At 38.3% G+C, this 144179-nt stretch overlaps 2 protein-coding genes across 7 annotated transcripts; one reads left to right on the top strand and one right to left on the bottom strand.

Moving 5' to 3' along the window:
- Positions 1-69536: 69536 nt before the first annotated feature.
- Positions 69537-113616, bottom strand: PTTG1 (PTTG1 regulator of sister chromatid separation, securin). Of its 5 annotated transcripts, none has more exons than XM_072630889.1 (6): positions 113180-113616; positions 76489-76573; positions 75000-75193; positions 71929-72022; positions 70960-71115; positions 69537-69686 (listed from the first exon to the last, which is right to left on the bottom strand). In XM_072630889.1, the coding sequence occupies exons 2-6, from the start codon at positions 76562-76564 to the stop codon at positions 69604-69606; spliced, it is 603 nt and encodes a 200-aa protein (XP_072486990.1). In that variant the 5' UTR covers positions 76565-76573; positions 113180-113616; the 3' UTR covers positions 69537-69603. The 5 variants fall into 5 exon arrangements, with proteins under 5 accessions (XP_072486990.1, XP_072486991.1, XP_072486994.1 ...); XM_072630890.1 differs by lacking the exon at positions 113180-113616 and adding an exon at positions 80018-80146; XM_072630893.1 differs by lacking the exon at positions 113180-113616 and adding an exon at positions 79969-80064.
- On the top strand, positions 113519-136707 carry SLU7 (SLU7 homolog, splicing factor). Of its 2 annotated transcripts, none has more exons than XM_072630887.1 (16): positions 113519-113763; positions 120687-120868; positions 120963-121116; positions 121542-121622; positions 121930-122094; positions 122572-122640; positions 124849-124896; positions 128598-128729; positions 129022-129119; positions 129262-129329; positions 129701-129840; positions 130196-130357; positions 134266-134370; positions 135293-135364; positions 135765-135878; positions 136392-136707. In XM_072630887.1, exons 2-16 carry the CDS (start codon positions 120699-120701, stop codon positions 136572-136574), a joined length of 1761 nt encoding a protein of 586 aa, XP_072486988.1. In that variant the 5' UTR covers positions 113519-113763; positions 120687-120698; the 3' UTR covers positions 136575-136707. The 2 variants fall into 2 exon arrangements, with proteins under 2 accessions (XP_072486988.1, XP_072486989.1); XM_072630888.1 differs by having other exon boundaries at positions 113620-113763; positions 120234-120868.
- The last annotated feature ends 7472 nt before the right edge of the window (positions 136708-144179 follow it).

Genomic DNA, 144179 nt, shown 5'->3' with positions numbered 1-144179 from the left:
CGTGGGCCTTGGGATATGGAGAGACAGAAGGTAGCACACTGAGTTGAGAGAAAAGCTAGAAGAGCAATTTGTCCACCATCCTGTCAACCATTTTTAAAACAGGAAGGGCAAATCTTAACTCTAGTTGATGGGCAAAGCCAGGCAAACAGAAAAGTTGAATGATTTCACCCAGAGAGTGCAACATTGGTCTTGGAACCACAGGACCTGATTTCTAACCCCAGCTCAGGCTCTTGCTATAAAAGACCTTTGGGTAGCTCATTTCTTCTCTCTGGATCTGTTTCATTATCTGAAAAATGAGGGAGCTGAACTATATCAGTGGTGTCCAACTCAAATAGAAATGGATCCCTGTGAGCCAGTCATTGACTTAGAAACCCACAAATGAGCATTATCTGTGGTGTATTGTTTTTATTTGTTTCGTTAAACAATTCCCAGTTACATTTTAATCTGGTTCTAGATCCAGCACTAAAGAGTTCAGGAGGCTTTGGACTAGAGGATTTCTATGATTCCTTCCATTTCCAGCTCTATAAGTAGATCCAAGTCATTTAACTTGCCACGAAGCAGAACACACCATAAACATTTGTTGTTGTTATTGCTAAGTTAATCAGTGAACCTCAGGTAGAGCTGGGACTGGAACCCACCTGGTCTGATCCCTGCCTTTTTTTTATGCTAGCCTGGTCACATATTTGTGAAAGGGAAAATACCTGCATAAAATGTTTGGTTCACTTAAACTGCATCCAGCACTCCTCCAGAGGTACGTATCAGCTTTATTTTCATAGTTTCAGAGGATTTGTGAGAGGTCAGGGAATCTTGGGAAAGAGCCATGCTCCTTGGTGCCTGGGCCAGACTTCACAAAAACCAAGAGTTCTGAGCCAGGATACCTTCAGTGGGATTTTCAAGCCCATCTACATCCCATTCAGTGCCTTGAGTCTGAGGGACCATAGGAGACTAATGCAGTGATTTCATAGATGAAAAATCAGAGACCAGGGCAAGCACTGAAAATCATGTCAGGGCAAGGGGCCTAACATGGACCCTCAGGTGGAGTGTGTATGGTAAGAGACATAGGTCTGTGCTGAGGCAAGGAGAGAAAGGGGAGATCGCAGAGTAGAACAGTGGAAGTCACCCTATCCCACCATAGACAGCTTCCTATTTTTTACAAACTCTTATTGCTTACTAGGTCTTAAGTGCTGCCATCACTACCTGCTAAAGGACTCTCAGTGCCCTCTTAAGTCCTATAAAGTCCTGAGAGTAATCCTAAGTACTCTGCCAAAAAGACTTTGCTGATTACTACCAAGTGTTGTCTTGGGCAAGTAATTTCCCTTCTCTGGGCCTTTGTTTCCTCATCTGTAAAATAAGATTGAACTAGATCAGAGTTTGTTAACCTTTTTGTGTCATGAACCCATCCGGCAATCTGGCAAAATTTGTGGATCTCCTTCTCAGAAGAATATTTCAAAGTAATTGAAGGAAGTATTAAATTTTAGTTGAAGGTTAGTGAAAATGAAGATGTATTTTTTTTCTTTCCAAGTTCACATAGTCTCTTTAATCTATCTGCAGAATCCAGGTTAATAACTGTCATACAAGATGACGGATAAAATTATTTTTCCATTCTAGGTCCTATTTGCCTGTGAGCAAGGAGAAAAATAAAGGAAGAGAGGAGAAAGAAGATAAGATATTTCCTTTGTCCCTTCTAGGTTGGACATGGAACATGGAAACATTGTGTCTGACATCCCTACTGTCCACTCCCAATACAGCCTACCCTGACCTCTCAGATCTCCCCCAACCCACCTCCCTAAAATGTACTTACCTTCAATTTGCTATTTGTTCTTGGTTTCAATGCTTCCGTTCTTCTGTTTTGTATATGGGTTATTCCGATTCACTTTAAGTCAACATGTGCTTTAGAAAACAAATCCTGAGACAGAGGGATGGAGTCTTTCTTTATGGCGTTGCCATGTATTTCTAAAAGGTTGTATTATAAAATGAAAATTCTGGAAACTAAATCTTATTTTTCGACTTATGTATGTTCATTCATCTCAGAGATGCTTTATCCTCATTTCTGGTTACTCCCCAATGGGCAATGTCTGCTAACACTTTTGTTTAAAATTTTTCTGTTCCTACACCTCCCTTGACCTCTTTGTCAAGTAGTAAATGATCTGCAAACAAATATTTAAATGCACTAGAAAAGTCCACTATGTAAAAGCAGCCCTCTGAATCCCTTTGTAAATGAAATGATTCTTTTGGTAGTGTAATAAACCCCCTCTTAATTTATGTTTTCTAAGTCTCAGTTTTCATTGATGGACTTTCTTAAAACGAATTCCCTTAAATTTTTTAGATTTTCTATTTCTCAACAAGCAGCTCAATATAACATGCAATTAGGCCCTTAATAAATATTTTCTGAGGAGGAAAAGACAAGAATCTCAGTTCAGTCCAATAAGGACACATGTCCTTTCTCCCCTCCTGTCAGAGCCGCAGGATACAAACCCGCAGCGCTGCAGATTTGTCATTGAGTTTATAAATGCCAAGACGACAGCTCTCCTGCAAGAGAATTGACTTGGTGGACACATTGAAGACAAATAATGTATGAAACCACTTCTATTTTAACTGCACTTTGCAGTGACACTAATATTGATGAAGAATGTTAGCATATGTTAGATGGCATTATATATTCAGCTAGAGATGGGGCCTGACAGGCTCCAGGGTTTGGTAAAGGAAAAGAAAGCCATTTGCTTCTAGGTCAGTGATTTGAATCCAGGCCAAGGTTTGTAAGAAATAGCTGCTCTAGTTGATAGCTGTTCAGTGCCCTCCGTGAAATGGGCTGGTAGTTTCACATCATGTTCCAGTGAAAGAACCACCAAGTATCTTCCCAGTCAGTCATAGGCTAGAATGTAAGGGCAGGGGCAGGGTTGGTTTTTTAATGTTGGCACTCCCTAGTACCTATCATAGTGCCTTGCACATACTAGGCATAACAAATGTTTGCTTGTTAAATGAACAGAGAGGAGGTAGGTAGTTAAAAAGGAAATAATGCAGCAATTTGGTTTCATCTTACTACATTAGTGGACTGAGTACTGATAATGGCCCTTGGCAGGGGAAGGGAGGAGGAAGTAAAGGGACTGGGGAGAGAATGATTTTAATGGCTTTAGAGAACTTCCAGCCAGCAAACTCCCCCTACAAATGCAGATCAAGTTGCCTAGGAGAGAGGTATCAAACATGCTGCCCAAACTGTGTGATGTAATACTCCACAGGGATTTTTATGTATGGTCTAGTGGCCTCCATTTCTATTTGAGTTTGAGAATAGGACACTGAAATGTTATATGATCAACCCAAGGTCACATAGCCAATATGGTTTCAGAGGTAACATTAGAACCCAGGTCTTCTTGACTCAAAGGCAGTTTGTCTATTCACTATACCATCCCACCTCTCAAAATCGGCCATGTCAGCTAAAAAAGGTCCCAGGGCATTTGTAGGTTTGTGACTATCAAAGAAATCATCAGTAGGAAAACTTTATAATTTTCCTCATAGTCCTTGAGTTATCATAACACCTAATCTAGGTCTGACACAGAGAAGACTATAAATTATCTATTATGGAGTTTGATGAAACTTTCATCAAGGCAATGAGGACTCACAAATCCAAAAGACTGATAATGAAGCATGTTCCCAACCTCTTGGTAAGGAAGTCATCCGCTTAGAGGTAGAGAATGACACATACCTTTTTAGACATAGCCAAAATATAAACTAGTTTGACTTGATTCTACTTATTGTTACAAGAAAAGGATTTTATTGGGAGAAAGGAAAAAGTCTGGAAAGGAGTTGAGGATAATAGTAGTGATATTAAAAAAAAGGAAAGACTATCGATGAAACACACTAAAACTGCAGAAGGAAGTTTACAAGAGGACATTGACAAGCAGGGCAGTGTTAGGACTATATTATATTTTTAATATAATACATTAAAATATCTATATAATTTTTAAAGTTGTATGTAATAGAGATTCATTATGCCATATAGAATCCTCTTTTCTGTTCTGATAAGGAAATGTTCATGTTTATTTCTGTTTTTCAAGTTCATACTAACAAAAAAGAAAAAAAATCAATAGCCTGGCCAACATCTTACTTTGTGCCATCAGAATGTTAGCTGATAAATCATGACCTTTTCCATCTGATAGGGATTAGGAGTGGACTTCTGATTCTGCTGCAGGGAACTTGCAGGTAAAGAAATGGCCTTCACCAAAGAATGCTGACACCCAACTTCTAGTGTTAGAGAGTTGTGCAGCTGAAAGCTTCAATGACCCAGGATCACACAGCCCTTATGAAACAGAGGCAATGTTGGATCCTAAGTTCATCCTGGCTCTGAAGCCTGCTTCCTATCCACTACACTATACTGATTCTCAGAATATCTCCTCTTTCAAATGGATGATAAATAAATATTTTTTTATTCTTCTACAAATGATCTAAAGTACCTTATGATGTCAAAGTCATAAAATCTGAGTTAGAAAGAATTTCTGAGAACATCCAGTCCAATCCTTATACACAGAACATGTATTCCTCATCTACAGACAAATGGTCATCCATAGAACATCCATAGAACAATGCTCCAAGGGAGTAAATAATTCATTTCTGGGGCATTACCATCTATGGCACTTATATCCATGCACTGGAAATGGAATAGATGGGGCAGAAAGGACAAAGTGAGAGAAAAAGAAGATCTAGAGAAGTTTAAAAGATGTATAAAGTTAAAAACTTAGGAAAATATTACTAGCTGATGATAAATTATTTAAATAACTTGAAAGTTTGGAGACTTAATAATTCTCTTTCAGGGCCAATTTTTGTAAAGATGACATGCCAACTACAGTAAAAATAGGTCAGTACCTTCCTTATCAAAGGCTTAAAATTAATTGTGCTGGTCATGTTTGTATTCAGCATATTTGCTGATTTCCCTAGTTGTGAGCCACAGAGTAGGTAGGTATACTTTTGATAAAACAAATTCTCCATTAAACATGAGTGGGAAGCTTACTGTTTAAAGGAATCCCTTTGTAAATTCTCTTGTAAAGTGAATAATCACCCACTCTTCCTCACCCATACTCCAATTTATTTTTTTGGAAATCCAGATTTTAGCTATTAGGCTAGCTTTAAGAAACTATTCAGAATAAACCTGGGTCTAAGTCTATCTATACATAAGTTGGTAAAGAAAGAGTTGAGAAAATGTGCCTTCTTCCCCTCTTTACAGAGTGGGGGACGATGGGCAAGGAAGATTGTGTAAACTGTCAGTCAAGATAAATGTGTTGATCAGTTCTGCTAAACCACTCTCTTTCTTGTAAAATTTGTAGGTCTTGGTCAGAATCCACAGTTCATCTCCCTGGCCCCACATGAAAGTATTTCATACCTTGGAGTCTCTATTCATCTCACCACTGCATAGGCAGAGCACAACTGACTGCTTCAATTCAAAGCTAAGGTTCTAGAATGACTCATGGGGTGAACATGTAGACACACCTTCAGTGAGTGAAAGGAGGAAGTGGGGAAGGTCTAAGAGTGCCTAGAGGAGATCTTATTCCAAGCACCTTAATGTAGATCAGAATAACAACAAAGCCATAGACCTCTTCTCCCTGCCATCATCACTTAATTGCCATTAACTCAAACCCACATTGCTCAATAACATTGGAGGCAGTATGATAAATGTATAGAGGAATGGACTAAAAGTCAAGAAAACCTGACTTCAAATACTCTGGTATTGACTAATACTCAGGAAAACCTGATTTCAAATTCAGCCTTAGATAGTTAGTAGCTGTGTGACCCTGAGAAAGTCACTTAACCTCTATTTGCCTTGGTCTTCTCATCTACAAAATGAGGATAATAATAACACCTCCCTCCCAGGGTTGTTGCAAGGACCAAATGAGATAATAATTGCAAAGCCCCTAGCACAGTGCCTGGCACATTGTGAACACTCTGTAAATGTTAGCTGCTATTAATTCTGTGACTCTGGTCAAGCTTAACCTGTCTCTGAGTCTCAGATTCCTTATGTGCAAAATGAAGGGTTAGACTCTCTGATCTTGTCAGCTCTTAATCTATAATCTTATGATTTAAAATAAAACATTACATTGCATTTGTATAATACTTTATTCATTTCACACTGCTTTCACATGCATTATCTTATTTGTTTTTCATAATACTCTGATGTAACATTTCTATATTTCAGAAGATCTGTGATTTCATCATTAAGGGCACTCCCTTCACCAATACAGATTGTTGTCTCTCCAGCACTCCCCTATACGTTAGTAGATAGAATAAGTTGTCCTGGGCAAAAAAAAAAAGTCATTACTTGGTTGTCAACATCCTGGTGAGAAAATTACACACTTAGCAAGCCTGGCCCTCAGTGAACCCATAGAGTTTGTCATTGGGGTCAAACTCAAGTCTTTCCAAGTCATAGAATTTTCCCAAACTTTTCCTACACTGGTATTGCTTTTGAGAACCTAGAGTTACCTCCACACTCCAATAAGGCTTTAGAGTAACACTTAAGTGGAGGCCTGGTTTCATTTCACAGATGAGTAATTCAAATACAAAAAATTTAAATAACATGCCTAAGATCATACTACCAGTTCATGATGTAGCCAAGTACAGGACAAGGACTCTTAAATCCTAGTTCTTTGCTCTCTCCGTTAGAAAATGTCCTCCGTTGCTTGTTCCTGTAGAGTCTGTCTCCTTGTTTCTGATCTGCCAAGATCCCCACAGAACCACATTCCAGGCTTCACATTTCACCCTTCATCTATGACGGCAGAGATATCCCAGCTGAAGAACTGAGTTTCATAGGTCTGATACAAAGACAACCCATGGAATTCAGTTCTCAAAGCTGAAGATACAGGTTCTCTAGAATCTGCCTCCCATCTTCTCCCCTCGAAGTCTGTGCTTTTCCCATGTGCTTGCTGTAAGATACAATAAGGAAATTTCAGGTGAACCCAAGAACAGTTACCTCCAGATGCTGAGCTTCTCAGCACTCTGGTTCTTCCATGAAAGCCCAGGAGCCAGAAGTATTCATGGGGGCTCAAGGGATTTGGAGGTCACTTTAGGAGGAAGAGATTAGAATTATGGCATTTTCAGTCATTTTGCTGATTAAGAATCTGGCTCCCTACCACTCCTATACAAGATTTATTTCATATCATGTACTCTCCCCCAGATTCTGTGTTGCAGCCAAACTGGCCTATTTGTTCTATCTCATCCATAACAATTCATCCCCCATATCTGTGCTTTTGCACAGTGACCTCCACGCCTAGAATGCCCTCCCTCCCCCACCTCCCATCCAGAGACTCCTTGACTCTTTCAAAGTTCAGCTCACATACAGCCTCCTATAGGTAACCTATCATGATTCCTCCTATTTGCTCGTGCCCTCCCCTTATTACCTGGTATGCATTGTGCATATATTTTGTATTTCACTTTGTGTACATATTGTTTCCTCACAACAGAAGGAAGCTTCTTGAGGACAGGGTCCACCATTCTTTTCACTGTATCACATTGTTTTAATTCTTTGGTCCTTCTAGAACTCTTCAAAAACAAGACAACACTAAGGGACAGAGCCTTTAAACCACATCTCTTAAACCAACATCTCCCCCTATTATTACACCAGTGCCTACTTACCATTCAATTCTAGATGTGGATCATGTGCTCGAGATTTTATTTTATGTCTTAATAAATTCTTATTGACTGATTTTTAGCACAATCTCTTCCAAAGATCTTAGAAGTATGTTGTAAGCATCTTGATGCTCACCACTTCCTCATGCCACAAGGAAGTCCATTGCAGGGGAAAAAAGCAAGTCATTTTCAAAAAAAAAAACCCTCTCCTTTCCTCATACTTCTTCCCCTCCATCCATTCCACCCATCCTTAGGAATAGTCAACAGATAGTGGAGGAAGAGTGAATCTGGAATGCCTGGCATCCAGTCAGGGCTGTGTCCAATCGTTTTTTAAGTCAGTATTAATTAAGGATCCATTTGCCCCTTCCCACAATTAAAGCCAATACTGAACCAGTAACTTTCAATTTACCATATTATTCTCATGGCTAGCTTAAACACATACCAGAGACACTGAAAGAAGTATCTATGCTTAGGTGTGGTTAGTCTCCATTGATGTGATGGTCGATAGAATAGAAATCCAAAAGTAGAAGAGCTGAGGTCAAGAATGAAGTCAGTTGAGAAATATCAACTTGAGAGTCATCTGTGTAGGAGTGATAAAGGTTCAGTGGTGGGCGGAGGACAGAATCTTAAGTGTTGGGACCATTTAATAACTATTTTTACAGGGAGAAGATCAAGGAGTGGGCCAAGAAAACAAAGGAATGGTGAGTGAAGCAGAGAAGTAGATGAGTGTGATATCTCACAATCCACGGGTCAAATAAGTATCCAGAAGAAAGGGATGATCAGTAATTATAAAATCTAATATTTATATGGTGACTTAAGGTTTACAAAGATTATGCATGTATTATTATCTCATCTGATTCTCACAACAACCCTGTAAAAAAGTAAGAGGTAGATAAGAAAACAGGATCAAAATGGCTAAAGACCACATGCCTAGAAATACATGAGGAAGGATTCAAACCTAGATTTATCCTAACTCCATATCCAGCTTACTCTCCACTATGCCACACTGCCTCTGTGGATGACTCTGGTCAGCAGTCTCAAGTACTTGTCAAGAAATGCAAAAGGATGAAGCCTGGGGGTGGAGGGAGGGGTTGAAAGGGTGGAAAACAATTGGATTTGGCAATTAAACCATTAGTAACCTGGGAGAATAGTTTTACTAGAGTGGTAATGATGGAGAAAAAAATAGCAAACTACTCCAGTATCTTTGCCAAGAAAGCCCCATAGATACTGTGATCCATGGGGGTCATGAAGAGTCAGACATGGCTGAACAACTGAATGACTGAACAATGAGAAGGATGGAAACCAATTGTAAGGGATTAAAGAGAAAATGGATGATGGGAAAGTTGAGCCAATGTGTATGGACTATTTTTTCAGGAAATCTAGGCAGTATGATATAGTAGATAGAACTGGTCTTGGAATCAAGAAGACCTGGGTTCAAGTCCTACCTCTTACATGTGCTGCTAAGCAAGTTACTTAGCCCTTTCAGTGCCCTAGGCAACTCTCTAACAATACCATAAATTGCAGAGTAGTTGCAATCTGCATTGGAAGAAGGAGTTTTCTCGCTGGAGTTCCAATAGAATCACAGGTCTGGTTTTTAAATATAGAGGTAAGGAAGAAAGATGAGACAGTAGATAATAGGGTTGTTGTTCAGTTGTCATTCTTCATGACCCCATTTGGAGTTTTCTTGACAAAAATCCTGGAGTAGTTTGCCATTTTCTTCTCCAGCTTATTTTACAGATAAGAAAACTGAGGCAAACAGGATTAAGTGACTTGTCCAGGTTCACACAGCTAGTATGTGTCTGAGGATGGATTTGAACTTAGACCTTCCTAACTCTAGGCCCAGCACTCTATCCACTGGTGTCATCTAGTTGCCCCATAGAAGGGTTAAGGGTTTGGTTTTTTTTTAGGACAGAAGTTGTATAAGCATGTTTGTAGGCAGATGATAAAGCACTCAATGAAGAGGGAGAAAGCATGAGAGAAAATGAATTATTGCTGTAACAGGGACAATCTGAGAGAGGACTCCTCAGATTTCTTCCTCCCTTATTCCTTATACCCTTCTTTTCCTAAGCCATCTCTCTACTTTTGGATCTCTGACTAGAATATTCCGGATCAGAAGATCATTCAATGATAACTAGATATAGACCTTCAAAGTTTACAAAGTGATATAATATACATGTCATTTTGATCATTACAACGCTATGAAGTTGTTACTCTTACCACTTTCATCTTAAAGATGAGAAAACTGAGGCTGAAGGAGGTTGAGTGACTTGCCCAAAGTCACACAGCTAGTAGATAAGCTTATTTCTCAAGTCTTCCTGACTCCAGGTTCAGCAATCTATGCACTACACCACCTAGCTGCCCTGATCTCCCATAACTTCCAGTAGGATACTTTCTTCAAACCCCTTCAGCAGAGCCTGGCTTCCATGAATATGGAAACTTCACTCATCAAACAAGGTAATATTTCAAAGCAGAGGCCATGGACACACAGTCAATATTGCCTTTCCCACTGAGTGTTTGGTGAGTAGAGTTTCCATATTCATAAAAGCCAATGGCCTGTTGGGGAGATTTCAAGGAGATGGTCCTCTGAAGCTATGAATGATGTTCAGATCCAGAAGGTTCTGTCAGAGAATCAAAAAGTAGAAAGATGGTTTGAAAACATAAATGATAAGTTTTTAGATGGCCAATCATTTCAGATGTCAATTTGTCATCTGTAAAATGGTGATAATAAAAATCCCTATCTCCCAGGATTGTTGTGAGGATCAAATGAGATCCTCATTTGTAAAGCACTTAGCACAGTGTTGGCACATAGTAAGTGCTATGTAAACATTAGCTATTAATACTATTATTACTATTATCTCTTCGAGGTCTACAAAAATTAGGAAGCCCTACATGTTATCGATGACAATGATGGTGGTGGTGGTGATGAGGATGATGATGACAATGTCAGAGCTCACACCTTGATTAAGTAAAATGTGCAGTGACCACCTTCATCTTCTGCTTGCCTCTACAATGGTGTCCTAACTCAGGTCATGGTTTTCTTGGGTTATTGAACCAGCTGAGCAAAACTGAAGTTAAACTACAGGGCTAGAACAATTTCCCTGCCTCAGAAAGGAAGCTGAAATGTCGATTCCCAGAAAGTAATAACCTTGTATAACCAATAATAACTATATGTTATGAATCCTTTCCCTGGCACCAGGAGATTTGTGGTCAGGAAAAGCAGGAACAAGTGGACAAAATGAAAGGTCTTAATTTCTTTTTAAGCACCAAACATTTACATTTGTCACCTTTACAGTTACATCCATTACTGAAGTTTCCCCAGTGCATAGTCCAAGAAAATTGTAGTTTTACTAAATCAATAAAAAGCTAATTTGCCGACACAAATCCTGACTATGGTTTTCTATTGTGCAAATGTATGATTTATCCTTTGAGAAACGAATTTCCCAAGCTATTCCCTAATGGCATAAGTGAAATTTCTTGATTTGGCCACTAGTATGTTGTAATAAAAGCCTGGAACAAAGACAATTCACTCTTGTTTTCAGAAAACCTTCCTTTTCTGTTGATGTATTTGGGCCAAAGTGTAAGGAAACATAAAAAGTGTTATTACCACAGACTTCATCTGGCAAGAGAGACATGGACTTTGCTACTGGGTGAGTAAATAGGCTTCTAATGAAGATAAACTGGCCTTTAATGGCGTAAAACTTTTAAGGACAAGTTCTTGATGTGGTACATCTTTAAAAATCAAAAATTCTTTTAAAGTCAAGTGAATTTCCAAGTTGTAATGTTCTATCCAAACCCCAGACTATATAATGTAAGCAAACCTTAATCATTCTTCATATCCCATTCCACCCTCCTCCCCCCAAAAAAGCCAAATTATTTGTATAAATTTAGGATATTTCTCTTTGCACACTTTATCTTCACTCTTCTGCCTAGTTGAGAGAATAGATTTTTATTTTTGTCTTTATGGGCCCAGCTCCTAGCACAGTGACTGCATAGTAGGTGCCTAGTCATTGCTTGTGGAACTGAATTTTTAATCACATTTTATACTTATTTAAAATGTTTCCACATGTGAGGGGGAGTCAACAACTAAGGGGAATTCTAACTTTTTATAAACATTAATTACCTGCAGCATAAACATTACCATATATCCTCATTACAATATCTGGATATGCAGTACCCATTGTTTCTTAAATGTAAAATTGATGCTCTTGTATATCACATTTCTGAAATCATATATTTTGAAGATAACCTTAAATTTGTCCTGGAATTGACTGACCCTCATGTATTACATGCATGACCTCTTGTTTATCTCCAGGCTACACTGTTGACCCCCATGGTCGAGCTATTCATCCTGAATCCTCACTCCAGTTTTGGAATCCATACGTTGACCCTGAGACCTCTTGGATCGAATGAGGGAGACTAGGCCAGCCATAGCTCATTCCTGTCCAGGCTACAGTCATGTACCATGCCCAAAAACAAGTATCTTTGTTATACATCACACATTCACACACACACACACACACACACACACACACACACACACACAGCTTTGTTTTATATGTTGTCTGACCCCATAAGAATGTAAACTCCCTGTGTATAGGGACTATCTTTTTTTCTACTTGTATCTGTAGGCCCAGTGATCAACATCATAAGTGATTTATTAACTGATTATTTCTTCAGTACTTCAAGAATCTATCATTTCATCAAGTCAGTATAACCTTCCCTGTCAGAGATCACAGCCCCTCCTAAACCCAGTAGTAGATCATCATCAAAAACTGCTGTGACCAAATGACTATCAACCTGCATCTAAAATGGTTATGAAACTGAGGCAAATAGAAATTAAGTGACTTGCTCAAGGTCATTCAACTAGTCACTGGTGGAGCCAAAAGTAGAATCTAGGACTACTGTCTCTAATTTGATTTCCATCCCACCTCAGTGCCAATCCCTGGATCTTAAAAAACTGAATTGGCATCTTCTATGAAGCAGCCTAGTCTATCAGACTGCTTAGTCTTCAGTCACTGATATATTTACTTGCTCTTTATTGGAATTAAAGGCTTATCTACCCATCATCTCACCTGGTACTCTTACTAGAATGATTGGTTAGATGTGCTATCAAATCTTTGCCAAAACCAGATGTAAGGACGGGTTTAATCTTCAGTTAGGAAAAGATTTTCATTAATTTCTTGGGGCTTATTTTCCCAAAAAGTTCCTCCCCTATATATAAATATGCAAAAGATCATTTCTCTCTCCTCACTTCCATCTCATCCTGCCTACGCCCATTCACTGAAAGCCAAAAATAGAGAAAAATGTGCACATGAACTAGGATCCACATCTCAGGAGTTAGGGGCACAGTGCCTCTGTGATCTGGAATATCCATATAAAATTTTTTGACCCTCCCTTCACACCAGAGAATAAGTCTGAATTTTTTCCTTTTCTCTTATGGGTTGTTTACATTACTTTATAATGAAATTTGAATTAGAAGTATTTGCTCATAGGCATATTTATGCATGTCTGAGTTTCTAAATTTTTCTGTGGCATCTGCTGGACTTTGTGTGTCACCTGCAATTTCTGAAAAACTCCCCCAAAATTCCCATTTACAGTAACTTCTTACACTGACCCAAGATATGTCAAAACCTCAATGGGGAAAGTCAATATGTGGAAAGGATACTAGTAGTAAGAAAGAAAGGGCAAGGATCGTGAGACCCTCAAAAGCCTAATGTTTCATTAGACTGATTAACTGATTAAGCAGGAATGGGTCATCTTGTATCCCCTAGTTTCCTATGCTTCCTCTGGTACAAAGTTAATGGCCAGAGAACCTATAGGTAAAAAAAATCTATGTGCACCATTTCCCCCTCCCACCCAAAAAAAGATATCTGGACATGATTAGCCTAACCAAAAGGTAGGACAAGTCCTCTGCAACAATTTACATTACCTGGACAGGCATGATATAATCAGGCATGATGCAGACAAGTCAGACCAAAAGAATTAGTTAAACAGCCTCCCACAGCTATCCAACTGTGCCCATTTCAACAGTAGTAGATGATATGTTCTTGTCTCTCTGTCAACTGGGATAAATGAGTCATAGATTTAAAATTAGAAGAAACTTTACAGATCACCCTATCCTACCACCTTATCTTACAGTTAGGGTAGTCCTAAGAAGTTAAGTGACTTTGCCCAAGTTCACATAAATAGTATCAGAAATGGAATTTGACTTGATTCCAAAGTCAGGGTGCTTTACACCATACCTTGCTTATCCCTGGTGCTACCCCTTAGTAGTACCCCAAACTCAGCAGTACATATAATTGCCATCACCAAAAATAAATATGATGCATTCATCATGCTAATATCTCTCCACCCTTAAATGCAGGACTCTAACTTCTGCCCTTTGATTTGCCCCAGCAGAAGTAGGGTCCTTCCCAAAGGGCTGAGAGGGTCCCCATCTCCATTTTAATTGATTCTTTGTCTTCCATTAGAGGTCATTTAGTGACTTACATTGTACATCTTCCTACACACTAGAAATAACTATTCCTATAGGAACAGGCACTCAATAGCCAGTCCTGGTATCAGGCATAAAGATTGGAATAAGTTGCTATCACAAAAGGAATATCTTTTTATACAGCAACTAAGCAACATTAAATACCAGGAGGCAATGCTTCCATCCATCTCCCTCTGAATTGCAAGATGATGGTGTGTTTTAATGGTAAATGAACCCAGCATTCCCGGAGCCAACGAGTTAATGAGTCATGTAAATTCTCGGCTTTCTCCCAGTCATCCCAGATTTCTATCTGCTTGGTTTCTTTGTGTTACTGTCATTACTGCCTTCCTTAGGAAATCATTTCTGAGTCTTTCTATGGCGCCACAGAGCTAGATTGTCATTTAAGTGCCTGTTAACTAACTGGAATTGCTCTTCTGTAACTGCAAATAAAATCCACAAGCCACCCAAATGAGTTTATCATGGGAGCTGATTAATTAGTAGCAATGGGGCCCTGGAAATAAAATATGGGTTCATCCCACTAGCAATGAGATATAACTTGTGCGTGTGTGAGTTGTTATGATTTAAATACACTTTCCCCCACAGTGAGGAGAATAGATAGTGGGAAGGAAGGAGACTGGGATAGATTCCCAGTCTGTGGTAGATGGGCAAAAGTAGAATCAAACATGGAAAACAAAAATAATTCATGTATTACATGTAGCCTGAAAAAATGAGCTCAAGAAAGAATGCACATGGCCCTAGGAGACATGACGCTATCACTAGGGTTTAGAATGCTGGGTCCATCACTTGACATCTCTTGATCTGAGTTGTCTCATTTGAAATGTGAGGATAATCATGCTATAATTAGTAGATAGCATATGCAATGCTGTGTAGCAGAGTAAATAGAGGGCTGGTCATGGAATCAGGAAGACATGGGTTCAAAGCCTTTCTCTAACACATACTAGCTAAGTGATTGTGGCCAAGTCACTTAATCAATCAGTGTCCCCACACAACTCTTTAAGACTACAGATTATGTGATCCAACCATGCAGGAGAGCAATTTGGAACCGTGCCCAAAGGACTATAAAATTGTGCATACTCTTTGATCCAACAATACCACTACTAGGTCTGTATCCCTAAAAAGATCATAAAAAAGGAACCACATGTACAAAAATATTTATAGCAGCTCTTTTTGTGGTGGCCAAGAATTGGAAACTGAGGGGGATGTCCATCAATTGGGGAATGGCTGAACAAGTTGTGGTATGTGAATGAAATGGAATACTATTGTTCCATGATGACCAGGCAGATTTCAGGAAAACTCAGAAAGACTTACACAGACTGATGCTGAGTGAAGTGAACAAAATCAGAAAAACATTGTACACCATCAGCAACATTATACAATGACCAGCTTTGATAGACTTAGCACTTCTCAGCAATTCAATGATCTAAAACAATTCCAAAAGACCCATGATTGAAAATGCTATCCACATCCAAAGAAAGTATGATGGAGCCTGAATGCAGATGGAAGCAGACTATTTTCTTTTTTCGTTTGCTTTTTCTTTCTCGTGATTTTTTTCTTTTGTTCTGATTCTTCTTTTATAACATGACTAATGTAGAAATACGTTTACTCTGATTGTACATGTGTAGCCTATATCAGATTGCTTGCCATCTTAGGGAGGGGTAGGAAAAGAAGGGGGGAAATCTTAGAACTCAAAATCTTATAAAAGTGAGTATTGAAAACTAAAAATAAATTAATTATTTTTTTAAAAAAAGACTTTAGATTATGAAAGAGCTGCTGATCTACATTGATGGAAGAATTTTCCTAAACACAGGTGAAATCATAGGTGAGAACTTTTTTTTAAATATTATACATTGGTAAAGTTGGAAATCTAGAGATGATATCTTGAGATTCCTTCCAGAACTAAGAGCAATGAATCTATGCATAACTCTTGCATAGAGTTTTTTTGTTTATTTATTTATGAAGCTGAATTTCCCGATCTCCCAAGACTGAACCAGACTGAAAGTGCAGCAGCCACTCAACAGCCTGATATCCTGGTTGCTCAGCTGATCAGAACAGAAACTTTGACCAGCTCTGTTTCCAATGTAGACCAGTACACTGGCTGAACTGGTGCTCCCTTAGAATAGACACCTGATGATTTAGCCCTTCTACAAACCAGAACTCCCCAGCAGATTGGTGGAAGAAGCTTCCCAAACATAGATGAAACCCAGTAGCAGGGATTACAGATGTGTGCCACTACCTCAGGGTTTCACAAAGTTGATTAGAGAGAACCTCAGAGCATGGCTAAAATTAAAAATTTAAGTGAAGTTGTCAGATTTGGGGGTTTGAGTGTAGAGGAGAACCTAGGTGGTGCAGAGGATAGAGTGCCAGACCTGGCGTCAGGATTACCTAAATTCAGATCTAGCCTCAGACACTTAATAGGTCTGTAACCGTAGCAAGTTACTTAACCAACCCTGTTTGCCTCAGTCTCTTCATCTGTAAAATAAGCTGGAGAAGGAAACGGCAAACCACTCCAGTATCTTTGCCAAGAAAACCCCAAATGAGGCCATAGAGTCAGACACAACTGAACAATAACAACAGTGGAAAAGAGGTCATGGATTCATACTGTGAGGAAATAGAAAAGGTTTTACCCCTTTCCTTCCAAAGAAAATTCAAGGGATGGTGAGATTGAAGGAAAGGCTGCTGACACCCATCAGGACAGCTTACTAGGTAGCTTAGATTTCTTTTTCTTATTGCTGATAAAGGATTAAACAAGTATGTTACAAATGAAAGGCATTTCATTCACACACATTTGAGTTTTTAAATGGCATTGAGACTTGGGGATATTTTTAAGTCATAGCCTCCCCATGCTTAACTACAAAGTATGTGCACACACGGAAACACACACACACACATACACACTACACAAAATGTCTCTGACAACATCTAGGTGATATTTACTTGGGGAAAAAAAGTGTTTGCCAAGTTGAATAGTTCTTTGTAGTTGAAAGGGCTAGAATGTCAAGCAACTGCTATTTCCTCTATGCCAGGAATAAAGTCAAAATAACAGAGACCTAGGAAAAGTTAGCATTTTCCTATTGCCTAGGAACATTTTAAAAGTGGTTTATGTTTCCATCTTAACTCCACCACTCAAATTCAGGAATTTAACTCTTTTATAATCCACTGCTCTTGAACATAGACAGATTTCAAGAGACAGTGAAGGATAGAAGGGCCTGACACGCTATGGTCTATGGGCATCGCAAAGAGTTGAGCATGACTGAACAACAAAATAAAACCTCTTTGTTGGCTGAATCTCCAACCCAAGAAAGAGAATTTCTGAGAAAGACCTCAAAATTTCCTTTACAATGAGGCGTGTCCCTAAATATCCTGAATAAACAAAGTTCATGGACCAGAAAGGCAAGTACCTTAAAGTAAGAAAAAAAGAGGAAGGAGAGCAAGTAAAGAGTGGTGGAGCAGAATCAGGCTCACATCCTGGCTGCAGTAATTACTAGCTATTTGATAACGAACAAGTCATGTATCCTATGACACCCAGTTTCCTCATCTGTAGAAGTGGGATATTTTTTTAACGTGACTTCAAATGTTTGCGGTGAAGATCAAAAGGATCATGTAAATTAAATTGTTTTAATTAAGGTGATAGTGCAAAGAGTCCTGGATTTGGAGGCAAGAGAGCTGAGTTCAAATTCTATGTCTGTCTTTTACTACTAGTGTGAACCTGAGCAGACGACTTAATCTCTCTATCCTTCAGTGTCCTGATCTAGAAAAAGAGGGTGATGAATTCATTAGCTGAGCTCTCCAGTCTTTTCCCTTTCTAAATGACGCTATAACCTAAAATAATACTATATAAATGCCATTATTATTGTTGTTATTACTCAAATACAATCTCTTTGAAGGTAAAAACTATTTCAGTTTTGTTTGTGTCCTTAGCATCTATCACAGTACCTGACACATGGTAGACAGTTAATAACAGTTTAGGGTTTTAAGATTTGCAAAGCCCTGTTAAAATATTATCTCATTTTATCTTCATAACAACCCTTGGAGGCAGGGGATATAATTATTCCCATTTTGCAGTTGGAGAAACTAAGATAGAGATTAAGTGATATGCCCAGGATCACACAGCTAATAAAGTCTGAGGTTACATTTGAACTCAAGACTTTCAGACTCTAGATTCAGAACTTGCTGAATTAAATTGAAATATTATCTCAACATCTCTGCTAAAACCATCACCTTTTGTCACTTTCCTAGTCTCTTTTCCCAGGACATCTTAAAGGTGGTAGACAGAGAGGAAGGTAGGGACATATCTTGCATCAGAGAACCAAAGGCAAGGACCAAAATTAGGAACATTGGCCAAGGCACACAGAATAAACTTAGAAAGGGACTCCATTTCCTAAGTTCAAACCACTCCAAAGCAAACTTATAGGAATTTCATTCCAAGAGGATCTTTCTAGACCCCAGCTAGTCCGGGGGACAGAATAATGACAGGGACTTTGTCTCAAAGTCTCCATTAGGCATCTGGAATAAGAGAGTGATGCAAAAAATGTGTACTAGAACACTGAGTCCCAGAGAAAGGAGGAATATTTTTTCAAGATTAAAAAAAAAAAAGAAAGGACCTGGCCAAGCAAATTATGACCCTCTAAACATTACATTCCCAACTGCGTGCTAGACTCTCTATCATGTTCCTTTTTTTAATGTTATTATTTATGCATTTTAAATTTCAGCCCTTTGCCAGGCTATCCTATTGAAACAAAAAGTAATATTTGAGAAAATGAGCATTCTACTCCAAGTAGTTAAATGATGAAAAGTAGATTTTATCACTAACTTCATGCTTTTCCATTTTCACATGGCCTCAGCACAGTACTACAGTCAGAAATGACAACCAGAAGTACCCCAAAACAAAAAAGGACTTCTTATTAAATCAGAATCACCCTGAGATGATAAGAGTCTTCCGACTCAGAGACCCCTGCAACACGCAGAGGAATTAAATGACCATCAGGTCAGCAAGCAAAAAATATCCTTAGGAGTGAGAAAATTAGGTAAGCCCACTCAACAGCTGTAGGAGAAAGGCTCTGATGATTACCAGGTTGACACACAAAAAATGATTCAGAATAGAAGCAGAATTCTTCTTTGTGAAAAAATCAAATACAGTAAATATGCCCTCCATATCAAAAAAACATAAGCTCAAACACAAGAACAAGAAAAAAGGAGCAGTGAGCCAAAAATCAGACTTTTTCCATAACTGAATCACCACCTGAAAGACCAATATAACAATATTTTGATTGTCCAACATGTACACATATGCTTTTAGCCCAGTTCTCCTGGAGATGTCTATAACTGACTAAATGAACAGACTATAACTCTAAAGTCCAAAGTAAATTACTTTATCACCATATCTATTTCTCAAGATGCATTTTCCCCAACAGAAATAAAAGGTTAAAAACATTTTCATTACAGATAAGAAGCCATATCTTAACTAAAGCACTGAAAATATTTCCAACCCACTGACATTTTTATATAGATCATGACAAAAGTCTCACCTGCTTTAACTATAATGTCATTCAATAACTTAAACATCTTGAATGTATCTTTAATGTGCCATCTTCTCTACAAAACCCCACTACATAAAAGCATACAGCCTTTCAGACAGAAGATAAATACATAATAAATCAGTTTGGAATCATTTTTTTCCCCAGCTCTTACTCACGGAGGCATCCTAAAAATTCATTTTACTTTATCTTTTCCAATTCCATGCATTTTTTTCCTTCCTCCTCCTGTTTCCTTCCTCCTCTTCAGACAACCTCTTTGCATGGTTTTATTTTCCATATGTCACTCCTTCACTTTAGGCCCTGCTGTCAGAGACAAGAGAGATGACATGCAGTGTCAGGGGGAGCATTCACCGCCTGCCTTCAGGAGGAACACTCATGCTCTCCAGCACTGTCTATGATTAGAAAGGAAGAGACTAAAAACCCTATTTGCATATGCTTTTATTCCCTTTCCACACCCTGCACGCTAATGTTCTCTGGAAAGTCCCTTCTCAATTCCCTACTCAGGTCAGAGCTGGGGAAGAGGTTGAACCTGAATGAGAGATTATGTTTCAATGTGATCCCTTTCATATGAAACCAAATTTAGTCACTTGAGTTTCACAAAGGAAACGGAGGTCCGGACAGGCCCTCTTCTTTTGCCAACTATAGGGTGCATGCCACTCTTTGGGCCTGTATACTCTGAAGAGTTCTTATGGTCTTATTCTATTTTTTTTTCCGACAGGAGGAAGCTCTGGTCAGGCGCTCGATACTCTGGCTTCCTGTCTGTACTCTCCGTGGTCTAATCTGGGGAAATCCTGAGAGCACTATCATCTGCCCGATAAGCCTCTTAGCTTTTCAAGTACACCCAGTGTAGTTTCGGTAAAAACCTCAATTTAACGTTACCCAAAAATTACGTGTGTAGGCACATTTTTTTTTTTTAAGTTAGACTTTTTGATGGGGGAGAGGGAAGAAAAGGAATCATATAAGAAGTCCTTGTCCATTACTAATAGTATATGAAGTTTGAACCTACTTGAATGAACCTGTGTTCTAAAATGCAGGATTGTGGATCTAGAAAATGACTTTAGAAGTCATCTAGTCCAACCCCCCCCCCCCCATTATATTGATGAGGAAGCCAAGACCCAGAGAAGTTAAATGACTTGCAAGATCACACAGATAGCCAATGACAAAGTCTAAATTGGAACTCAAGACTTCTGACTTCAAATGCCTTGCTCTTTTTACTGTACCCTGGTTAGCCTCTTGGAATCAAAAATAGCCTGAAACAGGCAGAACTCCCAGGAAATCTCTTATCATTTATCATTGTCATTCTTATATCCCTGTAGATGTTGACCTCAATTTTGTGTCCCTTTTTCCCAGATTAGAAAATTCCCAGATGCTTACTTTCTGGTAGGCTCTTTGATATTATTTCAGCTTCACAGTAAAACCAAATCTAACTGAAATGCTTTCCGTTAATAGTATGCATATTATGCCTAGTATCTCAAAATCTATCATTCATAGATATCCGTACCTATGGTTCAGTCACTCCAGTCGTTTCTGACTCTTCATGATCAAATTTGAGATTTTCTTGGCAAAAACACTGGAGTCATTTACCATTTCCTTCTCCAGCTCTTTTTACAGATGAGGAAACTGAGGCAAATAGGGATTAAGTGACTTGCCCTGGGACAAGATTGAACTCACAAAAATGAGTCTTCCTGACTCCAAGCCTGGCACTCTATCCATTGCATCACATGGCTGCCCCTTGCACCTACTGAGGAATGGCCAAATGGGTCTTATCTACTCACAAAATTGGAACTATTAATAGTCACAGCCAATGTATTGATTTATTGTACTTGAGTACACTTGCTTCTTACAAGGCAATACTTGGAAAAGGAAGATTTAGCTAATTGATAGTGATAGAGATGCAGAAAAGAAAAAAATTAAAAAACCATCAATAAAACACTTTAAAATATACAAATGAAAATGAAAATGTTTAGAAGGAACACCATTGCAATTTTGTTAGTCTTGCAAAATTGTGTGCATACTTTTAAATATATATAGCAGAAGTTCACAATTTCATTAATAATCCCGCCTTTTTTTGTTCCTTGTATGTTGAAACACTTGTGTTTGTTGATGATTGTTAACCTCATAACCTTTTTTAAAAAGGAAAAAAAAGAAAAAACTCATTAGAGTAAGAAAGGATTCAAATTCTAGCTTCTGCTACTTACTACCTTTGTGACCCTGGGCAAATCACTTAAGCTCTTTGGGCCTCAAATCTCTCAACTCTAAAATGAGGAGGTTAGACTAGAATATCTTCTAAGATCCCTTCCAACTCTAAATTCTATGATCCTGTGAAATATTCAAAATAATTAGGATCATTCACCTAAGTATGAGCTAAGGAAAATAAAGAAATTCCTGCCTTAAGCAGAATTAGTTCCAAATATCTTCTGTCTTTCAAAGACTTCAAACCAGAGTTCTCAAAACTTTGGGTCTGATAAACCTTTTCAAACATTTTTTTTTAACTTCTGCTTGGCTCAGGTGATAGTTGTAATTTGACAGCTAGCATTGCTGTAAGCTATTATGCTTAAAACATTTATTTTGAGTGATTCTAAATGGTTTCCCAAAAGTCAAGGCAGGTTTCCAATTGGGCCTTCAGAGTAATATTCTTGGGGGAATATTTGAGAATCAGTATTCTGGGGCCAGTGGATAGAGCAGTAGGCCTGAAATTGAGCTCAAGCCTGGAAAGTATATATGTCAAAGAGATAACATAGCTCTTAATTACTGGAATTCTTTTTCTACCCTTTGTAAAGTACTTAGAAAGTTACTCTTAAGCATGCTATTGCTTCTTTGCTGAATTCCTTAGGGGATTATGAACCTGTACACAATCTGTCCTCATCTCCTGTTTTACATGTTGCTGCCAGCTAGTCTAAGATCCCTGATAAGATGATGAGGGGAAGAAAGAAAATCTTCTGGACCTACAAAGTTAGTAAGGACTTCCTCTAGATGGAGAGAGGGCAAGAGGTCAAGATTGAATCTCAAAATGCTCTTCTCTTCTCTATGTCTCATGGAGTCATTAGCTTCTACTTGATCAACTCCAATTTTAAAGATTTATTTTCTTCAGTGAGATTTTGTGCCTCTTTTTCTGTTTAGCTAATTCTGCTTTTTATGAGTTATTTTCTTCAGTGAAGTTTTGTATCACTTTTGCCATCTGGTCAATTCTGTTTTTCAAGGAGTTCTTTTCTTTAGTGAGGTTTTGTACCTCTTTTACCAAGCTATTAATTTTATTTTCATGATTTTCTTGCATTGTTCTCATTTCTTTTCCCACCTTTTCCTCTAAAACTCTGCTATGAAAAAAAATTGCTCTTTTTAAAAATCTATTTCTTCTAGGAAGTCTTATTAGACTTGCATCGAATCTGCATTTTTCTTTGAGGCTTTCCTCATAGGTGTTTATACAACATTGTCTTCTGAGTTTGTATCTTGAGCTTCCCTATCACCAGAGTAGCTCTGTGTGGTCAGGTTCTTTGTCGTTTGCTTATTTTTCCTATTTCCTATTTCTTGACATTGAACTTTACATTAGAACTGGTATCTTCTCACTTAAAGGGGGAATGGAGGTTGTCACTATCCCAAGCTCCAGGTTTTTGTTACCCTGCTATTTTTATAGCTAGTTCTGAGGGGTCTATAAGTTTTTGATGCTTCCAAAGTGGTGTGATCAGTTGAGAGATGTGGTCAGTGCACTCCTGGTCAGCTCTCTGGTCCTTACTCAGGTAGGAAACCTGCTTCCTTGCAACCGCAAGGGCTAATGCACCTCTCTACGCTAGAACTACAAATAGGAACTGCATAAAGGGCAATGGATTTGCCAAACAGTGTCCTATCCTACGCCCAGTGCCAACACAGGGGTCCTGTAATCTCCTTCTGACAGGCTGTCCATTTCCCTTACCATCTCTGGGTAGTAAGAGCTCCTAAAATTGCTGCTGCTGCTTTTGCTGCCTATAAGGCCCACCACTGCTATGGACTCTGAGTTATTCCCCATCCCAGTGACACAGACCTCTCCTCCTGACCTCCTAAGTTGTTATGGTCTAGAAAAATATCCCACCCTGATCTTTGGTTGGCTATGCCACTCCAGAATTCAATTTGATATGTTATTTTAAAGTTGTTTAGAGGGGAATATTGAGGGAGTTCAGCAAAAATGCTCCTTCTACTCCACCATCCAGTTCCCATAATTCCTTCTCAGAGGGATACTCAAATTACCCCCAGTCCAAATTGGCTTGATATTTTATAAATGATCTCATGAGGATGACCAAGTTTCCTCAGTCAATCCAAACATTTAAACATTCTTCCTATATAGTCACTTCCAGGTCATCCAATGGCTCATCAAAGATTTCTAAATTGATTAAGGTCTCTTTACACTTAGTTGGAACACCTTTAATTGATTTGACTCAATCAAGAGGTTGATTTACTCAACAGACCTCAACTGTATACCTTGATATAGATAAATATATAAAGTCCATAGGCATAGGTCTGTAAACTTGATGTTTCACGAAGGTCCAGTACTGGAGAAGGATACCCAAAATGTAAGTGGTCTAGAGACCTCCCACCCACCCAGAGGTGAATATACTTTGAAATCTATATGTCACAATACCAACAAAGAGAGCCACTATAGTTCAGTAGAAAGGAGTTTCCCAAAACAGACCCAGCAGCTATTGAATTGGAATCTCTAAAACAAGCAAGAAATGCAACAAATATGACAACACTTTTTTTCTGCACAAACAACTTCCAGCTAACCCATCCCTAGAAATCATAGCAGCTTGTAATTATAGGACTCCAACAAGAACAAAACACTAGAATCACGTATCTAGACCTGGAAGGGACCTCAGAAATCATCTAGTCCATCCTCCCATTTCACAGATGAAAAAATGAGATCCAAGGAGTTTAATGTATCTTGCTCAAAGTCATATAAGTAATAAGAATCAGAGATAGGAAACTAAGTCTGTTGATTCCAGGGCTAGTGTTTGTTCCCCAGCACCACCATGTTGCCTCCAACTCAAATAAAACCAGAACCTAATATTGTACCACAATGGTCCTCCTCATACATGGCACTAGGTCAATGGTAAACTTTCCCCCAAGTATCCTTCGCACAACCCCAAACCTTTTCCCCACTAAATAACTCAATGATCACTTCTCTACAAATAGCTCCTGAATCTATATCCCTGATCCTTAACTGGTCCTGTATTTTCACTGCCTGCTGGATGGATATCCCCATCTGGATGTCCTTTAGTCATCTCAAAGTCAATATCTCAGTCAATAAACAGTTATTAAATGCCTACTATTTGCTAGACACCAGGCTAGGCACTATGCAAAACAGAATTCACTATGTCTCCCCATAAACCTACCCTTCCATCTAACTTCTCTATTTCTATCCAGAATACCACAATTCTTCCTCTGCCAGCTAACCTCTGCTCTGCACTGTCACACCAGATACAATCAGTCACCAACATTTGTCAGTTCTACCTCTAATATCTCTTGCATTCATCCCATTCTTTCCACTCGCACAACCACCAGCCTAATTAGGCCTTCAGCACCTGGACCATTGCAATAACTCTTCCTGAATCCAGTTCCTCCCTTCTCTAATCCATCCAACCACCTAGCTGCCAAATCAGTATTCCTAAAGCTTGAATTTGGCCATGCCACTCATCTGATCAAGAAGCTTTAGCTCACCTTTTTCTAGGATAAAGTAGAAATTCCCTTCTTTGATATTTAAGCAATCAAGATCCACTCTATCTTTCCAAGTTCATAATAAGTCACACCCCCTCAGGCACTCTCAATTGTGGCCCACCAGCCTACTAGGTGTTTCCCTCACATAACCTCTTCCACCACCTCTTTGCCTCTTCATAGGCATAGCCCATATTACGTCTGCCTCTTGGAATCTCTGATTCTCTTCAAGATCAGCTCAAGAACTACCTTCTTAAAGAGGTATTTCTTGATCCCCTAGTGATTAATTACTTCCTTCCTCACCTCATCACCTTATATATGCTCAGTATATATTCTGAATCTACTTATCTGTAAATGTTGTACCCTCCCTACTAGATTGTAACATCCTTGGGAACAACTTTGTCTCCATATGTCCAGCACCTAGCACAATGCCTAGATAGAACATAGCAATTAATAAAGGTTTGCTAAATAATCAATTGATTAATCCTCCACAGCCAACAAAATAAAAAGGGCAGGGACAAAAATGACATGAGATGCAGGACTGCACAAACTTTCAAGGAAGAATGATTCAAAGTCATTGTTGTTCATCCTTCATCCTTGAAGAGGACCAGTGATATCAGGAGGGTGATGTCTTGACTTGTGTGTGAATGACATTTAAGTGAGGCAGAGCTATGCAAAGTTAGCAGCCTCATTCTCCCCCCCAGAGTCATCAGAGTCCAGTGGCAAGATATAGATCAAGATGACTGGCTATGGTCCCCAGTTCAAGGTAATAAAGGAGTGAAAGCAGGATTCATCTCTCCCCATGCCTTACCTGCCCTTGATACCACACCACTAGCGATCAAGAGACAACAAGATCCAGCAGGGTTCTATATAGTCCCAGCCAATGGATCATCTACCAGAAATGGGGAACCTGCAGCTTTGAGGCCACATGTGGCCCTCTATGTCCTCAAGTGTGGTCCTTTGACAGAATCCAAACTTTGAAATTCAAACTTCTGTCAAAGGGCCACTCTTGAGGACCCAGAGGGCCACATGTGCCTCAAGGCGACAGGTGCCCCACCCCTGAGCTGGAGTCCTAGGGCAGGACCAGAAGTTGATTTCAATGACAAACTAGTGTGCAGAAAATTAATAGCAATGGAAGCCAGCCCCAGCTCCCAGCTTCCCAAGCTAACTTGACATTTACTCTCCAAGAAAAACAAATGAAAGACACTTGGATCATGAGCAGGAAAACACTGGGGATGGTTAGTAATTCCAGCTTTGAGGGTGCTTATTGTTATGGAGAGTAGCAGAATCTAACATCTAAGGTAGGCTTGAGAATTTCTGGGATTAGGGAGTACCTATGGATTGGTTCAGGGATGCCTGTGTCTGGGAGAAGCCCATGTGGTGACAGTGTTATTATACATTTTATTTTATTCCCCTTTTTTTATTTATTTGGTCATGAGTGAAAAACCATATATAGTTGAAACAGATTTGTGCAGTTGTCACCAACTGCAGCACTGGGGCTGGAGTTGGGAAAAGCTGAATTCAAATCTGGTCTCAGACATTTAATACCTATATGATCCTGAAAAGTCATTTAACCTCTATCTGTCTCAGTTCCTCAAATGTAAAATGCAGATAACCATAGCACCTACCTCCCAGGGTTGTTGTGAGGACCAAATCAGTTCATATTTGTAAAATGCTTAAGAGGCAGTAGATGCTCAATAAATGCGTGCTTCCTCTTTTCTTTCCATCATGCTATATTCACTTAACAGAAGTTGCCTAAATGGAAATGATGGGGTACAAGTCCAAGCTGAGACCTTTGCCCCTTGGACCAGGAGTGTTTTGGTCCCATTTGTCTGAAAGGCCCTGGAAAGGCTGGTCTTGGGGGCTCCTTGGATTCCCCTGACTTGATTTAGCATTCTTTTGAGATTCCTTCCTTTGATCTTATTAATGGCCACTAAGCATTCTTTTGGGGTCCAGATCACCCAACCAGGATTGTGGATTCTCTGGACTACCAGCCACTCTCATCAGGATCCTTCCTGGGTTTGATCTACCTCTCCTATCTAGACCATCCCTGGGACTACAGACTGCTTGGCAACACCTGGATTCTTCCCTTAGTCTTTTCCGTATTTAAGTTTCATCTCGCCTCCATGAAGGTGCTCAGATTCAATCCAGCTCTGACTTTGTCTAGCTGAGATTCTATCTGGCCAGCTTGTGAATACAAGCATCACAAAATGCTGAGGCTCCTTAAGAGTCAACCCAACATGGCAAATCTTTAGTAAACTTTATTTTTCTTTGGCTTTAAGAAGGCTTGTGTCGAATTTATTCGAGCAGAACCTGGCATGTCGGTATTTTGGGGTCCCCACATCACCCCAAACCTCAACAGAAATGCAGCAGGGAAGAGAAGAATTTTCTGGTGAGTCAGAACTGAGCCAAAAGTTTAATTAGATAAATCCATGAAAACTACAGCCTTAAACCAACAAGATGAGGACTGTCACCAAGGTAAACCTTGGGGACAGACATTGCCAGTTCTCTAGAAATGATACTTTGGCATTTCTCCCAAGTTCCTCCTGGTTTTGTGGCAGAGTACACTATGTCCTAGGCAATCCCAGCGCCCAGTTTTCATTACTAAACTGGATCAAGCCTGTGGCCAGAAGTACACAATGGCAGGTTAAATTATTACCATTCTTCCCTCCTCCAATATTTGGACCACATAAAAAAAAATATCTAAATTTCTAGAACAACACAATACACAGACTCTCACCAGGAGTTTGCAGTTTGTATAAGATTATAATGTTTATATATATATATCTACCACACTTTATTTTTCTTATGTTGTTTCACTCAAGTCTCTACTAAGAAGGTGAAAGCCTAGTATATCTGTGGAAATAATTTGGGGGGGGAAAAATTCCATGAAAACAAAACAATTTGGATATCCCAAAATATTTTTTTATAAAGGAATTTCATTCATATTCATTGTACATTATATTGGGCGCTCTCTACAAAAAGAGTTATACCACTGTAAGTGTGCCTCATTTAGACTTCAACAAGGCTGAACTGTCCAAAGGGGTACTGAATAGAAATTAAAGGAAAAGGTCTTTCAGATGCAAAGGAACTATTCTACATTTAGAAAGGGTCTGAAATTTGAATAGCTCAGTTGCATATGAACAGGCCAACTAGACAATGAACTTGCCCCCAAATGGATTCAATACTTTTGTCTCCCACCTCTCATCTGCATAAGACTTGAAAAGGGTTTGGAAAATATAAGTTGGCGGATAATTGTAAGTTAGAATCCAAAACTGAGAGAAGCTACTTCTGAATGAAGGCTACAGTTGCTTCCTGAAGGTGACAAACCTCAGGGCTAAGGCTCTCTGTGAGTCAAAATAAAGAGGATTTTGCCAGTCCTAGTCTGTGTTGTTGCTAAAAAGAGAACTATGATGCCTAGCTGAGCCAGTGGCTAAAGGTAGTAAAGACTGCAGCTACCCATCAAAAAGGAAGTTCAGGCAGTCCAGTGGATTGACCCATCCAACAGAGAAACCAGTCCCTAAGAAGAACCCAGCAGCTGAATGAGTTGCTTGGTCCAGTCTAGCAGCAGTCCACTGACTACTGAAGAATCAGCTCCATAGCTAAATAACCTACTTGACCCAACCTAGCAGCTGACTGGCCTGTTCATCTGAGATCTCAGGCCCCGCAAGGAGTCAGCCAGCCCAGCCGAGCAGTGGAAAAACTCATTTACCATTAATCCTATATCTTACAGTAAACTTTGTGAAGAACCTCCAGAGGAAGAAAAGCCATCAAGAGCTACAGTTCCAAAGTTGTAAGTTGCCTTGGCTCCTGCTAACGCTCCTCATAGTACTCCTTATCCACTCTGTGTTTCTGTGGAACCTCAAGGTTTGGGGGAAAACACTTTGTAATTGCTCTCTTTGCTATGCTATTTGAATATGCCTTTGCTAAAGAACCAACTTAATCTACTCCATAATTGTGAAGGGAAAGAATGTTGGGGGGTGGGGGGGCTCATAAGCTATCAGGTTAGAAGTACAACCATTCAGATTTCAGAAAAACCTGGAAATCATGGGTATGGGCCCTGGATGCCTTGAACTTTCCCTCAAACCTCAGCAACCAAGTCCCTGGTATTTCCTTGAGGCACCCTGCCCATCCCAGTATAATTCTTTTAACTGCCCTTTCCTTGTGACCCTCATAGTCTGCACCTGGCCCACCCCAACCTACTTGCCACTCCTTGATCCTGTCCAGATCTTCTTAAAATCTTTCTGTACAAAAATACCAATCTTACCCCATTAAATTACTCAGTCTTAGTATCTGGCCTGATTGTATTAGAGTCACAAATACCACATACTCACTAGGAATCTCGTTCATCCAACCAGTGTCTTAATAAATTCCCTACTTGGACTGAAAGAAGGCTTGAGTGGTCAAATTCTTTTGAGGCAGACCCACCCAATACCCTTGCATTTTGGGGTTCCTAGCACCACTATAGTGCATCAGAAAGACTTACATGAAGTGATGCTGAGAGAAGTGAGCAGAACCAGGAGAACATTCTACACAATAACAGCAACATTGTGCGATGACTGATTCTGACAAACTTAGCTCTTCTCAGCAATATGATGATCTAAGACAATTCCAAGACTCATGATGGAAAATACTATCCACATCCAGAAGAAGAACTATGGAGTCTGAATGCAGATAGAGGCATATTATTTTCTCTCTTTTTTTCTTTCTTGTGGCTTTTCCCTTCAGTTCTGATTCTTCTTTTAACATGACTAATGTGAAAATATATTTAATATGATTTTACATGTATAGTCTATCAGATTGCTTGTCATCTTGGGGAGGGGGGAGGAAAGAGAGGGAGGGGGGAAAATTTTGGAATTCAAAATATAATAAAAGTAAATATTGAAAGCTATCTTTATGTGTAATTGAGAAAAAATACTACTAAGTGGAAAAAATAAGTATAGCCATTCACAAGGTTTTCCCTAGAACCTGAGAGTGGTAGGAGTCACCCCATGGGGATCCAACCTGCCAGTTCTAGTGCAAATTGGGTGAGTGAGCCCAAAGGGGGTTGCTAAACAGCTATAGACCCTCTCCTCTGGAAATGCACAAAGACAGATAATTGCAATGGGTATACACAGGCATAAGAAGCTGGATAAGCCCTTTCTCCCCTTTCTGTTCCCTTGACTAGAGGTAAACTTGCCTAATCTTGGTTCCCTGTTGTGCTTTTAACTTTTGCTTTGTTTGGCATTGACTCAAGTTCCCAGCTTCTAATTTGCAGCAGGAAACAAGGATCAATGAGTTGATAGTTCACTAAAGATGAAGTTTACACCTGATCTGCTTGACCTTTAAAAGAGAAGTTCTCTAGAGGGAATTCAGACAGAGGGGAAAGGAGCTACATATAGACTCAGTTCATCTCCCAGAAAAGATTACTGTACAATCACAATGCCTTCCAAAGAAATATGTACATTGAATAACCAGAGCCAGATGGAAATGCAGATCAGCGGGGGTGTGGAGCTAGGCATATTCAGGAGAGGGAGGCCAACGCAACCAGGAAACCATTCCCCAGCCAGGAATGTCATCAATGTCATCGGACACTAACACAGACAGCAGAGAAAAAGAAACTCATTTTCAGACTTTTTCAATGTGTCAATTAGTTGTACTGCTTTGTTTTGAGTTTTTTCTCCTTTTTTGTCTTTAAAAAATATTATTTGTTTATATGCGATGACTTTCTGGTAAGAGGAAGGAAAAGGATACTGGAGAGACCATGATGATGTAAAAAATAAAAGCCATCAATAAAAATTATTTTAAAAACAAAATAGAAGAGACAGACTCTCAAAGAATAGACAAAGAAAAGATTGATTGGCCCCAGAAGCAAAACAGTCTCTCCCCTCAAGGGGTTTTACAATCTAATAGGAGAGTCATGTGTGTAGACACACACACACACACACACACACACACACACACACATACACATACATGCACACACATATATACGTATACATACATACAAGAAAAACACAATGTAGATACAGGGAAACTTTGGGTATAAAGGCCCTAGTGATGGAAGGGACCAGAAAAGGTAACAGAAAGTGGCATTTAAGCAGTGTTGAAGGAAGCCAAGGATTCCAAAGGGTAGCGGATGGGGGACAAAAAGCACAGAGATGGGACAGGGACCCCAACTTGGTCATTATCATTTCACATCAATCAGTTTCAACTGATTTGTAAAACAATATTTACTATGATAGTGTCGACAGAAAGAACTACAAGGAGGTTACAATCTAATGGGGAAAACAGCACATACATATATTAGAAGAACACGGGGGAAAAAGGTAGTTTGGGGAGGAAGGGCATTAGCAACTGGGAGAATTAAGAAAGGTTTTATGTAGAAGGTGACACTCACTAGACTGACTCTTGGAGGAAACCAGAGATTCCAAAAGATGGAAGTGAGGAGGAAGTACATTCTGGATACCGGAGACAGCCGGTACTGAAGGACAGAAATAAGGGGCAAAGGTATGTGGAAAGAATAGCCAGCGTTCCAATATAACCAAACCATAGAGATAGTGGAGGGGAATGACGTGGAAGCCTGGGGATGTAGGAAAGGGTCAGGTAGTAAAGAGATTTAAATTATGAACACAGGAGTTTAGAGGTGATCCTAGCAGCAAGAAGACAGCACTAGAGTTTATTGAGGAGGTGAGGGATATGAGCTAGGAAAGGTAAGAAAGGGCCAGATTATAAAGAACTTGAAATTAAAAAACAGAGAAGCAATAAGTAGCCACAAGAGTTTATTGAGGAGGTGGGCTATATAGGCACACCTGAGCTTTAGGAAAATTATGTGGGTGGATGTGCAGAGAATGGATGAGTGCAGACAGTACGGCAAAGTACTTTATCTAAATTCTCTCACAACAATAAATCTGTGAGATAGCTACTTTGAGTACTGCTGTCTCCATTTTACTGATGAGATTAAGGCTCAGAGGGGTAACGTAATTTGTTCTTGGCTGTACAGCTTATAAATTTTAGAGGTAAAAAACTAGCCCCATCTTCCTGATTCTAAATCCAGTACTCTGCCTACTCTGCCATGTTGTCTGAGAAAGCATAGCAATTTATATAGTCTTTTAAGGTCTATTTTCCTTTATACAACCTTGCAGGGCAGGTAATGTTTCATTAAGGTCATTATAGAGATAAGGAAACTTTACCTGTGAGAAATTAAATGCCCAACATGATTACAGATTTCAAAGGTGAGAGACAAACTTGGGTCTCCCAACTTCAAGGCCCTCCGGTTGCAAGCCTCTACTCTGGGAACACGCATAACAAACTTATTCTTTATTGACCATAATCTAATATAACCTTATATAATATATAAGAGTGGAAGAGAATAACATGAAAGAAGACAGGAGAAATAGAAAGAGATTAGGTAGTAAAGAGCTTTAAATTATAAACAAAGGAGTTTATATGTGATCCTAGTAGCCAGAAGACACCACTAGAGTTTATTGAGGAGGTGAGTGATATGGGCATGTCCTTATTTTTGACAGAATGGAAGAAGAAACAGAAGGCCTATATAGAACTGGAGACTACAGGACCAAAACAAGTATCATTCTCACTAATTTTTATCAACTGGAGCAGTTATCATGGTGCCATCTCCTCTGGAAAGTTCTGTCTTACAAGGTTCTTTTGACAGGAAGTAAATTTGTTGGCCAAGATCTTACTTTGATTACTGACTGGAAGCTCTCGAGGCAATATTACACAAAGCAAGATAATATTACCATATAGCTTGAAATATGATGTGAAAAGCAGCGCATGGTCACTCACTATATACAAGAGTTTCATTTATAGAAAATGAAACCAGCAGGCTGCCCCAGCGATGCAAGCCGTGGCAGGATGCTTTGGAATTAGCATCTGCTTTCCATTCAGTGCTGGCCAGCTACAACTTATAACAAAGCATCATAGATCATTTTTCTATCTTTCAAATGAAGAAATCAAAACACCCTACATTTGAATACAATAAATATAATGACATCTAAAGAATATGCTACGGGTGAGATGTTGTAAGTATATATACACTCAGCAGCACCATGGATAGAGTTCCAGGCCTGACATCAGGAGGATCTGAATTCAAATGCAGCCTCAGACACTAGCTGTGTGAGCCTGGGCAAGTCATTTAACCCTGTTTGTCTCTGTTTCCTCATATATATAAAAAGACAAACCACTTCAGTATCCTTGCCAAGAAAACCCCAAATGGGGTCATGAAGAGTCAGACATGACTGATCAACTAGACAACAATACACTTGAACACATGCATGTATGTGAATAAAGTTTTTAAAGACCCAAAGAACTTAGAACAGAGATTATTCTAGAAGTACATTTCATTATTATATTTATGTTATTGTTCTATTACCATATAAATTGTTATTAATATTATTATAATTATTAGGAAAAGTCACTAGAGGGGGTATCAGAAGGTAAAGATTCTAGATACAGTTTCCTCAATAAGTAGTAACATAACCTTGGGCAAATAATTTTGTTTCTCAGTTCTCCCAGCTCCCCACTGCCAAAAATAATATTCATTTGATACTATTTTTTGTCCTATATGCACCTCTTTTCCCATAATTTGAGGAAGTTGCTTAAATTCTCTGTGCCTCACTCTCCACCTCTATAAAATGGGAATAATAATTCTTGCTCTATCTTCTTAAGCAAGGTGATAAGGGAAAAGTTATAGAGGTATTATTCTGTCTTCTAGCTACAATCAAGTATAAAAGTAATAGGGATACCCATCAGATTGACTAAATTGACAAAAAAGGAAAATGACATATGCTGGTAGGTATGCAGGAAAACAGATACTTTAATGCACTGTTGTTGGTGGAGTTAAGCAATTTGGAACTATGCTCAAAAAGTTGTTAAACTTTTTGCAACACCACTACTATGTCTATATTCAAAAAAGATCAAAGAAAGGAAAAAAGATCCACATGTATAAAAATATTTATAGTAATTCTTTCTGTATTTGCAGAGAATTGGAAACCAAGGAGATGTCCATCCATTGGGGAATAACTGAAGAAGTTCTGGTATATAAATGTGATGTCTGCCTGCCTCAAGTCTCTCCCCTTTCTAATACAGCCTCCATTCAGCAACAATAGCGATTTTCCTAAAACCCAAGTCTAATTGTGTCACTCCCATACCCAAGAAACTCCAGGGACTTCCTATTGCCTTCAGGAGCAAATACAAAATGTTCTGTTTGGCATTAAAAACATTTCATAACCTAGCCCCCTCCTTTCTAAGTCTTCTTATACCTTACTCTCCAAAAGGTACTCTGCAATCTAGAGACTGGCTTCCATGAACAAGACATTCTGTCTTAGCTCTGTCTTTGCTGGCTGTCCCCCATGCCTGGAATGTTCACCCTCTTCTTCCCCAACTACTCACCTCCCTGGTTTTCGTTAAACCCCAACCAAAATCCAACCTACAGGAAGCCTTCCCCAACCTCTCTTAAGTCCAGTGCCTTCTCTCTGTTAATTATCTCCTATTTATCTTGCATATGACTTTACTTGTATACATTTATTTGCATACTGTCTCCTCCATTAGATTATTAGCTCCTTGAGGGCAGGGGCTGCTTCTTGCCTTTTTGTGTAACTCCAGTATTTAGCACAGTATCTGACACATAGTAGGTGCTTAATAAATGTTGATTGATTAATGGATTGGAAGAGTATTGTGCCATGAGAAATAATGAAGGTTATGGTTTCAGGAAGACCCAAGAAGACTTGTACGAACAGATGCAAAGTGAGTAAAATCAGGAAAGCATTTTATACAAAAACAATGTTGTAATGATAACTGACTTTGAAACACTTAGCAACTCTGATCAACACAATGACCAACCACAATTCCAAATGACTCATGATGAAACATGCTATCAACCTCCAGATAAAAAACTGATAGATTCAGAGTACAGATTGAAGTTTATATTCTTTCTTTCTCTTTTTCTCACTTCTTCCTTCCTTTCTTTCTTTTTAAATATGGCTAATGCAGGAATTTGTTTTGGATGACTCTACATATATATAATGGGTTCTGTTTTTCTTGCCATCTCAATATGTGGAAGAGCAAGAAGAGGGAGAGAAAGAGAATTCAGAAGTAAAAGTTAAAAAAAATTGGATTTTTAAAAGTATACTTTTTGTAAAAATGCTATTTGTGCAACACATACTTCAATGCTTAATAGATTTATGATCTTATTGATGTGGACACTCACTCCTTCAGTGCAGATCACAACCCATCAATTTCTTCTTAACCTGGTCAATTTTCAATCATGTTCTTCCACAGATCCTCCACAGAGGATCCACCCTAAATGACTGAGGATTTTATGTGCTTCATTTGTACCCACAGAGCAAGCATAGAAGTGATCCACCCATAATTCCCAACTCCTGCTACAACTGGCCCATCTCCTTTTCCCCACATACATTTCCCCAAGGACACCCTTTATGCTACTTCTTGAGAATATGCCAAATGAGTTGCAGCCTCCATGTGCCCACCATGAAGCTCTCTACTAATTATCCTGTGGCCCATCCATAACTTTGGTTTTTTCAGACAATTCGAAGATTTTAAACCATCATTTACCATCATTTAGAAAACATTTGTTTTGATAAGATAGATCTTTGTTTTGAGGAATGCTTATGTTCACTAACAGCACTATAAAAACTGCCAGGGGCAATCCAACTTGCTCTCTTACTCGACTCAGGCACCTACTCGTTGTTCACTGGAAGTGCATGCCAAATACAGGGTATCCCAAAAGTTTTAGTGCAATCTTATATCTATTATGGCCTAGCTACGACTTTGGGTACTCTCAGCCTGTGCAACTGTACTAACTCAATGGAATGAACAATTCAACTGTACGTATGAGGCTGGCCCATAGATAGTTTTCAAGTCTTCAATCCCTGTACAGATAGTTAGGCTAATTTATTCTGAATAATCATGAATTTTATTGAGAAAATCCCATTAAATTTTGGGTTTTGATGTAATTACCACAATACATCTAGAACAGGAGCTATAGGGAACCAATCTTCTATGTGTACCTTGCAAAAGAAATCTTTCACAATAGTGGCAAACACCTTCAACAAGCATACATCTCCTTTTTGTTGTGCTTTGCTGGAAAATCATCATCTCTCCTTACAAGCAGAGAGAGATGCAACCAAGATTAACACCATTTCAGGAGAGAAAAAAAACTCTCATTTATACAACACGACAGGGGAGGAAGGTGGAAGAATGGGAAAAGTATCACCTCATAAAGCAGGGAAAAGGAGCGGACGTGAAAACAAGTCTGCAGAAAATTTGGCATGATATCAAAATAAGTCACATTTCCCCAAGACTATTCAAGGATGAAATTTGCAGGAGGACACCAGAAAAAGGAACAAATTGGTCAACAATTCTATAATGGTCTTGCTCCATCCTCGGTGAATGAGAAAAGTAGGAACAGCACCTAGGAAAATGTTGAGAAAATAAACTCAACAAGACAGTGAAGAAAAGTGTTTATGAAATATCAAGGAAAGGAAAGAATTTCCAAACAACAGAGAAAAAAAAATCCCAGATGATGTTAATAACCAAAGTAGGCAAGGGAAACATTAACTATTACCCTAAGTGCCTTGTTTCTCAACGTTGAAAAAACCTTTATGAATGGTGGTACATACGTATAAAGGGTATACTTAATGAAAATGTTGGAATGGAACAAAGGGTTCTGTAAAAGATTCTCTACAGCAAATCAAATGTTCACAGTTATTGACTAAAAGGGGCAGAAAAGAATACACAAGATCCCACTGGTTTTATTGTTTGTTGATTACCAAAAAATGGCAATTCAGTGGAGCAAAATATGTCCTTAAAGGCTAACTCTGATCTTGAACAAGGAATTTCTCATGCATTGGATGAACCCCAGTGCCTGGACTTCACTTCCTTATCCCCTCTACCTCTTAGAGTCTCTAGCATTCTTCAAAACTCAGTTCAAGCATCACCTCTGTGTGAGGCCTTCCCTGGTTTCCACCCACCCAAAATATCTTTTGTTTTATGAATTTATTTTGAACATGTATAATACATACTTATATATACACAAGTATACACATACACATTTTCTGTGTACATACTCATACCTTCCCCTCAACCCAAATTATCATTTATTTACGAACTTATTTTACATATGCATGGAGTATGTACATGTATGTATGTATTAGGTATGTATATATTCACATAAGTATAGATATATGGGTACATACAAACATATTGTCCCTTCTCAAGCTTCCTGAGGACAAGGACTGTTTTGGGGTGGTTTTCCTTTTTTTTATCCTAAGGGGCTTAGGCACATAGAAATCTCTTAAAAAATGCATGTTTATTGATTCAGAGATCTATGCAACATCATCATTACATAGAGAGGCAATCTGGTCTAATGGATAAAGCGCCAGTGTCAAAGCCAGGAAGACCTAGATCCATGCCCTGTCTTTGACTTATACACACATCTCAGTGTCTAAGATATATTTCTAAGACTAAACTGCATAGAAGGTGCTGATCTGTAATGGCAGAAGAAGTTTCCTCACCTAAGAGTTTCCTATGCCAGTGAAATCACTGGTCCAGTCCCCATCCCATTTTAAGTCATGACTAATCAAACATGAATTCTAAATACTATTTTAAAGGATCATATTTAATTTTTAATAAGTAGATTTTGAGGTCTGAGTACTATAATTTTAGTTAACAGAATTCATTTTTTACCTTTCTGGAACTTACCAACTTAGCCTTTTCCCTCATTTCAACCAGATTTTTCCCAAGGATTCTCATCAGTGGAGGGAGAGAGAGAAGGAATTCCTCATACCTGATTGTAGAGTAAGATTCACATATCATATCAAGAGAATTTTCAGCAAGAAGAAAGACCTAAACATTTCAGTTGAGAACCCAAGGTAGGATTGCAGGCCAATGACTCAGAGCAAAATTTTCATCTGAAAATGACTTTAGCCTTTTTATCAGATTTCTAAATTGGGAAATTCTGCCCTATCAGGGTCATATGTGTTAACTTCCTCTTTTTCTACCCTCCTTTTTTTAAGTCTCTTAAGAAGGAAGAAAAAATTCTCATGCCAAAATTCTCCTCACATGAGATTAAAGCAGATACCGTTAGAACAAGAAGTAATCTTGTCTATCACGTTAGGTCTCAGGCCTCAAGTCTACTGATTTCTTCCCTTTAACTGACAATACCTCAGATCACTTCTCAGACATTATCTCACCTTCACTAGGTAAGAACAGATTGTATTTTGAAGAAGATTATGACTCCCAGAAATGTTATGTAACTTGCCCAAGGTCACATCACAAGTAGACTATAGAAACAGGAGTAAAACTATGTTTTTTATTCTCTCTCTCTCTCTCTCCCTCTGTCTGTCTCTCCTTCTCTCTGTCTCTCTCTGTCTCTCTCTCTCTGTCTCTCTCTCTCTTTCTCTCTCTATCTCTATCTTTATCTCTCTCTCTCTCTCTTTCTCACACACACACGCACACACACACTTCTCTTTCCTGTTTCTTTGTAGGCTTCCTCTCTCTCCTCTTCCTCCTTCCCTTTATTTTCCCTCATGTTTCCTTCCTGTCCCTTTTTTCCTTCTTTCCTCCTTCTTTACCTATGCCTTAGGCATGTATGAACATTACTTAACCCCATTAGTGGTACTTAGCATTAAAGAAGCTCTTGACATCTTGGTCTACTGGAGATATTTTCCAATTCCTTTTCCCTTTATTTTACTTATTTTTTTTTATTAATGACATATTTAAAGAACCCAGAGTATGCAATCCTGGACCTGTCAGGACACCTGAGCTCTCATCCTGATTCTGCCATTAGTTTTCTGTGTAAATTGGGACAAATCATCCTGTGGGGCTCAGCTTTCTCATCTGTAAAATGAGGTTTTTTGATCTCAAAGATCCCAGTTTCTAATTCTAACATTCCAGGAAGCTATGTTTCTAATGGCCACTCTACTATGCAGAACAAAGCAGCCCCTCTCAATCAGGATTGTTAACATCTGCTGTCACAATAAGCCAGATGTCCTCACTAACATTCTTTCTGGAAGCCACACTAACCAATAATCTTCAGTAGAACAGCAGAACACAATAAAAGGTCCCCACTGGGGACAAGAACAGTGCTGCAGAGTTGTGGGCCCTTTTTCAGGTGTTGCTGTGATGGTGTTTCTTTAAATAAATAGAGATCTATTTAAAAACTGTAAGCAAATTTGAGATCTTACCCAGTTTAAATAAAAGCTAGAACTTTTTCTGTGGTACTTGAGAACAAATATTTGTACTGGTGAGAAAGGGTCTCAGTAAAAATGAGGATAACTGCCAGGCCTAGAGGCCTGAGGGCTACCCGAGTCTTCTTACCTCTATCCCGAGGTCTTCGGTTGGCCAAACCGGATGCTCGTATGAGAGAAAGGACGTTCCAGAGTCGAACAAGGGTTGAGCTTTATTTCAGGGTCTAGTTACAAGTGCAGGGGAATTCTTCCTTAGGAGGGAGCGAAGAATCTCCCAAGGAGGCAAAGATCTTACAATAAGAGATTGGAAGTAGAAGTGTAAGTGGGGAGAGAGGGGGAGGGGAGAGAGGCGAGAGGAAAAGCGGAGCCTTGTGTCCTGTCCGCTCTGCGCCCCTCCGCCCAAGAGAGCTTTCAGGCTTTCCTGATCCTACTTAAACTCTCCCGTCGCGTAGTTTGCACGTCAATACCGAGCCTGTTAGGTAACAACAGGTGTGCTCCAATCCGGGACAATCTCAAGGGCGGAGAGAGCTCTCTCCCATCACGTTTCTCACGGGAAGAGGCGGAAATACACAAGATAGCTCGGTTCACCTCGATTCCCAGTCGTTTCCTGGGGGGCCTCGTGAGAACTCTAAGATTTAGAAGTTCCCACCTTTACCCGCCCGAGACTGTCCACCTGGAATTGAGCTTCCATCCCCAGCAGATAACAATAGCGCCAGTCTTACAGAGTTGTAAAAATCAAATGAGATAAAATATGCAAAGTGCTTTGCATGCCTTAAGGTACTCTAGAAATGCTAGCTATTGAGGTGTAGTCTGCCAAAGACAGGCAAAAGCAACAGAAAATTCATCTGGTTGGGACTGAGTAGTAGAGTCATAGCATTGTAAGCAAGAAAGGGGTTATTAGCTTAATTAATACATCATTTACAAATCTTAGGCTTTCCAGAAACATTCACAGTCATAGCTTCATTCCCAAGAGAAACAAAATCTAAAGTCATCATAGGATAAGGCGAATAAGAATGATTGATCGTTTCCACCCACTGAACCTGGCAACAACCCTGTTTTCTAGCAATCGTGTACCTAAAGGATGGCAAGTGACTAGGGAGGACAATGGGATAGGGAGAAGGAGGTGGCTCAGCTAGTATTTTTAAAATAGAAAAGAAAAGCTGACATGCATAAAGTCAGGGTCCACATGAACATAGCTCACCTTGCCCCAAGATAAAGTGGTAAAACTGCCTCTTTTTCCTATACACAGACCTGCTACTGTCTTTAGTGCATGTGATGGAATGCTAATAAAGCTTCTCCCAAGTCCCAATATTCTAACTTCCTTACAGGCATCACTGACTAGCAGGCATGTCCTTGATTTAACCTCACAACTGGCTTAACCACAACACAGGCCCCCAGACTCAATCATAGGTCTTACTGAACAGCAGGCCCACTGCCCCTAGCCAGCCACTGCCCCCAGACCCATTCCTCATATTCCTTACAGAAACATCAAGTGTGTCCATCCACTCAACCACAACCACATCCACCTAATCTCAGATAGGAACACAATAGCCATCCAATCAGAAAGCAGCACCGCTAAGATGACCTAGCAGGACGTGGACCCCAAAACAATAGAAGGGACTTTTCCTAAGTAGGCACCTGTGCAGTAATAACAAAAGCTGACCTTTAGGTGAATTTATGATCTAGAGAGGATAATTATATTACCATTATCATACATACATGCCCCCCCACAATGACTTTTTCTGTAGCATTGTGAGTAAACGCATACCCAGTTCCACCAAGGCTGAGGCCCCTCCTCTATTACCTAATCCCTTGATAAACTTCTCCTGCCTTTTTAATATTCATAATTTCTGTTGTGCAATCAGCATCATTACACTATAAATTATAACTGTTTTGTGTTACTGAATTGCCAGTTGATTCCTCTTGGAACTCAGTCTACTAAAGAGGCTTGACTATCAGTAAATGTCTTTTCTTGGGTTGGAGATAGTCTGAGTCTGTTAATTCATTCTAGATGACTCCCAGAACACACCGTGGAACTGCAATATATATGCCTTCAAATCTCAAAGCTGTCTCCCTTCTCAAGTTTTCCTAGAGCATTTTTCCTGGATCTCTTACACACTCCCAATATACTCTACCTCATAATATTATAATCTATGCACAAGACATACCCTCTCTTATCAACTGTGCTTTGAGAATAAAGACTAGGTAATCTCTGTAACCCCAGAGTCTAGCAAAGAACTTGAGCATATTTGATGCTTCATGGATGTTTGTTGAATTGAATTAAACCCTCTCGTGACATTGACTCTCCTCCCCTCCTCCCACTCTCTCCCCTCAAAGTTTCCCTTGGTATTATTAATTTTAACCTGATTTCATAAGTTAAGAAAAATGCTGGAGTTTAGAGGAACAAGACAGGATAACCTGCCCAGTGGCCCTCACCACCTAAGGACAACTCACAATCATACCACCAATATACTTACAGTCATATCAGAAGCAGAATTATCAGGTAAGGGTAGCCTAGTTAACACAACAAGTTAGCTGTCTGGCTTTTTGAGACTCTCTGGGGCTTCACCACAGGTCCCTTGCCTCCAGAGACCTCAAGGGTTACCTGAATAAAGCAGCAGCTTGTCACCTCTATAGTCCTGGAGGGTATCAGGCCTCTAAGCTTTCTAACCCTAAACTTTCTAGTCCATTGATTCAGCAGAGGTGCAAGCACAGAAGTTATTTGACTTTCTTCTCACCTGAAGTCCCAGCAACAACCCTTATCAGCATCACAAGGAAAAGCTGCATCAGTGGGACCTAGGGGCATGTAAAGATGATTCTTGTCACTTCTTACAATTGGAGTGAATGATCTTACTTCTCTCAGAACTCTCCTATCTATCTATCACATTCTAATGTTGCTGCTCATTCATTTCTGTCATGTCAGTATCTATGTGACCCCATTTGTAGTTTTCTTGGCAAAGAGACTGGAGTGGTTTGCCATTTCCTTCTCTGTCTATTTTACAGACGAGAAAACTGAGGCAAGCAGGTTAAGTGACTTGCCCAGGATCACACAGCTACTAAGTGTCTGAGGCCAGATTTGAACTCAGGTCTTCTTGAGTCCAGACCCAGAACTCTATCCATTATGCCACCTAGTTGTCTCAAATGCTTCTATTGACCTTGGATCTTAAATTTTCAACTGCCTTTCAGACATCTCAAACTGGATGTCCAGTAGATATCTTAAATTTACCATGTCTGAAACTGAACTCATTATCTTTTACCCCTAAACCCTTCCCACTCCTACCTTCCCTATTAATGTCAAGAGCAACACCATCCTCCCAGTCTTTCAGATATATAACCTAGGCATCATCCTTGACTCCTCACTATCTCTCCCCTTCCATATCCATTATGTTGCCAATGCATGTCAATTCACCTTTGTAACATCTCTCAAATATACCCACTTCTCTCCTCCGATATTTGCCCTCTTGTGCAAGTACTCATCATCTCACACAGAATACTGCATTAGCCTCAAGTCTCTCTCTACTTTAGTCCATCTTCCATGTAATTACCAAAGTGATCTTCCTAAAAGCCCAGTCTAACCCCCCTACTCTATAAATTCCAGTAACTCCCTATGACCACCAGGATCAAATATAAAATCTTTAGTTTGGCCTCCAAAGTGCTTCATAACTTAATGACCCCTCCCCACCTCTCCAATCTTTTTATACCTTCCTCCCCAACAAATACTCTTAGATCCAGTGACACTGTCCTTCCTCTTTTCCTCAAACAGATATTCCATCTCTTGGCAGTAGACATTTTTTCTGACTGCCCCCCATGCTTGGAATGCTCTCCCTCCTCATTTCTACCTTCTGGATTTTTCTACTTCAAGTCTCAAGTAAGATCTCATCTTTGACAGAAAGCATTTCCCAATCCCTCTTAATTTCTAGTTCCTTCTCTTTTGCTTCCTATTTATCCTGAATATCACTTGTTTATACATATTTGCTTGTACATATAATGTCTCCCCCATTAGACTGTGAGAACCTTGAGGGAAGGGACTGTCTTTTGTCTCTTTTTGTATCTCCAAGCACTTAGCACAGGGTCTGGCACATAGTAAGCACTTAATACATGTTTATTAACTAACTGATTGAATTCTTCATATCCTGATCATGTCAAAAGCCTAAGACAAATCAAAAAATCCAATAGGAGAAAACTGGATTAACAATGCACTCTTAGAAACACAACTTTCCAAGTGGCCAGGGGTCCTTAGCTTCAACTTCCTTCTTCTGGAAATTTTGTTTTATGTATTAATTAAGGGTGTTAAGGACCTTTTTTCTTTTAACAAGTTGTTTGAAGATTCTGAATACAAACACAGGTCACTAGATCCAGCTTTAATTAGTGATTTTAACACCTGTTGTCACAAAAAGCCAGAAGCTAGCTGAATAGTTTCTCTATTTTGTCTGTGAATAAGTCCCTCACACAACATGGCCAAGCAACATGAGTCACCATGCTACCTTGGGAGCCACATAACATGTGGTGACTAGAATAGGAAGGGGAAACAACCTAATTCACAACTAAAGGGGTTGTGTGGGGTATAGATAATTGCTGTAGCCACCTGCTGGATTATATACCATACATTGTGAAGTATAGGCACATGGCCTGACACTTAATCCTTTTACAAAGTCTCATTAAAAGTACTCTTTCTCAGAATGCTTCAAATCATTAATATTAAGAGAAATACAAATCAAAACTACCCTGAAGTTTCACCTCACACCCAGAAATCTAGCAAAGATGACAAAAGATGTCATTGTTGGAGGAGTTGTGGAAAGATAGGTACACTAATGCATTGTAGATGGAGCTGTGGATTGGTAAAATTCTGGAAAACAACTTGAAATTTGCCAAGAGAATGATTAAAATACAGACATTGATAAAAAGAGAAGCTCCTAAACACCAAAATGTTCATAGCAGCTTTCCCATGGTAGTAAAGAACTAGAAACACAAAGAAGATGCACATCAGTTAGGGAATGGCTAAACAAACTGTAGTACAATAATTATAATGAATATTACCATGTTGTAAGAAATTATGAATATGATAAATACACAGAAGCATGAACTTACATGAACAAAGCAAAGTAAAATAAACAAAGCCGGAAAAACAATATACACGGTGACTACAACAATGCACACGGATAGACAATCACATGATAAATGAAACTGAATGTTGCAAAATTATAAAGACTAAGCATAACCCCAAAGAAGGGATATGAAAAGATAACTACTCTTACTCCTTCGCAGAGGTAGGCTATCACCTGTGTGGAACACTGCATAGAATGGCAGACATTTTCAATGTTTTGACTGGTTTGGCTGATATTTTTTCTTTTCTTTCTCTTTTCCTTTTTTAATTATTTGTTACAACAGATACCTCTCCTAGAGATGAGGAGAGAGAGGAATCCAGGAAAAAATCTAGGCAAAGTAAAAACAAAAGTCATCAATAAAAATCTTTGGGTTTTTTCCAAAAATTTACTCTTTCTCTTCTTGAAACTGGGACTGTCCCAGAAAATTCAGAATCTCTGGTTGTCATAATCAAGAATTTCTCAAATAAGCAGGGCAGTTAAATCCTTCAGGGTATCACACTGTTCTCATAATGTATGGTGCATCTTTCCTGAAGCTGTTTTCCTTCTCTGAAATGCTCTCCATCCTCCTCTCTACCCATCTAAATACTACATCTCATATTAAAAGCCAACTTAGGTTCTAATCCTTCCCACACCCATTCACAATCAGTACAAATAGGTCATTCACTTCTAATTTGATTTAAAAATAATAATAACTCATATATTTCTAGCACCTTAGGTTCATTAAGCATTTTTTTTATAATGACCTTGTGAGGTAGAAAGCAACATATATCCAGTGATTTAAGATTCACAAAGTGCTTCTCTCAAATTCTATGAAATAGGCAGTAAAGGTATTATTATTCCCAGTTTACATACAAAGAAAGAGTCTCATGAAGGTGAAATGACTTGTCTGTGGTCACAAATATAAAATGGTAGAACCCAAGTCCCCTGACTCTTTCCATATGCCAGGCTGGTTTATTGGCTAGTCAGTACTGCTTTGTGACACATTTGGAACTGTTCACCTTAAATTGCTACTTAAATTGTCCCTTTTCCTGTATTTTCCTGTATTTGCATTTACTTGCAATAGGTGAATATTTGATTGAAAGATTGATTGGATTGAAATTGATGCAGCATTTTCCAAAAGACCTTGCTACACCCACTAAACAGAAACTCTACTGACTGAAATCATGGTTCCTTAATACTGTTTCATAATTTAAAAAAAAAAGTCGAAAGCTTGTATCCCCAGGAATTCAATACGTTTCAGGGATACAAAGGTGTCCTCTAAGATTTCTTCCTACCCTGAGATTCTGTTTTGTATGACAATATAAAGAATGCAGCAATTCCACAAATATGAAAGCAGAAAGTGCCCTCTAGTGACACAAACATATTACTTCAGGAGCAAACACAGTGAGGATGTGAATTAGTTCACTAACTGCACATCTTCTGTTACATCGCTCTTTGAGGAGGTGGCAAGACAGTAGGAGAAGGGGGCTGAGCAGATGGATACCTATGACCCTGCTCATATTCCATAAAGCAAAGGTCTGTATCACATGTTTGGCTCTTGGGTTATACTGCTTTATGTTATTTAACATCTCTTGTTTTATCTCCCAGTTGTCATTTTTTCTTTTTACTTTAAGTTCTGATTTATTATTTGTTAAGCTTTATTTAATATGCTGATCAATATGCTAGGCATGAGGAGAGATACACATTTAGATAAAGCATCATCCCTACCCACAGGCAGCTTTTAGTGGACTGGCATTTTAGTCTCTTCTGCAAGGAAATCAGAATCCTTCAGGAAGAAATGCCTCTTCTGTCCCTACATGACCTGAGCTGTTAGAAAATGTGAAACTGGAAGAAGGAAGTCCTTTTTGAAAACAAAATTATTTTTGTTATATTTCTGAGTTTTAATTTGTCTCCAGAACTTCTTCCCCCCCCCCCCCACTCAATTCCACATTAGAGAAGGCTAACATTTGATTATAGATATACATGTATGGAAGCATACAACACATATTTCCATACGTCAGTTCTTTCTCTGGAGATGGATGGCATTTTCCTTCATAAGTCCTTCCTAGGTGATATAAATGATCATAGCCACCAGCCTCACCTAAATCCATTTCACCTGCATGTCATGGCAGCACCTTCCTAATGTCATGGCCCTCTTGGAGAGCGAAGGACAAACAGCCACCAACAACAAATGATCATAAGACTCAGAATAGCTTAGTCATTCACAGCTACTCTTTGAACAATATTGCTGTTACTGTATACAATATTCTCTTGGTCCTGCTCGTTTCACTCTACATTATTTCATGCAAGTCTTTCCATTTTTCTAAAACCAACCAGTTCGTGATTTGTTACAGCCCAGTAGTATTCCATCAAATCATAAGCTTCTTACGGGTAAGGATAATGACAAAGATAAGAAGAGGATTAGTGGCTTCTTGCCACTAAGTCCAGTAGCTATGCAATCAATATTTGTTGAATGAATAAATGAATGAAATTAATAAACAAAGCTCACAGTTTTGTATTTTACCTAACAACACTCATACTTTCATCTGCCTCTCTCTCTCTCTCTCTCTCTCTCTCTCTCTCTTCTCTTCTCTTCTCTTTTTCTCTCTTTTCCTCTCTCTCTCTCTCTTCCTCTTTATCTCTCTCCCATTCTAAGCTATCACATTTCTTTGCTAATAACAGGGAGTACTGTGGCTCTGACTTCTCAGGACAATTTAATTCAACAAATGTAATGAAAAGCCTACTACAGGCAAGGGGATATAAATACAAAAATGCTAGGGATAGAAAACCCAAAAAAATGAATCTCTACAAAAGGATTTTTTCATCTATCAGGGATGAACTCTAATTGGCAAGGGCTTAAGTTAAGACTGGAGCCTTCAAGCAATAATGTAAACCTGTTCAGTTTCCTCTCAATACAAAGAGAGAACCATAAGGAGGTGATTTTCTCCAAACTAAGTAAAGGGGACACTTACTCCCCAATGGTTTCCCTCTCGCTTGTCCCTCATCACAGGGTCTTGTTTCAGCTCCATAACTAACACACAGAGCACTGGTTCTCTTAATTAGTGATATTGTTCCTCCCAGGAATAGTGACTTCACCTGGCCCACCATTTCAAGAGTGTCTGAGACATGCTTCATTGTACTCTCTAATTCCTGGCCATCTTCTCTCTGGCCAGATTACCAGGCAGAGATGCTCTTCAGTCCCCTCCCCTTGACTTTCCAGTTCTGGAATTATAATTAAAACAATTCTGCCATATACAAAAAATTACATGACCAAAAAGATGGAAGACTAAATTTTTTCTGATCCATATGACATCTCAAACTTCACCAAAATAGGAATTACACATAAGAGACAAAGGAATTTCAGGTACCGCCATTGTCTAAGATACCCAGAACTTTAACAACATAGAAATAACAGCATAGAACGCTAATCCCTAATCCTTAACTCACTCATTCAGCATACTTTCCCCAACAATCACCACACTCTAGAAGGTCTGCACATACCGACACATGAGCATGCAACAGAATTCAATTCTACCCATCCCTTCTTCCCAGTGTCTGGGAAAAAAAGCAAAAGAGCTTGCCAAGACTGGGATAACCTAGCAACAGTGCTTTGTGCTATATCAGATCTAAACCAAAGTGCTAAGCAACAGAGATTACTTGGGGTAAGGGACATATGGCTGTGTGACATTCCACTAAATCTAAGGGAAGAGGCCAGTATACTGAGTTCAAATCTCACCTCAGATACTTGACACTCACTAGCTGTGTGACCTTAGGCAAGTCACTTAACCCCAACTGCCTCATCCTGGGTCATCTCCAGTCATCCTGATGAATATCTAGTCACCAGATTCAGATGGCTCTGGAGGAGAAGTGAGGCTGGTGACCTACACAGCCCTCACTCACTCAAAAAAAAACAAACTCAAGTGCAAGTCATGTCATCATTTCTCTGATGGCATGGTCTTCTTTGGCAATGAAGGATGAACACACACATCTCCCACCAGAAGGCAGTTAGAGTAGAGACTGAGGTCAACAAAATATGAATTGCCCAGTGTAGGAGTAGGATAATATAACTTTGAGGTCCAACCCCAATGGAAATTACCATCAAAGGGGAAGAATTCAGAACATGAGAAATGGAAGAATATAAGGAAAAAAGACTGAAATTACCAAAGATCTCTGAAGGACAAAAACTCAATTAAAGACATTGAACATAAGCATACAAACCAACAAAAAAGACATTAATAACAGAAGTGATTGTGGTTTCCAAATCAATTTAAGGAATCCAGATATCTATGAATAAATATTGCAAGACACAGTAAAATTAATCAGCACTTGATGAGGCAGGAGAGGATGAAAATGGAACCACAGCACAATATTACTGGATGGTTTAAAAGAAAAACAGAAATTGCGAAAGCAGAATTTTCAACCTGCACAACAGAAGTAACTGGAAAAACAAAAACATGTCTCCACAAAGACAATTCTCACCAAGTAAACCAAATAGAATATAATTAAATAGCATTGCAAATGTAGAAAAATAAAGGGCAATCTGGAAGAAAAGATGCAGAAAGCAATAATGTTCAAAGAAAACATACTCTCCACAGAAGTAAAACATATTGATTTTAAAGTCAGGAAGCATAGAGATGATTTACAGATTACAGTTCTCCCAGAAAAACATGACAAGTCAAAAAACCTGAAAGCCAGAATACAAGAAAACTGCCCAGAATTTCTAAACACATACAACAAAGTGTCAATTGAAAAAATCCACAGATTGCCTCCAGGAAAAAAACAAACAAATCTATGCTGCCAACTCCAAGACACATCGTGGTTAAATTGAAAATCTGCTGTGACAAAAAACAAATTTTGCAAGCAAACAGAAAAAAGACCTTCAGATATAAGGAAAGGAAATTTTAATGACACAGGATTATTTTTCACTCACCAGAAACTGAAGGAGAAAACTGAGTAATGTATTTCAAAAAGCAAAAGAGCTCAAGATGGTATACCAAGATGAAACACCGTGCATACCTCGCAAACCTGAACTTAATAATTCATTAAAAAAAAAAAAAGATTGACATGAGGGGGAAGCATTTAAAGTATTCCTAGAAAAAAAACCAGAGCTGAACAAATTATTTGCTTTTCAAATTGTTAGTTTCTCAGATGACAGAATTACTAGAAAGGTAAACAAATATAGAACCCAAAACAATAACAACAGAGAGGTCATTAAGAGATTTCTTTCTAAAATCTCACAAAGAAATAAGAATAAAATCAGAAATAAAATAGAAATGATGGTGGAGAAACAGGCCTGAAAGATCCTGGGCTAAACTCTGCAACACTCCACCTACAGGTTCAATAAGGCTTTTATGGGACTAAATTACAGAATGAAAGGGTACATAAAAGGAGAGAGGGAAGGAAGAAAATAGAGGGGAATATGTGATGTACTCTTATCAAGTCAAGAGTTAATAATTAAGGGAACATAGTCTCTCAAGAAGAAGAGTCTTCAGGAGAATAGGTGAAAAGCTAAAGGGAGATATTGAAAAGGGGAAGATGAGAAGACGGAGGAAGAAAAGGGCAAATCTTGTTTCAGCTGTGGGAGGAGGTACCACTGACAAACACTCTCGTGGAGAAAAAGAGATTCTATAAAGGCAGATGAGGGCCTTACAACGGGTCTAATCTGCAGGGGTTTAGTACTTAGAAAGACCACTCATCCTGCCTCAGGAGGAGAACCTGAGCTTCTAGGTGGCAAGTGACCCCCAGAAGAGGAGGAGAGCATGGACCCAGGGAGGAGATTTTAGGGCAAATGGGGGGGGGGGGTGACCACAAAGAGGGCAAATGTAAATAATGAACCATACAACCAGGTATATAGGGAAATTCCTACAATGGTGCAATTTCTTCTCTATCACCTACAGGAATCATTATTTCTAAGAGAGCAGCACAACAGAAAAAAAGGAGACCAAGGGATAAGATCTATAAGGCATAACAGAGAAACTATATAGAAGAGGGAGCCCAATACAGGTACCCTAGAAACTTTAATTCCATGAGTAATACCAAGAATAAAGGCCTAAATAAGGAGAAGGGTCATGAATCAAATAATTGAAGTACAGAATAATTAGAAAGGTAAGATTAAAAAAAAATAAAGAGAATGATTGAAAGAAATCCTTTTTAGAAAAAGGCATAAAAATGAAAATTTTAAAGCTAAAAAATCAAATTAGAGGACAGGAAAGGGGATTTTCCTTGACTAAATAACTAAGAGCGGGATGAATTAAAGAGCCAGAAAAAAAGAAACTCTAAGAGAAGCATAATGCCAAAACTAAGGAAAGATAGCAAACAGGAAGCAGAGGCTGATGAGAGGAAAAGAGCCAGTAGGAATAGTGGATTGTCAAAATAACTGAAGAGACAAAACATTGTGTTTACAGGGAAAGGGGAGTGGGATCCTAATTTGAGACAACTGGAGAAAAATAAAAACTCATAACTTTACTTGTGAATAAATCAAACAATACAATAAAATAAAAAAGTAACAATGAATAAGAAAATAAAACATCCTGCCATCTGTTGTTATAAAAATGTACCTAGAAAAATAGATTAAACATAAAATAAATATGAGGGGGCTAGAAAAAAATTTTCTAAGTGAATAAAAAAAATCAGGTGAATAAAAAAGCAGGCATTAGAATCATGCTATCAGATAAAAAGAAAACAAACATTCAAAACAGAAAAAGAGATAAACAAGGAAATTACCTTGTGCTGAAAGAATCATAGACAATAGAACAATATAAATATTATAATAAATAAATGCCTTAGAATATAAATTCAAAAAGGGCAAATTAACTGAAGGATGACATAGATAGTTATACAGTAGTGGCACGAGACTTCAATATCCCTCTCTCAATTTTATATGAGTTTAACAGAATGATAAACAAAAGAGAAACTATAGAATTAAAGAAATTTCTGGAGAAACTATAGCTAAATAATGAGTGGATCAAAGGACAGATAATAGAAACATTCAATAATTTTGTGAAATCAAATGATACTAATGAAATACTAAAATTTCTGGGTTGCAGCTATGGTAGTCCTCAGGGGAAAATCATATCCCTAGTAATATGCATTAGCAAAATAGAAAGCAAGAGGATTATTGAACTAAACATGTAGTCTTGAAAACTGAAAAGTCAACAAATAAACAAATCTAAAATAAGCGCATAAGAGGAGATATTTAAAATGAAGTAGAAATAAAATGAAAAAAACACAGAAATAAACTGATTCACTACAACAAATTTGGAATAAAAAATGAGAACTTATCATGCACAGTTATTTGCTAACAAAATTGAGCACACAAAAGAAATAGAGAAATATCTTCAAAAAACATAAAATACTCAAGCTATTATATAACCCATTCTCATAAAATAAACTAGAACTAGCTGCAAAAGAACTACCAAAGAAAAAACTCTTGATCCTGATGGATTCACATAAGAATTTTACAAAACTTTAAAAAAAATTAGTATCAATACTACACAAATTATTCTCAAAAACTGAGAAAGTACTCTATCAGATTCATTCTCTGAGACAAATATTGTCCTAATACTTAAACTAGTGAAGGGTAATTCACAGAATAATTATAACCCAATATCATTAATTAATATCAATTAAAAAATTTTAAATAAAATCCTGTCAAACAGACTGTAGCAATTTATCCAAGAAATCATTCACCGTGATCCAGTTGGATTTATACAAGGATGATTCAATGCTAGGAAAACAATCGACATAGCTAATTAGATGAAAAACAAAAACATCCCAAATTGTATGATTCTTTCAATAGCTAAGGAAAAAGCCTTTGACAAAGCATAACACTTTTATGCTTTAGAAAATAAAATACTCCAGAAAACAGAAAAAACCTATATATTCTAAAAAGTTTATAGCAGCTCTCTTTATGGTAGCAAAGAACTGGAAATTGCAGGGATGGCCCATCAGAAGGGGAATGACTGAATAAGTTGATGTATTTGATTAAGATGGAATGAGTTGTTGTCCTTTGTTTTTCGAAGAGGACCAAAATGACTTCACCATGATAAAGTGAAGTTTCAGTGTATCCAACTGCAGCTGATCAGACGAATATAAGCTCGAAATGCTCTACCAGAGGTTGGGCACAGCTAGTCCATGTGAATGTTTGGGGTGGATACTCCAAATTTGCTCATCCTACTTTGTGTTGTCTCAACTCTGCTTTGCTTGTAGAGCACAACCCCCTTTCTAATGTGGGCACACCATGCTGAGCAGTCCTGTGCCAGGGTCTCCCACGTTACACAGTCAAATCCAAAGTTCTTGAGAGAGAGCTTGAAAGTGTCCTTGTATCACTTCTTTTGAGCACCATGTGATCACCTGCCCCAAGTGAGTTCTCCATAAAATAGTCTTTTTAGGAAGTGTACATTCTGCATTCGAACAATGTGGCCAGCCCATCAGAGTTGGGCTCTCTGAAACATATTTTGAATGCTTGGCAGTTCAGCTAGAGCAAAGACTTCAATGTCTGGTACCTTATCTTTAGAATCTTCCTAAGACAGTTCAAATGGAAGCAATTCAGTTTTCTGGCATGGTGCAGTAGACTGTACATGTTTCACAGGGATGCAACAATGAGGTCAGCACAATAGCTCTGTAGACCTTCAGTTTGGTAATCAGTCTCTTCTCTCCCAAACTTTTCTTCGGAGCCTCCCAAACAGTGAGCTAGCTCTGGCAATGCATGCATCAACCTCATTGTCAATGTGTATGTCCCTGGAAAGTACACTGCCAAGATAAATAAACTTATCCACAGCATTCAAAACTTCTCCATTTGCTGTAACCAATGGTTCCATATATGGATGGTGTGGTGGTGGCTGATGGAGCACCTGTGTTTTCTTGGCATGTTTGCCCAGGTTTTGGATAGTGGACAAAGCTCTCGTGCCTTCCCAGTCACCAATGGAGTGAAATAGGGCTGTGTACTTGCTTTCATGCTTTTCAGCCATGTTGTCAAAATGCTTTTAATGAGGATAAACACAGCAACAAGGTCAACTACTGTACTGATGCTAAGTTCTTCAATTTGAGAAGGCTACAAGCCAAGACCAAAGTGGAGGGAGTGCTGGTGCACATTTTTCTATTTGCAGATGATTATTCACTCAATGCAGCCTCTGAAGCTGAGATGCAATAAAGTGTGGATCAATTCTCTGCTGCCTGTGCTAATTTTATGTTGGAATTCTACTGTGCCATAAGAAATGATGAGCTCAATGATTTTAGAAAAACACAGAAAGACTTGTACAAAATAACGAAAGGTGAAAAGAGCATAACCAAGAGAACATTGTATACAGTAAAAGCAATATTGTTTTACAAACAACTTTGAGTGAATAAGTTGTCTATTTTAAATACCAAAATTAACTATAATGGACATATGAAGAAATACACTATCTGCATCCAGAGAAAGAACTGACAAATAGAAGTATGTATAAAATAATTATATATTATATATATATATATGTCTATTTGTGTCTAATCATAGCCATGGTGGGTGGGAGGATAGAGAAGAGAGGGAAAAAAAGAAATTTGCGTGGTAATTTTGTTGTATGTTTGAAAGAAATAGCAAGTTCTACATAGTAGATTTGTAGTTTCATGTGCTATCATCTTTTTTATTGTACTATACTACAGAAATGCTTGTTTTATTCCATAAATTAAATAAAATGAAGGCAAAAATATAGGCATAAAGAGGTCTTTCAATATCATAAAAGTATATGTTTAAAACACATCATATGCCATGGGGATACACTATGCCAGGATGATATACCCTTAACCAAATAAGAGATAGGACTGTTGTTTTGTCAGTTAGTCATGTCCAACTTTTTGTAACCTCATTTGTGGTTTTCTTAGCAAAGATACTAGAGTGGTTTGCCATTTCCTTCCTTGTTCATTTTATACATGAGGAAACTGAGCCAAAAACAGGTTTAAGTGACTTACCCAAAATCAAACAACTGGCAATTGTCTGAGGCTGGATTTGAACTCATGTCTTCCTGACTCCAAAGCTGGCACACTATCTACTACACTAACCTAGCTGCCCCAAGCAATAGAATGACAGAAAATAAAACAGGTAACTGATTATATGAAACTGAAATGCAACCTTCTACACAAACAAATTTGAGGTAGTTAGGATAAGAAGGAAAGGAGTCACATGAGAAAAAATAATTTTTGTATCATCTTTCTCTGAAAAAGGTTTAGTTGGTACAAGATAAATATAGATAAGATATGTGCAATTTTTTTAATTTCCCAATAAATACAGAAGTAAAGCAAAGATACCAACTATCCCCACCATTATTTGATATAGTTATAGAAATGTTAGCAATAGCAATGAGAGAAAGAAATTAAAGGTATAAAGAGAGGTTAAAAAAAGAGCTATAAATATCCTTATTTATTGACCATATGATCACTTACTTAGAAAATGCTAGGTATTAGTAAAGATGCTAATTGGAACAATAGTTTCAGTGAAGTTGCAAGCTACAAAATAAGTCCTCAAAAATCAACTGCATTTTTATATAACAATAACAACTTCCAAAAGACAAAAATAGAAAGGTAAATTCTATTACAAATAGCTACAAAATGCATAAAAAGCTGGAGATCAGTCTACTAAAGTATGTAAAATAATTTTATAGATTCAATTGAAAAGTGCTCCTTAAAGAAAAAAAGAGTAACTTAAAAAGATGGAGCAATATTCATGGTTCATGGCTGGGCCATGTCAACCCTAACCCTAAATGACAATAACTACCAAAGCAAATTTATACTTTTAATGTTATATGAATCAAATTATTAAAGGGATATTTTATAAAAAGCAATAAATAATAAATTTCATTTGGAAAAACAAAAGACCTAGAGTATCAAGGAAAACAATGTCAAGAGGTAAGGATAAAGTGGACCTCAAACTATATCATAAACCATCTGGTATTGGCTTGAAAATAGAGAGGTAGATCAGTGGAACAGACTAGGCAAGAGAGAAACAAAAACAATGGAACTTAAAAACTCAGTGTTCGATAAAAAAAAATAAATACAGAGCCATTTTCCAATTTAAATGGTCAAGGGATATGAATAGGTAGTTTTCAGAAGATAAATCAAAACTATCTATAGTCATATAAAAATACTACAAATCACTATTGATTAGAGAAAGGCAAATAAAACAACTCTGAGGTACCACTTCATACCTATCAGAAATGACAAATGCTAGAAGAGATGAGGGAAAATAGGTACAGTAATTAACCATTAGTGGAGTTGTGAAGTAGTCCAATCATTTGGGAGAAAAATTTGGAACTATGCCCAAAGGTCTATAAAACTGTGCATATATCCTTTGATCCAGCAATACCACGACTAAGCCTGTACCATAAAGAAATCAAAGAATAAGGAAAAGGACCTATATATGCAAAAGTATTATAGTAGCTCTTTTTGTGATGACAAAGAAGTGGAAATTGAAGGGACGCTCATCAATTGGGGAATGGCTGAACAAGTTGTGGCACATAATTTTTGTACAGCACTATTTTGCTAAAACAAATTATAAGGGGTATGGTTTCAGAAAAACATGGGAAGACCTACATGAATACATGCAAAATGAAGTAAGTAGAACTAGATCGTTGTACATGATAACATCAATATCACAGTGATGATCAACGGTGAAAAACTAAACTACTCTGATCAGTGCAATGATCCTAAGGACTCAAGATGAAAAATGTTATCTATCTTCAGAGAAAGAACTGATAAACTCTGAGTGCAAATGAAGCACAGTTTTCTGACTTTATTTTTCTTGCGTTTTTTGGTGACATAACTAATATGGAAATATGCTTTGCATGATTTCAAATGTATGATTGATATCATATCCCTTGCCTTTTCAGTGAGTGAGGGAAGGATAAGAAGAAGGGAGGGAATTTGGAACCCAAAATTAAAAAAAATTCAAAAACAAGTTAATAATAAATATTTTTTAAAAAGAAAAAAAAATACAGATTTTTAGGAAAGATCTCCCTATTTGATTAAAACTACTAGGAAAACTAGAAAGTGGTTTGGCAAAAATTAAGCTTAGACTAGTACCTTACACCATATTACATAAAACATGCTAAATAGATACACAACTTTAACATTAAAGATCATGCAATCAAAAAATTAGAAAATCAGATCTACACAGCTATGGGTAGGTGGTATATTCTTAACCAAACAAGGGATATAATTACATAAAATAAAACAGATTAATTCTGATTACAAAAAACAAAAAAGTTTCTGCAGAAACAAAACTAATGCATCTAAGATCACAAGGGAAGTAATTGATGGAGAAAAAAAATCTTTGGATCAATTTCTCTGATAAGGATTTGATTGGTACAAGCTATATAAACAATGAACAGAGATAGAGGAAAAGAAAGGAAGGAAGGAAGGAAGGAAGGAAGGAAGGAAGGAAGGAAGGAAGGAAGGAAGGAAGGAAGGAAGGAAGGAAGGAAGGAAGGAAGGGAGGGTCAAAAGTCATCATCCAATAAATAAATGGTCAAAGGATATGAACAATCCTCAGAAGAACTGCATGCTATGAATAGCCATATATGAAAGAACACTCCAAATCATAAATAATGATTGTTAGCATTTATGTATCACTTAATGTTTGCAAAGTATTTTATGTTTGTAAACTCATTTGATCTCTACAACTTTGTGAGGTAAGTGCTGTTATTATCCCCATTTTACATATATATATATATATATATATTATAGGCAAGGAAATAGAGTCACAGAAAGGTTAAGTGACTTTGCCAAAGTCACACAGTTAAGTGTCTGAGGCAGGATTTGAATTTAGGTCTTCCACTTTCCACAGTGCCATAAAGATGCTTCAGAGAAATGCAGATAAAAATAACCCTGAGGCCTCAAAACCTGCAGATTGGCAAATGACAAAAGATGGAGGAGTTATAAGAAGATAGGTATAGCAAGGCATTGTTCATATAGTTGTAAATCTATACAACCATTATGGAACAGTTTAGACTAAGGTAAATAAAGTGACTAAAATATCAACATAACTTAATTCCAAGATTCTATTGCTAGGCTTTTATTATACCCCAGGGAGGTAATTGATAAGAAACAAGCCCCTATATACACCAATATATTTATCACTTTTTGTGATAGCAAAGAATTAGAAGCAAAGTAGATACCCATTGATTGGAGAATGGCTAAACATAATGTGGTATATGAACATGTGGTACATGAAGCTTTATCTTTCCCTCTGTTCTTTTCCCTAAATCTTTTTCCATTTCACTCACTTTTCTTCATGTCTCCCTTTACTGGTAAAAATAAAGTCTGTAGATTACGGGGGTTTGATTAATCTCAATGAAATATTTATGTGCATGCATATATATTTAGTCTAATACTTTTTATAATTTGTTGAATACTCTTGGGGGTTTTTTGTTCCTATGATTGATATAGAGAATTCTCAGTAAGAAAATTTGCTCTTCCAATGCAAATCAACAACTATTTTGAAACTTATAATATTAGAAAATTTCCTGGAGCACTAAGACGTTAAGTGATATGCATGATAAACACAGAGAATTTGTGGTAAAGGGGATATCTGAGCCCAGGTCATCTTGATTCCATCTACTACACCACACTTCCTCTCTGAACACTCTCTTCTCTTTTTTTAAAATTTATTTATTCATTTATTCTTCATTGTCAAAATTCACTTCCATACGATTTTGAGTTTCACATTTTCTCCTCATTTCTCCTCTCCTCCCAGCCAAGATGGAGTGTAATTGATATAGGCTCTACATATATATTCATATTGACCCTATTTTCACATCAGTCGTGTTGTAAAGAAGAATTAGAATCAATGGGAGGAACCACAAGAAAGAAAAAATAAACAAAAAAAAAAAGAAAGAGAGCAGATAATATGCTTCAATCTGCATTCAGATTCCACAGGACTTTTTCTGGATGTGGACAGCATATTCCATCCTGAGTCCTTTGTAGTTGTCTTGGTTCCTTGCATTGCTAAGAAAAGATAAGTCTATCAAAGTTGGTCATCGCACATTGTGACTGTTACCGTGTACAATGTTCTCCTGGTGCTGCTTACTTCACTCTGCATCAGTTCATTCAAGTCTTTCCAAGTTTTTCTGAAGTCTGCCTACTCATCACTTCTTAGAGTACAATAGTATTCTGTTACATTCATATACCACGACTTGTTCAGCCATTCTCCAACTGATGGGTGCCCTCTCAATTTCCAATTCTTAGCCACCACAAAAAAAAAGCTGCTATAAATATTTTTGTTCATGTGGGTCCTTTTTCTCATTTGTATAATCTCTTTGGGATATAGACCCAGAAGTAGTATTGCTGGGTCAAAGGGTATGCACAATTTTATGCCCTTTGAGCATAGTTCCAAATTGCTCTCTGTAATGGATCAGTTCACAACTCCACCAACAATGCATTAGTGAATACTCTCTTCTTAACCTTAAAAAAAGATGAGTAGAATATTTTAGATTTTTTCAAATGCAATTTTCTTTTTATAAGCCATCAATAGATTTTTTAGGGGGGAGTGGAAATGTCAGTGATTTTCTCTCAGTGACCTCTCAGTTCCTCTGACTTACACACAGGATTTAGGCTCTTCTACACTTACTGCCCATTCTGTTGAAAAAGTACTACGGGACCAGCAGACTGAGATATGTGTAGCTGTTGTTGGGTTGTTAGGTTGTATTTTTCCTTCATTCTCAAAGAGGACCATGACATCAAGATGATGACATAACTTGCATTTGACTTTGATGTGAGTGAGGGAGGGCTGTACAAGGTCACCAACCTCACTTCCTTCTTCTGAGCCATCTTGGTCCAGTGGCCAGATATTCATCAGGATGACTGGATAGCGCAGGATGCAGTGGCCCTTTCAGGCTAAGGTCTTATCACAATCTCATGCTAAGGATAAAGAACTGAAGTCTCCACTCTTGGTCCAGAAGATGAAAGTTGGTGATAACAAATGTTGTTACTATGGAAACCTCTTCCCACTCCTCTGGTACCAGGGGTAGTCAGAGCACATGGTTGGTTTCAGAATGTGTCCACAGGAAAAAAAATAACCTCTCAAAGAGAAAAGGAAGTCAGTTCACAAGAGGCACAAAGACCTGCAGGTAAATATCCTCAAGAGAGGCAATATACATTGGACACAACAAATAACTAATTTATGAGGATCAGATTCTGATTCTTCTAAGTCTTCCTCTTAGATGCTCCTATGATCTCCCAAAGAATAGCTGCAAATTTACCGGTATTGCTCTGGTCCCCAGACACACTGACGACTCTCCACCTCTGTCTAGTTTGTGGAAATAAGTAAGGCCCCGGTAGCCTCTATCTTTGACAGTGAAATGTTAACCCAAGCCCCAGTATCTTCTTAGGTCCAAGGGAAGTTGGAACAATACAAAGAAGTGACACAAGAAATCATAGCCTATTAGAGATGAAAAGATCTTACAGATGACCTACTAAACATCTCATTTTATAGAGGAAGAAACAAATCCAGAGAATAGCATTTACTAAGTTCTTACATTTGCAGTACAAAAGTGAAACCAGACATATAACCAACCAGTCCTTCCCCTACTACACCAGTTATCTTTCATTTATGAGATTCCAGATCATAGCCACAGGGCAAGCTCGAAATATACAAGAAGGAAAAGGGAAGAAGCATTTACTAAGTGCCTACTATGTGCCAGACACTATACTAAGCACTTTACAAATGTTATCTCATTTGATCTTCACAACAACCCTGGGAGGTAAAGTGCTGTTCTGATCCCAACCTCCTTTTCTTTTCTTTTTTTCTTTTTTACTTTTTTGAAGTAGAAAAAAGTTAAATAAGTTAATTATCCCAGGATCACACAGCTAGGTAGGATTTGAACTCAGGTCTTCCTAACTCCAGGCCCAGCCCAGTATCCAACTTGGCTGTCTCTGTTGGGTGGAAGACCATCCAGTTCTTCAACGTGAATCAAAATCAACAGAACTCTGACCAAATACTTCCAGTAGAGTCAGTGCCAGCTAGACTCTGAGTGAATTAGCTAATTCACGGTGCCCCACAGCCACAAATCAAACTACTCACTCTGTAGAAACAAAGAGCTAGAAAACAAATTAGGTATCCCTCAGCTGGCAAATGGCTAAAACTAACTATGGTACAAGAATGTGATTAAATGTTGCTGAACCATAAGAAGTAATGAATATGAAAAATAAAAGAAGACACATGAACTGACACAAAATGAAGTAATTAAAATTGAAAACATTCCCAATGACTACAATGCTTATGTGGAAAGAATCAAAACACACACACCAAAAACAAACAAAAAAACCCCAAAAAACCCGAATGCTATTTAATGATAGTGAAGCTAGGTCTGAGAAAAAAGGATAAGAATTAATTTCCTTCTTTGCAGACATAGGGGACTATAGATGTAGATAACTACATATATTCAGTTGGATGTTTTGGTTAGTTTCGCTGAACTGTTTTTTTCTTTTCTTTTTTCATCTTCTTTTAACAGGGATAGTTCTTTAGGTAGGGGAGGGGAAGGTTTATATTAAGAAATGAAGGTGATGTAAAAATATAAAATATCAAAAGAAATTTTTTAACTGTTGTTCACACACACTACTTCTCTCTGGATTTTTATGTGACACTGCTCTTTCCTGATTCACCTTATACCTGTCCAACTGCACTTTCTCAGTTTCCTTTCTTGGTTCATCGTCTATATTACTGTCCCTTAACTGTGAATGTTGTCCAAGATACTGTCCTAAGCCCTCTTCTCTGCTCTACATGTTCTCTCTCAGTAGCTTCTTCATGTTTCTATGAATTTTGCTATTATGTCTATGTAGATGAGTCCCCTAGTGTATATATCCAGTTCTAGTCTCTCTCCTGAGCATCAGTCCTGGATCACCAATTGCCTGTTGAACATTTCAAACTTAACAAGTCCCAAGGATGAATTAAGCTCAACATGTCCAAAACTGAATTCATTATCTTTCCCACTACACCCTTCCCTCTTCCAAACTTGTCTTCCTCTTCCCTCTTCCAACTTCTGAAATCCACACCTTGGCATTATCCTGGACTCCTCACTCTCCCTTATCCTACCTACCCAAATCAGCTTCCAAATCCTGTTATTTCTATATTCACATCTCCACTCATAGAGCTCACTAGTTCAGGTCCTCACCACCTCTCACCTAAATTTTTGAAAAAGTCTCACAATTGGTCTCCTGTTTTCAAATCTGTCCCTACTCTAGTCCATCCTCTACACAGCTGTCAAAGTAATTTTCCTAAAACACAGGTCTATTTATGTGACTCCCTGACTCAATGAACTCCCCCTTCCTCCTAGGATAAAACATAAATACTTATATCCTCAGCACTTCGCACAATGTCTGGCACATAATGGGCAATTAATACATATTGTTGATTGTTTGTTTCCTGCCCCATACTTTCTATTATGTCCTGACAGTTGAAGGCAAAGTAGACAGAGTTTGCTAAACCAATTCAAACACTTGAACAGAAAGGATGCTCATCCCAAAGTTGTACCATGTCCACATATGATGGACTTGTTAGTTCATAGATGTCCTGATGCTTTAAGAGTTCCACACTAGGAAAAAATTGTTCTTAGAAATGTATTTAGATTTGGACTTACGTGAACTGATGCAAAGTGAAGACAGCAGAACCACACAGTAACAGCAATATTGTGCAGTGATCAACTGTGAGGCTTCGCTATTCTCAACAGTACAGTAATCCAAGACAATTCAGAAGTATTTATGATGAAAAATGTTATCCACCTCCAGAAAAAGAATTGATAAGAGTCTGAATGCAAATCAAAGCATACTATTTTTTGTTTTCTTTATTTTTCTTTTCTTTCCTTTTTTCCTGTTTTCTTTCACAACATGGCCAATATGTAAATGTTTTACATGACTGCACATGTATAAGCTATCTCAAATTGCTTGCCTTCTCAAGGAGGGAGGAAAAAAGGGAGGGAGAAAATTTGCAGCTCAAAATTTTAAAAAAAACCAAATGTTTAAAAAATTTTGTACACATAATTAGAAAAAATAAAAAATTTTCACACACACAAAAATGTATTCAGGCAGCTAAGTGGCACAGTGAGCACTAACTAGTTGTGTGAACCTGGGCAAGTCACTTAATCTCTGATTACCTCAGTTTCCTCATCTATAAAATGGGGATAAAAATAGTACCTATCTCCTAAGGTTCTTGTGAGGATTAAATGAGTTAATAATTGTAAAGCATTTAGCAGAGTGCCTAGCATATAGTAAATACTATATAAATGCTACACTGGGGGAAAATTGTTCTTTGAAATGTATTTAGGTGGCTAGTTGACACAGTGGATAGAGTACCAGGCCTGGAGTCGGGAAAGACACTTACCAGCCCCAGACACTTACCAGCTGTGTGACCGTGGGCAAGTAACTTAACCTGTTTGTCTCAGCTTCTTCATCTGTAGAATGGGGATAGCAACAACACCTACCTCAAAGGGTTGTTGTGAGGATCAAATGAGATAATATTTGTAAAGCACCTAGCACAGTGCCTGGTACTAAAAGGAACTCAGTAAATGCTTCTTCCCCTCCCTTCCCTCCTGTCTCCCCCTTTTGGAAAGGACACTGGACCTGGGTTAGCATCCCAGGTCTGTGACTTATTACCTATGTGACCCAGGTAAAGACATTTAACTTCTTGAAGCTGTAAAATTAAAGTGTTGAACTGGATGAACTCAGAAGTCCCTTCTGGCTTTAAATACCACAAACCAGAGAGTTGACATGGTGAAGATAATTAAAAAACAGGTACATAAATCTTTAAGGTTATATATATATATATAAAACAACCTCATGAAGTAAATGCTATTATTATCATTTTATAGATGAAGAAACTGATGCTGACTAGTCAAGGGATTTGCCTAGGGTCACACAGATGGTAAGTGTATGAGTCAGGATTAGAACTCAGGTCTTTCTAACTCTAAGTCTAGTGCTCTTATCCACTGAGTTACTAGAAAGAAGAAAACTGAAATTGAGAGAAGTAAAGCAACATAGTCAGAATCTGCAGTAGAGAGCTAGTAACTTCCTGAAGCAGGGTTTGAACGTAGGTCCTCTTAATTCCAGCATCCTATCTACTATACCAAAATATCTCTATAGTACTGGGGACACAGAAGGTCTCCAAAGAACCACCCTGAATGGTAGAACAGTTTCCTCCCTATCTTCCTACCTCTAGCTATTACTAAAATTCAATTTAACTTACAAATTTTACCACCCTAAGTCCAAGGGCCTGATAGTATCTGTAGAAGTTGAGGAACTTAGTAAGATCCAGTAAAGACGTTGACCTTATTTGAATATTATACTTCAGAAATCCAGTTACTGATTTATATAGGTCAGTCCAGGGGTGGGGAACCTATGGCCTCGAGGCTACATGTGGCCCTCTAGGTCCTCAAATGCTGTCTTTTAATGAATCTGATTTGTTTTGGCTGCACTTGAGGACCTAGAGGGCCACATGTGACCTTGAGGATGCTGGTTCCACAACTCTGGGTCAGTCCTTCAGCACAGGAACATAGAGAACAGACTAGAATATATCCAGTGGAGTCTCTGACTCAAGCCATTGTCCCAAGAACAAAGCCAAACCTAACATTCACTCAAAGCCTTTGTGGGCTGAAATCTACAAGAGTAGTTTTGAAGAGGATTCAGCTTTTTTAAAATGTCATGGAAACTGAATGGGTAGAAGGGCTCTCAGAAAGAATGTCTTCCTTTTTTACTTGAGAGAGAAATACTTCTGTATTCAGGTATATAAATAAGAATGTGGTAGAATGAGAAAAACATCACTCCTAGAACCAAAGGATTTGCATAATAATTCCAGCATTTACACTCTCTAGGTCCCAGTTTCTTCAACAGTAAAATGAAAATCTTAAATTCATCATTTGAAAAATGGTCAAAGGTTATGAAAAGTCATTTCTCCAAGGAAGAAATCCAAGGTAGCAACAGCCATACACACACACACACACACACACACACACACACACACACACACAAATATAAAGTTCTAAATCACTAGTAATCAAATGCAAATTAGAGCAACTCTGAGGTTCACATCCATCAGATTGGCAAAGATATGGAAAATGAAAAACAGCAAATATTGGAGGGGCTTTAGAAAATTAAGCATATTAATGCATTGTTGGTAGAACTGTGAATTTATTCAACAATTCTGGGAAGCAATTTTGGAATCACACCCAAAAAATCACTAAACTGTACATACCCTTTGACCCAGTGGTACTGTACTAGGTCTATACCCCATAGAGATCAAAGAAAAAAGGAAAGTGTCCTTTTTTGTAAATATGTATGTATAGACAGTTTTTCTATAAGTAGAAAAGAACTGGAAACTGAGCGCCCATAAATTGGGAAATTGATGAACAGATTATGTTAAATGAATGAACTGGACTGTGCGATAAGAAATAATTAGTTTTAGAGAAACCCAGAGAGACCTCTATGAATAGATACAGAATGAAAAGTGTAGAACTAGAATAATTCATACAATAACAATATTATAAAAGCAAACAATTCTGAAAGACGTAAGAAGTTTGATCAAAGTAGTAAGTATGATTCTAGAGGACCCATTATGAACCATGCTACCTACCCTCTGATAGCGGTGATGGACTCAAAACAAAGAATGGAAGAATGAGACATACATGTTTGGACTTGGACAATGAAGGAATTTTATCTTGCTTGACATACATATTTGTTTGTGGGGTTTTATTTTTTTAATGGAAGAAGAGGGAAACAGAACGAAAATAAATGTTTATTTATTGGAAACTTTTTTAAAATGAAAGGTTTGGTTTAGATGGTCTCAGAGGTCACTTCCACCTCTAGATGCTATGAAGCAGTAATTCCTAGAATTCATAGTAAGAGGAGGAACAAAGTCAAGTCAGGAGTCTTGGCTGTCCTGCCTACTCGTTCTACCAAATTTGATCAGGTATATATATGAACTGGGTAATAATATGTACCAGTCACAAAGGCTGAGTTCTCTCCTTACAGGTTAGGCCTAAGCAGACTCAAATAGTGATAGATAAGCCAAGCTTTGATGAAGGCTTTGAGCTGTGAGACTAATGAAAATGGCCCTTAAAATCCAGTAAAGATATTTGCATTATTTGAGTTATTACACTTCAGAAACCCATTTACTGATCTATATTGGTCAGTCCTTCAGCACAGGAACATGGAGAACTCACTGCAACACATCCAGTGGGGTCTCTGACTCAAGCCATTGTCCCAATGATAAAGCCAGACGTAACATTCACTCAGTAAATATTACTTACCCCTCTAGCTAACAGAGAGAACTCTGCTGAAAGTTCTATCTTATCTCTCATTTGTATGTTCTGGCCCTAACCTACATACTTACTGCCCAATTCCTGTAATGGTAATTTAAATGGAAAGATCTTTCCCATTCATGAATAGGCCCATGTGACCTCTCTTGGGTCACATGGAAGTCTGAGTCACATGGAGCCTGTGGGGGAGGAGTTTGCTGAACAGGTAGAACAGGACAAGGCGGAGCTAAAATAGAGCTGAGGGGAAATTAGTGAAAGCAGTCAGAACTTAAGGACTCAGGCAAGCCTGCAGCTGGCTGTGAGAAAAGGGCATTTTGTTTAAAGGAACATGTTTGTGATTTGTTTAAGGGAGCTGGTTTATAGAAAGCCTAACAGAGGGAAGGCTGGGGACTAGTGTTGCCCTCTGCATTGTTATTATGATGGATTTGGCTTTCTGGTGTCTGAATAAATGCTTTGGTTCTGTCTTCCACGTGAAGAGTCTGTTGTATTTCACAATTCAGAATTGTGCCCGGATATTCATGGTGTAGGCACCGTGAACATCGCATTTGTGCTACAACTCCCAGTGAAATACAAGGTCCTTGAGGACAGCGGCTGTCTCTTTTTCAGTTTCTATCCCCAGTACTGAACATAGTGCCTTGTACCTAGCCTCTGCTCAATAGGTATGTGTTGAATTAAGATTTGAATTGCATGTAAACTGTAGAAAGGGAAATAGACTGGGGAAGCTTGGGGAAGTAGTTAATAGGGCTGGACCTGGAATCAGGATGATCTAACTTCAAATACTGGCAGTCCCCTAACCTCTATGAGCCAGAATAAATAACAGATGGTTTGCAGTGCAATTCTTTGTTGGTGGAAGATTTCCATGCTGATGAAATCACTTTCTTTGCACATGTAAAGTGTAATAATTTCCATAAGTCAAGATGGAAATGATTGATGTTAATAGAGAACTGTTTAAAAGTCTTCAAAAAAAGTCTGATAATACAATGATTTGATTAGCAACAGTAAGAAGAGATCAGAATTACTTCAGTCTCAAAAACAAAAAAGAAACTGTCTAGTTCCTACCCACCCCACAGTAGAGAGAAAACGATTTAATTTTGTTCCACTAATAACCCTTGACTGAAAGAGCTCAGGCATATGTCAGCTTCTGAAGAACACACTGGAATAGTGTAGCAACTATCCTCCTAGACATCTGAGAGATTAAGGACTCAATGCTTCATAAAGTTGTAATGCTACTCAGGATAAAAAAACAAATAAAAAAAATCTCTCTCAAATATGTCAAGCTATCTTAGGGAATGAGGACTATGGAAAGTATTTTTGCTTTGAGAAATACTAATAATCTTACAGTTTATGAGACTCAGTTTATTCCAAAGCCAGTTAGAAGTAGAGAAGGGGGGTAGGAAAGGGTAAGAAACGTTACTTAGCTTCTCATTTAATTTCACCTTCCCAAAAATTATGCTAGCATACATAAGTGTGTCCCAAAAGTCTGAGTATTTAATAGTTTCAAACTGCTCTAAGACTTTGGAGACACCATGTTTCAAACTTCCAAGGGATCCTTTCAGAGTCCTCAAAGATTACAAAGTGAATTGATTAATCTACTTCTGATGGACAATAGAAAATTCCAAATCAGTGTGAATTAGAGCAATCACCATCTATGGCTGTAAGGTATTAACAAACAGGTTGGCCAAAGTCCAACATACTTTGTAGCAATTTTTTTAACTTCCTACTCCATCATTTCTATAGGCTTGCATTGTAAAAAGGTTTCCTACATTCTCTTCAAGCTCTTCTCCACAGTCCCATGGAAACTCTTTTTCTTAAAGTTTCTAATATGCAATTTCCCTATAGATTGTGAGATGAGTGAAATCAGAATGAATTGCGGAAACAAAGGTTTGAGCTTCTGAGCATATTTATTAAGCAATGCATGCCAACTGCATAACAAATCAAGACCAAGCCTCCTCAGCTTGGCACTGAATACAGGGGTAGACAGATTTTTATGCATTAAAAGACAACCATTAGCAGAATAGAAACCAGGATACAAGATTAGAGGCTTTCCAAGTTTGGAGGGGTAGATCAAACAGGTGCAATTCCGTGAAACAAGAAAAGGAGGGGCTCCCCCTCCTCACCCCCAAGTGTCTGTATTCAAGCAGAGAAACAAGGGAACAGTTAACTGATTGACCAGTAAAGGGCCAATATTCAGATAAGACATATGGGTTCCTTGAGATGTATAATTGTGAGAAAACTCCTTTCATCAATCTTCTCATCTGAATAGATTCCTGCTCAGCATAACCTAGGTCCTTAGGTAAGGTTATCTAAGCAAGAGTTGTGCAGTTAGGTGGTACAGTGGAGACAGCACCAGGCCAGGAGTCAATAAGATTTGAGATCAACTCTAACCTCAGACACTTAGTAGCTGTGTGACCCTAGGCAAGTCACTTAACCCCTGTTTGCCTCAGTCTCCTCATCTCTAAAATGGGGACATACTGGAGAAGGAAATGGCAAATCGCTCCAGTATCTTTGCCAAGAAAACCTCATAGACAACAAAGTTACAGGGAGAGATGGTTCAGCTTCCCAGTCACACAGGGCTAGGTTCAAACAAAGTAGTAATGTTTTCTCATTATTCCCAAAATTAAAGTTTTTTCAGAAAACAGAAACTGGAGTAGATGTATAATTGAATAGAAAAGGAATTGAACTAGATCCAGAATTGAGTCACAAGATGAAGTCAGTGTGGTTCTATCAATTCCCATAATTCCCACAGTTGAGAATGCATCTGAGAAGCATGTATTTCCCATAATGAATTACAGACAGCATCTCCAACAAGGATAGAGGACAAGATTTTTATAGATTTGCAGATTACAGGCAAAGGTCCCCTAATATTGAGTGAGTACCAAAATCCCTAGAGAAACTGAGTAAAGTTAATGAAAGTATGTATTCATTTTCTTTCGAAGAAATGGCCAATTTAGACAACAGTCCGTTTTTAAATTTTGATTCTAATATCTTTTTTAATTAATTTATTTGTTTTCAATTTTCTACAATCATTTCCACATATTAGATTTTCTCCTCCTCCCTCCCCGAGTCGGTGTGCAAACTTATATAGGTTCTACATATACAACAGCCCTTCGTTAAGTAAGAACTGTCACTAGCCTCAGCATCTTTCTCATAGCTACTAAATACTCAGCTACCTAAAGAAAAACATGCATCGTCATCCATGAGAGATAAAAGGGCACAACAGAGAAAGAATGTTACTCTTCTGAGAGAAGATGTGTCCGCTTCCAAACCAGGGTTGGTCAGCAGTTTTAAATCTTCATATTGCCCCACCCTCAGTCCCAGTAGCCCTTGACCTAACTTAGCAAATTAAACTCCCTCTGGTGGGGGAAGATGTCTCCACAAATTAATCTCTAAGGAAGCAGGGTATAATAAAAAAGTCTCCTAATTCTCAGTCTGACCTAGGATTAAGTTTCATTTGTCACTATTTGCCAAGTGACAGTCTCACAGATAAGCCTCAGTTTCATCTCTAAAAGGGGAAGGGAGGAGGAAAAGGGGGACAGAATTTTTACTAGGCTAAGGGTTAGAAAAGGATATTTAGTCTATGATTCTAATCAGTTTTATAAGCTATGTAATATAAAAGATAGACAATGAAACTTCCTGAATAATACCTTCAAACCCAGTTACTACATAAAGAACTGCTTTATTAATACAAAAATGATTATAATTATACCATAAAAAACAAGACATTTAAAGAGGGAAGTCATAACACACAGGTGGCAAGTCAATCTCATCCACAGTTGACAGAAGGCTTGAAGTTGATTCCAACAGATCTAGAAGAGAAAGATTACAGTTAAGGAATCCTATACATACCTCTGAGAGAGCTTCACAATTCATATCCCTACTATGACATTACATAACATTCTGAATCTCAACCCCGACATGAATGTCAAGCTATGACCTCATACTTTTTGTTCCTGATCACTGTGGAATCTGTTTCTAGTCTGTCTCAGCCTTAAAGTCTTGCTGAAGCATCTATACTATCCTGCACCTAAAGCTGAACTGTATTCCCCTTTGTTCTATCAAGTAGGTAGGTTTCTCCTGATCAGCAATATTGGCCTCCATCAATGCTCCCTCACTGATGTACTCTGCCATGCTAATCTTTATGCATTGCTATAGCAAGGATTTGCTTGTTTATTCATAATCTGATTCAGCACCTGGCAACCAGCCTTTAGGTGATAATCCTCTCTGCATTTCTCTGCATGCCAGTCCTCAAACAGTCAATGTGGCACTAACCTTACCAAAAAAACTTGCTGGATAGAGCCTGCCACAGCCCACATCCAACCAGTAATGCCAACAATCAGGTTGCAATAATGAAGGAACCTTAGATGACCTTGAAGTTCAACTCTCTCATTTTACAAAACAAGTAAACTGAGACACTTAAGTGTCTTGCTCAAGGTCACTCAAGCTGCTAAGAAAGTAGTCTAAGTGGAACTCCAAACTCCAGGCTCTTGAGCCCTTGTCCCCATAAGAAGGAATTGGCAGGCACCTGAAAATACTCATTACAGCTAGAAAATAGCTTTAAGCCATCAAGATGTCTTAAGTTTTCTATAATAAGGAAAGATCACCACTTTGCATGTCATTCTTTGCTACTGCCAAGAGAGACCTTTTCTTCTGTCAGCTGTTCAAATAAACTTGAGAATTCTCTCATCCCAGTCAAGTACCTTTAGAAGAATTTGTACTATGAATAGCTGACATCCAAAAAAAATTAGGATCAATGGTTGCTTTTTCATTGGATCATACCTAAAGATACCACCCATGATTTTAATCTTGAATTCAGAGTTGCCAAAATAGCTTAACTGTTTTAATCTAGCAACTTGTAGTTGAGGGCTATTTCAATGGAAAGTCATTTCCTACTGACAACAAGCGTTTGTTTTTGTCAGACTACTTTATCCCCTCAAGATGTGACTTATAACATACAGCTTTCTCCCTCTACTGCAGGCAACAGGAAGTGCCCTGAAACAGGATATCTAACCTTTAACTGTCCCTAAGTGGTGAAAATAAAGGGAAAAGGGAAGGAAGGAAGAATGAAGTCTGATAACTTACCAGACTCCCATGTCACGGAAGGCAACAGCAAAGGGGAGGGTGGAAGTTCTACAAGCCTTTCAAGTGACTTCTCCTGCTCAAGCATCAGGAGGGGGACACCAGTCAGTGGCAGATTTGCAAGCTGGTGATCTTCAGGAATGTCAAAACTCTCAAATTCTGTTTATAAAGATAAGTCCAGCTATTTCAACTCCCTCCTTAAAAGCGAAATGTGTTTTTTCTATAATTAATTATAAATTAATATAATTCTTTTTTTAAAACTAAGAAGAAATTGTTACAAATAACAGAAAATTAAGTCTATTATTTATATAAATTATATTGTCTTGCACACAGCAGGACCTTAATCAAATATCTGTTAAGTTGAATAAAGTGATTTTAGACTTCTTCCATCCCAAGAATTCAAAGAGCCTTCTCACAAAAGTCTAAGAGGATCAAGCTCTCCTACAGCATCCTTCATCTGATGCATCATGGAACCAGAGATATTCTCTTACGAAGACCCTGTGGGTTTCTTGACCTATCAGTGAGCCAGAAGTGGGACGGTCTTTCCAAATTATCTCCTGGAAGGACATATATTTATAAGAATGCCCCAAAAACACTCTTGTGAGTGAGCTGAAATCTTTTCCTCTTTTGAATTCCTGTAGTACTTTGGTTGTGCTATTCTCAGCAACCCAAACTAAAGCATAAAAGCAGGTACTGAATTGTCACAGTGCCTCATCTTCCCTACTAGACTAAACTGGGAATGTCCTGGAGAGCAGGGGAGACGAAGGCATAGTTACTTATAGCCAGCAACCATGCCTTATGCATAGTAGGCACCAAATACCTTTGTTGAATAAATAAATAAATAAAAGACCTCAAAATATGACAAGCCTTAGTTCCTATCTATATCTAGGAGATGACTCACAGTTAAATTGACACTCAAGAGAAGCCAAATATACTCATAAAAAATGTTAGATAATAAAGAACGCACACTACCTAGTGGGTTGAAGGGAAAGAAATTTTCTATTTCTGGACATGTTTCATTTGGGAATGGAACCGAGGTTTTTTCTGTGGAAATCTTTTCAGTCATCTAAAGAAGAAAATATATAAAATTAGTGAGGATAAACAACACTTACCAAGACCAAGACTAGAGTTTTAATTATTATGACTAAGTTACCTAGGTTATAGTGAGAAAACTTTATGCTAACTTTAAAACAATGCTAGCTTCCTTATGTGTCATTATAATTCAAAGATACAGCTCAGCACACTATTCTGGTGGCATGGCTCAAAACTTACTAAGAATAAAAAATACTAAGCCCTTAGTTTTTACTGTTAAGTATCAATACATCTTAGTAGGAATGCAGAGTGAAGTCAATTAAAAAACAGTCAATTCAATTATCTGCACTAATGAAGAGAGAACAACTGGCATGAATAATGTAAAACAACAGACAACACCAAAAGTTGGCTTTTAAATACATCGTGATCATCTAGCAGATTTAACATCTTAATTATATTTTGCTTAGGTTAATATTAAAATGAGTTTGTATTTTTTGAGTACATTTCAAGCAGAAAAGGGAGGAAAGTGCTAAGAACATTTCAAATGAACTCTCTAAGTCTTTTATCTGATTATAATCTTTTATCATTCCATTTCCCTCTGCTTATGGCTCCTAGCCCATTACTTCAAACTCACTGTGACCTTTAATCCTTCCACCCCCTTCACTCTGTCCTATGTCATCATCCCTTCACTAGCTACACTCTCCTTTCCCTTCCCTTGGTGAACCCGTTCAAGTCTATACCAGAATCTGTCAGCCCCTTAGCCCATGGCTGATCATGCCTTTACAAGCCCCAGCCTAGGATGACTCTTCCCATTCACTACCTTCACTCCCTTCACTCTTATTCACATGCTGCCAAACGGAATTAGAGAAAAACCATGGCGACTGGATCCACTACAAATATATGTTGCATAATCTCACCTGGGCCATCATGGCAGCAAGATCATACTTTTATACCTCCCTGACTCATTATTCCACTCACCATGTGGTCTCTTCCAAACCTTTCCTCCCTTCTCAGTCCTCCCATGGCATGCCCTCTCCCTGCTCTTGCAGGACCCTGCCTCTTACTTCACTGAAAAAAATCAAGGTCATTCAGCATAGCTCCCTCTTCTCCCCATCTCCCTTCTCATCACCCAGATGTCTGCCCCCACTGTATTCACATAGCCCAGCTGAAGAGGTGGCCCCTTCTCCTTGCCAAGGCAAGGCAAACCCCTCATCCCATTCCATCTTATCTTCTCCAGCAGGTTACCCCACTCTCACTAAACTCCATGAGAAAGCTGCCTACAGTTTGTGACTTCCTTTCCTCTCCTCACTCTCTTCTAAATCTTCTGACTTCATTCAAATGAAAACACTCTTTCCAAAGTTATTTGTGATCTCTTAATTGCCAAATCTAAAGGCCTTTTCTCATTTCTAATCCTTCTTGACCTCTCCGCAGTCTTTGATATTGCCACTCACCCTCTTCTTTTTGATTCTCTAGGTTTTTAATGATATTACTTTCTCTAGGTTCTTTTCCATCCTCTCTAATGGCTCCTTTACTAGGTCTTCATTCAAGTCACTGCCATTAATCATGGGCATTCGCCAAGGGTCTGTCTTGGACCTTCTTTTCCCTCTATACTACTTCACTTGGTGACCTCATCAGTTCCTATGGGTTCAATTATCTTCTCTCTCCAAGTGATTTTCCAGATCTATTTATTTAGCCTTAAGTTCCCTCCCGAGCTCCAGTCTCATATATCACAACTGCCTCCCAGACATCTCAAACAAAATGTCTCATGGACAAACTCAACATGTCCAAAACAAAGCTTTTCGTCTTTTCTCTCAAACCTTCCCTTTTTCCCAACTTCTCTATTACTGTCGAACGCACCAACTATCATGTTGGTCAAACCAAATCTGCCACCTCAGTTTCATTCTCAACTCTTTCTCACATTCACTCCACGTATTCAGTCTGTTGCCATGTCTTCTTGCCATTTCTACCTTTACCACGTCTCATCTACATCCCTGTCTCTCCACTTACAGCTGTCACCTGACACAGGCCCTCATCATTTCACACCTGGACTACTATAAGAGCCTGTTGGCTGATCTCCCTGCCTAAAGTGCTGACTCCAGTCCATCCTATACTCAAGTACCAAAGTCATCTTTCCAAAGGGCATATCTGCCCATGTAACTCCCCTACTCAGTTCCCAGGAATACTCTCCCTCCTCACCTATGTCTCCTGGCTTCCTTCAAGACAAATTCCATCTCAGCAAGAGGACTTTCCCAGTCTCTGCTTTGATTTCTCTCTAAGATTCCCTCACACAGTCCTTGAGGACAAGGATAATGTTTTTACCTCTTTTTTTATGGTCATTGCTTAGCACAGTGCCCAACAGGTAGATTTCTATCAATTGGGTGGATGGCTAAACAAATTGTGGTACCTGACTGTAATGGAATTATTACTGTAGTGTAATTTAAAAATCATGAATACAGAGAAGCATAGAAAGACATCTGAATTGAAGCAAAATGACTTAAGAAGAACCAGGAAAGCAATGTACACAATGACTACAATGATGGAAATGGAAATAAAAACAAAAAAGTAATCAAAACTGAAACCTAAGAGATTATCATGACCAATTTTGGTCCCAAAGGAGACATGAGAAGGAATCTCATCCTACTTCTTTACAGAAGTGAGAACACTGATTGCATATATAATACCTGATTTTTTTCAAAGTTGTTTACTTTCATTGAACTTTTTTCCCCTTCTTTCTTCATAATAAGGGATGGCTCTTAAAGGAGCTTGAGGGAGGTATACACAGGGAAATATAGATGATATAAGAAGAAAAGAGATCAAAAAATTTTTTTTCAAAAAGTGTGCTGTGGAAAATCACCAAGAATTAAGTTAGCTAAAAAATAAGAAATAAAATGCATAAATGGAATGTGACTATCAAAGGATGAGCTGATGAAAGCCACAGTCCCCCTAACTTCAATTCTCACATATGCCTAAAGAAATATCATCTTGAAATGTAAAAAAATCCATCATCTTACCTTTTTGACAGTGAAGTTTTGCCCTTTCTGTTTGAGGGGTTCTTTTCTCTTCCCCACCAAGTTTTCCTTTTCTGTCGTTCTGTTGACAGGCCCCAAAGCCTTTCTGACAGATTTGGATAAAGCTGGGGTTGCAGTAAACACTTTGCCAGCCTTGGGAGTTGAAATCTGACCTCTTCCAGATAAGGCTTTGATTGCTGAAAAAAAAATTTGTTATCAGAATCCCTTTCCCTGGATCAACTGCACTACATCACCAAGCCTTGCTATTGCCTGATACATGAAACCCCCTGTGTACATACACCCGTTTCCACTGCCCTGCAACAGTGTCCCTGACAGGACTGCTTTGGGATTATTTAAGAATCCCAAAACTCATAAGACTTCCACTTCTTTATAAGTTGTCCTAATAAGTGACTTATCATAATGGTGCTTGGTTAATACAGGCACAATGATTATTTTATAATGAATGTCCCAAATTGCATACATAATAGGCCTCAGGGAAGGACTAAATATAAAGAGATACATTTAAAGATATTTCTAAAAATGTATTACTTAGAACAAGACACCACTATAACAAGAAGGTGTAGATTCCATGCTACCTATATGAACATGATATGACTAGGGAGGGTATGTAATGTAATTTATCAAAGTCCTTGTTCAAAACAACACTTTTAGGCCCTATTTAGCTACCTACAAAAAAAATTCCAATTAGGGAAGATCCTCACCCAAAAGAATCAGGGAATCTGTTACTGGTACTGATTAGAACAGAAGCAAGAGAAAATCCACACCAAAAAAAAGGATACATACACATTACCCTTCTATTTTTTTTTTTACCAATATCATACATCCACTGGTGTTTTAATGATTGCCATTTTATGATATAATTTGCAGTCTTCATTTCCTGCCTCTTTTCATTTTATCCCTTGATATTCTAGATACTTTATTTTCCAAATGAATTTTGCTATTATTTTGTCATGTTTTGTAAAGTACCCTTTTGATAATTTGAGTGGCACAGCATTAAAACTCCAAATTTATTTTGGTAATATCATTTTTATTATATTGGCATGGCCCAGTCACGAGCAGTGCATGTTTCTCCAGCTATTTAAGAAGTTCTTCATTTCTTTAACAAGTATAACTTATATAGATTCAGTTACAAAATACTTGTTAAAGAAATGAAGAACTTCTTAAACTCATTCCCAGTATTTTATGCACTTTGGGATTTCCCTTTTTATTACTGCCCCTTGGATTCTATCATTATTATATGGAATGCTATTGATTTTTGAGAATTTATTTTTGTACACTCTGACTTTGCTGAATTAATTGTCTCAATTAGTATCTTTGCAGATCCCCTAGAATTTGCTAAGTAAAACATAGGATATATATATATATATTTTTTTAAAGAACACACACCTTATACAATTCCCAAAGCCCAACCTCTTCATTGAACACTTAATCATAGCAACCCTATATGCCCACCAGAATCAAGTAGACTTACATTTCAGCCTGTCCTTAGGTGCCACGTGAGAGCCTGGTTCTCCATTCTCCTTATCAACATAGATTAGCGTTGCCATTTTGGATTACTGTAGAGGAAGAATAGGTAGAGAGTAGAAACCTTTAGTGGAAAAGAGAAATGGACCAAGTGTAATAGGAACTGGATTTAAATCCTGACTTTAATTGCTAATTAGAGAGTGGAACTGGGCTTCACTCTCCTTATCTAAGGAATGAAGGGGCTGGAAGGGATACTGTAGGTTCCCTCCCAGTTTTAGAAAGACTCTTGAATGAATGAAAAAGCATTTATTAAGTATTTCCCAAAAGAGTAACACTGTGCTAAGTAATAGGGATACAAATAAAAAAGTAAGCCAGTGTCTGTCCTCAAGGAGCTCACATTCTAATAGAGAGACAACACATATAAGGAGTATTTCTTGTAGAAGCCAGTGGTCCTTGTTAAGCTAAGTTCAGGTAACTATCACCACGTGAGAATTCCCTAGCCCTCACCAAGTTCTCATGTTCAAATATAAAGAATTAGCAGTTCCAAAGACATGGGCCAATATTTCGCAAGTACATGCGTCAATAAACTTGATAGTTACTGAGCTTGAGTATCATCCTACAGAACTGTTCCAGAGTCATGTAAAACAGTATGTCAAGGCTAAAGTGTTTAGCCATGAGAGTAGGAGCTGTTGGTTTTTGTTCCCATAGTACCCATTTTACAACCCTGTACATAGTAGGCCCTCAAAGATTCGTGATTGCAATCTGTCTAAAAACATTACAGTAAGGTCAGCAAGTAAAGGAGTTAAATTTAAAATGAGCAAATAGTCCCCAAGTTATATAATCCAACCCCCCTCACTTTACAGATGAGGGAACTGAGGACCAGACAGTTGAAGTCATGACATGTCCAAGGTCATACAGCTAATAAGGAAAGTTTGAGCCCAGAGGGTCTGATTCCAAAGTCAGGACTGATTGACACCCTTAATCAATTCAAACAAGCACATGGTAAGTGCACAGACTGATGAAATAGTGCCTGCCTTCAAGAAGGTTGTATTCTACTAATGATACACAATGTACATTGAGGAATGAACCATAAGTAACTGAACAAAGGAGAAAAGCATACCAAGTGGGAGGCTAAATGGGATCCTATGGGAAAAGGAGGCACTCATGCTGAGCCTTGGAGTGGGAAGGGGGTGAAGGATATTTATACAGAGCTTTAAGTTTTGCAAAGGCCTTGACAAGAGCTCTAAGCAATAGAGATGTGGAAAGAGGCATTCTGGGACAGCCTGGGCATAGAAACTGAGACAAAAAGTCAAATTTGAGGAACAGCAAGCAAGTAGGCCAGCTGGGATAGATCAGGGATAACATAAAAGGGAGGGGTGTGAAATCAGTCTGGAAATCAGTCTCAATCAGAGAGGGAGGCCCACTATCTACCAGCCCTGTGACCTCCTGAGCAGTCAGGCCACCCTCTGGGGCTGTTTTATCATCTATAAAATGAGGAAGGTGGAACTAAGGGCTCTTCTAGTTCTACAATCCTATAAGCCTAAATTGTCTCTTCACTTGGAGAAGCCTCAGTTTCTTTATATGGAAAATAGGGGCATTGATTCTTCTTGCACTGACCTATCTCAAGAGGAAGGGACTGGGCCTCTTCTCCTCTCTGACTTCCCTTCTTCCCTCTAAAGCCTCATACCCAGGCACACCACCATCACCAATTATCGTCCGGGTCATTAAAGGACTCTTCCCAGAGCACTGAGTCAGGGAATGTGGTTATTATAATGCTAGTTTCTTATGCTGAATGGCTACTGTCTACTGCAACAATTTTTCTCAAAAGTAAGAGAGATTACCTTCAAGAGGCATCTTAGCATAGTGGATAGAGAGGCTTTCCTCTAAATGAAGAAGAACCTGGGTTCAAGCCCTGCCAGGGAAACATACTGGCTATGTAACCCTGGAAAAAGTCACTTAAATTCTCAGGGCTCTAGGTAACTCTACGATCATAAACTGCAAAGAAGGTGCCAGCTTATTGGTGAAGGGACTTTCCTTGCTCAGAGATTTTCTGTACTAATTAAATCAGAGTTTCAGTCAGTATCTCCAAGAATAAGCACTGGAATTAGAATCAGAAAACTTGAGTTCAGATCCCAGCTCTGTCCTCCTACCTGTGTGACCTTAGGCAAACTACTTAACCTCTCCAGACCTCAATTTCTTCCCCTAAATGCCACAGGACTGGACCAAAGCACCTCTAAAGTTCCTTCTAGCTCCAAATTTCTGATCCCACAAACTCTAAAGATACTGCCTCTAGGATCAACTATAAACTTTTCTATTTGGCATTTAAGTCCTTCACAATCAGACTCCAGCCTACCTTTTTTCAGATTCATACATTGTTTTCCATACATTATGGATACCAGAGTCCAACCAAATCGGTCTTCTTGTTCTTTTTCACATGCTACAGTTCCCTCTCCTTTCTCTATGTCTTTACATACACTATCCCAAATGCCTGGAATTCATTCCTCCACCTGCTAAAATCCTTGGCCTTCTTTAAAGTTCAACTACAGCGCTCCCTCCTTCATGAGGCCTTTCCAAATCATCGTAATAGCAGCTAGCATGCATTTTACAGCACTTTAAGGTCTGCAATGCTTTTTACCTACTGCATCTCATTTGATCCCCACAACGACCCTGAGAGATGGGTATTATTTCCCCATTTTACAGATGAGGAAACTGAGGTAGTCAGATGATACATAGCCTGCCCAGGGTCACATAGCTAGCTCTGGAGGCCAGTTTTGATCTCAGCTCTGACCCCAGGTCCAGCCATGAATACCCAGCTGCCCCTAGAGGATTCCAGAGCCCTTCCCTTCCCCACTCACAATTATTCTGTATTACTTTAAACTTAATTTGAAAGACAGCATGGGCACAATCGATAGAGAGCTAGGACCTCGACAGCAGCAAAGCCAAAGGTTCAAGTCCTGCCTCTAGCACCTTGGAATTGTCTAAGAAGTCACAGAGAAGATGCCAACCGGTACTGGTGGAGGGACTCTCCTCACCCGGGAGTCTCCTCTACTCAGTAAATAGTGCTCCGATATAGTTTTAACCCTATTTTTTTTACTGTACTAAGGGTTTCGAGACACTGTTTATAGTTTACCTTCTATGGGTGCACCACGCCCCTCCGCACGCCCAGAGGCTAGCACAGTCTCAGGCACACAGAAGGCGCTCGATAAGCGGGCCGCCTGCCAGCTGTGCCCGAAGCGCGCACAGCTCCTCTCTGCCCACGCCGGGGGGGCGCTCCCGGGCGGTCCCGCAGGCTCGGCCCGCTCACGTCCCCCACGCCGCCTCCGCAGCCGCCACCGGGGCCCGCACGGTACGTGGGGCAGCCGCTTTCCCGCTTTCCCCCCACCAACCAGCTTTCCTCCGGGGGCCCAGTTCTGGGCTGAGCCCCGGTCTGCGCCCGTGCCCCCTACCCCCAAACCCGCCGGGCAGCCCTACCCACGCGGGTACCGACCAAAACGGATCCGAAACGCAGAGCGGACCACACACCTCCCCGTACCTACCGCAGCCGTTACAGCCGAGCTGGGATTGTTTTCCCAGGCCGGCGTTTAAACCAGAGTCCGCGCCTTCATTGGCTCCCCGACTGCAGGGGGCGGGGCGGGGCCGCCGGGTGAGCCAATAAGAGAGAGCCCGTGAAGCCCGGCCACTTCTGTAACAGGGCGGGGGAGAAAAGGCTATCAAAACCGTGAGCATCTGCTTCGTTACAGCTGCTCGGAGCTGTCCCCGGACCTAGAGCCAAGAAGGCTAAGTCCTGCCTCCGACGTACGAGCGTCCTTTTAACCTGAAGTCAATGAGCTTATATTCTGAAACATACTGATGACCGTATTCCAACATAATTGTTTTCCCTTGCTAGCCTATGCACTTAAAAACATTATTCTGAGAAGGAGTGCGTTGACTTCACAAGACTGTGGAAGGTGTCCAGTTGTATGACCCTGGACAAGCCCCCTTCTGTAAAATGAGGTAATTAAACTAGATGGCTTCTAAAGTCCTCTCTAAATCGAAATCCCTCTTCTAGTTCCCAGCCTTTCAAGTATATGGAAAAGTAGTTATTAAATTAAAACCTGCTGCATACTCAACAGCTTCCCAATTCCTCTCCCCTTCTCCCCTCCCATTGGAGGGCTGCAGGTGGAGCACTCAATTCTTCTCAAGTCTTTCCTTATTCACTGCTAAATCTGGACTCTCCAGCCAACTCTCCACTTTGCATCTGAGCTCTGCTTGGTTTGAACTCCAGAGAGCGAGATACCTCCGGGGTCTCCCTTCCCCACCTCCTGCTTCTTTTAATGTGTCTTCCCCTGTTAGATTGTAAGCTCCTTGAGGGCTGGAACTTTTTCTTATTTGTATCTCCAGCATTTAACACAGTGTCTGGCATATGATGGGCACTTAATAAATGTTTGGAGTGCGTGTTTTTTAATTGAATTACTATGTGCACAGTGTTGTGTTACACACAAAGTTAATAGGATCAATTCAGAGCTGCAGCAGAAGTTTCTCTGAGGATATCTAGTCCAGCCCATTCACTTAACACATGTAGAAAACTGAGGCTGAGAGGTTAAGTGAGTCACCTAAACTCACACATGTGAGCAAAACTCAAACTTTGAACCTCTGATTCCTGAAGCCATCGTCCTTTCTATCGTTGCTCAGCCTCTCCAAGTTTATAGGTTCAACCACAAGAGCAATTCTTGAAGATAACTGTCTTATTCCCTCCTCTTTCCTCCTCTCCTTTTCCCACCCCACAACCTTACTGCCAGTTCTTTCTTCAGAATAAAAATGACCACATCATAGATTTAGAAAGAAAGGAGACCTTAGAGGTCATCTAATACAACCTACTCATTTTGCAGATGAGAAAACTGAGACCAGAAAGGAGCAGTGATAGGCCAACATTACAGACTCAGGTCCTCTGATTCCAAATCCAGCATTGTTATGTGGTTCTCCAGTCCTATCACCATCGTATCCATTGTCCTGTGTAGTGCTCTAGAATGTCATTGTCTTGCCTAAAATGTACCAAACAGAACTAAACACAATGCTGTGTGTGAGGGTCCAACTTGGGCAGAGTACATTGTACTCATTCTGAATATTACATCATGCTTCTATAAAGGCAAACATCAAATTGATATTGCTTTTTCATTATTGATTCATTGGGCTTGCAGTCTACTAAAAGTGAAAAGTTGTTGAGGGCCAGGATGAAGTGCAGTTGACAAGTTCAGGATAGACCTTCAGGGAAACTGTTCTTTGAGACTGTGCTCATTATCATCCAGAATGGCTCTCCATGCCCCCCAGATGTTGCTGTCTCTGTGAGACAAACTAGAGAACTACAGAATACAAGGGATATGTAAAATAGATGCCCTCTAGGCTAATAGTCTTTAAAGACAATAAGACTGGCCAAATCTCTAGGACAGGAGACTGAGCAGAATGTCAAGTAGGCTTGCAGTTTCTGTCTATAAATACCCTGACCCTCAGATCAATGAACGGAGTTGGTCTATCTTTTCCTGCCTCCCGTCTTTCTTCTTCACCACATCACCGAGCCGTGTGGGGACACAGGCCGTCCACTACATCTGGCACCTGAACAGGGACATGATCCAGGAAAGGGACTTGTCTTTCAGTGACAGTGGCCCCCTGGAAAGGAGTTCCGAGTTGCGACAAGGCAACTAAGGTAAGGGGAAGCCTTGAAGAACCGCAGCACAGGCATTTTACTTTGTCCGAGGTTCACGCAGGCACAGTAAAATCTCAGCACTTACAGGCTTACTGGGAGAGCTTACTGTGTTAACAGAATCAAAAGGCAGATTCTGTTCATAAGAGGTTAACAATGGGGCAGATACTTTTTAAGGGCAGAAATACTCAGGTAGAGGCAGTTGTAGAGAAGGAGGAAGGGGAAGAAGAGGTGGATTCCTGGTCAGAGGAAGCCTCAGCACCCTGGAACCCTCGGCTCCCACAGAACTGCTGCCATTCTATACTCCTCCAGAAACCCCAGATCCCATTAACCCAGGAGGAGTTGCAAGAGAATTCACCCCTCTGGATTTTAAATTTTTAAAGGAATTAATACAAGGGGCAATCGGTTATGGACCAAGTAATCCTTACATTCAGTCTCTTCTAGACAGCATTTCTCAGACAGCCCTATGCCCCATTGATTGGTGTAATTTAGATAAAACCACTCTCGAAGGGGATTACTTAATGCGGAAATTTGAATTTCACAAAGTATGTTTGGAACAAAGTAAAAGAAATCAAACCATAGGTCTAACTTGTGCAGAGGATTTCTGACAATCTTTTCTCGGTTTTTTGAATTCTTTTTTATTGTTTGTATATGTATTCTGTCTCTATGTTCTGTGTGAGTATGTTTGTGTGTTAATCTCTTTCCCATGTTTTCTCTTTCCTTCCCCCTCGTCCCTTCTCTCTGATGACTGCAGCATCAGGGAGGAGTATGGGAGAAAGAGGGAAACTAAACTTATATTGCTAAAGGCAGTTTCAGATAAGGGATACAAGGAAATAACACGTCCAGTTTTAAGGAAAGCATAAAAGTTTTGCAAAGTTGTTAGTACAATTCTCTCTCTCTTTTCTACCTTCTAACCCTGGCCAGGTTGGGAAGGTGGAAAGAAAGACAAGAAGAAATCAGGGAAGCTTTTCCCCTCATATCAGAGACTTAGGCTGACTAGCATTTTAATTATCTCATGCCTCCCCTAAAAGAGAAGTTTTTGTATAATGGGAAATAACCGAAAAGTAGTTATTCTGGTCATATTTTAAGGGAAACATGTCACTCCTAATTGGATGTTTAAAACAGATCAGGATTTGTTATATTATTTGGCACTAAGACAAATTGGAAAAATGCATAGATCTGAAAAAGATACCTCAGCAGAGATAAAGCTTTTGAACTCTCCAGTAGAATGGAGGGGACTTGGTGCCACTGGATAGTTGTCCAGAAGTCTCCCTCACTTCAGCTGATAGACTCAAAAGCCCTCTCTTTCAAAGAAGTTCTTAAGGAGTGGACACAGAAGTAAAATTTACTTGAGTAAAGGTTAGAACCATTAAGATTTTTTTTGCCCTGCAGTCCCAACTCATCATCCAGCTAGGACTACAGTGAATTGTAACTCTTATCATCCCAGATGAGATCAAGGGAAGAGGATACTATTTAATTTACCCTTCCCAAGGGTAGGAGTTGGGTCACAGCAGTATGAGATCACGAGCCAACCAGCCCACATTTAGTAAGCCCAGTCTTCTATTAATAATATTTATGTGATGGTTTGGAAATGTAATTAATGACACCTAAGGTTCACTATTTGTGTTACTGCTGTGCTTCTAAATTGTGATAGTCTTGAGTAACCCCTGTAATCCAGAAACAGTGTTAGAGAAACCAATTTCTAATCTGAATTTTGTTGAAACTAAAAGGTATTGGGAAAAATGTGTAAAACTGGTTATGTTATTTTAAATTTTATCAGTCCTGCTAATCTTGTCTTATAATGTTTTGGTTTTTGCAATTGTCATTTAGAAAACCAGGTATTTTCACCTTTGCCTATTAAAGAAGTTTCAATTAAAAACAATTTGGCTATCATTTCAAAAGTTGTAAAGTTGTTAACTAAGTTATTTGGATTTACTGTTTTAATGCTAAACCTAAAATTGTTAATTGATTACTGTGTAGAAAGAAAGGAATTAAATGAAAACTTTATTTAGATTAGTTTTGCCCATTCAGAACAGTCCTGTATGCTTGGGGGTTAGCAGGCTTAGGTGTGATGAGGTACCAATCTCCCTTATTTTGTAAAATTGCTAAGGCTCCTAGGAAACCATCGCTATAGGTACAGTCATCAACCCTGAGAAAGAAACTTGATTGGATTATGCAAATTATAAACAATGAAGAGACTTGCTCAGAAGTTGCAATATATGGAGAGGATTTTTGGCAATTGGCTTTTACATCTAGACAAGTTTTAAACTTGAAAAGGAAAGATCTTAATGGAATTCCCTTATGCATATGAGTCCTGGTAAATCTTTATTGCTTATTGTAACTCCATGAGAATAGAAATGACTATCTGGCTCTAAGCTGATTAGTGAATTTTGCTGTTTAAGGCAAAAGGCATTTGAGACCATAAATATTTTTGTTTTGAGTTTGAGTTTGGGTGTGGTTGTTTGCAATCAGTATCTGAGAGAAATACCACAAGCTAGTCAAAGGGAATATTTCTCACCTGACTATTCCTGAATCTGGGTATGAAACAGATACTACATAATTGGAGAATTTTTACTCTTATCTGAATTCAAACAAAGTCAAGGATGTTTTATTCTGTCATATTTGCTATGTCACATGTCCCCGTTTTCTATAGCAAATTTCTATGATCAATAGCAAGTGACCAACAAAACATGTGAGCCCCTTTTGTGTAATCTTACTGGGAAATCTAGTATTATTTTTATCTGAAATTAGAACAGGTTCAGCAATTTAAGTAAACTACTTAAGACTCACCTAAGATGTTCCCTTTGTTTAAAAAGAATTTTATAAGCAGTAGTGTTTTTCTGTAATTAGTCTCTTACTGTCATCAATGTGAGAGTATATATTGTATCTTTTTGACTAAAGGAATTCTGTGATAATTAAGAATCTGGTTTGTTGTAATACTTTGGGCATTCATATCACTTAAGGACATTTTTATACCAACTAAGCTTTAATGGATTTTAATTTTAAAGGTTTATTTGTTTCAAAGTAAAAAGGGAACTATCGTTTTAAAGGTTTTCAACTATTTTCTTTATAAAAGTATAGTGACTGTTAAACCAAAAGTAAACACTTTTAGAAGAAATATTTTAAAACAATCTCTTGTAAAGCTTACTAAATTTTCATTTTCAAGAACTTATTAACAACTTAATTTCTAAAAGTTTTTCTTCCAGAGTAAATGTAATCAGAGAAGGAGAAACTAGCCTGTGAAATAATGACGTACATCTATTCAGTTGTAAGGTTCCAGTCTGAAATCTCTTTTGTTTAAGACAATACAGTTATGCTAGTGAAGAGTGATAACTTGTGAGCTATCTTGTCTATGGTAATCTTCCCACTTAATCTGGCCTTTCATATTCAAATGTGTTGCCCTTGGCCTAGCCTGGCCTTCCTTTGTCTGTTATGCCAGGGAAATTGTCTTATATTTATATTCCTTTTGTGCCTGTTTGGTCGTTGTCTAACCTCCAAACCAGGTTTGTCTTTTCCAGAGTGCAAGCCATCAACTTCCAGATAACTGCTCAGGCTATGTATCGCTTGAACAGGATCCATCGAGGCAGGGACAGCTCTACATCCAATCTCAGCTGGAAGCAATTTCAGAAGTTGAGACTTTCATCCCTTACCCCAAAAGATCTTGGGTCCCATCCCATACACAACTGCCAAGGCCTATTTTAGAAGCAAATAGACAAGCAGACAGCTTGCTCACACTGACAGTTTTAGAAGCACAGCATTCCTACAACCAATTTCACCAGTCAGCTTCCATGCTTCACAGGCAATTTCATATTAATAGAAAGCAAGCAAGAAGCATTGTAGTAAAGTCTTGTCCACATTGCATTCCGTTTTTGCCAGCTCCATCAGATACATCCATCAATCCTTGAGGATGCAATCCTCTTGAAATATGACAAATGGATGTCACACATGTCCCCAAATCTGGAAGAAATACCTTCATGTGACTATAGACACATATTCAGGTTATACTATTGCCACCCCACTGACTGGGGAATCAACAAAATTTGTTTTCAATCATCTGTTTAGAAGTTTTGCAACTCTAGGTATTCCACAAATTATAAAAACAGATAATGGTCCAGCTTAAATTAGTCAAGCCTTTACTAAGTTCTGTCTGTCATACAGAATACAGTATAAAACTGGCATTCCATGTAATCCTACTGGTCAGGCCATTGTAGAATGTTCCAATCATGACATAAAAACTCTCCTCCAAAAACAAAAGAAAGAGGGAGAAGAAGGCAAAAGAAAAAGAAGAAAATTTGACATAGTGTTGTATACCTGACACCAGATAGAGAGAGGCTTCTGCCTGCTCAAAAATTTCAAAAAGGCAAAACACACCTCACTGATTGGAAAAAAGTGAAGGTGAAATGGAACAACACAAAGACAGGCCCTGGGTTAACATGGGGGCGAGGGTACGCTTGTATTTCCACAGGAAATGGTGAAGAAACCATCTGGATACCAGAAAGAAACATCCGACCTCTGCCATACATTGGAGAAGAGGAAAAGAGGAAAGAAAACCAAAAGCCAAGACCACAACGAACTGTCAGCGGACTGACAAGACAATGAAGACACTCATTCTGCTTCTGGGCACCCTCTGGCTGACCCCTGCAGCAGAAGGAACTGATTGAGAGGAAGATAAACAGACTTTTTGTACATAACCCACCTTGGGCTATGGGTGGTGAAATGGGGAAGGAAGATAGAGGAGGTAATTATGGTAACACATGGGTCTAAGGTTTTTGGGAAACAAATTGATATAGAATTTTTGCTTTTATGATTGGGAAATAACATGCTTTAATTGTACTATCACCAAACACATTGGTTCTCATATAGCTAACACTAACATTATATCTGTAATTATGTGTCCTAGGTTTGCTTTAATGCCTATCAAAAGTGAAGGCTGGTATCTGTCTGTATCTGGTCAAACTTTTAATCAGTTAATGTTGAAAGTAAGACAGAAAAGATGTATAAGTTGCATTATTTTCAGCATTATAAGCTTTGTGGCAGCATTGGCTTCCTCTGTATCAACTGGTTTATCCGTACATACAATTTAATGGATACTTTAAGGGAAACTATTGTGGTGGTGGGAAACAAAGTTGATGTTTTTGAAACAAGATTGTTCATAAGATGTGGTTATAGGTTCATTTCTATTTGTGTTACTCCTGTCTATTATAATATCTCTATATATAATACAGATCTATATATATAGATCTATATATATAGATCAGGCCTCCAAAGGAAATCTTGACCACAAGAAGCTGCAAGTGTGATTTGGGATTATTTTGCTAATACAAATCCCTTTGCATCCCTGTTCCATTGACTCATGTCTGTATTACCTCTATCCCTATGTTTCTCTGTATCGGCCACCTATTTATAGGTGCCTTCTCTCTCTTGTGTAAGGTCTTCAAACCCAAGTACCTTATCTCCGATTACAACAAAATAAAGGGGGAATTGTTGAGGGCCAGGATGGAGTGCAGTTGACAAGTTCAGGATAGACCTTCAGAGAAACTGTTCTTTGAGACTGTGCTCATTATCATCCAGAATGGCTCTCCATGCCCCCCAGATGTTGCTGTCTCTGTGAGACAAACTAGAGAACTACAGAATACAAGGGATATGTAAAATAGATGCCCTCTAGGCTAACAGTCTTTAAAGACAATAAGACTGGCCAAATTTCTAGGACAGGAGACAAGCAGAATGTCATGTAGGTTTGCAGTTTCTGTCTATAAATACCCTGACCCTTGGATCAATAAACGGAGTTGGTCTATCTTCTTCCGCCTCCTGTGTCTTTCTTCTTCACCACATTACCGAGCTGTGTAGAGACACAGGCTGTCCTGTGTCTTTAGAAACATGCAAGCGTGGGCGCACACACACACACACACACACACACACACACACACACACACACAGAACTGTCCAGTCATAGTTCCCCTATACTGGATTTGTGTTGATGGGGGAAAGGTCCAAGTTATTATTATCATATTATATGTTATAATATATGATTATATATAATAATATATCATATTATTATCCCTGATAAATTTTATCTTATTATCAATCAACCAGTTAATCAATAAGGTTTTATCACACATATACAATGTGCTATTAAAATCAGTGCACTATCTTACCTCTTATAGACCTTTTAGGATAGCAATTTGGCCATCCAACCTGTTACCCTTCCTTCTAGCCTCTTGTCATCTATAAATTTGATAAGGATGTCACATATTCCTTTATTCAAATCAATTTGTAACAGGTTAAATAAGTTTTCAAGGGCTATGTATTCACATGCTTAAATGGATTTGTGTTGTCACTGATGAGGTTTTCTCCATAGTGATCCACACCAAAACCCATCCACATTTTCTATCCAATGCAGTCCACACCTTTTTTTCTCTCATAGCTCCTTCACAGAGAATCTAGCTACTTTTGTTGAGGTCTTCCTTTAGTTCAGGGATTCTGAACCATATTTGTGTCATGGACCCCTGTGGTAGTTGAGAAGGGCGCCTTTCTTAGAACAGTATGTTTAAAAGCACAAAATAAAATACATAGGAAATATACAGTACATAGGAAAATACATAAGAGCACATAGGAAATGAAATAAAATGCATAGGAAAAATCCTAAAATACATAGGAAAAACACAAAGCAAAGCAATTATTTTGAAATTGTTATGACAATTTTTTTTTCTAAATTCATAGACACAATTAAGAACTCCTGCTCTAGGTCTTTTTACATTTCATAGGTGTCAGTTTCACACTTTGGCAATCCATCTGTTTGTTCCCCCTCACTCTCTCACTACATGATTGGTTCAATTCCTTTCCCAATATTACATCTCCCTGGTGATATGTACTGATTACTAACTCAATAAACTGGTTATCAAAAAGGCATTTTCTATCCATTAAGCTTTTCAAGTATAGATTTTCAAGTCAATCTCTTTTTGAGCAATTGTTGGATAACGTTTTGGAGCTCAAAGCAATCACCATAAATTTACACACAAACAGTAGTGTCTAGAGTATCTCATCTTTTATAGTGCCATCCTTTTCCATTTAGACTCTGTATAGGACATCCTCCATGACAGTGTCAAAGACCTTTGGTGAACATACATCCATTTCCCTTATATACTCCCTAATCTATCGCCATAACATACATCTAATGTCAAGCAGAGCATATCTGACTTGTGCCTTGCATGACATCAATAATCAGAGAACAGTTTAAGTTATTTCTTCAGTTGTACTTTGTAAAAGGTCCTTTCACTACTTTTGGAAACCCTATTTGTGTATATATCTATTCAAATTAATGCTCTGAGCCCCCGTTATTGTTTTTTTCTCCCTGAATTTCCTCCCTTTGAACAGCTGCTATACTAATCACATAATATTACACTGTAGTGGTGGGAAAGGGTAATTTACTTAAAATAGAAACAGGGGATGAAACAGGAAAATGCAGTAAAAGAAAACACTCTATTTTAAAAAAATAATTATGTATTTTTAGTTTTCAACATTCACTTTTATAAAATTTTGAGTTTTAAATTTTCTCCCTCTCCTTCCCTGCCCCTCCAAGATGGCATGCAATCTGATATAGGCCATACATGTACAATCATATTAAACACATTTCCACATTAGTCATGGAAAACATTCCTAAATGATCAGAATACACCACCCTCTTAACCTCCAGGTTATATACTCAATCCTTCTCCACTCCTCCTTGTCACTTGATACAATAAAAAAGATATCCAGGTAACTTAGGAGTAGTTTTCACCACTCTCCAATAACCTTTCTGTCTCTCACCAAAGCAAAAGAGGTAGTAGAAGCTCAGTCAATCACAGGAGATATGAGGGAACTTGTGTGGGTGACCTGTGTTATTTTGTTTTATGTATTTCCACACTATCAAATCCTCAGTGTATAGGCTTCTTGGCACTGCAATAAGAGAGAATATTGACACTTCTCATTACAGTGGGAACATGTTTCAGATATGCAGACTTTTTGCTTGAGAGCTAAGGGAAAAACCAAACCCTGAATCTTGCTGCCTCAGGTCCCACCAGGGCTGCTGCCATTGCTGTGCTAGTCCCAGCATAGACTACATGTAGTAGATATAATCATTTCTTGCTTGCCATCTCATTCCTAACTTCCCTCAGCATTCTTTTCCAAATTGCCACTCTTTTCACAAGGTTCCTGGTTTGAAAGATTGTATTAGCTGGGGGCAGTGGAAGCCTGCCATTAGTCTATAAAATGCCATACAGATTTACGGGAAATTCACTTCTCAAAGTCCTTCAAGGGGAACTTGTCTTCCCACCAAAAACATTTATGAAGGAATATTGTATGAGCCTAACACCTGTGCATGAAAGGATCCTTGTCAAGGTAAAGTCTTGAAGTTTGTTCTTTCTCTACTAAATCAAGTCTTTTATAGTCAATCAGCAATAAATGTGAGCCCCTTTCTGGCTTCCTTTGAGTCCTAGCTAAAATCCCACATTCTATGAGAAACCTTTCCAATTCCCCTTAATGTTAATGCCTTTTCTCTACAATTTTCTCCAATTTATCTTATTTGTATTTTGTTAATACGTAGTTGTTTACTTGTCTCTTTCAGACTGTGAGGTAGCTAGGTGGTATACTGGATAGACCATTGGACCTAGAGTCAGGAAGACTTGAACTCAAATGTGGACTCAGACACTATCTAGTTATATGACCTTGGACAAGTCATTTAGCCTCTATTTGCCTCAGTTTCCTCACCTGTAAAATATGGGTAATAATAGCACCTACCTCCCAGAGTTTTTGTGAGGATCAAATGAGATGATAATTATAAAGCACATAGTAGGTGATATATAAATGTATTATTCTTATTATTCCTTTAATGTAGGGATTGGGGTATTTTGTTTTGTTTTGCTTTTTCCATTTTTTGTATCTCCAGTGGTAAGCACAGTGCCTAGCACATAGTAGGTACTTTAATAAATGTTTGTTGCCTAATTGATATCTTGTATTCTTCCTACCTTTCAGTCAATTGTGTGACTATGAAGATGTGATCTACTCTAGAAAAATCACTTATGAAAGCTTGTGTATTTCCTTTTAATATTTCCATAAGGATACTTTCGCTGTTTAAAAGGAAATTTTCTCTACAGACTATGCTAGGGAAGAGAATAGAAAAGTGCTCAATTAGCAAAGAGTTGCTGATCATGGTTCTAAATTTTTCTCATGTCTTTTTCTATTTTAGTTACTTGCTTTTGCTAGTTTTAGTCTGTTGTTTGACTTGGTTTCTGCTAGCATTTGTATAATGATGAAGAGCAAAGTGAACAGAAAGCAGGAGAGCATTGTATATGGTAACAGCAATATCGTTTTAAGAAAGACTTTGAGTGACCAAGTCATTTTGACTGCTATAAATACTAAAAGGGCTGTATGAAGAAAGATGCTATCTGCATACAGAGAAAGAACTGATAAATAGGAGTATGTATAGAATAATTTTACTTATATATACTATTTGTATCTAATGGTAGCCATCTCTGGGCGAGGGGGAGAGGGGAGAAGGAAAGAAAAAATGGGGAAAATTTACATGATAACTTTGTTGTATATTTGGAGGGAATAGCAAGTTGTAAATAATAGATTTGCAGTTTCATATGCAATCATCTTTTTTATTGTACTGTGTTATAGAAATGCTTGTTTTGTTCTGTGAATTGAAAATAAATTTTTAAAAATAAAAATGAGTAGCTAGATGTAAGCTGATTTTAGAGATCCTCAGGGTAACTCTGGTGTAGAGGTTCAAGTCATACAGAGTACAATTGCCAGGAAATAGCCCCCACAAACATGACCCCAAGTCCTTGAAGGGCTAGTTACAGGCTGCTTCATGGGTAATACAAAATGTTCTTAAAACTTATAAAGATGAGAAAATTGGCACACAAGTTGGTGAGCATCTTATTTTTTTAAGTAATAATATTGTCCATTATCTTCTCCCTCCTTTTGGTATCTTCCCCTCTCTAAAATACGTTGCCAAACAATCCCTCAATATGTTCAAGGTTCTGCTGACTATGGCACAGATTTCCTCAATGTGATACGTACTTGATCTTATCCAGTGACTCTTTGCTAATTCGTCTTTTTAAGTGACATCTCAACCGCCTCATATAGTAACTGCAAACTTTGATGTTAGAGTGCTGGTATGGTATTTTCACAACCATTGGTCATGAGAATAGGTTGTTATAGAAACACAAAAATTTGTTGAAATTTTAATTACTTTGCTAACCTCTTGCCTGTTTCATTTATTTCTGCTTTCAAACTGATCTGACTCTGTTGAGCCTTATGTTAAGTTCTCTTGTTAAATGACTGGTCTGGATTTGCTTCTAGGGTTTTGGGAAATTTTAGGAGGCAATACCGCTTGTAATCTTTGGTCATTCTCTATGGTGTTTACAAATGAGTCTGCACTACAAAACAACATTGCCCTTGACTACCATTTCTTTTCATTTGACAAAAAGATCAAGTGTTTATTGGCTAAAGAAGTTTCTGATAACCTATATCACCAGAATAAGACCTCACCCAGATACCAGGGCTATGACTAGAAGTCTGCCCCCAACCAGTCCCTCAGGCTCTATCCACTGGCAACATCAGTGGTATATAAGGAATATTGACATATTTTCTTGGACTGTGGGTAGGGATCCCAAGACCTCCTCAAACTACATTAAGACAATGCCCTAACCAGAATACTTGTTCCCAAACGTAATCAGGGCATCAGTCTGTTTAGTTCCCCAGCATGCTCTACGAAAAGGCTACTGCTACAGCTTTTTCTCTGCCCTTATCTCTTCCTTTATCTCTCTGCTCCTTTTGGCATTATTAGCCACCCTATGGTCCTGGATATTCTCATTCTCCTTTTCCCTCAAGAGACTGTACTCTCCTGGTTCTCTCCCTAATAATACAACCACTCATTCTCAGTCTCATTTTCTAGATTGTGATCTATCTCCTACTGTCTATACTGGAGCACCTCTAAAATGTCTTCTCTCTCTGGGATGTTATATTGATAACATATTTTTGTTTATTGTTAATGTAATTTTGTTTCTTAATGGGAAGATCTTTCTCATTCATTAATAGGCTCATATGACCTGATTAAGTCACATGGAAGCCTGAGTCACATGAGTCTAAGTTACATGGAACATGAAGGGGTGGAACAGGAGGGGTGGAGCAAGAAGAGGCAGAGCTAGAGCAGAACAGAGAGGAATGTCTTCTACAAATGTCTTCTCTACTTTCACTAAATCCTTTTTCTTGGTGATCTCATCTGTTCCTATGTATTTATTTTTGATGCTGAAGTATAGAATATACATATATACATACATATGTACATACCCACACACATAGATAGATAGATAGATAGATAGATAGATAGATAGATAGATAGATAGATATACTCAATATACACATCCAGTCCTGATCTCTAGAATTCTAGAATTCCAGTCCTACATATTCAACTGCCCACTGGATATCTTCACCCTGATGTCCTAAACTGTATTTAAAACTTAGTTTGTCCGAAACAAATCTCAATATTTGAATGTAAATTCTTTCCTCCTTCAGACTTTCCTATGGTTGAGAAATCACTATCCTTTCAGACATGCGTATGTACTGGATACACTCTTCCTTCTCCCTCTCTGACTCCCTCTCCTTCCATGTTTGATCAGTTGCCAAGTTTTATAAAAGTATACTTCCACAGTATATCCTGGAGTCATAGAAAAAGTACTAACCCAATGACAAAAACTTTTAATAAGCTTAAGAAATATGTGGGCTATTAATAACTGACATGACATCAAAAAATTATGCCATATTTGGATGTAAACTTGATATAACCAATTCCATGTAGAAACTACATTAAGTTTGAAACTACTCTCCCCAGGAACTGCAGTGGTAAAGGGGAGACTGTCCAAGGGCCAGGAAAAAATGTTTGTACTTCTCTTCTTGCTATATATTTGAATTAAAGATCTCTTTGCAAAAACTTTAAAAAATAAAGAATTATAGGGGTATTATTTTAATCTTCCATCATCAAATATTCTTCTGATTTGAAATAAGCTTGGAAATGGAAAATGTATCAAACTAGAACTGTCTTCTCTCTGTTATTTTTCAAAGTGAATCAATTTAGTAAAATATATTTCATACTGTATACCCTCAACTTGTGTCAGTTAGAGTAAGCAACCTGAGATTCACAAGAAACAATAGAAAAGAGGGGGCAGAGCCAAGATGGCAGAGTAGAAAGATGGACCTGTAGAAGCTCCACCCCATAGCCCATAAAATACCTGTAAAAAATGACTCTAAACAAATTCTAGAGCAGCAGAAGTCACAAAACAACAGAGTGAAAGAGATTTCCAGCCCAATACAACCTGGATGGCCTACAGGAAAGGTCTATTGCACCAGGCACAAAGCAGAGCGCAGCCTGGCCACACTACGTGGCAGGGACAGGACTGGAACAGGCTTCAGGGGGCAGAATCCCCAGCAACAACTGTGGTTCCCAGATTGCTCAACCCACAAATGCCAAAGATAGCTTCAAAGGTCACTGAGAAAGCTCTTCTACCTGAGGGAGAAGGGAACGGGGTCTGGCCCAGCCAGCAGCAGCAACTGCAGTGGCAGCATCCATTTTTGGAGCCCTCTGCCTAAAGCCCCTGGGGGAATTGAGCGGCTGATATGGATTTCAGCCCTGAGTGGCTCTACTGGGCTGAAGAAGAGTGCTGAGGTAGTGGAGCTGGAGGTGGTTGTGGAGAGGGAATTGTACTCGCAGATCTTGGGCAAAACAGAGTGCTTGTGGTTGCTCCCAGACCAGAGCACAGGCCAGGAGAGGAATAAACTCCTCTCCCTTGATTGTGCCACCTTGGAGGAACTGAGATCTTACAGGTCTCCAGAGTATACCCTCCTCTTGACAAAGGACTCAAAAGTCAAGTAACAAGAAGCAATGGAAAAGAAAAATAAATAAGAAACTTGATCAGTCTTCAAAACATAGGCCAGTAAATTCAACTTCTATTCCCGAAAAAAATTATAGAATATATTATGAGAGAGAGAGAGAGAGATAGTCAGCAAATAGCTAAGGAAAAATGTTCTTAAAAGCAACATAGAACACTAATTCATTGTTGGTGGAGCTGTGAACTAATCCAACCATTCTAGAGAGCAATTTGGGACTATGTCCAAAGGGCTATAAAAATGGGCATACCCTTTGACCCAGCAATATCACTTCTAGGACTGCATCCCAAAGAGATCATAAAAATGGGAAAGGGTCCCACATGTACAAAAATATTTATAGCAGCTCTCTTCATGGTGGCTAAAAACTGGAAATCAAGGGGATCCCCATCAATTGGGGAATGGCTGGACAAGTTGTGGCATATGAATGTAATGGAATACTATTGTGCTATAAGAAATGATGAACAGAAAGACTTCAGAGAGGCCTGGAAGGACTTATATGAACTGATGCTGAGTGAAAGGAGCAGAACAGGGAGAACTTTATACACAGCACAACCACAGTGTGCAAGGAATTTTTGTGGTAGACTTAGTCCTTCACAGCAATGCAAACACCTAAAAAATTCCCAATGAACTCTTGAGGCAAATGCCTTTCCAGAGAAAGAACTATGGAATTTGATTGCAGAATGAAGCAGACCATTTTCTCTTGTGTTATGTTTTGTTTTGTTTTATGGTTTCTCCCATTCATTTTAACTTTCCTATGCAATATGACTAAGGTGAAAATGTATTTAATAGGAATGTATGTATAGACCCTATATAAGATTGCACACCATCTTGGGGAGGGAGTGGGGAAGAGAGGGGATAGGAAGGGGGGGGGGGAATCTGAGATACATAATTTTTTTTTATATTTTTTTATTTTTTAATGTTTAACAATCACTGCCATACAATTGAGATTTTATCCCCTCTACACCTACCCCCCACTACCCCTCTCCCTCCCCACGACTGCATATAATTCTGTATGGGTTCTACATATACTTTCCTATTGAGTATATTTTCACTATAGTCATGCTATGTAGTCAGACTAAAATAAATGAAAGAAATCATATAACAAATCAAAACATGATACACAAAAACATACACATACACAAACATGATCTGCTACATTTTGCGATTGACTTCCATATTTCTTTCTCTGAGTGTGGAAGGCATTTTGCCTTGAGAACCACCATTGGGATTTTTTTTTTTTAAGAAGTTCTTGCATTATTACGAAATTCCAAGTCTACCAGAAAAAACTCTCACACACTGTGGTCGTTGCTGTGCACAAAGTTCTCCTGGTTCTGCTCCTTTCACTCAGCATCAGGTCATATAAGTCCTTCCAGGCCTCTCTGAAGTCTTCTTGTTCATCATTTCTTATGGCACAATAGTACTCCACTACATTCATATACCATAATTTATTCAGCCATTCCCCAATTGATGGACATCCCCTTGACTTCCAGTTTTTGACAACTACAAAGAGTGCTGCTATAAATATTTTTGTACATGTGGGACCCTTTCCCATTTTTATGATCTCTTGGGGATACAGTCCTAGTAGTGATATTGCTGGGTCAAAGGGTATGCACATTTTTGTAGCCCTTTGGGCATAGTTCCAAATTGCTCTCCAGAATGGTTGGATGCGCTCGCAGCTCCACCAACAATGAATTAGTGTTCCAACTCTCCCACATCCTCTCCAGCATTTATCATTTTCTTGTTCTGTCATGTTTGCCAATCTTATAGGTGTGATGTGGTACCTCAGTGTTGTTTTGATTTGCATCTCTCTAATCAATAGTGATTTAGAGCATTTTTTCATATGATTATAGATATCTTTAATTTCTTCTTCCGAAAATTGCCTGTTCATATCCTTTGACCATTTATCAATTGGGGTGAGATACATAATTTTAAAAAAAGAAACAAAACAGCTTCATCAAGAATAGGTTATATCATTTGTCATAACTGTTTTATTTTTCTCTTTTATTTCCAGGGAATTGAGGAAAAGAGAAAGAAAAGAAAACCAATCTTAGTTAAAAAAATAAAATTGAACTTTAAAAGAATAGGGCATGTCGAATTAATCTCATTTTCATCTTTGACAAAACTATTGGATTGATAGATCTTATATAGCTTATCTGGATTTTAACAAAGTATTAAACAAAGTTTCTCATGCTATTCTTACAGAATGGATCCATCTTATAAATGGGTCAAAGTGTGCTAGATCAGCAGTCTTTAAACCTTTTCTGATTATACACCTCTATTAATTAAAAATGTCTGAGTCCACACCCCCAATATGTATAAATTTACTTGCAAATTATATACATGTATTACTATATTAATAATTAAGTATATCACAAAACATGTAAAAATAGGCATTTATAAAAAATGAGATGAAGACGAAATAATATTTGATCCTAGATCAACAAGGAACCACTGGAGTTTATTGAAAAGAAGAGGAATATGGTCAGACCTGTGCTTCATTTTGGCAGCTGTATAGAATATGGATTGAGGAAGAGACTGGAGGTAGAGAGAACAAATAAGGGATTGGGGTAGAGAAAACAAATAAGAGCTGTTTCCAGTTGTCCATGCAAGATGTGATGAGGACTTTGGCTTTGCACTTTGAGAGAAAGCAACAGATGCTAGAGATGCTGCGCAAGTAGAAATAACAAGATTTAGCAACAGATAGTATGAGAGAGTGAGGAGCTGAAAATGATACTGAGGTCATCAAATTGGATGACTGGAAGGAGTGCAGTAAAAGCCAAATGTAGAAGAGAAGTGGATTTAGAAGATGTGTTAAAATTGTATCTTGTTCTGGTCACCCTGACCACCACCACTACTCTCTTTTAGTCAGTATAGTAAGTTTACAAGTATTCAGTATAAGGAAGTAAGATTATAAAGGGGAACCTAGAAAACAGGTACAGACTGTTCCAAAGATAAAAAGAGTATAATTTAGAAATTTTGTCATACATTAACAAAAATCACATCTTGGTAATATAGGAAGAATCAGGAGAAGCCATCTAGACTTTGCTATCAGGATCTTTTGGTCCTATGGCATGTAAATGTCAGATAATTTCCTGACATAGTAAGACCAGCAGAATACCAAATGGGGAGGGAGAGGGAGGGGAAAAAAAATCTAAGATATATGGAAGTGATTGTAGAACACTGAAAACAAATAAAATTGCTCTCTAGAATGGCTGGATCAGCTCACAGCTCCAACAATGAATTAGTGTTCCAACTCTCCCACATCTTCTCCAACATTTATCATCTTCCTGTTTTGTCATGTTAGCCAATCTGATCGGTGTGATGTGGGACCTCAGTGTTGTTTTGATTTGCATCTCTCTAATCAATAGTGATTTAGAGCATGTTTTCATATGACTATAGAGAGCTTAAATTTCTTCCTCTGAAAACTGCCTATTCATATCCCTTGAGCATTTATCAATTGGGGAATGACTTGTATTCTTGTACCTCTGACTCAGTTCTCTATATATTTTAGAAATGAGGCCTTTATCACAGATGCTAGTCACAAAAATTCTTTCCCAGTTTTCTGCTTCCCTCCTAATCTTGGTTGCATTAGGTTTGGTTGTGCAAAAACATTTCAATTTATTGTAATCAAAATTATCCATTTTGCACTTCATAATGTTCTCTATCTCTTGTGTGGTCAAAAATTTCTCCATAAGTCTGATAAATACACTACTCCTTGCTCCACTAATTTGTTTACAGTATCAATCTTTATACCTAGATCATGTACTCATTTGGACTTTATTCTTGTGTATGGTGTCAGGTATTGGTCTATGCCCAGTTTCTGCCACACTGTTATCCAGTTTTCCCAGCAATTTTTGTTGAACAGTGAGTTCTTGTCCCAGAAGCTAAGGTCCTTGGGTTTATCAAACAGTAGATTGCTATATTCATTGACTACTGTGTCTTGAGTACCTAACCTATTCCACTGCTCTAGCCCTCTGTTTCTTAGCCAGCACCAAGTGGTTTTGATAATTGCTGCTTTATAATACAATCTGAGATCTGGTAGGGCTATGCCACCTTCCCTAGCATTTTTTTTTCATTAGTTCCCTTGATATTCTGGACCTTTTTTTCTTCCAGATGAATTTTGATATTATTTTTTCTAGCTCTAGAAAATAATTATCTGATAGTTTCATTGGTGTAGCACTGAATAAGTAAATTAATTTAGATAGAATTGTCATTTTTACTATATTGGTGAACTCAAATTTTTAAAAAATGAATGTTAAAAATTATCTTTACATATAATTAAGAAAAAATAAAATACTATTTCATAGAAGGGTAAATTATATTATTGTGCTAGCTGTGACTCTTAGCTTTGTGTCATTTGCATATCTGCAAAGCACACCGTTTATCCCTTTATCCAAGTCATTGATAAACATTTAAACAATAAAAAGCTGTTAGCAGAGCATAGATATCCTTGGGATACAACGCTGATGATTTCCTTCTAAAATGACATCAGATAATTAATGACTACTCCTTCAGTCTGACCACTGAATGTGTACATATGCTTGTCCTATCATCTACCCAAGAGGTCTCAGTGGTGGAGGCTATGGCTTGACCCCAAGGAGCATGTGACCAATTAATCAGAGGGTGAGAAGATGGGTCCGATCCCACTGCCCTTATCCACAGGTTAAAATATCGACTACACAAATGAAAGATGAGTGAGACATAGCTAGACAGTAATTCATCTGAAAAAGATGGAGGGAGGTAGATAAATGGGTCATCTGTATGTATGAGTCAATAGTATGATATATAATAGTCTAGAAAGCTAACGTGATTTTAGTCTTCATGAAAAGAGGCACAGGTCCCAAGACCTGGGAGGCAATGATCCCACTGGTCAGACCACACCTGTAGTGTCAAATTTGGTTTTAGATCCCACGTTTTAGAAATGACATTAAGAAGCTACAGAATGTTGAGAGATGATTATTAATAACCAGTGATTTGGGGAGATTCAGGGATTTTTCTATTTTCAAGACCATAATCTCTGAAGGTTTAGTTAACCTTCTCCTCTATCCAACCCCACCCAACCTTACAAGGAATCTCTAATCTAAATTGAATTCCATTCAATCAAGCTTGGGTGGAGAGAGACCCTTTTGTCTATATTGCCCAAGCCTGGGAATGATCTGGGTATAGAAATAATCTCTCTGTCCTAGGACAACATGATATCACTCTGAGGCCCTCACTGTAATATTCATTCTCTCATTAATTGTTAACTAATAAGAGTTGATTCCCACCCTGAGGAAAACCTACTCTTCAAAGCACAAATAAACTCTGAGCCCTATGATTATCTTTAGTCTAAGAGAGATGGTCAAATGACTATCCTTCTATTAATAAACATGCTGGCCTTATTAATAAAATGATTAAATTACCCAGAAACTATGTCTCTTGAACCTTTTTAATCTTTACAATATCCAGAGAACAAGTAACTAGGATAATGAAGGGTCTTGAGGCTGTGATATCTCAGGTCTGGTTCATATACCCATAAATTTAGAGAACTAGAAGCAATCTTACAAGTCACTCAATCCTCAAATCCCTCAGTTTACAAATAAGAAAACTGAAACATAGAAAAGTGAAATAATTTGACCAAGATCACTTAGAAAAAAAATGGCAGAGGAAGAATTCAAACCAAGATCCTTTAACACCAAATACAAGCACTCTTTCCAGTGTCATTGGATGACTTTAGTTATTGATATAAAATGGAGAAAATAATACTTTTACCTCCTGCCTTCTAGGGTTGTTATGATAAAAGTATTCTATAAAACTTAAAATGCTATAGAAATGTGACTAATTATTCTGTCTCATAGCATTTTATTTCTTTGTGAATTTGTTTTAGGAAAAAGCTAAACAACTTATAAAAATGTGGCATAGAAAAGAAACAGGCCAGAAGTGTTTCAGAAATACATTATTCTTCTGAGTTATGATCCCAATTTCCTTGTAATTATCCTAAGTGGCATATTTATCTGGTCTGGTTTAAACACTTGAAATATGTGAGTGATGCTCCTTATAGAAGCAATAAAGTCAGTCCTGGCAATGTAATATAATGACCAAAAAAAAAAAAAACAAAACCAGGTAGATCTATTCAAGTGGCATAGGCAGACAGAGGAGGAAATGGGTTCCTCCACACTGGAAATTTTCAAGCAAAGGACAAATGCCTCATTTTGGGTTATGTTATAGATTCTTTTTCAGGTACCAGTGGGACCAAATGAAGTCTGAGACTCAGTAGTTCTCTTCATAAAATGTAACTTTAGTATGGGTCCATATTAACTATTTACTTTAATAAGTACTTAGATTGTTTGTACTGAATTACAGTCATCTTGAAAAAGCAATAAAGCAAACAAGCATTTATTAAGTACTTTGTGCAAAGTACTAGAATTTTAAATATAATCAGAAAGAAAAATAGTCCCTGCTTTCAAGGAGCTTACATTCTAATGGGGGAAAATAACATACATAAGAAAGATGGGGGTCGGGGCAGAATTACTCACAAGACTTGCTAGAAAACATTCTAGAGAATGAAGAGTACATCCTGGAGTGGATTTAAGACATGACTGGGCTAGGTATCTTCCTTAAAATATTAAAGTTCTGAGAAGAACTAGTCAATCAAAGAAAGAGTCTGCAGGGACAGAGAGTAGTTCCAATGTGAGAAGTCCAGGGGTGAAGCGAACTTATAGCTCTAATAAATAATCTAAGGATTCATTTTTAAAATTTTTTTCAGGGAGAAAAAATAATAATTTATATAGGTAACTAGGTATGTGGCATAGAGGGATAGATAGATAGACAGACAGACATACAGACAGATAGATAGACAGACAGATAGATAGATAGATGATAAATAGATTGATAACACTTTATCCTTAAAAAGGGCTTTATTTATTCATTATTTCTTTTGAGTCTTACAACAACCCTGACAAGTAATACAAATGTTATCACCTCCAATGTACAACTAAGGAGTCTGGGGTATATGGAGGATAAGTGACTTGTCTAAGGTCATACAGCTGATTGATTAGAAGCCAGATTCTTTTCCAATTTAATAATCTCCTTTTAGAACCCAGAATGGTGCTACATACACAGCAGGTACTCAATCGTTAGTTGTAACTAGAATATTAACGGAGCCTACAAAACTAGGCTCCCATAGGGAAAAGAGAGGAAAAAAATCTGCTCATTCTTATCAAGGATTCTATTCAATTCTTTAAAATACCGTGTATCCTCTGTTTTTTGTGTCTACTGTTCTTAGCTCTCTTAAGGGTATTGGGGGGGAAAGAGAGTAATCAATAAGAGAAAGAAAGGCAACGAGAATAACTGAGAAACTTTTGTTGCCATGAAAATTAAAACTTGATATAGCACCCCCTCTGGGCTCACTCCCTTAACCTATACTAACCCTAGAAGGTTAGTTCCAGAAAGGTAGGTGACTATTTTCCTAATACAGTAGCTCATGGGCCTCTATCAAATACTTCCCCTTAACAATCTGCCAATAGGCTCAATTAGCTTTTAAAAAAAAGCATTTGCTCAAAAGTAGAGTAGATGCAAAACATTCAAAGAATTTAAACAAAAACCAGAAGCATACTCCCCCAAAATCCACTAAGTCTGTAAGGGGAGGAGTGACCATGAACTTATAAGAACACTGGTATTGAGGCATACATATAAAGAACAGATATGGCCAAGGCAACTCATAACTCTAGAATTTCAAGGCCTCAATATGCTATCTTTTTCTGAGGAGTCAAAACTAAAGGCCATTGTGAGGTACAGCATCTGTGACAAATGAGTCAATTTGATCCTCAGTTGGGGGGGCTCTTCCTAATGCAAGCTGTACAAGCTGAATAGGTCACTCCAATACAAAACTGGGGTCATACAGTTCCCTCAGCTGTGGAGCTGGCTCTTGGTTGGACTTGGCTGTTGCCTTCCTGGGAGGCATGTTGCTTGGCCACTGTATTACTAAGCATCCTAGCACATGTTCTTTAAACTGCTTTGCTAAAGGAAAGACAACTTCTACAGGGGTCAACAATCTTTAGCTTCAGATAAGTAGAAAATACAAGCAGAGAAATTAGCAGAGATTCAACAGACAGGGCTCCTACTGTCTGAACGAAGGAACAAACCACCAATACACCACCAGACCAGGAGAGCACAAACCCCCGAACTACTCTCCGTGCCAATTTCTCTGCTTGTATTTCTACTTATCTATAATTAAAGATTGCCGAGCCCTTTAAAAGTTGTCTTTCCTTCAGCAAAGTACATCAAAGAATCTGTGCTAGCAGGCCATCCTGGGTATGCTAGGGTGCTTGCTATTACAGCCATCAAGTCACAGCTTCCTAGATGAAGCCAGAAAGACCATTCAGCCAATGGACTTTTCACAGAGTATTTTATGTCTGTTGGAGGGTAGATCTGGAAGATTTTCTGAGCTTTCTCTGGACAGGCAGCTACAGCCTTCATCACTTTTAGCCTCTGAGTTGGCTGGGTATTAGTAGCTCAGATTTTTCAATCCTCAGCCTAAAGGTGGCATACCCTTAACAGTAGAAATTAATGGCATTTTGTTAATATAAAGATTGTATTATATGGCTAAATTATAGTCTCTCACATGGGGTTTTTAAATTAATTTTATTAAGGAAAAAAGAGGGAGAAATTCATTCCTATTAGAAAAGATATGTATTCAAAACATTTAGTAATTAGCCCCATCCTCTGGTTTCAGGTAATGACATAAACCAGAAAAATACTTTCTAGGCAAGGCAGCAGTATGTACCTCTTTTGAGACAATATAGAACTAGGAATCAGCTAATGACAATCTCAGAATTAGAGGATGCCTTAGAAGTCACCTTAATAATCAATAACATAGGACTCACAAATATGAGACTTACCCTGACTCCAGTTTCTAATAGAAGGTAAACAAACAAAAACCTGACCAAAAAAAAAAGTTGTCAAAACCTTTTCAACATTTGAGGAAAAAATCTTTCAATTCCTTATTGTAAGTTTTAGAAGGCCAATTGTGTGACTCTGGGCAGAATGGAAAGAGCACTGACCCTGGAGTCAGATAAACTGAGTTCAAATTCCACCAGTCTAACCTTGCTACCTTTGTAACCTTAACTTCCTGGTCTTCAGTTTCCTAATCAATAAAATGAGGGGGTTGACCTAAGTAGCCTTTGAGACTGCTACCAATTCTAGATTTATGACCCTATGATCTCTTTGGTCCTATAAATAGGACTACATAGGAAAAAGTTCTAACTTTCAAATCATAGAATTCATAGATTCAGAACTAGAAAGGACCATAGAGTCCAGTCCCCTATTTATTCAGATAAGGGAACTCAGGGCCAAAAGTCCAAGGACCTGCGTTCAATTCTGGCAATACCTCCTCATTACCTATGTGACGAGCAAAACAACTTTGCTATGCCTCATTTTCCTCATCTGTATGTAACAGTAACATACTACTGCTGAACCAAGAGGCAGTGGAGTGCTCAAATTCTCCCTCTCCACTAAGCGTCCCCTCTTAGCCCAAAGAGGTTAGACTCTCTCACTCTTTCTTTCTCTCTCTCTCTCTCTCTCTCTCTCTCTCTCTCTCTCTCTCTCTCCTTTCATCTCCCTTCCCCCCTTCCCCATCTCCTTGCCTGTCCATCCCACAACCCCCATACCCCCACACACACACACTCCACACACACACCGTAGAATGTCAGGGAAAATTACTTAAAACTTTGAATTTGATTCATTGTCTAACATTTCCTCAAAAAGGGGAAGTAGAAAGGTACTCAAAGCATAATGTAATTCTAGTATAAGATAGCTATTTATTTCCTCTACCCAAAAGAAACTATTAACAAAAGAGACTCACAATCAACATTGACAAAATATTAAAGCAGCAACAGTAACATATCAACCATTCTATTGATACTTAGACATCGAACATGAAACAATTTGTGGAATGGTTAAAGAGGCAGTTCATGGTTCACCTTGGCTGCGTTGTCTACTCTAAACAATACACTCTAGGTTCACGTCTTCTGGTAAGTCAGGACAGGTTCTGGAGTTCCTCTTCATTATCCGTGGTCATATTCTCTAAGAAGGCTATGGTGGAGGAATATTCATGCTGCTAAAAGTCAGCTCTGACTAAAAAAATCGATCTAGGTAGCCTGGATATCTGGAGTACAAAGGGTTGCCTCCAAGCCTAGAAATCTCTATCTCAGGATTGTTTTTCAGTTATCTATCCCAGTAAGGAAATATAAAGCAGAAGAGATAGTCAGGGTCCCAGTGTTGAGGCTTAGGCTCCCCTAAACCAACACATTTATTTTAGCTGTCCTGCTCTCTTAGTTTGCCATTCCTGCCCTGGTCAGGGGAAGGACAACATCTCCCTTCCTCATCCCTTCAAAGGGAGGCCCCAATAGTCCTGACTAGCTCAAAAAGGGGTGGGGTAGGGGCACTCTCTTTTTAAGATCCACTGAGTCCTTTGCTTTTACTGCTTGCTGACTAATAAGGAGTTGCTTCATCCTCTCCAGCAGTCAATCAGTTACACATACACAGGGGAGCTCGGCAGCATGTTCTATAGGATGCAGCCATAGCTATATGTAAAATAAGAAAGGGTTGATTTTTAAGGGCCCTCCTAGCTCTAAATCTATTTTGGTGTTAGAGTTTTAATAAAGTAAAAGGAGAAAAACTGAAAAGAATATGTATCCAAAGGACTAGAAGAAACCTAACAAAAAGGAATTTGTCATATATTTGAGAAATACGTGAGCTCTTCATCTTTCATCATCAAACATTCTGGTTATTTTAAACAAGTGTGCATTTTTGTATTCCAAGAACATGTGCCAAGGGAACAGCTGTTTTCATTTCTCTTTCTGTACTTTCCCAACCTTATTTCTCAAATTTAGCAAAATTTTTTCCTGAACTTGTGTTGAGTGCAATTGATTTATTTAGAGAACATAGATTAAATCAAAAATGATGCAGTAGGTGAACATCAACATGGCACATTTTTTTTGTTACTTTTTGGCTTTGTTGCTGTTTATTTTTTTCATTAACTGGAATTTTTTCTTCAAAGTCTTTATCCAGGATTTCATCTAGTTCTCATTTCTAGAAATCCTGTCCAGAGACATAAAATCACAGCCCAGTGTCTGTTTCCTATTTAGTCATATTCTTTAAGCGTTTCTCTGGGTCTCAGTTTTCCCATCTGTCAAATGAGAATTTCTAAAATGCCTCATTCAGCTCAAACATTCTGTATCTGGTTACTATCCTTGTCATTCAAATTAAAAATTGTGAATTTTATCATGAGATCAAAGTTATTTGTTAAACTACACATGGATTGATTTTTTTCTGATTCTTGCTGAGGAAGACTATATTAGTGATCTATTGCAGCTCAGAGCTACCTGTAGAGGGGTGTTGATTATCAGGAAGGCTAAAGCCCTAACAAGAAATTAACACAGTATTCTTCTTCACTACATATTAAATGATATTTCCTTACCCTGTCCCCTCAATATGCTTTAAAAAGTTATTCCATTTTCATTAAGATGCAGTGTGCTGTGATGGACATATAACACCAGTCCTGGAGTCAGTCTATTCAAATCCTGCTGCTGACATTTAACTAGATGTGGGAACTTAGCTAATAATTGTATGATGGAAGCCAGAGTGTGAGAGTGTGATTTATGACTCCTGTTAATACAGGCTACCTTCAAAGAATGTAAACAAGCAAAAGAAGCTCCAATTATCTCATGGGGAAACTTGCACATGATCCTGGGCCATGCCTGGCACTATACCTTCTTTGTTCTGTTTCTATGTAATATCTGACTGGACCTAAGGGTGAATCCATTATTCTATCTTGCTATCAGCTCAGGACGCTGGTCTTGTGAGTAAACTCCTTTAAACTCCCCCAATTAACCCAATAAATCTACACACACAATGGCATGGACTGCCTTTTTTTCTTGTGTCAGTACTTTCCCCTTCAGGTAGGACTGTTCCTTTGAACATTTTTCGTCTTTATGTTGGCATAATCAGGGCAGAATAGATCTGTATCCTTAGTAACAATCTCAGTTTCTTCATCTGTATGTAGATTCTGTTACCAAGGAGATATACTTACCAGGAATAAAGTTTTGCTGGATGGGAAAGAGACTCTTCAGTCTATTTTGATTCATGGACTAAAGAGGGATTATGCCTTAAAGAACCAACATTGTTTTCCCTACACCCAGGAAAAGAACCTAACATGACAAACAAGGATGAGAAGAGATGGAGAGAGAAAAGAGGAAAATTGAGTGACAGAAAAGAGATATGGAGGGAATACTAGGGATCAGATCAGGAGCATCTCTGCTACGATGGTGGGAAAAGGGAATGAAGGGAGAGGGAAGGAGTTACACCACACAGATGCCACCCAGAACTGAGATGATGAGAGAGTCTATAACTGTCCATGTTTTTTGAGAACAGCAACAGTGATGCTTCTCCCTCTCTCCCTATCCTCCTCTCAGGGAGTGTGAGTATCCAGTTCCACAGCTTATCTCTGTTCTTTGAAGTTTGTCTGTATTTCTGCTTAATTTGTATTGACTGTCAGCTTAAAATAAAGTGTGGTTGATAAAAACAGTTTTTCATTGGTATGTTTACATTCTTGGGAACAGGAAGCCAGAGAGAAGAGCAGTGACATATTTAGTACAGAGAGAGGGAGAAAAAGACAGAGAAAAGTAGAATTACCCCTGAAATTGTCAGTCTTTGGTCCTCCTTGGAGCTCTGAAGCTATCTGAGAGAGAAGCTTACTGATATTTTAATATTCTCCATGTAGTGAACATGTCTCTAGGGTCACTATCCACAGTCAGGCCGCTACATCTCCCTCTCAGAGCTCTATGAGTCCCCTGGGGGATTTGGGGTAACGCTTCACTAATGCCTTCAACTTGAGATCCCACTGGCTGTTTCTCCCATCTTTAGCTAACAGTGACTAGGACCCCAGTTCCATTTAACCATTTAACATCAATTAACTTCTACAAGGAGCAGCTAGATGATGCAGTGGATAGCATAGCAGGCCTGGAGTCCAGAAGATTCACCTTCCTGAGTTCAAATCTGACCTCAGAAACTTATTAGCTCTGTTGCCCAGGGCACATCATTTAACCCATTTGCCTCAGTTTCCTCTTCTGTAAAATGAGCTGGAGAAAGAATGGCAAATTCTTCCAGTATCTCTGCCAAGAAAACCCCAAATGGGGTCTCAAACAATAGGAAACAACTGAACAATAGCAACAGATAGTATGGACTGTTAGTAGATAGTATTCTAAAAGTGTCCTGATGGCATAAAACCCAGGAAAGAGTGCCTCAATGAGATGCACAGTCACTCAAAAGAAAGTAGTATAACAATCTACCTAGAAAAAAAAATTGGTAAAAATTGCCTATTGCCAAACTATTGTAAAGATTGTAAGGAGCTAGAAAGGTAAACCTTGATATAGAGCATTTACAGGGGCAGCTAGGTAGTGCAGTGGACAGAGCACCAGTGCAGGAGTCAGGAGGACCTCAGTTCAAATCTCACCTCAGACACTTGATACTCACTAGCTGTGTGATCTTGGACAAGTCACTTAACCCCAATTGCCTCATCCTGGGTCATCTCCAGGCATTCTGAGGAATATCTGGTCACTGGATTCAGATGGCTCTGGAGGAGAAGCGAGGCTAGTGATCTGCATAGCTTTCCCTCATTCAAAAAACAAAGTCAAGTGCAAGTCATGTCATCATTTCTCTGATGGCATGGTCTTCTTCGGCAATGAAGGACGAATACACACAGACTTCTCTGTAAGCAGGTTTAAAGAAAAGAGGCCCAGTAACACACATCTCCCTTTTCTTTGTTTCTATTGCAATGTAGGAATCAATTTATGTTTATGTTATTAATCTCTTTATAGGAACTTGCACTTGCTTAAAGGTGATCTTTCAATGCCGCTCCACTGTGTTTGTGATGTCAAACTGGAGCTACTATTTGTTTCTTCTCTTTTCTTAAGCTTCAGCTTCACGGAAGCCACCCCCTTACAAACACCCAAACTTTCCCCAGATATCTACCTGTGCTTTTATGAATCACAGAGATGAGGACCATCTGCCTCTAGGTTTTATTTTATATATATAAAAGGGGCAATAAAATGATAACAACTGAAAGACAATGAGAAATGATGGGAAGAGTGAATCTGGATAGGAGGAAACCATTCACAACTGTATAGACAGAATTTGCATCTTCCTCCTTGGATTCTTTCCCACTATAGAAAGGAAGAAGAGATAAAAAACTTGGAGGAGTTGGGCAGTTAATGGTAGCTGCTTCCTAAGGTGCTTAATTGCTTCACCAACTGATGGTTGCTCTTAGATCTTGGAAGTCTCTTTGGCACCTCATTGATATCCAACAACAGCAGTCCACCAAAATCTCAGAATGAAAGAGCAGGGGAGTGGTTACCCCAAAACTAGGACCACTGTTCAACCCTACTCACTTGCATGGTTCCAAGGAGGAGAATAGATTCTTCTCTTCAAGCTCCTCCCTCCCAAAATTCTCCACAAGTACCATACTGAAGTCTACATTCAGAACAAGCGACCAACTGGTACACTCTGGGATAACATTTATCATAGCAGTGTGTGCAGCAAAGGTAGTACACTGTGACTTGCTGGTCAGCATTTAGCTCATATGTACATGTGTCTTGGACAGGCCCTGAAAACGGGAAAGAAGTTGAATAGGAGGAGGCAAGCAGATGGGATGAGGTTAAACCTGGGAAATTGTGCAGTGCTTTTGACAATCCTAAATTATTTCCTTATACAAAGACCCGTTTTTTTTGGAAACCAAGATCTCCAAAGAATTAAAATTGTAGGATGACAGTGGAGAAATGCGTGGTAAGTGTGCATAGGTTGATTTCAAGGCTTTGTATGCAAGAAGTATCATAAAATATTATCATCCAAAAAAGTGGAAAAGGGGATGAGCTAGACTCATAGGAAGAACAAGGAATAATGGAAGAGTAGACCAGATAGACCAAAGGCTACACTGGAACACATGCACACATACACACACAAACTGTCATAAGCAGAGAAAATGAAGAAATTAAAATATGGATGTCTACATGGATGATTTTATAACTATGAAACCCAAGACGCTCAACAAAAAAATTAAACAAATTAATGAATGACTTTAGCAAATAGCAGAGCATAAGATAAATCCACAAAAATCATGTGTACTTCTACTCACCACTAAGAAAATCAGGAAGAAAAATGATAGCGAAATATCATCTACAATAATGATACAGTTTAGCAAATATTTGGCATTAATTTGTCAAGACATACATCTATGCAAAGAAAACTTCAAATAGTTTGCCTGAAATTAAAGAACTGAACAAATAGATTCAATAAAATGTTAAATTGAGCAAATTATAATAAAAAATGCTCAAACTTCCCAAATTAATTTATAGATTTAATAAAATCCCAGTAAGCTATTTCATAGCCATAAAATATATAAAAGCCATAAAATATTAATTAATTAAAATAAAGCCACAAAACATTAATATGAGAAAATGGATTGATAATATGTGAGGAACTAATTATGAAATAGAATTTGTCAGAGATCAGTACAAAGGAAAACTTACCTTACCAGATTAATGGAATAAAATAGAAATTCAATGAATAGAATCTAGTGTATTTAAGCGTAGTCTGGCTAAGACCTTTTCCTCTCTTCTTTCCAAAAGTGAAAAGTATCTCCTAGTAAAATGAATTCTGGAATTTTGGGGGAAGGACCCCTGCTGTTCCAGGATGATCTTAAAAATAACATTTAATTGCTTGCTTAAGCATCCTTAAGAGATCTAATTAGGAAGAAACTAGGTTACTTTATCTGTCCCTGGATAAGTGGGGAATGATCCCTCAAGCTGGGGTATAATGTTAATTCAAGGTTAATGGTGGGTGGGGAAAAGAGTTAACCATCTTCCCTGCCTATTAATAGGCCTCAATAGCTTTTATTAATGTCTATTGAGGCACTGGATCAGAGGGTCATGCTCTCCGTCTCTGAAAAGTGTATAAATACTCTGAGGTGAGGTTTTTGGGGTTTACTCACTGGAAGTGTTTGTTTGACCAGATAAGACTCTGGGTAGCTACTAAGGAACCCCCACCACCATCACACACACACACACATACACTTTGAAAACCCTGTTGGTGCTTTTCTCTCTGGTAAATATATACATATATATGTATATGCATGTATGTATTGCTTATGGTCAGACAATTGGAAGCCCTGTCTGTTGGTCTTTATCTCTCTGTATTCCTCTGAAGTTCAGGGTGCTAACTTTTTCTCCTGACCTAAGTGAATGATATATGTGCTCCATTAAAGTTGATTGTTGACCCCTCAAAAATTATTTTCCTTTTAGAAAAGCTGATCAAAGAACCTGTATAGCAGACCCTCCTGTGTATGCCAGGGTCCTTGCTGTTACATGGGGGAACACCATTCCCAGCTATTAGAGAAAGAACAAGGTCTCTAGTCACCATTTCTGAACCTAGTGGTGATGTCAGGGTGGAAAAAAGATCCTGCTCCTCCAGGCAAGTTTTTGTAAGTACTTTTGTGAAGACTGGAAAATATGGAGAATTAATTATGAAAACAGTTTGGAAATTGTAAAGAAGGCCAAAGATAAATATTTGAGGCAGGAAATTTGGGAGGAATTGAGGAAGAAAGAGGACTAAAGCTGACGAAGGATTCAGACTAAAAGAGAGAGGGAAGGAAAATAGAGGAAGCTAGTAGGTCACAGGGAGAGGAAATTAGGTATTTCTGTCAAAGTGCTAATGAGGTAAGAAGGTGCTAATAAGGTGAGAAGAACTGAAGAAATTCATTGTCATTTTAGCACTAAAGTTGAGGAGAATTAATCAACCAAGAACTATTAGCAAAAAAAAAAAAAAGACAATGAAGGATCTTGCTTTCAGCATGTTTAAAGAGCAGGAATAATTTTGTAGTAATCTGAATTAACCTGTGGGGTATTTGTTTTTCTCCAATGGGCAAATAACTATGATCTAAGACCAATCCCAATTCCAGACTACTAATGATGTTACCCATTTCCTGACCAAGAGGTGATATAAACCAGTGGCAGAATGAGATACACAATTTTTGACACAACCAGTGTGGAAATTTGTTTTACTTGACCACATATATCTGTTACAAAGGGTTTGGGTTTTTGTTTTCTTGCAGGACAACAGAGAAGATTGCAAGAAAGGGTTAAGGAATAGGGATGGGAAGGAAAAAAGATCAAAAGAAAAGAGGATTACTGAAGCATTTTTATAAGTGCATAGAACAGAAAGGTCAAAAGGAAACACAAACAAGACAGCTTAAAAAGTTAACTGCTGAATGTATTATATACTTAAAAAAAGAAAAGCAACTGTATATAGTAGAGGCTTTCAATTTCATGCAAAAAAAATTTTTTACGTGCTACCTATTCTCAAAGTACAAACTGATCTCCCTCCCAGAAGAAAAGATAAAGGATCTTGAGAACGATGTGGTTGTGCTAATAGAAGGGCTTCAATCTAGAAGCAAAGAGGCACCTGAAGAAGCAAAGGGAATCAGACGGTGGAAGAATTGGACCCAAGGGGAAAAGGGAAGAATTACCACGGAAGACCTAAAGCCCAATTTTAGACACGAGGTGCTTTCTTCCTCCTCCCCCAAATGAGAGCAGCACCTTCCAAAGAGGAAAGGGCTGCCTGTTTTCTATGGAACCACGACGCAGAGCCCTGTGTCCCAGCAGGGGGTGTCGATGCTTACGGGCGAGCTTCAGAGGAAAGGAGAAAAGCATGGAAATTACGCACCAACTCAGGTTCCTCAAGGATAGGCGCAGCCCCAAACTATTCACGGCAGCCCTTTCCGTGGCTGCAGAGAACTGGACAGCAGATGCCCATCCGTTTGGGGAATGGCCAAAGAGTGACCATAATGGAATGAATCCTGCTGTTCTGAAAGAATGAATATGACCAATACCGAGAAGGCCCAAACGAGCCCAGAGCGGCCCCGCGAAGCAACGTAAGGAGTGTCTGACTCCTGGCCACCCCATTCGGGGTTTCCTTGGCAGAGACGCTGGAGAGGTTTGCCGGTTCCTTCTCCAGCTCACTTTACAGAGGAGGAAACTGAGGCACACAGGGTGAGGTGACTTACCCAGGTCCCACTGCTCGCTACTTACTCCCTGGGGCTGAACTGGAACTCAGGAGGACGGGCCTGCCTGGCTCCAGGCTCGGAGTTGTATCCGCCGCCCATACAACTAAAATAACGTAAATAGGGAGGACAACCGAGGAATCCACAGCCAGGGCGGTGCATTAGGACTCAGTATTAGAGAATAAAGAGACGCTTCCCTCCGCTCCTCTACACAAGCGAGGCCTTCAGAGAATCTAGGGTTCTACCAGTGGTACCAAAAACATTCGCGATTAAGTTATACAGGAGTTTCCTGGAGAGTGAGCTTTTCGGTGTTAAGTAAATAAACTTGAAATCTCCGGCCGCGGGCTGCGGCGTGGAGGGGCGGAGGGAGCGGGACGCAAGAAGGTTAAACTACGCATGCCCGCATCTGACACTGCGGCGAGCGCAAACGGCGCAGTCTCTTTAAGAGACGTCAGCCCCAGTGGCTTGTGGGACGCTCCTGGAAGTTCCCGGATGTAAACAAGGCTAGGCCGCCGTAGAAGTGTGTCCGGGTCGGGGTCGGGGTTCCTCTGGGGTCTTCCCTTAGACAGACGCAGGGACGCCCCCAGGTGAGTGCTCTTGGGCGTCCGGGAGGAGGGTGTCGGGGGAGAACGGCCCTCAGAGCTCACGGCTTCCCCGCCGGGTCCGGAAGGCCTCGGGACAGGGGCTCTCTGACTCTTTTTCCAGCGGCCTCCGGGGCCGGAAGATACAGCTGGCCCTGGAAACCGAGGAGAGAACTGACCCGGAGACAGGTGGAGGGCCCGGGGTGAGGGGACGAGCATCCCAGGGTCGTGGGTGTGGAGCTGGGGGCTCCTTGGGGCATCTGGATCAAACCCTCTCCCACCCCCACCCCCTTTTACTGATGATCCTAACCAGGGAAGGTGGGTGGGCGCACAGCTGCTAAACGTTCCAAGAGGGATTTGAACTGGGGTCTTCTGACAGCTGGGTGGTGCAGTGGAGAGAGGGGCCTGCAGTCAGGGACACTCATCTTACCGATTCCGATCGTGTGACTCTGGGCAAGTCACTTCACCCTGTGTGCCTCAGTTTCCTCATCTGTAAAATGAGCTGGAGAAGGAAATGGCAAACCAGTCCAGGATCCCTGCCAAGAAAGCCCCAAAGAGCGTCACAAAGAGCCAGACGCGACTGAACAGCGTCTGACTCCATTGCCAATGTCTATTACACCGGGGCATGCTGAAGGTTCTAGACTCCCAGAGCCCCAGATCTGGGTGGGGGGAGAGGTCATCAGACAGCTAGATTGAGCAGTGTATAGACGTGGGCCTGGTACCAATTCACTAAACGTGTATAAAGTGCCTACTCTGTGCCAGGCACAGTGCTAAGCTCGGGATACAAAAAAGAGGCAAAAGACTATCCCTCACCCCAAGGAACTTATAATTTAATAGGGCTGACAACATGCAAACATACATACGAAGCAGCTACATACAGTACAGAATAAATAGAAAATAATTAACAGAGGGAAGACACTGAAATTAAAAGGGGATGGGAAGAACTTCCTGTAGAAGGTGGGATTTTAGTTATGATTTAAAGGAAGTCAAGGAGGTCAGAGGGGAAGCAGTAGTGATATAGTTTGAGGGGTTCAGGGACCCCTCAAGGAAGGAAGTGCAGGAGAGGGTCCTCTGGAATGAATTCACAGATTCGAGAATTCTTTAAGTAAATAAAAGTGGCAAAGGTTTATTGTATAGGAAACTTGCCACTTAACAGGAATGATACTAAAGCTTATATAGGAAAAATAATGGATTATCTGGCAGATATGCTAGTTGGGTGATAACACACTACCTTGGTCACAGGTGTCATTCACTGCTGGAAACCAGGGGAAGGGATTTCTGTAAAGGGTGTATTTTTGTTCTATTAGAACTGTGGCAAGATAGCTTTGAGAGTTGATGTCTATAGCTTGACCTCTGGATTGTATATGATAACCGTTAGAATCGATACATGATAATTCTGTGGTTACAAAATAGTCCTGTTTTTACAAGGGAATTTCTTCAGAGGTCAATGTGTTTTTGTAATGGGGAAAGACAGTTTGTTTTACAGTGGCCCACTCATGAGTAATTACTAGGCATAGTGTCCTTTAACTGAGGAGAAAACTGTAAGGGATAGTGTTTTGAGGCCAGGGAGAAATGTGATCTTGAAATTGGGGTCCAAGCACAAGCACCCCATCAGTAGGGCATTGCAGGCATGGAGGACAGCCGTAGCCAGGAAGACCTGAGTTCAAGTTCAGCCTCAAACCCTTAACTAACTATGGCAAATCACTTAACTTCTGTCTGCTTCAGTTTCCTCATCTGTAAAGTGAGGATCAAATGAGACAGTAGTTGTAAAGCACTTTACAAACCTTAAAATGCTATTTAAATGCTACCTGTTATTATCTTTATCTTCTTGATTAACCTGTACCCAACCAGGAGTGTTGTCCCATCCCCAAGAAGTGGTCGTACAATTTCTGCAGCTCTCCAAGCATATGACTTTGCTTTTCCCATCTTGTGCCTTTGTACACAGGCTGCTACCCTTCATACATGGAGTATACTCCCTGCTTACTTTCACTATATATACTCCGTCACCTTACTTCTTTCAAAATTTGGTTTTTCGTTCTTTTTCAAAGAAGGTGTATTTTCTTTGATTGAAAAAAATAAAATTTAAAAGAAAGTTCTGTAGAAGTGCCACTCAGAAAGTCTGTCCTGTACTTTCCTGCCCCACCTGCTAGTGATCACCTTAGGAAATTACTTTCTACATATTTTACAATTAATTTTAGATATACGTGTTTCTACCCAATAGGATATAAGATCCTTGAGGGCAGGAGCTATTTCTTTTTTGTTGTTTTATTTTGTCTTTGTTTCCCTAGTCCCTAATACATAAAAAGATGTTCAACAAATGCTTATTGAAGGAATTAATTATGGGGAACTCGCTGTCTCCTGAGAAAGCTTATTCTTAAGGGGAACTTTAAGTGACAGAAAGTTAGAAGGTACAGTCAACTCTACTAGGGAACCTTAATTTTAAATGTTAGTTTATTTGTTGTTGGATTTTTTTTTTAATCAAGCTGAAATATTTGTCCCACCAACTTATGCTCATTTTTCCTGTTTCTGTATTCTGAGAGCAAGCAGAACAACTCTAATCCCATTTCTCTTAAGTTTGCCATTTTTAGATAATTGAAGATAGCTAACGTGGCCTACCTAAGTCTTCTGTTTTGGATTAAATATACCCAGTTCTTTCAACAGAATTTTATATGGTGTGGTTTCCAGCAATTTCATCTTCAGAAGTTCATTGATTTTTAGATCTTTGAGATCATTTATTCCAATACTTTTACTTAAGGAACGAAGGAGCCCAAGGAGAGAATTTTCCCAAGGTCATTTCATCTAGGTAGTGACGTTAGCTGAGACTTGGACCCAAGTTTCCTAAAGTCTTGGTCCTTTAGGATCAGGCATCACATTGTAGGCATTCCAAACATGCTTTTTCTCATTGCCCTTGGGTTTGTCCCCAGCACAGAATCTTCAGAATCATAGTATTCTGTGATTTGAAGTTATGTAATATCACTAGATTTAAAAACTGTGGCTTTTGTGATAAGGTATTGCCTGGTAATTAATGAACAAACTGCAATTTCCCAAAAATAATTCTACCCACAGTCCTGTACCCTTGTGTTGTGGGGTCCACTTCGCTGTCCATCTTCAGTACCTTTCCAGGATGTAGATACTGACACATTAATTCAATCCAAATGTGCATTGTAATCTGAGCAGTAAGAATTTTTCATTCACTTGAGTTTTCTTTGTAAACTGCCAAACCAATCTCTTTTTAGAGTTTGTGAATTTTATTTGATGAAACTTGCAATGTTCTGGGACCCATTGCTATAAGCTCAATGTCTTTCATAACAGGACAGTGTAGAGCAGTGGTATCAAACTCAAAAGAAATGGAAACCATTAATCCATACATAAGGGTCCCTCTGGCTACATAGTGACTTCATTATAAAATGTAATATCCATTTTATTATATTTTTATTTTGATAAATGTTTCCCAATTACATTTTAATCTGGTTCCAGCAACACTCAAAACTGTTGTGGGATGCATGCGACCCATTTTTGACAACTGATCTGGAAAACCTCTCCACATATAGGAAATCTCCCTGACATCTGAATTTCTCAGAGAATATCCTCCTTAACAGTGATGAACACCTTGTCCTGCATGTTTTCCTATTACCATATTTGTTCTTTATATTAAGAGCCTCCTTGAACAAAGTTATCTCCTGTGGTTTCATCTATCAGGGAACCTTATGTAATCATAACATATACAGGGAAGTTACCTTTTTAGAGAAGTATTGAAGCTGCCAAGGAATGTCATTTTATGGTCATTCAGTATAATAGAATCTTGTCATCCTTACACATCTTAATCAGATAGTATGTTCTGTTGTAGGAAATAATCATAAAAGTCTTAATTGTTCCTTTTTCATACATTCATCAATGATATCTATAAATAATTTTCATAAAGATTTTATAGAGTTGAGAAAGTAGATCTGTGGATTGATATTTAATAGCATCTCTTCGTTGCCTAATTTTTTTTTAATTTGTATTGATCACTTTTGTTCATTACAATACCTGCATTTCCCAATATTGATTGATTGGGACCTTTATATTTGTATTTCTGAAGTATAGATTTCTTCTGTACTTCTGTAATGTTTATTTAGGTCCAGTTACTTTTCCCAAGCTTGTCTTTATAAGTGTGATTTCTGTTTCCTCACATAGCCTATCAGTTAGTGATAGGGTCCAAATGTGGTGGTACCACTATCATTAATGATGGGAATAGACACTATAGAAATGTTAACAGATCTGTACCATTTCATATCTTTTATCCTTTTCCTGTTGTTCAGTCAGTTGCTAATTTAAATAAATCCATTTTGTACAGCTGTAATTATATACAATAGGAACTCTTAACCTGGCATTCATGGACACCTAGTGGTTCCTTTAGATAGATTGGGGTGGGAGAGGGGATCTGCGAAATTGTATGGGGGAAAATTATATATTTATGTCAATATATTTGGTTTCCGTTGTATTTTATATTATAGAGACAGGTAGGTGGTGAAATGGATAGAGTGTTGTACTATGGGTTAGAAATACCTGAGTTCAAATCCAACTTCAGACTCTCATTAGCTGTGTAATAGGGCAGTTTACTTAACCTCTATCTCAGTTCCCTCATCTTTAAAATAAAGATAAGTACTTACTTCCCAGGGTTGTGAGGATAAAAATGAGATAATATTTGCAAAACTGTATATAAATGCTAGTTGTTATTATCAGAGAAAGTTAATATTATTCCAACAGAGGTCCATAGGTTCACCAGAGGGTTGTGTCACAAAAAAGGTTAAGGAACCTTGGTCTACAATATCTTCTTATCTTTATCCTTTTTTTTAGTTTGATGTCACTGTAACTCATTTGATGATCTTACTGCATTCAAATAACTGATTCTGAATTGACTACAATGTCAGTAAACTAGCTACTTCCCAAGATAAGTTTTCTTCTTATTATGATGATCAGTGTTCATCAAGTCTAGTCCCTTTTATGTCTCTTATTAAAGAAGGACTTCATGGTATGCAGATATGAAGCTTCTTTGTCATCTACAGGTCTTTAGATTCTTTAGTTTCTTAATCCTGAATCATATTTTCCAAGATTTTTTTTTTTTACTATTCTATGCTGTGCCTGTCATCTCTTTGAAGTCATTGAACATGAAAGTGTATGTTAATTTGGTTTGAAGAATCTTAAGTTTTTTGTAGACTTTCACCACTACATTGTCTGAAATAGATTTGGCACATAAAATTATATTCATGGTGATTTTTTTTTCAAATGCGCATAGTAAACACTCCAAAGCAATATAGCAGATTGTCTCATGGAACGATGTTTGTTGTCTGACCACATTATAAAGCCAGCTTTTGTATTCATCTCCCGAAGGAGAAAGAAATCTCTGAGCCATCCTTTCATTCCTCAACAATTTCTTTATGCTTATGAGTTTTACTTACAGCATGAATGGCATGGATGTGATACAGTTCCTCCACTACTGTGTCAGTTTACTGGTTGTTGGACAAAAATTTCATACTTGGAGAGTTCTAGCAGCTAAATTAGTATTTTTAGATTTTCTAAAACCCGTGTGGTACTTAGTAGCCACTGTCCCTTTTTCTGCCACTCTGCTACCATCACTACAGAAGCAGGGTTCATAGGACTATGGAGCATTATTTCATGAATCATAGTGGACGAAGAATTAATCAGCTAGTAGCCAACCTGCTGATGAAAGGGTTTCTGTATTTAGCTAGGCTAGTCCCAAAACGTGTTTCCAGAACTGTATGAGAGAATCCTTTCTAGCTTGTAAATCTGTCAGACATTGAGCTTCTCTAGCTTACCCTTTAATAACCCTGGAGTCACTTCTATAATAAGTTTCACACATGCTGGGAATTGATGAAATATTTGTTAAAATTATTGTAAGGATTCTCGCCAACTTGGCCGTTCCACACAAACATGTACCATTCAGAGAGACCCCTGGGGCAGAGCCAAGATGACTGAGTAAAAGCAGGAAGTTGCTTGAGTGCTCCCCCAAACCCCACCAAATACCTGTAAAAAATGACTCTAAACAAAGAAACCCTTGTTGGGACTAAAGGTGCATTTGGTGCTTTGATTAGAAAGAAAGAAGATAATTCCTGCCAAGCCTTGGTGAGGTGGGCAGGAGGGACAGGAGGGAGGCAGCATGGTATAAGGAGAGTGACATGAGGGAACGTATGTAACAAATAAAAACCAAAGTAAAGAGAGTCATTGAAACACTGTTTAAATGCATAGAAAAGAATGGGTGGAAACCAGAAATAATTACAGACAAGCCAAACAGTTTTCAAAATTAACATGTTGAGTTTATTACATGTATATTTAAAAAGGAAATCAAGCCATATATAAAAGAGATTTGCTGTTTTATGTACAGTCCTCTTCTGCTTTGTATCTGGACTTGCTTATTTTATTTGGTGTTTCTTAAATTCAGAGTAAAAAAAACAACCCTTTTTTTTTTTTTAAAGGAGAGAATGACTTGGAGTCAAGAGGACCAGAGCTTTAATCCTAACTGTAACTTTACTACCTGTTTTCTTGAGCAAGCCTCACTGGACCTGTTTCCTCATCTGTAAAATCAGGGCCTTGAACTAAATGATCTCTAAAATACCTTCCAGCTCTAAATCTATGTTCCTATAGACTTTTTTGTACAGATTCATATTTCAAGTACACACACATACACGTATATACGTGTATGTGTATACATACGTATAATAAGTACTAGGGGTATGCGAAATCAGTGGAAGACTTCTATCAGTGTACCTGTGCTACGAGTATGAAGGAATCAGGAGCTATGAAATAAAAAAATTCAGAAGATTATATAAAACCCCAGTATTATTATTGGCATGCACTCAAGAGTGGCTTAAAAATGATATAATGAAAGACTACCTCCATCAAATCTAAGTTATTTTTCCTCCTCAAAGATTACCAGGACCATGTCGGCTGCTGTTGCAGAAGCAACAAACACCGGCCCCCCAGGGGGATCAAATGACATGGGTTTGGAAGAGCCAAAGAAAATGACAAGGGAAGACTGGAGAAAGAAGAAGGAACTAGAAGAACAGAGAAAGCTGGGTAATGCCCCAGCTGAAGTAGATGAGGAAGGAAAGTAAGTGATTTAAGTTTGCCTGAAAAAGCATATTTAAACTAAACTTATATTAATTTCTACCTTGTTGAACTTTCTAATTTTTATTTCATCACAGAGATATCAATCCTCATATTCCGCAGTACATCTCCTCTGTGCCATGGTATATAGATCCATCAAAAAGACCCACATTAAAGCATCAGAGACCCCAACCTGAGAAACAGAAAGAGTACAGTTCATCTGGAGAATGGTATAAGAGGGGCGTAAAAGAGGTATGTGAATTGTAGGTATCAATTGGTAGAAATGTTTTAAATCATGAACAAATGTCCCCCCAAAAATTATTTTAAGGAATATTAAAAATTAAAAATATTTTAAAATTTAAAATTCATGAAATGTATAGTATTAGCTTATAGTCTTTCATTATTTAAAGTTGCATCGCCAAATTCTCCAGACTTTCCCTCATAGTAAATGTCCCAAATATCACCTGGACAGTTTTCCTTTGAAGGTTTTTTTCCCTAATTTAGTCCAGATTAATGATTATTCCAACAGTATTTTACTTTATGATGTCAGATCTTTCAGTGTTTTAGGGTACCATTGTCATGAGAAACATCTTAAAGAGTGCATTCTAAAAACAAATTATTTTCACCATATTTATCTGGATAGAGCCAATTCTGTGTATTTTGTTTGCATATTTTAGAATATCGTGACTACAAAATACCGCAAAGGAGCATGTGAAAATTGTGGGGCTATGACGCACAAAAAAAAAGACTGCTTTGAGGTAAGCTTTTTATTGAAGGCTTTGGAGACTCTTACCAGAGATTCTGTCCTTGTTTTATTTCTCTGAGAACTGATGAAAATAGATTTTTGTAATGTTATTTTTAATGAACAGAAGTGTATTATGAGAAAATTTGATCAGAATCAGAAAATTCCAAATGAAGGAAAGCAGTCATTAGGCAAAGTTGCTAACATTCATACTCTCTAAGGTGGTGTTGTCTTTCCAATCTATGTGAAAGAAAGATGAGGTGAAAGTTCCTTCTAAAATGCAATTATTTAAGAAAAAAATAAAATAATATGCTATTTTTCAGAGACCTAGGCGTGTTGGTGCCAAATTCACAGGAACTAACATAGCACCAGATGAACATATACAACCTCAGCTTATGTTTGACTATGATGGTAAAAGGGATCGGTGGAATGGCTACAACTCAGAGGAACATATGAAGATTGTGGAAGAGTATGCCAAGGTTGATCTGGTGAGTAAAATTTTCTGATTTTTCTATAATCCCTAATGAGTGAATATACATTTGTTCTCTGTTCCATATTCTGTATTATTAAAACAGAATGAACTCAGAGAATTTATGTCTAAAATGGCATGTGCTTCATTTTTAAGTTAGTAGAAGTAATAGTGGATTTAACTGATTAGTAAATGACATTAAACTCAACCAGCAAGAATATTTTGTCTTTCATTTTTTAGGTGTTAATTTTGGTGCCTAAGTTGAGGAACTGATAGATAAGTTGGATTATTTGTTACCTAAAGTTGTAGTTCATTTTACATTTATAAATATAATTTTTTTTAGGCTGATAGGCGATCATGTGGTCCAGTTTTCTGACTGTATTGAAAATAGTAAAATAGTAAAAGTGCTAGTTATTTGTTTTATTAGGATTTTTTAAAAAATTTGTCAAAAGGTTGCATATTTTTGTTTATGATGTAAGATATTTCTGTTGTATAGGCTAAACGTACACTGAAAGCTCAGAAGCTGCAGGAAGAATTAGCCTCAGGAAAGTTAATGGAACAAGTGGTAAGTAATTGAATATAATAACTTATGTTTATTTTTCAGTGAAAATGTATTAGCAGAAGTTTATTTACCCTTGCTACAAGGTAAACTGCCCATAATATACTCCTCATACAGGATTTGGTTTTAGATCATAAAATTATAGTCTTTCATGTGCAAGTAGTATATTTTGCAAAATGTTCATAGCATCCAATTTTAGTTCCTCTTATAGCTTCGAAAAACAAGAAAACTGTCTCATAGCTTTTATTATTTTCCCATTACATTTTTATCAGTATGTATATTAAAAGTGATTTTAAGAAAACTGACAATTAGCAACATAGACATTTGAACTGTAAAGCAAAATGTCAAAAAGGAAATGATAGTCTTTGTTAATTATGAAATAAACAGAATCTCCAACCTGTTTGTAATTCAAAAGCTACTGAGGTAGTAATTTTTTGTATTTACTGAAAAGAGTACAAGGAAGGTAGATGATCTGTCTCTTTTGTTTGGATATTAGTTTACGTACCCATACATTTTTCATTTTCCCCATATCATTCAGAACACACACATGCTCTCTCTCTCTCTCTCTCTCTCTCTCTCTCTCTCTCTCTCTCTCTCTCTCTCTCTCTCTCTCTCTCTCTCTTTCTTTCTCTCTTTCTCTCACTTACTTTAAGAAAATTTCTGCTAAATCTTCAGTTATCCAGTATTACTTCTAAATGCTTTAAAAAAAAGAGCTTTAGATAATCTCAACAATATTATCTTTGTCGAAATAACTACTTATGGGTATATTGTTTGTTACCCTACTACGGTAAGACTTGGAGTCTTTTAAAAGTACTATCCCAAGGTGCCAACTCCTTTCCATTAGGCACTTGGTAGATAGAACAGCATGTTGAATAAATGTCTTTGAAGACTATAAAGGTAGGGGAGACTAATCTCAACTCACAAAGCAGGAAGGGGAATGCATGAGAGCCAATACTTTTTTTAAAGTGTTTTATTAAAAATTGAATATTGACTATCAGTACAAATAAACATGCTTGGTTACTTTTTATGTTCAAAGTAATTGATTTCAATGCATAAAGAATCATTAAAGAATTCTTTCTTGGTTGTAGTGTGTACCCCCCCTAGAGATCTTTCCAGGTTTTTTTATATTCCTAGTTCTCAGTTAGAATATTAGTAATTATCACATCATTTTATCACAGTCTGTTTAGCCGCTATCTTGTTCATTTAGTTATGAGGTGGGTCTTTTTTTTTGTAGTTACATAAAATACTATGAAAATCTTTGAATGGTATTTTTGATAACTTCTCAGTGTATTTGCCTCATCAGCAAATCCTAAACCCGACAGTAGCTCCAAGCAGAGAAAAGGGTATGACAGTAGTAACTAGCCTATGTGCCATCTTTGCCATAGATGCTGGAAATTGCTTTCAATTAAACCTAGAAATTATTACATCTCTGTTGATTACTTGAGCCTCCAATGTTTACAAGTCCTCCTTGGGTAATAACACTACACACCATGAACTTGATAGCAAATATAGTTTATTATATGCACTGAGTTATATGCACAGAAGGCAGATAGGTGGCACAGTGGATAGAGTGCTGAGCCTGGAGTCAAGAAAATTCATCTTCCTGAGTTCAAATCTGGCCTCAGACACTTACTAGCCGTGTGACCCTGGGCAAGTCACTTAACATTTTTGCCTCAGTTCCTCATCTGTAAAATGAACTGGAAATGGCAAACTACTCCAGTATCTTTACCAAGAAAACTTCAGATGGGCTCACAGAGTCAGACAAGACTGGAATGACTGAAAAGTGGCAACATGCACTCAGTAGTGTTTATTTAAATGATTATTCTTTGATGTATACACATTCTCATCTATTGGGTACTTATTATGCTGATGCATATTACAACCAACATTTATTTCTCCTCTCCATTTCTTACGCTTGTCTTTCTATAAATCCTTCATAGAAAATTTATAGCATTCTAAATAATAAGTCTAAATAATAAACTTAAATGCTTAAGTCCAAGGTAAACAATTTTGAATAGTATTGACTGTATTGATAATGTGATACAGTTAAAATATGTGTGGTGATATTTGTATTTAGAGTTCTTATTGGTCCTAATATGTTACTAAGTAGATATTAATGTGATTAGAGAATATTAATGACATTAGAAGTCTTATAGTATATGTTGTATGTTCACAGTCAGAAGTTAGAAAATCTTTTTTTCTTTCTTAATGCAGAATTCCCCAAAACATCAGTGGGGAGAAGAAGAACCAAATTCTCAAACGGTAGGAAATTTTTGCCTCAGAAATAACTGGATCTACATTGAATTTTCATAGTTACTGTTGACTCAGGGGAGAAGGGGTGAATAGCTTAGGTTGATTGTATGAACTTTGTACCTGTAGTTTGAAAATTCCTAAGTGGGTAGTAAACTGAGTTGTATTTTCCTAAAAAAATATATTAACTTTTCATTTCCAGGAAGCCATTATGTTTAAAATGTAGCTTTCTTGATTAATAAAACCACAGATATCTTCTTCCCTGACTATTGATTAGAATGTGAGGAAATCAAACAACACCTCAACATCCTATACATGGCCAGGTGCTAAACTGAGTTATATCCCATTCAGCCATCCTTCTATGACACTGAGGCCAGCCATATCATGGACTTCTTCCCATTTGTCTTACTGCTTTCCTTAAACAACATTACCCCCCATTTCATTCCCCTGCTTTCCATAAAATATCTTCTCCCTTATGACTCCACTTAGAATTCCTTCATATTAGGCCACTTCCTCTCACACTCCTTTCATCTTGCAATCACAGAAACTTGACTTTCCCAAGAAGACATTGCATCTGTTCTATCCGGTATTAGGTGTACCACCTCAGAAGTCCCACTAAAACACTCAACCCTGAGAGCAGCTATGAGAGGGGAGAGGGGGATCCATGTTGTCTGGGTAGTATAGGGATATATCTTGCTTCTTTTAGTATCTTGAGGTTCAGTCCTTCCCAGTATATCAGCTGATGGCTGTTCTCTGCTGGTTCCCAGGTAATTTTCTGTCCTTTGTCAAGAAGTGAATTACCTGGTTTACTCTATTCTTCTGTGTTCCAACACCTGTCCTTATGCTGAGGGACTTTGATTTACATGTTGATATTTCCTCAAATACCTTCACTTCCCAGTTCATCAACCTACTTTAACTCATATCATCTATTAGCTTCACTTCACCTTAGCCACACACACAGAAAAGATCATACCGTTGAACTCATTGTCATCATCCACAAGTGTTCCCCTTCCATAATTAGGAAATTCTTCTAGCTCTAGCCTCCTATCCTTCTATCTCTTTGTGTGTCTCAGCCTTTCTAATCCCTGACTTTGTTCTCATCAAAACCTCTTATCTACTTTCCTAGATCCCAATTTCTCTGACTTCATTTACTTTCTTTCATAATTTTATTTCTTTAGTTAACCAGTTCAACTTTACAGTGCCATCTCCTCTTAAATCTTTTGCCTCAGTGTCCTGTTACCACTCATCCCTTTCCAAACCTTAACCCTGTACACTCCTCACCATCTACCTTCTCTGCTCCATGTGCCTGCTACTGAATATTGCTAAAGGAAGTCACATGACTGTTGAATGGATCCATTGCATATTTATGTTATCTAGTCAACTAGATCCTTATGCATACCAGTCCTTTCACTCTTCCTTGATGAACTCTATCGCTGTCCCCACAGTGGCTTTTTCAAACCTGTTCTCTCTGCAAGCCACTCTGCCCCTGATTTTGCCAGATATTTCACTGCATTGAAGCTATCTGTCACATTTATTCTGCTGCCTATTTCCAGACTTCACATTATATCGACTTCATCCCCATTCTGTTCTCTTTTGCTCTAGTCTCAGAGGATGGGATGATCTTTTTCTTTACTTGATGCTAATCCCTCTACTTTCCTCATTTCTCCTTTAGCAGGTTGCTCTTTGAGTCATCCCATCTCACTCCCTAATTTCTAACCTTCTTTATCCTTATAAACGTGACCAAATCTCCCCATCTTTAAAATTCTACCTACCTATTGTCATTTATCTTTCCCTTCCATTTTATAGCAAGATTTTACTACCTGACTGACCTTAAACAAATCACTTAATCCTCTTGGGCCTCAGTTTCCTCATCTTTGCAGTGGGAGGCTGAACTGTATAACCTGTGATGTTTCTTCCAGCTGTACATTTGTGATCCTAAACCATCTGTACTCTTCTTTCTTATCTTCCACCTGCTTCTCAGCTCCTTGCAGTCTATTTTGGTCTCTGTTACTCAACTGCTCTCTCGAAGATCTTTTGTCACTTGGTCTCTTTAATGTTAAATTTAATGACCTTTTCCCCTCAATTCTCAACCTTCATGACCTCTCTGCATCATTTGACGCTATTAACCACCCTTTCCTTCTGGGTACTCTTTTCTTTGGTTTTTATGACACTGCTCTGTCATGCTTATCTTCCTTCCTGTTTGACTACTCAGCTTCCTTTGAAGGATCATCATCCATTTCTCCCACTTTGTATGTGGGTGGGTGTATTCCCCCAGGACTATCAGGGCCTCTCCTCTTTCTGCTCCCTTAATCTTGAACCTCATTGGTTCTAATGGGTTAAACTATCATCTCAGACTCAGATTCATCCTTGACTATTCATCTCTAATCCAGTCAGTTACTAAGTTCTGGCAATCTTAACTCCACAGCATCTCTCATCTTTCCCTTGCTCTCCACTCATCTACCACCAGGTCAGGTCCACATCAGTTCTACTATTGAGATTGTCTCCTAATTGTTCCCTCCACCTCTAATCTCTTCCCTCTCTAGATATCACCCACATAGCTGCTAAAATGATACTTCTAAAGCATGGTGACAAGATCATTCACCTTCTCAAAAAGTTCCAGGGGCTTCCTATTATCTCTAGAATCAAATAGAAACTCCTCTCTTTGGCATTTGAAGCCCTTTCTGATCTGGGTCCAGCCTACCTTTTCAGAACTATGACTCATTACTTTCTTTCACATATTCTTCCTCTTCAGACATTCTGTATTGCAGGCCAGCTTGCTGATCCTTATTTGCAGTGTTCTATATGCCATATTTGTGCCTTTGTCTCCCATGTCTGAAATGTATTCCTTCTTCATCTCTGCCTTTTAGAACCCTTAGCATCCTTCAAAGCTCAGGTCAAGTACCACCTTCTACATGTGACTTTTCCTGATTCCATTTACTAGATTACCCTCACAAATACAATCACGTTGTATTTACTTTATATATACTTTGAATTTAAGAGAGGAAGCATGGCATTGTGGATAGAGAAATGATCTTGGACCCAGGAAGACCAGGGTTCAAGTCTTGATTCTTACACATACCACTTTATGTATGACCTTGGCTAAGTCACTTAACCTGTTGGTGCTCCAGGCCAGGATTCAACAAAGGCTTCATATAGAAGGTACTGCTTGACTTGAGGTTTGAAAGATGGTGTTCTAAAAGGCAGAGTTGCAGAAGGAATACAGCTAAGAATGACTTTTACATTTTAAAATAAAGTTTTATTGCATCTAAAAATGTAAAAACTATTCCTAGACAAAAACAGGTTGCTAACCCATGAGCTGTAGTTAGCCAACATCTGCTCAACAAATTTTTAAGGCTATAAGCTACAGAAAAGATGATGATCTACATTGATGGAGGGAGCTTCCTCATCTGGAAGTTACCTGTGCCAGTGAAATCACTTGTATAGTTCCTATCTTATATTTATATACATCTTGTTTCTTCCATGAGAAAGTAAACTCTTTGATGGCAGGAATTATCTCACATTTTATCTTTGTATTTACCATGCATGCTACAAAGTAGACAGTGTGTGTGTGTGTGTGTGTGTGTGTGTGTGTGTGTGTGTATGTATGTATTTTATTAATGGATACTAATTTGGGATTGTTCAAATGGACCCATTTAAACCTAAAATAAAACTGAAACTTTTTTCTTAATCATTTTCTAACTGTTCTATTTTAGGAAAGAGACCATAACAGTGAAGATGAGGATGAAGATAAGTACGCAGATGATATTGATATGCCTGGACAGAATTTTGACTCTAAAAGACGAATTACAGTCCGGAATCTCAGGATTCGAGAAGACATTGCTAAAGTAAGCTCTGCATTGTCTTAATTTGTAACCCATTAAAAATTCAGACGTCAGAATTAATTTTGATATAGTCGTGATGGAATTTTTTTATTAGGAGTAAGAACATTTCAAAGGCCAGGCCTTTGAGATCCTAGAAGAGTGACTATATTGAGGTCTTTATCTAATTCGTGTCTCTTCCTCCCCAGTGCTGCACATCCTGTACTCTGATTTTCTCAGCTGTATACCATTTGATTGAAAAGCTCTTACTCTACAAGTAAATGTTAATGCTCCTCGTGTTTTCTTTTTCTTTTTTTAGTACTTGCGAAATTTAGATCCCAATTCTGCCTACTATGATCCAAAAACAAGAGCAATGCGAGAGAATCCCTATGCCAATGCAGGAAAGAATCCTGATGAGTAAGTATGTCTAAAGTTTGTTTTGTGTGCACATTGCAGGGTCAGAAGGTATTTCATATTGAAGGTGAGATGAGTCAATAACTCTACAACCTACCTTTCTGAGAAGTCAACCTCATTAAATAATCTTTTTTTGTTCTTTTAGAGTTAGTTATGCAGGAGACAATTTCGTTCGATACACTGGAGATACCATTTCAATGGCACAAACACAGTGTAAGTATTTTTGTCAAATTAGACCTTGCTGGTATAAGGTTTTTCCTATAAGAAAAGACCTACTTTCTGATGAACCAACTAGTGAAAATATTAGCCAAAAAAAAATTAAGCTTTGCTTTTGAAGCCCAAGCCAAATGATCCTTGGCCAAAAGTATACCAGTGCCACTTTATAATGTATGTAAATATTCAAAATACAATATTCCCCTTTGCCAACTGTATTGTAAGCCCTTTAAGGACCGGACTAAGGTCCTATTCATCTTTATAGTTTTTTTGACACCTAGCGTACATAGTAGGTGCTCAGTTCATGTTTTCTGAATGCAGTATTTAGCTGATAACTTAACTTTTTTTTTCAACGTCTTCATTCACTTTAGTGTTTGCCTGGGAAGCTTATGACAAAGGGTCTGAAGTGCATCTCCAAGCAGATCCAACAAAACTGGAGTTGCTGTATAAATCATTTAAAGTCAAGAAAGAAGATTTCAAAGAACAACAGAAAGAAAGCATCCTAGAGAAGGTAATTTGGGCCAAAACTGAAGTTGAATAACAACACTGTCGAAGGAAAAATTCCTTTTAATATATATTGCTTCATGTTAGCTAAATTCTAAAAACTTTTACTTACATAAACTTAGCTTTTGTTTGTCATTTTGTCTGTGTTTTTACCAGTTATAATTTTTTATGGCACTCTAGCATATCTTTAATTCAGTGCTGTTACCTGTCTCTTTCTTTTGCACTTTTATCTATTGCTCTTTTTCTCTCAAGAAGAATTCAGTAAAGTTTTTTTTAGATTTCACTGATTTACATAGATGACTTAAATATATGTTTGAGTAAACCCTTTCATCATGCTTTACCAGGCATAATTTCTTTTTCAGTATGGAGGTCAAGAACACCTGGATGCTCCCCCATCTGAGTTACTATTAGCTCAAACAGAAGACTATGTGGAATATTCAAGACATGGAACAGTCATCAAAGGACAAGAGCGAGCTATTGCCTGCTCTAAATATGAAGAGGATGTCAAGATCAACAATCATACAGTAAGCTCAGAAGATCAGAACTGCTTTTTGCTATTGCTTTATGTGGTTTTCATATTTGTCTAGTTTAGCTAATGTGTCTGTAAGGTAGATGTCTATAAGGTAATGTGTCTAAGGTAGCAGATGTCTCTGTAAGAAACTTATTAACCCATATTAGAGACTGACACATTGAGACTGCCCTACCCAACATTTTAATTGTCGTACCACATTTGGATCCTTGTTTCTCTTTCCAGTTTGCCAGTCCTGAGATCCCAATCACACCAGCATTTTACTAACATAAGGGAAGGTTTGATGTAGAAAATAGCACTTGAGCCAAAGGGAATAAGTGGTGGAGATAAGATGGAAGTATATTCCAGGCATGGGGATAACGAATGCAGAGGTGCAAAGACAGGAAATGGAATCTTATGTGTTAGGGTTAGCAAGTTGGCCAGTTTGCCTGGACTGTAGAATGTGGGAAGGAGAATAATGTATAATAATGTCGGGGCCAGATGGTGAAAGACTTCAAAAACTAAACGGAGGAGCTTATATTTGATCCTGGAGTTCATAGGAAGCCATTTTGAGTGAGTTATGGTGGTAATATAGTCAGACCTGTACTTCAGTAAAAACTGACTGACAGCTGGGAAGGATGTTTGATTGTAGAGGAGAGATTCTTGAGGCAGGGAGACCAAGTAAGAGATTCTTGTAGTAGTCTCAGCAAAAAGCGTTCAGGGCACTAAACTAGTGCGTAGAGAAAAGGGGCCAGGTGCAGGAGTTATTATGGAGGTAGTAATTAAAAGATTTGGCTACTGATTGAATATGTAGGGAGTGGAAGAATAAGGACTCCAGGATAATTTTGGAGTTAGAACCCAGGAGGTTTGCAGCATGGCAGTACTCTTGGCCACGAAGTCCACAAGAAATACAGATTTAGAGAGAAAGAGTAATGAGTTCAGTTTTGGACCTGTCATGTTTGAGATGCCCACAGAACCTCCAGTTTGAAATAACTAGTAAGTAGGTAGTTTGGACTCAGGAGCGAGGCTGAGGCTACATACTTGGAACAGGGAATCATCTGCTAAGAGATGATAATGAAACCCAAGGGGAGCTGAAGAGGTCATCTAATAAGAAAGTAAAGAGAGAATAGAAGATGACCCAGCACAGACTGTGGAGGTACAATCCAGTTAGGGGGCATGATATGGATGATGATGTACCAAAGGAGTCAGAAGGAGCAGTCTGACATAGGAAATCCAAGAAAGGCAGTGTCACAAAAACCCAAAGGGGAGAGAGCCTTGAGGCAGAGAGAATGATGCAGTGTCATGCTTCAAAGTGGCCAAGAAAGATGAGCATTGGGAAAAGGCCATCAAAGTTTATGGTCACAGAACACTCGTAACTTTGGAAAGAGCAATTTCATTTGAATGATGAGGTCAAAAGCCGAATGGCAAAGGGTTGAGACGAGACTGAGAGTGGGAGCAGCTGATGTTGACAGCTTTTTCTAGTTCATCTATCAAAGGGAGGAGAGGTATAAGATGACAGCCCAAAGTGATGGATGATAGGATCGAGTAAGCAAATAAGGAACCAGTATATAGGGGAAAAGAGATAATTAGAAAGAAGAGATGATTGGGGGAACAATATTCAGAAGACAGAAAAAGGAAGAATCAAAGGTATATATAGAAGAGTTAGCTTTGTGGAGGAGAAACATCACCTCTTCATCAGAAACTAGAATAAAGGATAACTATCAGGAGGGTTTAAGATGTGGAAAAGGGGAGAGGAAGGAACTCATGGAGAATAGTCTCTTTTCTTAGAAGAAAATTTTCTTTTTTTAGTTTTTTTTCTTAGAAGTGTGATCCCGAGCTAGGAGAAGAGGAGAGTGTGAGGGACTTGTGACTTGAGAGGTTTTGAAACAGCCTTCTGTGAGGAGGGGTTAGAGAATCAGTTGGAGAGGAGTAAGAGGATTGTCTTAGGCTCAACTGATATTAGATAACTAAAGTTTGTAAAATCTATATTCATAAAAAAGGTAACCACGTGTCATATTGGGTGGAGCTCTGGACCTGAAGTCAGGAAGACCTAAGTTCAAATCCTGCTGTGTATACTTCCAAACCATGTAACCAATCCTGGGCAAGTTTTCTCATCTGTAAAGTGGGGATGATAGCACCTACTTCACAAGGTTGTTCTGAAGATCCAGTAATATAACACATGTAAAGCACTTTGCAAATCTTAAAATGCTGTGTGAGGGGGGCTAATTTTATTTCTGATGGATCTCCCCATGCCGTTCATTCTACTTTTAGATATCTCTAATTATTAGGAAGATTTTTACTTATATCATGTCATAGTCTGTTGCTCTGCAGCTTCTCCCCATTACTCCTAGTTCTTTCTTCTGGAAAGGAGCAGAGGAAATCGAACCCCTCTTTTATATGATGAACTTTGTAATATTTAGACCCAGCTATCATAGCTCTTCTACCTTTACTTTTCTCCAAAGCTAACATCTCCAGTTTCCTTATTTAATCCTTACATCTCATGGTCTCCAGTCATCTTATCATCTTGATTATTCTCCTTTTGTCTATTGCCTATCTAAAAAATTAGGGAGCCGGGGAAGGTCTTTAAGTAGAGGAGTGATGTGACCAAAGTGACATATTAGGAAGGTAATTTGGCACAGTGTGAAGGATGGATTAAAAAGGCGATGTCCAGGAGCCAAGAAGACCAATTGGAAATGTGTGCTAATAGTCTAGAGATAGATGGGGACCTGAAAAAGGATGGTTGGAGTGAGACCTGACAGGAAGTTTAGGGAACATAATAGACATGTTCAAGGAGGATTCTAAGGGCTGTCACATAGATGAGAGATTAGATTTATTTGCTTGGCTCCAGAAGTTAGAGCTACAAGCAATGCAGGGAAGTTGCAGAGAAGCAGATTTTGCTTTGATACAAGGAAAAGCTTCCTAATGATGAGCACTGTCAAAAAGTGAAATGAACTGAGTAAAAAGGGGTCCTCTTCAGCGGACATGTTTAAGTAAAGGCTGGGTGACACTTGGCAGAATAGTTTTCCTTTTCAGATAAGAGTTAGACTAGTAGATGGGACCTCCAAGAGTCTATGATTCCCTGGGAATCATCTGCATAGAACTGATCGTGGAAACCATGGGACTAGATGAAGTCATCTCGAAATTGGAAAAGAGGGCTAATAACAGAACCTTAAAGGACACCCACATTTAGGAGGAAGTAGAAAGATGAAGAACAAGCAGTGGGTATAGTAGGTCAGCCCAGAAGAAGAAAGAAAAACAACATGAGAATGTACTGTCACAAAAGATTAGGGAAGAGAGGGCATAGAGAAGGAGGAGATGGTCCAGTAATACCAGAGGCTGTAGAAAGGACAAAAATCATTTGATTTAGCAATGATTATATCATTAATGACATTGGGAAGATCCATTGCAATAGAGGAATGGGATTGCTAAGTTACAAGTTACAATTGTACAAGACTTTGTTTTTTCTAAACTTTTTCACATCCATTGTTGTCTTTTCCTAACCCTGTGAAGTATGTAAGCCAGGTATTAATATCCCCATTTGACAGATAAAGAAACTAAGGTTCACAGAAGTTAGAATGAGTGCTTCTTAAGTAGCTGAGAATATTTTCAAAATTGGTGCCATTTCAGATATTCAGTAAAATATTATTGATTTTCCTGTTGGTATAGAAACAGTTTGCTAAGCAGAAATTAACTTTAGTCTAGCCCAAGTTAATGAAGTTTTATTAGGTCATCTTTGAACATAAACAGAAACTTTTTACAAAAGTAAACAGTAAAAACTGTGCAAAAAAGATCTAACCCTGATCTGCCTCCATTTTTCCCTCTTGCTAAACTGTTCTGGAGGCTTCATATATGCTCTTAAATTTCACCAGGATATTTTAAAATAGCATATATTTTATTTTTCAATAATATCTTTCTCATCTATAGCATATCTGGGGTTCCTATTGGAAAGAAGGTAGATGGGGGTACAAGTGCTGTCACTCCTTTGTCAAGTTTTCCTACTGTACTGGAGAAGCTGGGAAGGAAATCGCTGTGAGTATTCCTTTTTCTAGAAACACTGCAGATTGATTACTATTAAATATTAGGGTCACTCCTTCTTCTGACTGCCTGTCTTTATATTTTCTAGAATTCTTTTCAGAAAACTACTTTTTGATCTTTAAAAAGATGCAGGTTGTTATTAGTGGATAGCCAAGTCTGAAGCAGGGAACATGGGTTCAGGTCCTGCCTCAGAAACATCCTGGCTTTGTGACCCTGGGCAAGTCATATAACCACTCAGTGCTCTCAGACAACTCTCTAAGACTATTGAGTTGTAGTGACAATGCCTGCCTGGATTGGTAGAAGGCATTACCTCACCTAGTAGTTAGTAGTTCTCTACACCACTGAAACCACAAGTCCAATCCAAATCCCTATCCTGATCTGAGAAACAGTGATATGATTAGTTAATATTCCGTAATGGAATATTAATATTTAGCCATTACAAAATATGTTCATGTGAGTGTTAATATCCATACTTTACAGCTATGAAGCTCAAGGTATTTATGACTTTGCCAAGGTCATATATGCAAGAGGCGGGGGCAGTCCCAATGCAGAGGGGTCAAGCTCAGATAGAAAGATCTGGATCCGTGTCCACTGTATACAGACTTAGAAAACCACAAACTGACATTTTCTGTGTTACGTATCTTTTTTTTTTGTTAAAAATCTCCCAGTTACATTTTAACTTAGTTCCAGGCACACTCAGGAGTTCTGTAGGCATGAGTTTGATACCTCTGCTCTAATATGTGCCCTCCCAGGCTGTAGTGTAGGGCTTGTTCCACTGTAGCATAGCTTTAAATCAAACATATCCAAAACACTCCCTTCTTAGGTGGGTGTGATGTGGGTAGTACCTTTTCTCATGATGTTTGCTCATTATAATGCACCAGTTGAATTCAGTTTGTTTCCCTTTTTAATTAAACAGAATGCAGATGAGTATATTCCTGATGATGCTGTGGGAGAAGAGCACACAAGCAGACCAAAAACTCTAATGGAGGTAGGCCATGGCCCTATTCATTTTACAGGTTACCAGTGTTCTTTACAAGCTATAAATCAGTGGTGGAAATGAATGTTTGATACTCATGAGCATACAATAACAGTTCACATTTATGTAGCACTTTATAATTTACAAAGCGCTTTTCTCACAGCAGATGTGCAGTAATTCATGCAAGTATTACTATCTTATCAGTAAAGAAATTAGGGCTCATAAAAGGTTAAAGAACCTGCCCAGCCAGATTCAAACTGAGGTCACTTGACTTCATCATATACTTTTTTTCCCCAAAACATTTTCAGTTTTATTGTTTAAAAATTACTTTCATTTTATGAATTAGTAACATCAAATGTGTATTATACAATATCATATACCATTAATCCTACATCTTAATCCTTTCTTGAAGCTTCACCAAGAGAAACAGAAAGAAGAGAAGAAGAAGAAAAAGAAGAAGAAACACAGGAAGAGTAGCTCTGACAGTGAGGGTGAAGAAAAGAAGAAACATGAAAAACTGAAGAAGGTATTTCATGACTTTGACCTCACTGCCCTTGAAGCATCTCCTGAACTTCATTCCTAAGAGGGGGTGCTTTTTATAAAGGCCTTACCTCAGAAATTTTAGAATGTTTACAAATGAAATTTGCCCACTGTCTCTAGGCTGTCTAAAGCAATCTGAATCATTGACCTTAAAGTGTAGTATTTAAATCTCCACCTGAAGCCAAGCCTAGGAAAACATACTAGAAAAACAAATTCTTTTCCTCTTTGTCATTTAGTAAAAATGCATTAAAAGTGACTAAAATTGCTGAAACAAATGGAAAAATTCATAATGAGAATTGATTTTCACAAAGTAAAATCATATGGCAAGCTGAATAATAGTTGGTTCCAGTTATTGTTTGAAGAACTCCTTCAGATCTGCCAGCTGAATGGTTTTTGATTCACAGTGCTCAGTGCTGCATCCATTCTGCCATGCCACTACTGGGAAGTAGACTCATGCTGAGAGTGCCAGTATTCATTTCTTCTCTATTTTTCCATTTAGGCACTAAATGCTGAGGAGGCCCGCCTCCTCCATGTCAAGGAGGTCATGCAGCTAGATGAGAGGAAGAGGCCCTACAATAGTATGTATGAAGCCCGAGAGCCTACAGAAGAGGAAATGGAGGCATACAGGATGAAACGCCAGAGGCCAGATGACCCCATGGCTTCTTTCCTTGGACAACAGTGACGTGACATAGAAGGAGATTTAGAACATTTCACTTGTATATATTCTTTATTGTCTCTTGGTTAACAAAGATGGAAAAATCCACATTTGTTTTTCTTACTGTCTTTTAAATAAATTTCTGGAACTCTTTCATCAATTCGTTGCTTTCCACTCTAGAGAGAAAAACCAGCAAGCAGTATATTATGGAGATGTTTACTAGAACTTTTAATTCATTCACTGCAAGCTGCTTTCAACAATTGATTTCAAGAAATCAGTATCATGATTTTTTTGGAGGTTTAATTCTTATTTTAAAGTCTTAATAATTATAATATTCAATGTTATTTTCATTTCAGTTCTGAATTCTTCTCCTACTTCCCCCTTCCTCCCCCTCATTGAGAAGGCAGGAAAAACTTGTTACAAATAAAGATATCAAACAAAATAAATTCTTGCATTAACCATGCCCAGAAAGAAAGAAAAGAAAGAGAAAATGTTTCTATCTACAGTCTTGGAGTTCACTGGCTCTCTGTTTCATCATGAGTCTTTTGGAATTGTGGTTGGTAATATTGTATGGAGTAGCATCAGATGTAGAACTGAAAGAAACCCTGCAGATCATCTAGTGCAATCTCCTACCCCTTTTATAGAGGAGATTGAAGCTCCAAGAGGTTCAGCGATTTACCCAAGGTCACACAGCTAGTAATCTGCAGAGCTAATGCTCAAATTTTGATCTTTTTAAGTTCCAAATCCAGTGCTTTTCCCACTATATTACTGCCTTTGCTGGGACCAGGTGTCCTTTCCGAGGCCCTAAGCTTAGACCTTTAAAAAAGAAATTCTATTGATACCTTTTTGTTTATATCACACAGCATTTCCAGGTAGAATTTCTTTCCACCCCAGCATTGAGCCCTCCCCCATTACAGAAAAAGAAAAGTTAAGCCAAAATAAACAATACATCAATCGCATATAAATGAATGAAAATTTCTGTTCTCATAGTCTCCTCACTTCTCCACTGAGAAAAAAGAAATATGTTTCATTATCAGTTCTCTGAGACCAGGATTTTTTCATTGCAGTTATTTAGAATTCAGTTTCCTTTTTTTAAAAAGTTTACGTTATTATTTAGTTACAGTCTGAGGCTGTTTTCCTTGTCCTATTTATTTCATTCAACATCAGTTTATACAATCTTCCCATGTTTATCTTAAGTCTTCATCATTTCTTTTGATGTAATAATATTTCATCACTTTCATATCACAGTTTATCTACTTATTCCCAAATTGAAGGGCACCTTCTTTCCTTCCAGTTCTTAATGCTAAAAGTATTGCTGGGAATATTTAAATATATGAGACCTTTCTATCTTCCTAGAGATACATACCAAGTAGTGGAACCTCTGGGTCAAAGGATATGAACAGTTTAAGTCTAAAATATTTTCTAGAATGGTTAGACCAATTCACAGTTCCACCAACAGTATACCTAATACAATAGTATTACACTAACCTGTAATAACACAAATCTGTATTGTGAATTCATTTTTCTTTTCCAAAAAGAACGTTGTTACTGTTTTATAACCTTGACTTTTTAATTTTTTTAGGATTCTTTTTATCTATTATTTTAAACTTAGAATTTAATTTGGAAGTCACCTTTTACTTAGAAACCAACAAGAATCTGTCACTATGTAAGTACTCAAATGCTTACTGATTGATGAATCTTAAGTTAAATGACTTTCCTGATGGCAGGACTTTGGGTAAGTAGAGGCTGTGTGCTCTGAAGAACAGTGCCCTGACACACTATTCACTTTTCTTGAAGAGGCAAAGCTCTAGTTACAAAGTCATAGTTTAGAGCTAGCAGAATATAGGGACATGAGATCACCTTGTCCAAAATCCATCAAGGAAAATGAAGTCTAGAGAGCTTGTGATTTGCCTAAGATCACACTAGTTTTAAGTAGCAGAACTGGAGCTCGTGCACACCTCTTCTTACTGCAAATCTGGTTCTCTTTCCAATTTGCCATTTCGAGCATTAGACTTTCATCTTTTAAAATCCTTTGTTCTCGAAGTGTAGTTGTGATTTTGTCAAAAAATTTTAATTGGCAATGAACTAAGTTAGATGTTGATCAGGAATTCATTTGACTTTTCTGAGCTTTACTTGCCTCGTCTATAAAATGAGAGGGTTGGACTTGATGACTCCCAAATTCTTTTTCAGTTTCAAACCTGTAATCCCTTCAATTAAATTTCATTAAAGGACTCAGATATCAGTTGCACCTAACCTTCTTGGCCAGCAGGTGTCACTCTTTTGGTAAATTTGCTAAAAAAAAGCGAGGCGTATTGTGAAACATTCTCTCAAAGAACCACGAGGATAGCCAGCATGTAAATTTGAACTGCCCCTTTGGATCCGTTAGAAGCTGAAATCATGAGAGCCCCCAAGCTTCAACTAGCAGCCTAATGGAGACAACAAAACATTGTTCAGAAACATTGGTATGAGCATGTGGACTTCAAAAAAACAGCTACTTTTCTAAACAACCCAATTCTGAGTTAAGTGGAAAATGATAGAAGCAGCTCAGATATGATCACGTTTATAAAGTAACCAAAAGGAATTCTGAAAGGCATCAAATTTACATCATAGGTCAAAATAGATTGGAATAGAAATACCTAATTCTTGATCCAAATCTATATCTTGAGTTTTAACCTACTTTGTAAATTCCAGACTTTGATCTCCAATTACTATAGGCTTAGGTACGGTTGCAAATAGCTTGATGTACCATAATGTTTCATGTATGTGTGTGTGTGTGTGTGTGTGTGTGGTGGCTCCAGTTTAAAAGTGAAGTTGTTAAGTTTAGGTAAGTTTCAGTTTCTTTAGTTTGATGAATAAAAATGTCCTTTATGATTAAGTATTCAATAAACATTTGCCTTTAAAAAAAAAAAGAGTAACCTGTGTATAACAAAACATGCTGCACAGCAAATATGCCTCCAGGATATATGTACTTGTATGTGCCATCAGCATCTCAAACTCAATAGGTTCAAGACCGTTCGTTATATTTCCACCTGAACTTTCCTATTCCTCCGTTAGACTTAACATTTCTGTCAGCTGCTTTCCCATTTTTGAAACCCCAGACATATCTTTCACCTTCTCCCTCACCTCTTATACCCAATCATTTATGAAGTGGTGCCAATTCAATATGTGAAACATCACTTGAATACATTCCCTTTCTATTCATGCTGTCTTATCACTAATATAGACATTATCAGACACCTGAGCTTTTGCAGTAGCTGTCTAACAAGACTTCTTGTCTTCCCTCTATAATTCATCACTCAAACCACTACCAGATGTGCCCTAGAGACTTAAGCGAATTTCCCCTTAGGTGAGATCAGGGATTCTCTTTTGATGGAGCTGAGATATCTCACTGCCAATGGGAGAATTAATTCAGTCTATGAATTTTGTGGGATATCCTAGTCTGTAAAACTTCTCTGATTTCTGTTTGTGTACTCATCACTATTTGTAATAATCAAACCAAACTAACGTGGTAGGAAGGGAACAAGCCTTGGGACATAAGCTGTGTCTCCTTTTTTTAAGGGATAGCAACCAGGAAAGCAACTTGAACCTAAGAACAAAATTATTTCCCCTGGACTAACTATTCAGGGGCATAGATAGATATAATTCTAGTCTAGTACTCCATATAGAGAGCAGACAGACCAGCATAATAGCCCCATCTGTTCCTCTTCATAGAGAAATTAGTCTTTCTTGGAAAGGACTGGGTGAAATTCTAAGACAATCATGCCCCCTGCAAACTACATTTAAACAAACCTATGTGAACATACACATAACATATGCGACCAAGAGTCTATATGTAATTTTCTAAAAGGAATAGGTATCTTACAGTTTTTAAAGATGGAAAATAATCAGGCAATACATTTCAGTTCTTTAAGAACTCATCATCTAACTTTAGTTGATGATTTTCAAGAGTGCTATGGCAAAACAGGTCATGATCCTCCATTTAGCTTACTGGTAAGATTCTCCAGATTTAGCCAGGTAGGTGGTCCTTGAAGAACAGATATACAGTCAGTCAACAATTCTGTATTCAAAGACTTCCCAGTATGGTAAGACTTGCCAGAGTTCCTGCTTCACTGGCCTAGGTTTTGAGAATCCTTGGTTATACCCACAGCATGACAAAATCTATAAGTGGACTTTGTTGAAGGGTAACACACAGTAAGTTTAGGGCAGTGAGGTGGTGCAGTGGATAGAGTACCAGGTTTGGAGTCAGGAAGACTTGTCTTTGTAAGTTCAAATCTGGTCTCAGACAATAGCTGTGTGATCCTAGACAAATCACTTAATCCCATTTGCCTGTTTCTTAACCTATAAAATGAGTTCGGGAAGGAAATGGCAAACCACTCCAGTGTCTTTGCCAAGAAAATCCTAAATGGGGTCATGAGGAGTTGAACATGACTGAACAACAACACATACAACAAGTTGCAAAACTGACCATACTCTTCCATCCAGTAATCCTAATACTGGAACAGCATTCTAAGGATGTTATTAAAGGGGGGAGAGGAGGGAAGGAGTTTCAGGGAAATAGAAAAAATGCCTTTATTTCTTAAACTTTCCATTCATATACTCCTTTTGTCAATTGTAGTTTGGAATTTGTGGTTTCATGAATGATTGTCTTCTGTGTTATATTTAATTTGATTCCATTTCTTAAAGAGGTCAAGTTTATTATGAAAAGCCATTTGGAGAAGCAGCATGGTATCACAAATGGAGCTCTGAACCTGGAGTCTGGAAAAGTGATTCAAATCCTGCCTCAGACTGTTACTAGCTATGTGACCCTGGGCAAGTCACAAAACCTCTCTGTGCATCAGTTTCCTTATCTGTAAAATGATAGGAAGAGCATTCAGCCTGTAAGATCTCTTCCAGCTCTAACCTTTGTCCCTATCATTTTTATAAAAATATTAAAAGTGACCTTATTTGTAATCAGACACACACACATGCATGCACACAATCGTGGAACTTGTCTGTGTGTCCAACAATTGGGGAATAGTAAATAAATAGTTAATAAATGTAATGGGAAATGATTGTTCCATAAATGGCAGATATGAAGAAAAGGGATAAGGAAAGTCATTTAAGCTGATGCAAAACAAAACAATGTACATTCTAACTATGACCATATAAAAAAAGCATCAAAATCTGATAAAGATACAGATAGAAAAGAGATAAAGGATATGAAGTAAATAAGATGTTATTATTTCTTAAAGTTCCCATTCATATATTCCTTTTATCAGTTGTAAATAGTTTGGAATTTGTGGTTTCATGAATGATTCTCTTCCATGTTATATTTAACTTGATTCCATTTCTTAAAGGGGTCAAGTTTATTATGAAAAGCCATTTTAAAAGAAAGGTTTCTTTGATTTAGTGACAGATAAATGTAATCACACCCTAGAGAATAAAACTGCAATACCAAAGAGAGATTAAAAGCAACATTTGCCTTTTGTAAGGACTGATTTACCTACAGAGGACTTTTTGCAAAAAAAAGATCTTTGTGCTTTCTCCAGGAAAGTGTCTACCCTTTGAAGCCTGGGCATGTCCAAATCTGATGTTAGATGGTGTTTGCCAGCAGTATAAACATCTCATCTCCTTTGCAGGCTTGGTCTAAAGGTCTCTCTGCAAGAGGAATAATATTTCCCTGTAGGCACAATACCAACCACCCCGCTCTCCAACCAAATCGATGTTAACTGGGGCTCACGAGTCAGCCAAAGAAACCCTCCTCATCCTTCACCTAAGGATAATAAGCAAGAATTGAGTTCAATGTATACAAACCCTCACTCTCTGATTTCTGCTCCTTTCATCAGTGTTGGATGTCACTGACATATGGTGAAGCTGGGAGGTTTAGTGGAATGGGTGCTAAATGGGAAATCAGGTCCTAGTCTGAGCTTAAGTTTAGAATTCTCTAATTCTCTTTGTGAGTCCTAGACATACTACCTTTCTGGGACCCAGGTTCCTTATCTCCAAAATAAGGGTTGAAAAAATTATTTCTGGTATCTTTCTCAGCTCTATAATTTTATGGAGATCTCATTGAAAACAAGGGCATTTTATTCATTTCATTTTGGATCATATGTACCACCTAGAACAATACGATAGACACTCAAATATAAGCTGGGGATGAGGATGAAGGGACTCAGGACTATTTTTCTATTTCAGTCATAGTTCCCAAAATTTCTATATTGGTTCTTGTCAGTTTCCTTTCATTGCTTGGGGTGGCAGGTGAGGAAAAGGAACAATGTGTGTGATGTAATCAGGTCTGTGCTTTAAGATAATCAATTTGACAGCTTCAAGAAGTAAATGTTAAGTGTCTACTTAAGTAAACTACTATGTGAGGGAATTGTGGGAATTGAGTGAACCATACTGACTCAATATGATTCAATTCTAGATTTAATTCAGTTGCCATTCTATTCAAATATGGACCTAGTCCAATTTCTGTCTTGTGAGAAAACTTTATTCAATTTTGAGAATTGTGAGAAAACTTTATTGCATTGTTTGAACCTAGTCCTGTATGCCTGGGAAGCTGGACCACTTCTGTCTATTGTTAGAGACCCTTAACTAAGGACCTCAGATATGCTGACTCAAAATCCCGTCAGATCTGAAGATTGATGCAAGGGGTTTTCTCACAGGAAACATCTCAAGAAACCGATATGTCTTATATGAAAAATGACCCCATACTGGTTAATCAGTTACTATGTCCATATTCCTTTGATTGAATACAGACACTTGTGGAAAGTGGAACACCTTTTTTTCTGATTGCAGAGAATTGTACCTGTTCACTCTCCCTCCTTACTTGGAAAGCTCCTAATCTTTCCTCCAATTAGAAATCAGATTACCTAATCTTGTATCCTAGTTTATATCCCATTAATTATTTTCTTTTAATGCGTAAAAATCTGCCTCCCCCTGTATTCAGGGTCCAGTGTTAAGCTGAGGAGGCCTGGTCCCAGTTTGTTTTGCAATTGGCATACTGGCCAACAAATGGCATGCGTTACTTAATAGACTGATATGCTCAGAAAATTGAACTCATTTCCTCAGTTATTTTAGATTTTACTGCTCACAGATGCCACAACAGTGTTACAAGCTCAGTTGCTTTTATCTGTAAAATGAGGATGAATATTTGCCCTGACTTCATTTGTGAGCTGAATGTAAGGAAATCATCTTAACATTTAGGACTACCCAAATGTAGACCAAGCCCACCTAAGAAAATAATGCCTTTCCCCTTTGTTGTCAGCCTTTGAACAAGACTGGATTTCTTATAAAAGAAATGAATGAGTGATATAGGTAGATGAAAATACATTTATTAAGCATTTATTATATGTCAGATACTATGCTAATGCTGGGAATAAAAATGCAAAAGTAACCACAAACACAAGAGCCCTTAAGAGGCTTGCTTCTACTTTAGGAGGAGAAGGCAATACGTATAGGGTTATGGGTGCAGGGGAAAAAAAGTTCCAATCCCAGGAAAGTTGAGTTGATCCACAGGGCAATTGATTTAGACACCCTTTCGAAAAACAATGGTGGTACAGTCAGACACCATTGTACATATCTGAATTCTCACCGTTTGAGGTTTTAATTATATAAAATATAGTAATTGGTTCCAGCCTAATAGAAATATTC

The sequence above is a fragment of the Notamacropus eugenii genome, chromosome 1 (genome assembly GCF_028372415.1).
Source record: "Notamacropus eugenii isolate mMacEug1 chromosome 1, mMacEug1.pri_v2, whole genome shotgun sequence".
NCBI lineage: Eukaryota > Metazoa > Chordata > Mammalia > Diprotodontia > Macropodidae > Notamacropus > Notamacropus eugenii.
This window is presented reverse-complemented; position numbering and strand designations above follow the sequence as displayed.

Excerpts from the sequence above, each read along its gene's own strand:
- SLU7 (XM_072630887.1), top strand. The coding sequence starts at position 120,699 with ATGTCGGCTGCTGTTGCAGAAGCAACAAACACCGGCCCCCCAGGGGGA. Across the intron at positions 120,869-120,962 it reads GAAGTAGATGAGGAAGGAAA|AGATATCAATCCTCATATTC; the intron begins GTAAGTGATTTA and ends ATTTCATCACAG. Across the intron at positions 128,730-129,021 it reads TTCGAGAAGACATTGCTAAA|TACTTGCGAAATTTAGATCC; the intron begins GTAAGCTCTGCA and ends TTCTTTTTTTAG.
- PTTG1 (XM_072630889.1), bottom strand. The coding sequence starts at position 76,564 with ATGGCAACGCTAATCTATGTTGATAAGGAGAATGGAGAACCAGGCTCT. Across the intron at positions 75,194-76,488 it reads ACCTAAGGACAGGCTGAAAT|CAATCAAAGCCTTATCTGGA; the intron begins GTAAGTCTACTT and ends TTTTTTTTTCAG. Across the intron at positions 69,687-70,959 it reads TTCCGTGACATGGGAGTCTG|ATCTGTTGGAATCAACTTCA; the intron begins GTAAGTTATCAG and ends TTTCTCTTCTAG.